Raw genomic sequence first — 142,736 nt, forward strand, 5'->3', positions numbered from 1 at the left:
GGACCCCTAGCCCGGAAACCTCCATGTGCTGCGGGTGAGGCCCTAAAAAGACAAAAAGACAAAGAATTGTGCTGAGAAATGTGTGTGGCGGGGAAGGAAGAACCCACAGGGAGCCAGCCAGGTTCTGTCCCTGATCAACTAGTGACCTTGGGGAAGGGACCCCTGTTTTCATCTGTGAGAGGGTTGAAGGAAGTGATTTTTAGGGTCCTTTGGGGCTCTAACACCTTGTGATTCAGGAAGTCTGAGTGGCAACACAGAATGAGAAAGAACTTACCCTGGGGTACACCAGACGGATGGTTCTGAGACCAGCACTCTACAGCAACAGAACCCCGAGTCCTTTGCCCTGAGTTCAGCCATGATGAAAGAGCCTGAGCTGAGGGCATCTGGCTGGAGAATCGAGGCCCCCAGGGCTTGTCCAGAGCCTGGGACAGTGACTAAACACAGTTCAATGACATGCTGATGTTTTCCTGCCTGGGTTTTCAACTTTGAGCCTTGCTGGGGCAGGTACCAGTGTCCCTGGCGATTGTCTCATCCTCCACTTTCCACAGCAACTCTGGCTTCTGTTCCCAGGAGCCTGAGAATAAACCCTCAGGTCACGATGTTGTCCAGCTCCTGTTCATCATCATCGAATAGAAACGTAGAGACAGAGTTTGGGGAGTAGAAAAGCATAGATTTATTGCTTTGTCAGGCCAAGGGGGCCACAGCAGGCTCGTGACCTCAAAACCGTGTCTCACCCTAGAGGTGGGGAAGTGAGGAGTCTTATTGTGTTCAAGGAGCAGGGCGTGGTCAGCTTATGGACAGTCTTCTGATTGGTTGGTGGTGAGGTCATTGGGAGTCAGCATCATCAACCTTCTGGTTCTGAACAGTCTGGGGTCTACATGCTTGTAGGCAGCATACAGTTAACTTCTTCCGCCTGGTGGGGGCTTCAGCACATGCAAAACATCTCAAATGACACAGCTCAGAATGTTATCTACAGCCCTTGAGGAAGAACTTAAAGGTCCTTGACTTTGACTAATGGCTAAAGTATTATTATTTTTTCTTGCTTGACTGTTTTCCTTTCTTTCTTTTCTTTTCCTTTTTTTTTTTTTTTTCTGGTCTTTTCAGGGCCACATTCACAGCAATGGCAGTTCCCAGGCTAGGGGTCCAATAGGAGCCACAGTCACTGGTCTACACCAAAGCCACAGCAATGCAGAATCCAAGCTGCGTCTGCGACCTACACCACAGCTCACGGCAATGCTGGATCCCTAACCCCTTAAGATAGGCCAGGGATTGAACCCGCATCCTTGTGGATCCTAGTTGGGTTCGTTAACTGCTGAGCCACGACGGGAACTCCCTTTTTCCTCTCTTTCTGCATTTTCTCACTTCTCTGATTAAATTTATTTTTGGCTAAAGTTTTTCTACAGACAAAAGGCAAGCTGAGGACATGGTGGGGGTCTATTCTGGGAAGGCCCCATAGGATCCTGCTTGGTTATGAGGGAGCCCCTCAGCTGCCACTGCAGGGCTGTGAGATGTGACCGCCGCCCTGCAGGGAGCCACCTTCTTTGTGTCAACATTCAGAATGTGCCCCAGAGCCAGCCTCTGGTCCCTGCCTTCCCCTCCCCTAGCCCCCTTTGTGCCCATATCACCAAGCCATCTCCCCCTCCTCTTGCCCTCTGCCCTCTTGCCTGCCCCTCACCTGAGACCAGACGCACCAGCAGAACAGGTGGCAGCAGGTGTGTGACCTCCCAGGCCACAGGCCCTCTTCCTGAGTTGGGGTGGGGACAGAATCAAGGGAACAAGGAAGCTTTTAAGGAGAAAGAGCCGGAGCTGGGGGGATTCAGCCCAGCTACCAAGCCTGCCTGGGAAGTGGGGGCCTGGAGAGGAGGGGGAGGCCTTGGCATGCAGGCAGGACCCTCGGCTGCAGGTGCTCCATCTGGGACTGGCCCTAGGCTCCAAGGGACTCTGGCTCCCTTATGCCCACCTCCTCCCCATCAGCCTGTCTCCCTCCTACTGGGGTGGGGAAAGCCACCAGAGCCCAGGAGGAAACTATGGCGAAATTGTAACAGGGAAGAACAAACCTGACTCCATGTTGGATCTGCTTCTTTTGCTTTAAACTTTGTATCCCATTATGCCTTTGCTACAGTTAGGAATATTTCCTGCAGCCTGAAATAGATAGGATAGCCCATTCTCAAGGCTCTGACCTTTAAAGGTGTAACATTTCCCCATTCATATAGAGATAAAAAGTTGCAGTGCAGAGAAGAGCATTTGTTTTGTCTGGAAGTTTATAGGAACATGGTGACCTGACCTTTGCAAACAGCTGCAAGAACAAAGGATTCTGATACCACCAAGTTTGCAGCAAGCAACCACACCCTCTCCCCTTTCAGTATCGAAGAAGCCTGAAGTCTAACTCAGATGAGATGGTTCTGTGGAAAGTCGGTCATTCTTCGGAATGAAGTCACCATTCCTTCCCTCGATACGTCGTCTCTCGATTTATTGGCCTGGCATGTGTGTCCTCTCTCGATTTATTGGCCTGGCACGGGCTGAGCAGTAGGAGCTTAGACTCGATAACAAATGAAGAACCTCTTTCTCCGTTCTTTCCTACCACTGCCTCCCAAGCCTCAACTTTCTACCCCGCCACCGAAGAACAGGGGGCTGAAGGTAAGCAATAGAATTAGGGGACCCTCCTGAGGTCCCCAGGGCTCAGAGACTTCTGGCCTGGAGAAGTTGGGAAGTTCCATGGGGGTTGAGGGAAGAGAAGGGAGATGGAGAGTCTTTTCCAGGCATGGAGGCGCAGAGAGGGTCCCCAGCAAGGGTGGGAGAGAGCAAAGCTGGGGGCATTAACGCCATGGGTGCAGAAGGAAGGGGAGGGGGGAGGAGGAGAAAGAGGACCTCCACCCCACAGGTCACCCATGTGTCCCAGCTCCCAGCCGGCCACAGTCTGGTAGTACTTGTTGAAAGGTCGCGCTAATCAAGCACCTTTGAAAAAATTGTCACCAGATGAGCTACAGAACATAGTCCTCACAAGCTGTCTATGGATAATAGAGAAACAGCAAAGAAGAGACGAGTGTGTAAACCATCAGCGGAGCAGGTTGGGCGGGTTGTGGGGAGCAGACTCTTCAGCAGCAGCGAGTGGCCCTGGGAGGTTCAAGGTGCTCGGGACCAGGCTGGGGAAGCCAAGGGCGGGAGAGGTCAAATGCCCAAGGGACAGGAAGCTCAGGTCACTGGGGATGGGAGACCCTTCAGGACTCACCAAGGAGGTGGGGACTACATGGGCTTCGCATCCCTGTGTCAGTTGGGGGGGTTGCCTTGGGAGGTGCCCCCCACAACAAGGGAACAAGGCGACTTCCACCCTCACTACTTTTCATCAGCCCGAAGGACGCCAGCACAGCAGGCGTCCACCCACCCAGTTGGATGCAGACGGGAAGCACCAGTTTGCAGCCATTTGGGACCATGAACTTCAGGCTCCCTGGTGGCCTCAGAGGGGGAGGATGTGTGCTCTGAAGGCTCCCAGAAGCGAACACCGAACATCCCTTGGGGGATGGGTTTCCTTTATTTGTTCCTTCCTTTGGCCAGGACAGGAAGTCTTTCGCAGGTGTGTCCCCATTGTCACAGTCCATGGCCCAGGAAGCGTCCGTGTGTGTCGGCCACCAAAGGTGGCAGCAGCGCTGACCTGTCTGATATCTGACCCCGCTCTGCATCTGCCAGGCATCCGGGGTCCCCTGGAGCCAAGAAAGGCAAACAGGAAGGAGGACATGGGAGGAGGAGGTTTGGAGGGAAAAGTCCCGGAGGCCTGGAGGTCCAGGGAGGCCACCCAGGCCTGTAAGAGCTGGGGACCCAGAGGACAGGGTCTGCTCCTCCTCATACCCTGTGTCCATCCTCACCACGGATTGACAGGGAAGCAGGCTCCATGGGTGGGAGGGGGGGATCCCCCTTGTCCCCAGGAGCCCCTCATCCTGGGCAAACAGAGGAAGGTTGACCCACCTAACAGCTACTGTGCATAACATCAGGGCACAAAGGCCTCTGCCAGGGTCCAGACCCATCTCCTGGGGCCTGAGCATGTGTTCCTCCACCCTCTCCAATCAATGGGGTCTGACGGTCCTACAGGTAGAATGTGACAAGCACCAGACCTGGAAAAGACTCAAGGACCAAGCATCACGAGGCATTCACTCAGTGGTATAAGGTCCAAGTTACTTTGTTTTATCCTAAAAACAGTTTTGAGAGGTAGGAATTAGTGTCTTCTTTCCCAAGAGAGAAAAAATGACGCCCGAAAGGGTTAGTGACTTGCACAGGGTCTCACAGTGACAGGTGGCATAGCTAGGTCCCATCCTGAGCCTCTGCACTGCTTGCCCACGGACACCCTGTTCTCAGCAGGGCAGGGCCGTCAGCATGTGGTTTTAGGGTGGAGAATAAACCTCCTCCTAGTTACCCACTGGGTGATGGCCACACCCTCCTGATAGGGGGGATGGTTATCACTGTGTGTGTGTGTGTGTGTGTGTGTGTGTGTGTGTGTGTCTGTCTTTTGTCTGTCCGTCTCCTGGCAACAGGCTCTCAGTGCCTTAGTCTGAACTTCCCGTCTAGCACCCTTCCCTGGACGTAGGGAAGAGGTGCCGCTTCCCTGCTGTCCCCCAGGATTGCCTCTACCCCTTTCTCTCTCCCTACTTCCATCCTGGGGTAGCCCCCCGCCGGCTGGCTGCCCACCAAAGGCCTGGCTGTGTCCTGCTGGTCCCCACACCCCACCCTGATGAGGACATTTGCTCTCCCACCCTGGGAGGTCTATGGCCCAGGGCCAAGAGAGGAGAAGACACAGCTACCCCGAGGCTCTCATTCCAGTGGCCCCAGGCCAGTGGACACCCCTCTCCCAGGGAGGAATCCAGTCCCTCTTCTTCAGCCTGAGCCACGAGCTAAGGGCAGGGCACACTCCCCCAGGCTTTGGGCCCCTGGCCCAGGCTCCTTGGCTCTCTCCTCCATGTGACCTTTGCTGGGTCACAGGTGGGTCCTTTCTTCCCCACAGGGCAGGTGGGTGATCCCCCCCTTCTCTGAGCCATGGCCTCCCCTCCAGTGGACCCTCAAGGGCCCTGAGGCCCCTCCAGAAGCTCAGACCCAGGGTGGGGTGTGGGGACTGGTGGGGAGAGTCCTGATTGGCCTGTGCACACAAGTCTGGGGACAGACTGGTCCTGAAGGTGAGGGGCTCCCAGCTGCCTGCTCCCAGCTTTCCCTAGGGGAGGGGGTGGCCTGCTAGCAGCAGCTGGGGGCATGTAGGCTCTGCTGGCTTCCAGTCAGGTTAGGGCACACCCAGGGGCCCTGGAGAGGACATGTGGCCCAGGATGTGGGGGGTTGGACAGCTCTGAGGTCCCCAACACCTCTGGCGACCCCCAGCTCTTAGTCACTATCCCTTCTCCAAGGTGGGACCCTTGGGATACAGGCTGTCTCTAGGACTCTTTCTTCCCCCCAAAGGCCTGGCGACGCTTGAGGGGAGCAGAGGGAAAGTGAGGGGAGCTAGTGGCCCCAGCTGTGCACCACTCCCCCCATCAGCTCCACAGTAAGAGGCTCCAAGGCCCATGGGAGCTGAGGTTCTATCTGCAAACAGCGCCGTCAGGGCTTCTCTGCCATCCATCCAGGGCCCAGGGGTCTGTGAACAGAATTCCCTGGGGGGAACCCCCCCTCAACCCCTGGGGACTTCCAACCTGGTGCCCTCTGCTCTGCTCCCCACCCCCATCTGCCCCCATCAGGTTCCTGGAAGCCCAGGGGATCTGAGCGGGTGCAGTGCAGCCTCGGTTCTGGAAAGGCCTGAGTCCTGCGTTGCACAGTCCTCAGCCCCAGCCTGGCTCCAATCCAGGCAGGTCCCGTCTTCACTCTTCCTCTGGCTTCCCGGGGTCCCCTCTGGAAGAAGTTCCCCCCGCCCCACAGTTAGATGGCTTCAGACCAGATGGGTTTCTGCGGAGACTCCAGCCTTGCAGGTGGGTGCCTCCAGGATCTGGCAGGACCTCGGCTTATGCTGTAGCCTGTGAGGAGGGGGAGAGAGAGGGAAGAGGGTGGTCCTGCTCACCGCCCCCCAACCCCACTTGCTGCAAGCTCAGCCCCAGAGGACGATGCTCTTGCTCCCGGCCCACCCTCCTCCCTCACCTGGGTGCCGCCCAGTCCTCCTGACCAGACACAGGCAAGGCTGGAGGACCGAGGGCAGTCGGGAGCTTTGGAAAGAGGGTCAAGCCCCCACTGCTCTGTCCTCAGGGGACCGGAAGGGTGGGCTTTACTCACTTCCCATGTGTCTTTTCTTCCAGAACCCGTAGACCATGATCAGCATCACAGGAACTGGGAGCAAGGCCAGCACTCCCAGGAGCACAATGGGATAAGAATCCTGGTGCCTGGGGAGACGGAGCAGAGCGGGGAGCAGGTGAGCACTGGGGTGCCCTACCCTGGCCCGCAACTTTCTGCAGGTCTCGTGAGAAGAGTGGGACCAGGGGAAACCCCGACAGCCCCCAGTGGGCGTAATGGTCCCTCCTCCTTGGGGACCCTGCTGTGGGAGGAAGGAGTGAGGTGCTCAGAGGTCAGGGGATGAAGCCCACCAGCAGATTTACTCCCCCAAATCTGCTGAGGACAGGGCCCTAAGAGGCCTCTAGCGACAGAAGACACCATGGTTCTTCCTCACCTCATGGTGACTGAGGATGGCACCTCTCACCCTTGTCCCCTGTAACAGATGCTGTAGGGCCCCTGCCTGTATCCCTTGCTTGGTCACTTCCATGAACCTGATCCTCAGCATCTCCATCTAAGACAGTTTTGGCCTAAGGGCTTTCTTTTGCCACTGGCACCCTCCATGTCAAGCAGGGCGGGCAATCCTCTACCAATAACCACCGGAGGGGATGTAGAAATACCCTGGCTCCCTTGCCCTCCAGGTGGCAGCTGGACCCTGGACCCTAGAGGTTCCACAGTGGATCCGGGCTCTTGCTGCCACAGGAAGAGCTGCTCTTCCCAGTGTTCCAAGTACAAGGTGAATCCGGGTCTTGGAGTCCACTTCTGGGGGAACCCAAATGCAGGTGTCCCCCATTTCCCACTTGCTCCTACCCACGCTGCTCCCCGTGTCCAGTCCCTACTCTCTCCTCTTCATCCACAGGCTCTGAGGCTGACCCGGCCCCTGCCCTCGTTTCCCACTGCCATCCTCTCTATCACATGTCCAGCCCAGCTTCCCGTCTCCCACCTCGCATTCAGCAAGTGACCAGAGTGAGTTCCCGGGGCGGGTCTTCTGTGTCCTTTGCCCCTGAGGTCTGTTCAGGCACAGGAACAGACAGGTAAAAGGGCATTGAACCCAGGCGCCCCCGGTACCTGCTGCGGGGGGATAATCGGTTGAGGCGAGGTCTGCTGGTGGTGGCGGGCAATCCGGTGGGCAGGCACCCAGCCTCAGTGGACGTGGAGGCCGGGCCGGCAGAGGGGGCTCGGGCACTGCTGGGAGACGCAGTCACTGTCTGGGACCCCGTGGTCCCCCTGGGCTCCAAGGTGGAGGGGCTGGTGCCAGTCACGGAGGTCCGTCTGACGGTCCCGGTGGGGGAGGGCAAGAGTCTGGCCAAGGTGAGGAATCCAGCTGTGAGCACCGGCACGCTGGTGGTGAAAGGGGATTCAGGGCCTGAGGTAGGGATGGGGCCGGTGGGGATGACAGTTCCGCTCTTGAGGACGGTGGCCAGCTTCGTAAGAGGAGTGTTTCTCTTGGTCGTGGAGGCTGAGGAACCAGGAACATGAGATGAGTAGGGGGCCGTGGTGCTGGAAGCAGATTCTGGCAGCCCACACCCTTGTCTGGGTGCGGGGGTAGGGGCCTGTCCTTGTCTCCCCTCCTTGACCTTGGACCTAGAATTCTGTGCTGCTCAGGGACCAGGTGTGTGTATGCTCAGCGAGTGGGGTCAGGGAGGAGGCAGTAGGCACAGGAAAGAAGGAAAAATCGGAGTTCCCATCATGGTGTAGTGGAAATGAATCTGACTAGGAGCCATGAGGCTGTGGGTTCGATCCCTGGCCTCGCTCAGCGGGTTAAGGATCTGGGGTTGCCGTGAGCTGTGGTGTAGGCCAGCAGCAACAGCTCCAATTAGACTCCTAGCCTGGGAACCTTCATACGCTGCAGGTGTGGCCCTAAGAAGACAAAATACAACAACCAAAAAAAAAAAAAAGGAAGGAAAAATCTTTCACAAATTTTTAGCGTCCCCTGTCAGGCGACCTAGGCCCAGAGGACACTTCCCTCCCCACCTTCATCTCTCTCGTCACATCTGGACCTTTCTCTTTCCTGTAAGTCAGAGATTGCTGTGCTCTGATGCTGAACAAGAAATTTCCCAATTGCTCCATGATGTGCAGCTGGGATCCAGAGATGAGGACAACGGAGCATCAAAGGCCCAGATTCCAAGGAACATTCAAGGTAGCGGGGCTCAAATGCCCTCCATGGGGGCTGGTTAAGAGACATCCAGGAGTTGCTGTTGTGGCACAATGGTAACGAACCTGACTACTACCCATGAGGACACGGGTTTGATCCCTGGCCTCGCTCAATGGGTTAAGGATCCGGTGTTGCTGTGAGCTGTGGTGTAGGCTGCAGATGTCGCTTGGATCTGGCCTTGTTGTGACTGTGGCGTAGGCTGGCAGCTGCAGCTCCAATTCGACCCCTAGCCTGGGAACTTCCATATGCTGCAGGTGTGGCCCTAAAACAGACAAAAATAAGAAGAAGAAGAAGAAACTAAAGAGACATCCAAACCAGTCCTGCCACCCTTGTGCATCCATTCAGGTCTTTACCGCCCCATTTTTCTAGAAGAAGGCAGGAGTTTGGATAATGAAGAGGAGAAAGTGGCAGGAGCTGTGAGGGCTCACTCTAGGGGGCAGTGTTGAGTCTGTCTCAGGGAACAGAAAAGCAGAGAGGGATGGTGGAGAGAGGCTGCTGCTGCATCCCACTATTGTGCACACTAAGATGCGCTCCTGAGGGCCACATGTCACCGTAGAAGGTGCCTGTTTTTCTGGGCAAGGGAACCAGAACCAGCAGCATGAGAAGGGGCTGCTCGGGAGTGGGAGCTCCCTCCCTCATCATCTTACTCAGTGTGAAGACCCCCCCCCCAGGGGACCCTTCAAAGAATTCAGACACAGATGCCTTGGGAGAGCCAGGACTTGGACACAGACGATCTAATGTTGGGCAGAAAAGGAGCGACATCCAACAGAGACTCCTACAAAGGGGCAGTGAAGTCACACCACCGTTTCCCTCTCCTTCAGCCCTGCCTCAATACACGGAGGAGCTGGGAGGGGCAGGACCGGGAGGAGGCGACAGAGAGGAACCCGCCCCCCGCCCCCGCTTCCCCACCATCAGGTGCCTGGGGCCCTAAAGCCTGGTTTTCTGGGGGGAGTGGAAAATCGTATATCTAGAAGATTCACGCTTTTAACTGGGCTGTGGATTTTCTATTTCCTAATAATTGAAAAGGTCTGCAAAGTTGGAATTTTCCCAAATTGTGCTTAGGAGATGGAAAGTGAGATCTGACATAGTACAGTGCTGGGCGGCAGGGCCCAGGGGGAATAAAACCATTTCATGTTTGCATCCCGACAAAGGAAGACTTCAATAAACTGGCTTCGACCTCTTCCCTGGGGCTCGATCAGAAGTGGAGACGGGAGGACCGGGATTTGCACCACATCTTAGTGACACCAGTTGCAGAGTTCCCGTCGTGTCGCAGTGGAAACAAATCCAACTAGGAACCATGAGGTTGCGGGTCCAATCCCTGGCCTCGCTCAGTGGGTAAGGATCTGGCGTTGTTGCCATGAGCTGTGGTGTAGGCCAGCGGCTACAGCTCCCATTAGACCCCTAGCCTGGGAACCTCCATATACCATGGGTGCGGCCCTAAAAAGACAAAAGCCAAAAACAAAAAAAAGAGAGAGACATCAGTTGCCCCAGCTCGGACCCAACAGAAGAGGGGGATGCAGCCAGGTTAGGGGAACGGGGGAGGGTGGAGAACGTGTTTCGTCATCATTGGCTGCTTTTTGCAGGCTCTTTGGCTGGCTTCTCGCCCTTTCCTATCTTATAAATGTGGGAGGAGCACAGGGCTACCTCCTTAACCTTCTCTCTTTTTCTATACTCAAGGGAGCCTTTTTTTTTTTTTTTTTTTTTTTTTTTTTTAACTTTTTGGCCTTGAAAGTTTCTGGGCCATGGATCAAACCCACGCTGTGCCATAGCAGTGACAATGCCAGATCCTTTTAACACCTAGGGGACTCCTCAAGGGAGAGTTTTGATAGTCCTTTGGTTTTCTAACAGCTTTCCTGAGCTATTATTCACATTCCATATACCGGAGCCCCTCTGTTATAGTGTCAAATTCAATGATTTTTTTTTGTCTTTTTAAGGAAGCACCCCAAGGCATATGGGGGTTCCCAGGCTAGGGGTCTAATCGGAGCTGTAGCCGCCGGCCTACACCACAGCCACAGCAATGCCAGATCCGAGCCACGTCTGCAACCTACACCACAGCTCATGGCAGTGCCAGATTCTTAACCCACTGAGAGAGGCGGGGGATTGAACCCACCTCCTCGTGGATACTATTCGGGTTCGTTAACCACTGAGCCACGACAGGAACTCCAAATTCAATGATTTTTAGTATATTCACAGTCGTGTAACCATCGCCTCGGTTGAGTTAGAATATTGTCATCTGCTCAGAAAGAACCCTTCACTCATTAGCTATGACCCCTTCTATTCCACTTGCCTGCTCCCCAGCCCTAAGCAACCACTAATCTACTCTTCTTCTCTATTACTCAAGCCTCATCCCCTTGACTTTAAACTGTCTTTACAGAGATACTTGCAAATACATCCCAGCTCTGAGCTCCAGAACAGTATATAACTGCCTATTTCCTTTCTCCACTTGGGGTTCTAGGGGGTACCTTAAACTCAACATGACAAAACACAGCTCTCAGTTCTTCTCCAAGCCCGCTCCTCGTTCACATTTACCTGACCTGATAAATGGCATTATCACTGTCTTGATGATGAGATAGAAAAGCCTGGAATCATCTTGGTCCCTCCCTTTTGCTCCCCTCCCATGTGAGCAAATCCTTTCTAACCTCTAAAACGCACAGGGTGAGCCAGAAGTCTGAACATCCCCCACTTCTGCCCATTTCCAGTGTCTCTATCCTAGTCCAAGACACTGTGATGTCCAACCAGGATGCCCGTAAGAGTCTCCCCGCCTGCACTCTTACTCCTCCACAATCCATCCTCCACACATCAGTTATTATAATCTTTTTTTCTTTTTCTTTTTTGTTAAGGAGCCATGTCCACAGTATCCAAAAGTTCCTGGGCCAGGGATCAAACCTGTGCCACAGCAGAAACCAGAGCCACAGCCATGACAATGCTGGGATCCTTAACCCACCGAGCCACCAGGGAACTCCCCTGTCATTATAATCTTAAAGACAAGGCATGATATCACCCCTCTAAACTCTTAATAGCTTCTTATTGTACCTACAAAAAACTCAAACTTGGAGTTCCCGTTGTGGTGCAGCAGAAACAAATCTGACTAGGAACCACGAGGTTGTGGGTTCAATCCCTGCCTTGCTCAGTGGGTTAAGGATCCAGTGTTGCAGTGAGCTGTGCTGTAGGTCTCAGACTTGGCTCAGATCTGGCGTTGCTGTGGCTGTGGTATAGGCCGGCGGCTACAGCTCTGATTCAACCCCTAGCCTGGGAACCTCCATGTGCCGTGGGTGTGGCCCTGAAAAGACAAAAGAAAGAAAGAAAACTCAAACTTCATATCATAGACTAAAGAGGGCTGCCATTTGCCTATCCAACCTCATCTTCTGCCACTCTGCTTCACACTCAGTGTGACCAGCTTCTCACCTCAGGGCCTTTGCACATGCTGTGTGCCTACATGGAAAGGCCTTTGGAGCACTGGCATTTCAACGAGGGCTAGAAAACTCATCACCTGCAGGACTCTGCTTGATGTCACCTGCCCAGGAAGGTCTCTGATCTCCAGTTATTCAGTAGCTCCCCCCATCCCCTGCGCTAAACTTCCTGGTTCATCACATTGTTTTATTTTCTTAAGGACATTTATCATTATCTGCAGTTGGTTGACTGATGATGTGCTATTGCCTGTCACCTCCCATCGGGCAGAAGTACGTCTGGTTTTGCTCCTCACTCCTGTATCCTCAGAGCCTGGGATAGTGCCCGGCCCAGAATTGGGCCTCAATAAGTAAATATTGAACAGATGCCTGAATAAACCCAAGCACAATGAGTCCTGAGTTCGAATCTCACCTCAGCCACTTGCTAGCTCTGTGACCCTGGATAAGGTCAGAACCGCAGAGGCCTTTTTAGATCTCATTTTCTTCATCTGTTCTAATGGTGCCAAGAATGCTCACGAAGGTGTCTGTGAAAGAACTGTGAAAACCCCACTGTACGTCATGGCCGTGGGGGGATTCTTATTCTTGTTACATCCGATGTCAGCGGAGTGCGGGTGGGGAGGACACCACCCCCCCGCCCCCAGCGTCCCAGCGCCCCGGCAGGCCTGCTCACCTGGAGACACTTCCAGCAGGAAGCTCATCAGAGGGTAGAGGGTGCCGGAGCTGTTGCGCATGCACCAGTACCGCCCCGAGTCCTGGCGCCGCAGGGCCGCCATGGTGATGGTGACCACCTTGGCCCGGGTGTCGTCCTGCAGCAGATAGCGCGGCCCCTGCACCCCCGCACGGGGGAACCCCGTCTCACACTTCTTCCGTCTGACTTTGCACCAAACCTTACCCTCCACGTGGTGTTTGCGGCCCTTGTAGGAGCACTGCACAGACAGAGTCTCCCCTTCAAAGTGATGCACTTTGGAGAACACTCTCTCGAGGGACACACCTGGGGAGACACGGCTTGCTGAGAAAGGAGGAAGGAAGGGTCTTGAAACTCCAAGCTCCTGGTAAAGGGAGAGGAGGTAGATACTGCTCTGCTCTCAAGGATCTCAAGTTTGAAGGAGAAACACAGCCCAAATCTGATGGAGGAGAGGGATGGACGCACAGGCCCCTCCCCCAGGGAGCTCGCTGTCTGTAGGAGGAGGCACTAGCCCTGCCCTCAAGGAGTTCCCAGACTGATGGGGAAGACAGTCATCCTGTGCCCTTGGGGAATCCTCAGATGATGATGAAGATACAGGGCTAGCCCTCCGGGAACCTCCAGTCTGATGGCGGAGACACAGGCATAGCCCGCAGGGAGCCCCTAGTCTAATGGAAGAAACTCAGCCCTTATAGTCAGTGAGCTCCAGCAGACAAAGTGCTTTTCTTTGTGGCATTTTCTACTCTGATGGGAGAGTGATAAACCTCCATCCATCTTCAGGGTCTTGTGGGAAAGAGTCAGGTCCTGCCCTCAAGGAGACAGGGACACAGACACAAACAGAGGGCATCATGATGAGTTCCCGTCCTGGTACAATGGAAATGAATCTGACTAGGAGCTGTGAGGTTGCAGGTTCCATCCCTGGCCTTGCTCAGTGGGTTAAGGATCCGGCATTGCTATGAGCTGTGGTGTAGGTCACGGACTTGGCTTGGATCCCGCGTTGCTATGGCTCTGGTGTAGGCCAGCGGCTGCAGGTCCAGTTCAACCCCTAGTCTGGGAACCTCCGTATGCCACGAGTGCGGCCCTGAAAAGCAAAAAAAAAAAAAAAAAAAAGTCATCATGATGAAATTCTAGGGTATGATGAACTTAGGTAGATAAGAAAATCCAATCTTTAAAAAAAAAAAAAACTAAGAGTAATGTATTTCACAAGCAGGTTTCTGGCTAGAGCTGTCTTTAAGTAGCAAGTTGTGTTTCATTCTAGGTGATGTTTAATTTTTAAAAATATTCTAGTTACCTAAAACCCATAGATTCACTATGTCCAAACATGTATATAAACTCCCAGTGGAGGGTGAACCAGAGAATTCTACAATCACTCCCTGTTCACCTGCAGGGTGTTGCCCTCTGTGCTAGGAACACGTTGTAGTCCGTGAGTTTCATAATCCACGGTCTGATGGGGTGAGGGTAGAACTAGGGGTGAGGGTAGAACTAGGGCTGGAGGTAGAGAGTTAGGGGCAGGGAGACAGAGAAAGCTGCCCAGGGTCCCTCCACCCCTTTATCTGCCTTAAGCTCAGCATTTGCTCCTCTAATACCCTTGAAGCCCTCTGCAAACACACACACACTCACTCACTCATTCACTCACACACTTCTCCCCAGTAGGACAGACTAGAGAGGACACATTTTGGGGTCTAAACAAACATGAAATAAAACTTGGGTTTGGAGTTCCTGTAGTGGCGCAGTGGTTAACGAATCCGACTGGGAGCCATGAGGTTGCGGGTTCGATCCCTGGCCTTGCTCAGTGGGTTAACGATCTTAACCCAGTGGCGTTGCCGTGAGCTGTGGTGTGGGTCGCAGACACGGCTTGGATTCCGAGGTGCTGTGGCTCTGGCGTAGGCTGGCAGCTACAGCTCCGGTTTGACCCCTAGCCTGGGAACCTCCATATGCCAAGAGAGCGGCCCAAGAAATGTCAAAGAGACAAACAAAACAAAACAAAACAAAACAAAAAACTCTGGGTTCTACCAGAGTTTCTGTGGCTCAGTGGTAACGAACCCTACTAGTATCCATGAGGACGTGGGTTCAATCCCTGGCCACCCTCAGTGGGTTAAGGATCTTGGCATTGCCTTGAGCTGTGGTGTAGGTTGCAGATGCGGCTCAGATCCCGAGTTGCTATGGCTATGACTGTGGGGTAGGCCGGCGGCCACAGCTCAGATTAGACCCCTAGCCTAAAAAAAAACTCGGGTTCTACCACCAGGTAAACAGATCACTTAATGTCTCTGTTTCATGTCTGTCTCAGATGTGAGAACGATGCCCCCAACCAGTGCTTCGCATGGAGTGCACACTCAGTGCATGCCTCCTTTTCCCAAATGCAGGTTGCTCCATACTTTTCCAGGGGAACCCGAGCTGGGATAGCCAAGGGCCCACCACCCGATATGTCCCCCTCAATTTCCAACCCAGCTGCCCCTGTAGTTGAGGCTCGGAGTCAGGTAGCACCCTCTGTGTATCTCTTGGTCTCGAGCACATTAAGCAGAATGATCTGACTCGCTGAATTGGCAGGTGGCAGGTTTAGGGGATCCCAGGAGGCACTCTGCTGCTCTGGCCGAGGGGGTGCTCTCTTGGGGAGGTGCAGGGGAGGGGTGACCTTGAAAAGGGTCTCTGGGCCGCTGTGTTCTTGTGTGCCCACCTTCCACCCCTCTCACAGGCGGTGCCCGGAACTGAACGGGAAGTGGTAACTTGGTTGCCATGGCAGCGAGGGAGCCAGGATTGGGTGAGGCCCCCTCAAGGAGCATTCGGTAGATGTTGGGTGGGAAAGAGGGCTTCAGGGATTGCTTCCCCACCCCCACGCCGGGACAGGGGGGTAGGGACGGGGGTGGGGTGGGGGTCGGTGCGTTGCGGCATCGGCATTCTAAGAAGAGCAAGTTCAAAGCACACGCGTCTGGGGTCATGATCCCCATAAAAACCAAACAGGGCTTTCCCTTACAGAGGCCACTTGTGTGACGAAACGGGAGCGGCCCGGGCAGAGGTCCTGAGGAATTGGGGCAGATAAGCCCCCCACCCCCACCCCCCCGGTGGCCCCCCCGCAGGGAGGGTCCAGAGCTTTATCTTAGTTTGTGAGGCCAGGGTTAGCCTTGCCTGGGGCCAGATACTGGGACGGATCCTTCTCACATGTCCCTGGTGAGGAGCTGCGAGGTCAGCCCTTCCTTCTCCTCCTCCAGTCCCGTGAGCGCAGTGGGCCAGGAAAAGCAGGGAGGGCGTCCAGGAACAGGTGGGTCCCTGCCCTCCCCCACGCCGCCCGCCCACCCTCTCACCTGAGAAGGGGCCCTGGAGCCACAGCAGCAGCAGCGGCAGCAGGAGGAAGGTGGAAACCATGGCTCCATGCAGTGAAGACAGGCACCAGCCCCGCACGGGGCAGGGGTCCAAGGCGAGGGCCCCCGGCCTGGGCTGGACGTGCCACTCGGGTCTGCCAGGGAAGGCCTGTGGTTCTAAAAGTGAAGTTGCCCATTTAGGGAAGTGAGTAAGTTGTGGGACCCACTGTGACCAGCAGACCGCAGGGGCCCGGAGAGCCTTCAAGAGGGCGGTGCTGCTGCCGTTTCCGCCTCTTCCTCGAAACTCCGGGCAGGTGTGGCTGCTCCACCCAGTCTGGGGCCTCCCGGCGCAGGGAGGCCTCTCAGGGTCAGAAGACCCCTCACCCTCTTTCGCTGCCCTCCTGGAATCTGGTCCGATGGGAATGGCACCTTGTCTGAAGACGGCCATTCCTCTAGCGGGCTGGCGAGAGGTTTCTAGCCCCTCAGGTGCAGACTTGCCTGGAATCCTCTGGGCTCAGAGGCCCAGGGGTCAAGGCTTTGGGGCTGGGGTGGGGCATCTAGCATCTTATTCACCGGGAGCTTCCTATAAACCCCCACGGTTCATTCATTCAGTCATGCAAGCCCACGCGGGAGCATTCTTTCCAGAACCCTGCCTCTGGCTCCCGGGCTCCTGCTGCTCGGAGCGGTCCCTCCCACTCAGACTTGCAACCCGCCCCTTACATGCTCAACTGCCATCTTATTTTTGTCACGGTTAGAGTGACAGGGGAAAAGACACAAATCACAAGACTCGGAGCATAAGAGCTGGGCTCAGGGAGAGGTCTGTTCTCACATGTGCCCTGGCACACACACACTCATGTCCATACACACACTCTCTCATACTCATACACTCATATTCATACACACACATACTCATTCACATATACATTGTCACACACACCCTCACACACTCATTCACACACACATTCACCTACTCTCATACACACTCATACACAGTCACATACCCACTCTCACACACACTCACCCATTCATATTCTCACACACGTACACACACTCATTCACATACTCTCATGCTCACGTACCCACACTCATGTTCACACATTCACACATGCACTTTTATACTTACACACTCATTCACACACACACACACATGCTGCCCCTCCTTTTCAATATTCACCTGTCTCCTTGTCGCCAGGCCTCCCTCTGCCTCTCCCACCCTCATCTCTAGTCACCCACCAGCTCTCTCCAGATCCCAGCTCCCTCCTGCAGCTTTCCTAAAGCCACCCCAGTGCGCCCCCTTCCCCACCCTTCCCCAGAAGCCACGCCCCCAGCCCTTCTTACCCAGCTCTGGCCCCCAGCCAGCACACAGGCAAGGGCCCTCAACTTCCTCTGAGTCAACCCTATCTCCCCTACGCAGCCTCCCGGCTCCAGCTGAAATGACCCAGCATTTGGCCCGAGACCCCACCCTTCACTCAGTCCCCAGGGCGGAGAATCTGAGGATAGACTTCTGACATCCAGGAGCCGTGTCACAGACTCCTGTGAGTAGGGGAACCCAGGCGGACCCCCCATGACTCTGCGTGCTCCCCCCACTCACGATGCCAACTTGCTTCTCCTTAGAAGGGACTCAGAGTAAAACATCCTGATGTTTGCCTGGCCAAAGTCTTACAATGAGCTTGAACCCCCACATCTCAAACCAAGGAGGTTTTAACTTTGCTGATCCCTAAATTTAGGCTCAACATTCATTCATTCATTCGTTTGCTTGTTCTTACAGTCTGATATTCTGTGGGGGATGCTGGGCATTTGTGGGATAGGAATGAGAGACACCTGTCACCTCAGACCCCTGAGTCTCCATAAGACATATTATTTATTTATTTATTTTTTTGGCTGCCCCATGGCATATGGAGTTCTGGGGCTGAGGATCAGATCCGAGCTGCAGTTCCAACCTACACCTGCTCAACACCGGATCCTTGACTCATGGTAGGTGCTAGGAGTCCAACCTGCATCCCAGTGCTGCAGAGATGCCGCTGATCCTGTCAGTGTCACAGTGAGAACTCCCTCACCCTTCCTTTTAAATATTCTCCCCCAAGGAGTTCCCCTCGTGGCTCAGTGGTTAACAAACCCGACTAGGATCCATGAAGATGTGGGTTCAGTCCCTGGCCTCGCTCAGTGGGTTAAGGATCCAGCCTTGCTGTGAGCTGTGGTGTAGGTCACAGATGTGGCTCGGATCCTGCGTTGCTGTGGCTGTGGTGTAGGCCAGCGGCTACAGCTCCAATTCGACCCCGAGCCTGGGAACTTCCATATGCGGCAGGTGCTGCTGTAAAAAACAAATAAATAAATAAATATCCCCCCCCCTCCCAGTTTAACACTTACCTTCAGACCTCTGAGCTCAGAGGCAGTCTCTCCTTCCAGCACGCATGGTGTCTTCCTTTCTTTCCTCCATCAGAACAGTAATTGGCTTCAGGACACTGGAAGAATCTGATTTGTCCCTTGTGGGGACTTCGTGTGCCTGGAATCTGTGCTTCTATTAACCCCCACGGCCTGCCCAGCCCCGAGCAAGGCCTTGTGCAAGGTGCAATCACTGATCCGTGTGTCCCGAAGGCTATAAAACCCAAATCCTCTCTCTCGTTCCCCTAGGAGAGGAAGTATAAACTGGATTCATTGTTCCCGGGGGGACCTTTGGAAGGATTTAGCCAAATCTCTAAAAAGGTGTCTACATGAGTCTTTTACGTACAAAATAATTTTAACAGCATATTTTTCTGTATCTTCTATTTAGTTTTGATTATAAAATTAAGGTCTAATTTACGTGGAGTAAAATTCACCCTTTTCAGGAGTTCCCATTGAGGCCCAGCAGGTAAAGAACCCTACATAGTGTCCCGCCATGCCAGGCCTCGCTCAGTAGGTTTAAGGATTTGGCATTGCCGGTGTCGGTCACAGATGAGACTCGGATCTGGCATGGCTGTGGCATAGACTGGTAGCTGCAGCTCCAATTTGATGCCTAGCCTGGGAACTTCCATATGCCGTAGGGGTGGCCCTGAAAAAAAAAAAAAAAATTCAGCAGAAGGTTCTGGGAGTGTTTGGTTTGGGTTTGGGTTTGGGTTTTTTTGTTTTGTTTTGGTTTTGGTGTTTTTTTTTTTTTTTTTTTTTTTTTTGGCTGCGTCCCTCAAGTTCAGATACAGGACTTAGTGGAAGGATAGAGAAGGACAGGTAGGACATTCAGCCTTTTTTTCTTTTCTTTTCTTTTCTTTTCTTTTTTCTTTTCTTTGCCGAACCTGTGGCATGGGGATGTTCCTGGGCCAGGGATTAAACCTGCACCACAGCAGTGGCCCAAGCCACTGCAGTGACAATCCAAACTCTCAGCCCGAGTGCCACACACCTACAGGGACTTGTAACCGCCGCCATCATCAGGATGCAGAGATTTTGTCACCCTCCAGAGTGCCTTTTGTAGTCTTCCCCTCAGTTCCTAGCAAACTGATTTTGCAGTTCCTAGCAAAAAAAAATCTGATTTTTTTTTTCCTCTTCCATAGTTTTGCCCTTTCCAGAATGTTATAAAAATGAAATGGTACAGTATGGAGCATATGGCATTGGCTTCTTCACTTAGTATATGCATTTGAGATGTTGTGGGTTGAATGTATCAGTGCTTTGTTCCTTTTTATGGCAAAGCAGGATCCCATTGTATGAATGAATCACAGTTGTTTACACATATCCCTCCCAGTTCAGGACATTTAGGTTGGTTTCCAGTTTTGGGTTATTCCAAATGAACCTACTACAAATATATGTGCACAGGTTTTTGTGTGAACATTGGTTTACCTTTCTCTTGGGTGGATTCCTAGAGTGAGAGATGGCTGGGCTGTACGGTAAGATTACATTTAATTTTAAAGAAACTGACTAATTGTTTCCCAAAGTGGGTGTACAATTTTGCATTTTTACCAGTGATGTTCCAGGTGCTCCTCATCCTTTCCAGCATTTTTTTTTTTTTTTGTCTTTTTAGGGCCTCACCTGTGGCATATGGAGTTTCCCAGGCTAGGAGTCTAATCGGAGCTGTAGCTGCCAGCCTACACCACAGCCACAGCAGTGCCAGATCCAAGCCGTGTCTGCGACCTACACCACAGCTCACGACAACACCGGATCCTTAACCCACTGAGCAAAGCCAGGGATCGTACCTGCAACCTCATGGCTCCTAGTCAGATTCGTTTCCTCTGTGCCACGATGGGAACTCCCCTTCCCAGCATTTTGATATTGTTAGGTGTTGTTTCTTTCCCCCACTTTAATAGTGTGTTAGTATTCGTTGCATGATTTTATTTTGCATTTCTATAGTAACTAATGATATTGAGTATCTTTTGTTGTGTCTATTTGTCATCAATATATCTTATCTGAAATGGAGTCTGCTCAAATATTTTCTTCATTTTTTATTTCTTTTCTTCTTGAAGTTTGGGGGCTCTTTGTATATTCTAATATGTCTTCGTTATTATTATTATTATTTCTTTTTAGGGCCATACCCTCGGCATATGGAAGTTCCCAGGCTAGGGGTCAAATCAGAGTTGTAGCTGCCAGTCTATGCCACAGCCTCAGCAATGCAGGATCTGAGCCGAGTCTTTGACCTACACCACAGCTCACGGCAACGCCAGATCCCCGACCGACTGAGTGAGGCCAGGGATCAAACCTGCGTCCTTATGGATACTAGTTGGATTCATTTCCGCAGCACTACAATGGGAACTCCTCTAATATGTCTAATATGTATTTTGCAAATATTTTTCCCAGACTGCAGTGTACCTTTTTCTTTTCTTTCCTTTTCTTTTTTCTTTCTTTTTTTTGACTACACCCGCAGCTTGCAGAAGTTCCTGGGCCAGGGACTGAGCCCTGCCCACAGCAGTGACCTGAAATACAGCAGTAACAATGCCAGATTCTTAACCTGCTGAACCACCAAGGAACTCCATGCTTTTTAATTTTCTTTCAAGAGCAAAAGTTTTAAATTTTGATCAAGTCCAATATATCACTTTTTATGGATCATATCTTTGGTGTTACATTTAAGAAATCTTTGCTTAACTCAAGGTCATAGAGATTTTTTAAGTCTTACTGGAATATAATTCACATAATATAAAATCGACCCATTTAGAGTATACAATTCAGTGGTTTTTAGTATATTCACTGAGGAGTTCAATCATCACCACATTCCAATTTTAAAACTGTTTCTTCACCCCAGAATGATGCCCTATGTCTGTTAGCAGTCATGCCTCATGTTAGTTTCCTATTCCTGCAACACCAGGATCAAGGTATTGGCAAGACTGCTGTCCTTTGAGAGACTCTAGGGAAGAAGCTAGTCCCTGCCTCCTCCAGCTTCCAGCGGGGCCAACATTCTGTGGCTCGTGACTATATCACTCCAAGCTTCAAAGCCAGCATCTTCAAATCTCTCTCGGCTCCATCTTCACGTCACCTTCTCTTCTGTGTGTTCAGACCTCCTCAGCCTCCCTGTTATACACGTAGGGAAATCCCTGGTGGCCTAGCCGTTAAGAATCTGGCATTGTCACTGCTGTGGTGCAGGTTCGATCCCTGGCCTGGGGAACTTCCACATGCCACTGGTGCAGCCAAAAAAAGGAAAGAAATGAAAGAGAAATGACAACCAAATGCAATGTGTAATTTCTTAATGAGATCTTAGATTGAAAACAAAATTAAAGAGCAATAGTTTTTTTTCAAAAAGGATACATGTAATTCTTTTTGGTGCCCATCACATAATCCAGGATAATCTCCCATCCCGAAATCCTTAATTTTTTTTTTTTTTTTGCTTTTTTTTTTTAGGGCCACACCAGTGGCATATGGAGGTTTCCAGGCTAGGGGTCTAATCAGTGCTATAGCCACCGACCTACGCCACAGCCACAGCAATGCCAGATCCAAGCCGCATCTGTGACCTACACCACAACTCACGGCAACGACGGATCCTTAACCCACTGAGCGAGGCCAGGGATTGAACCCACAACCTCATGGTTCCTAGTTGGATTCGTTTCTGCTGCACCACGAGGGGAACTCCTCAAAATCCTTAATGTAATCGAATCTGCAAAGACCTTTTTTTTTTTGCCAAATGAGAGGATAGTCACAGGTTTCAGGGATTAGGACGCGGCTTTCTTTGGGGGCCATTTTCCAGCTGATCACTCTCCCTATCCCTGTGTCTCTCCCCCACTGCATCCCCAGACAATCTACTTTCTATCGGCTGAGGATCAAACTGGCTTCCCAGTGCTCAAGAGAAACCACCAATCCTGCTGCCCCACAGTGGGAACTTGTGACGGTCTTCAGCGCCTTGTTTTCAAGGTTTGTCTGTGGTTTGTCAGTACTGGCTGCAACAAATTCTTTCAGTACTTTCATTCCTTTAAATAGCTGAATAAGGGAGTCCCCACTGCGGTGCAGCAGAAACAAATCCGACCTGTATCTCTGAGAATGCAGATCCAATCCCTGGCCCCAATCAGTGGGTTAAGGACCCAACATTGCCATAATCTGCAGTGTAGGTTGCAGGCACGGCTTGGATCCGGCATTGCTGTAGCTGTGATGTAGGCTGGCAGCTACAGCTCCAATTGGACCCCTAGCCTGGGAACTTCCATATGCTGTGGGTGAGGCCCTTTTAAAAAGCAAAAAAAAAAAAAAAAAAAAAAGGAAAATATGCTTTAGTTTAATGGAAACTATAAAATCAGACTACCCAGATGTGAAAGTACAGTGTGCTATAAAAAGTTTTAATCTGTATTAATAAGGAGCTAAATTTATAATAAGGAACTGAAAGCTTAGCCAGCCAGTTATATTGAAACAGAAATATAGAAAGCAGTTCCCACCGACAGGATTTCCACAGTGATAGAAGATGTTTGTAACTTACCATCCAACATGGTAGCCCCGCGCCGCCTGTGCTTGTTCTGACGTGTGGCAAGTGCGACTGAGGAACTGAATTCTTATTTTTCATTTAATTTTAATTAACTTAAATGTAAGTAGGCACATGGGGTTAATGACTAGAATACTAGCACTGCTTTAACCAGCCCCCAGCCCCACTCCTAAGGCGCAGATTTCTTTGTTGTGTCCCATTTGTGTCAAAACTCTAAAGCTAATAGAATATAATATGTGAGGATATCTTTGTACATGGTCTAAAAGACAATATTCAGAATATTACTGTGCTTCAGATTGGGAAGAGCATCTTAAGTAAGATCCCGAAATGTCAGTCTTAAGGGGGAAATGGATGGATTTAATTACATTGCGATGGCTCGTTTCCCGAATGTCATCAATAGCTGTTGATAAGAGAAAACTGAGTTGACTGCTCACGATGGTCAGGGAGAAGTCCACCAGGAAGAAGTCTCATGGCAGAGCTGTGAGAGCATCATTAGGCAAGGTCAGGGAGTTCCTGTTGTGGCTCAGTGGTAATGTATCTGATTAGTATCCATGAGGATGTGGGTTCAATCCCTGGCCTCTTTCAGTGGGTTAAGGATTCAGCATTACCATGGCTGTGGCATAGGCTGGCAGCTACAGCTCCAATTGGACGACTAACCTAACCTGGGAACTTCCATATGCCTAAAAAAGGCGGGGTGGTGCTGGATTAGATTGTGGAAGGATCACGATACAGTAGTCCAGAATTTGTAGAAAGATCAGCCCTTATCCCCAAAGATCTGCTCTTGGATCCTAAAATAATCATTTCTGATTTTACAAAGCTCTGAAAACCCTCAATTTACAGGATGCTAAAATGAACTATTTTCCTTTATGTGCCTGCCTTGGAAGCTGAATTTTCCAAATGTCACTGCACAGTGAGTGGTCATGTCTGTATTCCAGGAGTAGATTAAGGCAGATTGATGGGAAAGAGGAGTCATTTTTTAAAAACACACTGGAGTTTCTAAGAAAAGTGCCATAAATTTTGGAGTTTAGGTCTGTAACCTTTTATGGTTTCAGGGTGATATATAGCCCATAATCATATCCAATATATTGTTTTTGGCAGCAGGAATTGGTGATTATGCCATAACTGTAATAGAGAAAGGACTATATTTGCCATAACACAACAAAGAATGGGTGTTTGTTTTCCACTCAATTTGTCTTTCATTGACAGGAAAAAACCAAAAAACCAAAACTTTAAATTTTGAACTGTTTTCATCTCAGTTTTGGCTCAGATTGTTCATAGCATCTGCCCAAACAATGTAGATGCTTAGACTTACTCAACCTCCTTCTCGTGGGCCTCTTTATGGTGGAAAGTCTGCAAAATCATTTCTCAGGCTTCCTGGCAGTTAGGGCTCCAGAGATAATTTACAAATCAACTGCATTTGTATGAAACTTAAATTTGGAACTGAGTTGAATGGGAGGAAAGGCAGCCTTTGCTGGTGTGGAATGTGGCCCACATGGAGTGGTTCTGGAAGGTCCTCTCACCTTTAAACCAACTGACCATCAGAGCAGCGCCACCAAGTAAGATATTCCTTCTCCCTTCCTCTCTCCCTTCCACTCCTCCAGTCCTGGAGGCACGAGAAGCTGCAGCGCGAGAGTATTAGTTACTCCATCAAGCATTTAGGACTAACCTAGTAAATTATTTTGAAATGGTTCCGAAGTTATATACCATTGATCCTTGAACAATATGGAGGCTAGCAGTGCCAATGCCCCATGCAGTCAAAAACCCAAGTACTACTTTCTCTGCTCCAGAAACGAAGGCAATGATAAATGATGCCCCAAGGGCAGGAAGCCAAACTGTTTGGATGGAATTAGGACTCAAACGCTAGTTCTTCTGAGTCCACAGGTTGTGATCTCTAATCAAATACAAACTTTTCCTTAAACGTACTTAATTTAAAGATCTGTAAAATGAAAGTACAGGCACCATATTGATTGGAAAAAACCCACATATAAGTGGATTCGCACAATTCAAACCCATGTTGCTCAAGGGTCAGCTGGATAGATAGATGGACAGATAGATATACAAGTAGGGAGACAGATACAAAAGAAACAACAGACCCAAAATGGAGTCACACGCGCTAACCACAGCAGAGAACCAAGATGTAATAGCCAACCTAACTGTAGTTCCAGCCTCTCCTAGGAATGTGACCTTTAACCAGTCAGTCTAGAATTACTTGGTCAGCATGAGTTTGGTCATCTGCCTGATAAACCCCCTGATTTCCCCCAAGAGAAGGTGACTTTGCCGGAAACAATCCGCTCTGCTAGAAACTTCCTTTTTTCTGCCCTGTTCTGCCTTTAGTACAAGTCTTCCATTTTGTACAGCTCCCTGGAGCTCCTTTCTCATCGACTGAGATGCTGCCCAATTCATGAATCATTCAGTAAAACCAATTAGATCTTTAAATGTATTCAGTTGAATTTTGTTTTTTAACTATAAATGTGCACGAGCACACACACACACATACAGGCATGCCCTTGCACGTGAGTGCATGCATGCATCTGTGTGTGTGTATCAGCAATATACACACATGGAGTAAATAAGGCAAAAATATCAATCATGGCTGAATGAATCTATGCGATGAGCTTATGGTGGCTATTCTTTCTATATTTTGTAGATGGAAAAAATTTCATGACAAAATGGTTAAAAAGAGAGAGAGAGCTGATAATGTTTTTTTTTTTCCCAGAAATTCTTCAAAGGCTACTTTTTTCTTATTGAAGTGTAGTTGATTTACAATGTTGTGTTAATATTGGCTATATAGCAAAATGGTTCAGTTATACATATATACACTCTTTTTTCCGTCATGGTTTATCGTAGGGCAGTGAGCACAGTTCCCTGTGCTTTTTTTCTTTTTTTTTTTTTTTTTTTTTTTGTCTTTTTGCTATTTCTTTGGGCCACTCCCGCGGCATATGGAGGTTCCCAGGCTAGGGATCGAATCGGAGCTGTAGCCACTGGCCTACGCCAGAGCCACAGCAATGCGGGATCAGAGCCGCGTCTGCAACCTACACCACAGCTCACGGCAACGCTGGATCGTTAACCCACTGAGCAAGGGCAGGAACCGAACCCGCAACCTCATGGTTCCTAGTCGGATTCGTTAACCACTGTGCCACGACGGGAACTCCTTCCCTATGCTTTAGAGTAGGACCTTGTGGTTTGTCCCCTCCGTGTATAATAGCTCACATCTGCCAGCCCCAGTCTCCCACTCCATCCAACCCTAAACCCTCCCTTTGGCAACCACACGTCTGTTCTCTGTATCTGTGAGTCTGTTTCTGTAGATAGGTCCATTTGTGCCGTATTTTGGAGTCCACATATAAGTGATATCATATGGTATTTGTCTTTCTCTTTCTGATTTACTTCACTTAGTGTGAGAATCTCTAGTTGCATCCATGTTGCCACAAATGCCATTATCTCATTCTTTCTTATGGCTCAGTAGTATTCCATCATATACATGTACCACATCTTCTTAATCCATTCATCTTTCTCTGGATGTTTCATTTGCTTCCATGTCTTGGTGATTGTGAAAAATGCTGCTGTGAACATAGGGGTACCTGTATCTTTTTGAATTATAGTTTTGTCCCCAACAGATGCCCAGGAGTGGGACTGCTGGATCATATGGTAACTCTATCCTTACTTTTCTGAGGAGCCTCTATTCTGTTTTCCATGGTACCACCAATATTCTATTCTTGTTATTGTTCCCCAGACATGTCCCTTGCTTTCAGGTACCCAGTACCTTATAGTAGCTCCTGGGATCCCCAGGTTGAATGCTCTTCCGACCCCTCTCCACCCATATCCTCCCATTTTGCTCCAGAGGGGAGTCTGCCTGGACAGGTCCAGCTGGCACTAATCTCCTTCTCCTCTGAACCCTCAATACCATTGATCACCCCACACCTGTTTACATTATCACCGTCACCATCATCACCATCACCATCATCACCGTCATCACCATCATCCACCATCACCGTCATCCACCATCACCATCATCACCATTACCGTCATCACCGTCACCATCATCACCATCACCGTCATCACCGTCATCACCATCATCCACCATCACCGTCATCCACCATCACCATCATCACCATTACCGTCATCACCGTCACCATCATCACCATCACCGTCATCACCGTCATCACCATCATCCACCATCACCGTCATCACCGTCACCATCATCACCATCACCGTCATCACCGTCACCATCATCACCGTCATCCACCGTCACCATCATCACCATCACCGTCATCACCATCATCACCATCATCCACCATCACCGTCATCCACCATCACCATCATCACCATTACCGTCATCACTGTCACCATCATCACCATCACCGTCATCCACCATCACCGTCATCACCGTCACCGTCACCACCATCACCATCATCCACCATAACTCCTACTAAGCACCTACTCTTCCCTAAATCCTGAGCCGAGAATTTACGCAATCAGTGGTTTCTTAGGAAAACACTCTGAAATAGGCACTGTTAACAAATGAATACTTCTGGAGTTCCCTGGTGGCTGTGGCCTAGAGGTTAAGGATCTGGCATTATCACAGCTGTGGCTTGGGTTCGATCCCTGACCCAAGGAACTTTTGCACGCCGTGGGTGTGGCCAAAAAAAAACAAATGAATACTTCTAAGTAGGTACTCTTTTTTTTTTTTTGTCTTTTGTCTTTTGAGGGCCATACCTGCGGTGTATGGAGGTTCCCAGGCTAGGGGTCTAATCAGAGCTGTTGCCACTGGCCTACGCCAGAGCCACAGCAACATCAGACCTGAGCCACGTCTGTGACCTACACCGCAGCTCACAGCAATGCTAGATCCTTAACCCATTGAGTGAGGCCTGGGATCGTACCCACATCCTCCTGGATACTAGACAGATTTGTTTCCACTGAGCCACGATGGGAACTCCCACTGTAATTTTTCCTTCATATTGCTGCTTGGCCCTTTCATTGCTATTTGCCTTTTCCTCTGTAAATGCTTCTCTACCTCAGCGCCTGATTTCTTTCAGGGGACACTGCCTTGCAGTTCTTTATATCTCCCAGGACATCAGCACAGTGATGAGAGATGGTTTGGTTGACTTGACATAACTTTCTTAACCCCAAGATGCGCTAGAAGAACCTCTAGCTTCTAGGTCATCATCCAGTCCCTGCTGGGACCAAGTCAACCAGCACTGGCTGCATTCTTGACCTTCTCTCTCCTTTCCTGTCTCTAACACGTACCCTGATCCTATCCTAGTCCCTCCTTAAGAGATGCAAGAAAGCCCCTCTGGTAGCTGCCTCCCCCTGGCCGTCTGCATCCCTCTCCCTGCCTCTCCTTCCCTGAGGCCCAGATCAGCAGCAGCGGTAGCCATGGCTACCCCCAGAGCTCCTCCCCTCTGCTCCATCCCTGGACCACTGGCTCCAGTGTCTCTTCCATTTCCTGGAAGAGTTACCCCACTTGGGTGTTTTCTATCTTCCCTGAAAGGCTTGGTTGTTACTTCGCAATTGGGAAACCCCGAGGGAAATGTGATGGGAGGGAGCAGCTCAGGGAAATGCAGAAGAAGGATAAAGAGAAAGGAGAGGTCACTGCCCTTGTGACATCTTCCTTCCCTCTTTCATTATGTCACAGCCCAGTTGGGCAACACTCAGTAGCTCCTCGTTTTCCACCAGAGCAAGTCTAGACCCACGCATCTGATATCCCACCTCTGCTCCACTCACTTCCTGGGGTCACCAAGATAGTCATCATTGATGGCCACTGACCACTGCATCCCGCAGCATCTCCTGCCATTCTCGCTACCTGGGGAGTGCTGGCCTGATACTGCACATCCAGATTTGACTTGCCCTTTGAGATCCGAGATAAATCTTCCTGACCCACCATCTTTCATCTCACTCCACAGCAAGATTCTCAAGGATGGGCGTGTGGCTGAATCCCTTAGGAACCTGGACAGACACATACACCTGCTTGGGATCCACCCCAGAGGTTCTGATTTGGTAAGTCTGGAGAAGACCCAAGACCCTTCATTTTTTTGATTAAAAAAAAAAATTGGGGAGGAGTTCCCATTGTGGTACAATCGTGGAAACCAATCCGACTAGGAACCATAAGGTTGCAGGTTCTATCCCTGGCTTCGCTCACTGGGTTAAGGATCTGACGTTGCCGTGAGCTGTGGTGTAGGTTGCAGACACAGCTCAGATCTGATGTTGCTGTGGCTGTGGTGTAGGCCGGCAGCTGTAGCTCCGATTAGACCCCTGGCCTGGGAACTTCCATATGCCTCAGGTGCCACCTAAAAAGCAAACAACAACAACAACAAAAAATGGAGTTCCCGTTGTGGCTCAGCAGAAATGAATCTGACTAGTTATCCATGAGGACACAGGTTCAGTCCCCCTGGCCTTGCTCAGTGGGTTAAGGGTCCAGCATTGCTGTGGCTGTGGTGTAGGTCAGAGGCTATAGCTCCAATTCGACCCCTAGCCTGGGAACCTCCATATGCCACAGATGCAGCCCTAAAAAGACAAAAAATAAATAAATAAAAATAATTTGTTTTTCCTGTTAAGGCTGCTCATGTGGCATAGGAAATTTCCCGGATTAGGGGTGGAATCAGAACTCAGCTGCCGGCCTGCACCACAGCCGCAGCAACGTTAGATCTGAGCCACATCTGAGATCTATGACAGATACCATGTCTGGTTCTTAACCCTCTGAGCCACAATGGGATCTCCAGAGCCTGCATTTTAACAAGCAGCCCAGGAGATTCTGAGGCAAGTGGTCCCCACAGAGGATATCTGTAATAGCTCTGTGTGAGTCAGGTGGGCTCCACAGCGTTCCTCAGGTGCTCTCCTGTGTATGAAGTGTGTGCATTCCTGTGCTCCCAGTCTAGACATGGACATGGAGGCTGGATTATAATAGTCACAGGAGTGACTGCCATGGATTGAAGGCCTACTGTGTGCCATGTGCTTTCCTCAGGTTATCTCATTTAATTCTGTCAGCTTTGCAGTCGTGTCATGGATATTTGTCTTTTCTTTTTTTGGCTGACTGCAGTGGCTCGTGTTGCTGTGGAGGCAAAGGTTCAATCCCCAGCCTGATGCAGCGGGTTGAAGGATCCAGTGTTGCCAGCTGTGGCTCGGATTCAGTCCCTGGCCTGGGAACTTCCATATGCTTCTGGGGCAACCATAAAAAACAAAATGAACGAACAGACAAAAAAGTGTTCTGCAAGAGTTCCCATTGTGGCTCCATGGGTTTAAAACTCTGCTAGTATCCATGAGGATGTGGGTTCAATCTCTGGCCTCACTCACTGGGTTAAGGATCTGGCATTGCCTCAAGCTGTGGCAAAGGTTGAAGGTCACAGCTGTGGCTCTGATTCGACCCCTAGCCTGGGAACTTCCATGTGCCACAGGGGAGGCCCTAAAAAGAAAAACAAACACACAAACAAACAAGCATGAGAACCACCCGAAGACAGCCCATGCCAGGATTCAGTAGGTCTGGGGGGACCCCAGGCAACTGCGTGATTTTTTTTTTTTTTCTTTTTTGGCTGCCTTTTGGCATATGGAGCTCCCCGGCTAGGGATCAGAACAGAGCCACGGTTGCAACCTATGCAGCAACTGAAGCACCACCAGATCCTTTAAACCACTGTGCAGGACCAGGGCTTGAACCTACATCCCAGTGGTGTAGAGAGGCCACAGATCCCATTGCGCCACAGCATCCACATTTTATTTTATTTTATTTTATTTTATATTTTTATTTATACGTTTTTTAGGGCCGCATATGGGAGTTCCCAGGCTAGGTGTCGAATGAGAGCTGCATCTGCCAGCCTACGCCACGGCCACAGCCATCCCAGATCCAAGCTGCATCTGCGACCTACACCACAGGTCATAGCAATGCGGGATCCTTGACCCACTGAGCAAGGCCAGGGATTGAACCCACATCCTCATGGATACTAGTTGTGTTCATTACCGATGAGCCACAACGGAACTCCCCAGCATCCACACCTTAAACAAACACTCCAGGAATATCAGATGCCAGTGGTCGAAGGACTGCAGTTTGAGAGTCACTGCCCTGAAGCATCTGCGTCTCCTCAGTAGCATTCAGCGGTGGTACCTCCCTTGACTCTGAGCTTTTTTGTCAACTCCGCAATCAGGGAAGCATTGCCACTGCTACAATGCAGGTCCCAAAGGAGCAGCCTCAGGAAGCAAACACTGTGCGCCATGTACTCCCTGCCTCGGTGCGGCTGGGCTGTCTTGAGCAGGAAAAGGGATGCGCTGACTGAGATGAGCAGCTTCTGGATCTAGGACTTCTCAGAAGACTCACCAGGGAGCCAGAATTCCCTTCACCACCTTCTGACAGAGTTGACTGGGTAATGAGAGATAATCTCTCGGAGGATTCAGCCCTGGGGCGGGGGGAGGGAGGGGACTGGAGGGTGTTTTGTTGTTGTTTTTGGCTGCGCCTGTGGCATGCAGATGTTCCTGGGGCCAGGGATCAAACCCATGCCCCAGCAACGACCGGAGCCAAGCAGTCCTTAACACGCTGCACCACCAGGGAACTCCCAGCTCTGGATGGGGACATCTTCATAGGATGGCAGGGGGCCCAGGGTGGGGAGGCCACCACCTGAGCACTCAGGCTGCTTGTTTCATGGGAGCAGGGGAGGGGCGTCCTGATTGTAGGAATATGTTTTCCGAACACAAGATGGATTGTGGGCAGTAGAGTGTGTCTGCCCTTGGGGATTGTAGATGAAATTGGCCTTGGCCATTCCTGAAGGGGAATGGAAGGACCGACCCTCTCTTCCTCACTAATGCGGCCAAAGTGGTAGAAAAACAGAAACTACTGATTTAAATCCATGGATGGGCCTGGACCCTTATATCATGGGAGCCAAAGGGGAGCTGTAGGGGCAGAGGGAGAGGAGGAGGTAAGCAGGGGTCAGAGCTAGCAGTGTGGGTCAGGGACAGCCGCCAGCAGCCTGACTGGTGAGTGCTGGTCGCCCACCATCTCTACCCCTCAGGGGATACAAGGAAGAGGCATTTAGCTAAGAGCTGACTCCTGGATATTCTGTTCTGTACGGCTTTGAGGTGCCAGGTCCTCAGTGAAGGAGCTCCAGGTTTTGTTCCTGCCAGTCAGCAGTGACTCACTTCCAGCCACATGCGTCTCTGCCTTCCTGGGGTTGATCCAAGGATCCAGGGATAAAATGCATCCACCAGGAGGCAAACCATAGATGCACACAGTAAACAAGTGACATTCTCTAAGCTGTCTTCTGCGCTGGATCCTATCTCATCCTCCCAGTATTTTCCCAGGATACGACATTCTTGTCTTGTTTAGTTTGGTTTTTTGGGTGCATCTGTGACGTGTAGAAGTTCCAGTGCCAGGGATCAAACCCTCACCCCCGCTGTGAACTGAGTCACAGCAGTGACAACGCCGGATTCTTAACTCGCTGCGCCACCAGGGAACTCCAGGGTACGACATTCTATTTAGCTCCATTCCTCTTTCCCAGGGTGGAATTCTCACTGTAACATCTAATCTTCTCCTTGTTCCGTGGTTTTCAGCACACTTTTCTGGGAGTGTAGGAAGGGCTGTAAAGGAAGGGGTGGAACCCAAGCATCTGGTTCTAGAGAAGAGGATGCTTCTGTAGCGGGAACCCTGACCGAGTCAGGCCAGGATGCTGTGGTCCAGGGCGAGGACCAGGGCAGAGTTAGCAGCTGCGCCCTCTGTTCTGTGCCTGGTGACCCCCAAGAGACATGGACAATGAAAAGCATTGGCAGTGTCTTTATTGAATGGGCACCCCTGGGGCTGTACCTTCTCTCCTGAGAGGGTAAAAGCGCACACCCCGGGTTATCAGTGAAATGAGGGGAGCTCATTTCAGGGGCCAAGAAGGTGGGATCCCGAGCCTTAGAAACACCTGTGTTACAGATTCAACTCCGGTTATCACCCTTCCTCCCCCTCCCCCTCCCCCTCCGGTGGAGCTGCCAGATGGATGAGGATGGAGGTCAGAGGCCATTCTCCTGGGTCACTGGGCCTAAGGTGTAAATGACATCCTGGTGACAACAAACAGAACAATGAAGACCAGGCTCTTACTCAGAAGTCCACACACCGCAGGAAGGATAAGGCTGATCTCAGTATCCCTGGGGGAGAGAGGAGAGTCAGTGCTGCCACGGGGATGCTCCCACACACGTGAGTGCTTGCAAAAGTCCTTCTCTTATCTGCTCGGGTCCTTCCTTTCCCCATACTCCCTGGCCCTGAGCATTGCCTGAAACCACTGATGAGAAACGCACTTCACAGAGGTTGCAGGTCCAGATGGGGTGTGGGGAGAGGGGGCAGGCTCCTTCCTGCTGTGATGCAGCAGAGAGCCCGAAGGTCCCAGGGCAAGGCCGTCTGGTTTCCATCCTCAGCATCAGGACCTATTCACCTCCTTGGCCTCAGTTTCCTCATCTATAAACTGACAAGAATCCAATAATACTCATCAAAATCCCATCATGAAATTGTATAGACTCTAGCAGCAGGCTTCTCAAAATCCTGGGAAAGGAGTTTCCATCGTGAGTCAGTGGTAGCCAACCTGACTAGTATCCACGAGAATGTGGGTTCGATCCCTGGCCTCGATCGGTGGTTTAAGGATCTGGCGATGCATGGGCTGTGGTGTAGGTTGCAGATGTGGCTTGGATCTGGCGTTGCAGTGGCTGTGGTGTAGGCTGGCAGCTTCAGTTCCGATTCGATCCCTAGCCTGGGAACTTCCATATGCCTAAGGTGTGACCCTAAAAAAGAATAAATAAATAAGTAAATAAGTAAGTATCATAAGAAAGTGACACAAATGAGCGAGGACACTTGGTCTGTCTAGACTCAGCAGGTGTGGAAATAGGTTGGAGCCCAAGCAGTCGGCACAACCAAGACACAGGCTCAAAAAGAGAAACAGGCAGCAGAGAAACAAATAGATGTCCAGACATAGACCTGAGGATATCTAAGACTTTAACATCGGAGGAAATCGGCCACCCAGTAGGCAGGCGAGGACTGTCTAGTAAATAGTTTCGTGGTATCTAGATAATAATAATAAGAAAAAGTCGACTGTTGTACAATTTATACCACATAGCAAGATAACCTCTTCAACATGGGTTTAAGATTAAAATAAAGTGAAAAAAAAGGAAATAGAATTAAGCACAATTAAGGAATAAAACAAAGCTATCATGTAAAAAGCAACACATTTGCTTATGCAAAACTTAAAACTGAAGGTCCAAACCAGCAAAGGAAGAAAGGACGGAATGGCTACAGAAGGCCAGGAAGGAGGTCCTTTTGTGCTAAAATCCACCCCTAGCCTGCACTGCTGTCCTGTGTCTCCGGGAACCAGGGGTCCAAGGCAGCCCAGGCAAGTGCAGCTGCTGGCAGCAATGGCTGGGGACAGGGGACATGGGCAGGGGCTGGAAGCCAGCGCCTCTCTGGACCCTCCAGCTGGCAGCTATGCAGGCTTATGCCCGGTTCCAGCCCTGCTGCCCAGGTGGGCTCCCCTAAGTCCACCTACTCCAAGTCTCTCCTGCCAGTGTCTTGCTTTGTTCCTCCCAGCCCTTGAACATTTTCTTGCACAGAATTTCCGGAATGTGTCCACTCTCAAGGGCCAGCAGTGCATTCCTTTTCTTTGTCTGTCTGTGTCTGTCTTTCTCTCTTTCTTTCTTTCTTTCTTTCTTTCCATTTCTTTCTTTCTTTCTTTCCCTTTCTTTCTTTCTTTCCCTTTCTTTCCTTCCTTCCTTCCTTCTTTCTCTTTCCTTCCTTCTCTCTTTCTCCTTCCTTCCTTCCATCCATACTTTCTTTCTCCTTCCTTCCTTCCTTTCTTTCTTTCCTTCCTTCTTTCTTTTTCTTTCTTTCTCCTTCCTTCCTTCCTTTCTTCCTTCCTTCCTTCTTTCCTTCCTTCCTCCCTGCTTGCTTTTTAGGTCCACGCGTGCAGCATATGGAGGTTCCCAGGTTAGGGGCCGAAACAGAGCTACATCTGCTGGCCTACGCCACAGCCACAGCAACGTGGGATCCAAGCCTCGTCTGCGACCTACACCACACCGCAGCTCACTGCAATGCAAGATCCCCAACCCCCTGACTGAAGCCAGGGATCAGACCTGCATCCTCATGGATTACTAGTCGGATTCGTTTCTGCTGAGCCACTACGGGAACTCCATTTCTCTCTTTTTTTTCAATGGCTGCACCCATGGCATGTGGACGTTTCCAGGCCAGGAACTGAATCTGAGCCACAGCTGTGACCTACGCTGCAGGTGCAGAAACATTGGATCCTTTAACCCACTGCACTGGCTGGGAATGGAACCGGCGCCTCTGCCGCAACCTGAGTTTTTGCAGTCAGTTCTTAACCCACTGCACCACAGCAGGAACTCCCCCCCTTTTTTTCCTGCATCCCTTTTTAAGGCTACATGCAGGTGGCCAGGCACCCCCACCCTACGTCTATCCCAGCCCCAGTGCCTGGGAACTCCTGCGCCCCCGGGGCCACCCCTCCCCAAGTTCTGGAAGTACAAAAACTCCAGCTCCCCAGCCCTGGATACAGATAACTCCTGTGGGCCTCAGGACCCCCTGCAGGACCACACAGAGGTTCTCCCTGTGAGACTTGCCTTGGTTATGACACCTTTTGCTAAGTGTCCTTCCTTCCCCAGTCCCCCTTTCAGGGTGGCTTTACCTGGGATCACTTCGTAAAACACTTGCACAAGACGTTCCCCATGGGCTGCCTGCAGAACCCCCCAAACAGGGTGACCGCAGCTTCCTCGGAGATACCACCCCCTCCATCCCCCGATCAGTGTCTCAGCTCTTCTGCTACTCGGACAAACCACTCCCTCCACATCATTCCCTCTTTTTGAAACAGCTCAGAGGCTTCTGCTTTTCTGAGTGGACTCTGACTCACACCGGTTCATGTCATTAATAGACAAAGTTAACAGATGAAGTAGGTGCGCCTTTAGTCGGAATGTGGGTGGAAGGTGATCTCTTAATTTACATGTTGGAAAATTAGTGAAAAAAGAACAGCACTGACTTTCACTAGTTCTTTATTTTAATTAGTCCACAAAGATTTAATGAGCACCTACTATGTGCCAGGCACTTAGCACAATATAATGGGGAAAGGGCACTCACTGCCTCTACCCTTATGGAGTTCAGAATACACAGTAATAGATTAAAGTGGGTCCCAGCTTGCATCTATTTTGACAGCAATTTTTTTTTTTTCCTTTTCTATGGCTGCACCTGCAGCATATGGAGGTTCCCAGGCCAGGGGTCCAATCAGAGCTATAGCTACTGGCCGACACCAGAGCCACAGCAACACAGGATCCGAGCCACGTCTGCAACCTACAACACAGCTCACGGCAACGCCAGATCCTTAACCCACGGAGCAAGGCCAAGGATCGAACCCGCAACCTCATGGTTCCTAGTCGGATTCGTTAACCACTGAGCCACAACAGGAACTCCTATTTTGACAGAAAATTTTTTAAAAAAATACTAAATCCCTATAGGCAAGCTGCAATAACTCTGCTTCCCTTACTCAGTATGGCCCACTGCAAATTGTTTCCAATCTTTGGAAGGTCATTTGGCAATATGTTACAGAGCAATGCAAATGTTAAATTCTCTTAGGGGAATTTCTTTTGAATAAACAATTTAAAATAAGAAAAAAGATAGTGTCCATGAGGATGCAGGCTCAATCCCTGGCATCGCTCAGTGGGTCGGGGATCCGGCATTGCTGTGAGCTGTGGTGTAGGTCGCAGACGAGACTTGGATTCCATGTTCCATGTGGCATAGTCTGGCAGCTGTAACTCCAATTCGACCGCTAGCCTGGGAACTTCTGTATGCCATGGGTGCAGGCCTAAAAAGCAAAAAATATTTAAAAATAAAAGAAGAAAAAGAGGAGTTCCCTGGTGATCTAGTGGTTAGGCCTTTCACTGCTGCAGCCCAGGTTCAATCCCTGGCCTGAGAACTGAGACCCCACTTCAAGGTGCTGCATGCTGTGGCCAGAAAAGAAGAAGAAGAGGAGGAGGAAGAAGGAGAAGAAACCTGCCAAAAACATGTTCATTTCAGAGTTGTCGATACTTAAAAAAAATGAAAATAATCTCAATGTCTAAAAACAGGCAAGTGACTATGTAAGCTATGGCTTTTAGGAAAGTATGTTGAAATTTTAATTATGAAGACTAGGTTGTGACACTGACGAATAGGTTTAGCACAGAGAAATGATGAAGATGTGTATAATTGGAACTATTGCATTCCAGTCAGGGTGGCAGAGTAGGACTCAAGCTCACCTCCCTTCATGAAAAAATACCAAAATCACAACCAACTTCTGAACAACCATCAGAAAAATAGACTGGAAGCTACCAAAAAAGATGTCCTACACCCAAAGACGAGAAGTCACGATGAGATGGTAGAAGGGTGCTTTCACAATATAAGCAATCCCATGCCCACCGGGTGGGCGACCCACTGACTGGAAAATAACTGTATGGCAAAGGCTATCCCATAGGAGTGAGTTCCAAATGCCACATCAGGTTCCCCAGCCTGGGTGTCTGGCATTGTGAGGAAGAGCCTCCAGAGCGTTTGGCGTTGAAGGTCAGCAGGGCTTGTATGCAGGAGCATCCCAGGACTGAGGGAAACAGAGACTTTGCTCTTAGAGGGCACATATAGGGCATCATGAACACTGGGCACCACAACAAAGCAGGGACTATATAAGAATCTGGGTCAGACCTACTTGCGGGTCTTGGAGGGTCTCCTGGGAAAGCAGAGTTGTTATGGCTCACTGTGGGGGCAGGACATAGAAGCAGAGGTCCCAAGGAATATTCACTGGCATGAGCTACCCTGGAGACTGCTATTTTGGAAAAATCTGGCCCCACCCACCACTGCTGAGAAGCCCTGGGCTGAACAATAAACAAGGTGGGAACACAGCCCCACCCATCAGCAAACAAGCTGCCCAAAGTCCTCCCAGGCACACACCTGCTTCTACTTACACCCAGAGACAAAACCCCACCCACTGGAGAGACAAGACTCAGCTTCACCTAGCTACCAGTGGGCAGGCACCAGTCCCTCCCATCAGGAAGCCTATAACAAGCCCCTGCATCAACTTTGCCCACCAGGGGGCAGACACCAGAAGCAAGAGGGGCTAAAGCTGTAGCCTGCAAAAAGGAGATCACACAAAAAGCTATACAAAATGAGGGAGTTCCCATCATGGTTCAGCAGTAACAAAACCAACTAGGATCCAAGAGGATGTGTGTTCAGTCCCTGGCCTCCCTCAGTGGATTCAGGATCTGGCATTGCTGTGAGCAGTTGTGTAAGTCACAGACGTTGCTGTGGCTGTGCACTGTGTTGCTGTGGCTGTGCATTGTGTTGCTTTGACCCCTAGCCTGGGAACTTCCATATGCTGCTGGTGTGGGCCCTCCCCCCCAAAAAAAAGAAAAGAAAAAAAGCTAAACAAAATGAAAAAGCAGGGAAATATGAGCCAGATGAAGGAACAGGACAAAACCCTCCCCCAAAAAACAGCTAAGTGAACTGGAGATAAACAAAAAAGACTTTAGAGGAGTTCCCATCATGGCGCAGTGGTTAACGAATCCGACTAGGAACCATGAGGTTGCGGGTTTGGTCCCTGCCCTTGCTCAGTGGGTTGAGGATCCGGCGTTGCCGTGGGCTGTGGTGTAGGTTGCAGACGCGGCTCGGACCCCAAGTGGCTGTGGCTCTGGCGTAGGCCGGAGACTACAGCTCCAAATGCCGTGGGAACGGCCCAAGAAATAGCAAAAAGACAAAAAAAAAAAAAAAAAGACTTTAGAGATAGTAAAGATGACACGAAATCTGGGGGGGGGGGGAGTGGAGGCAAAGATGAAATTACAAGGAATGTTTAACAAAGCAAAAAATATAAGATTTAAAGGACAAACAAGCAGAGGTGAACAATACAATAACCAAAATGAAAAACTCACTAGAAGGAAGCAGCAGCAGAACACAGGAAACAAAAGAGTGAACAAGCGAGATGGAAGATAGAATTATTGCTATGATTAAATATGTATAAACACAAATTAAAAACTGGAAGAGAAGATGGAGGGAAAAAAAGACCTGTCAGACTAGTGGGAATATGGTAGAATATTTCTTTCTCTGTTAATTCATGTTTAATGATAAACACATTGTAAGATAAATCAACATTTACTAATTCATGATATAGAGGGGTGTGCATGCAAAGGTAGTGGTTCTTATCTTTGCCTTCACACTAAACGAGTCTCCTGAAGATTGTGTGAAAAAATACTGAGACCAGCCCCACATCCAGAAATTGTAATTCTGTTGGTCTGCAGCAGGACACATGCATCAGTATTTTAAAAAAACAAAAACAAAAAAAAAAAACTTAGCACTGTAGGTAATCCTAAAAGGCAGCAGCTGCTGGGAGCTCTTGTCCTAGATTATTGCTTTCAGCTCTGGTCTTTCTCCACATCCTCCCCGCATTGTAGAGACAAGGAAACTGAAGCCAGAGAGGGGTCCTGCCTCACCTAAAGCTGCTCTTTCAGTCGGTCTGGCTGGCACTAAAATCTGGGTCTCTTTTTTCGCTATGCCATTAGGGGTTGACTGAGGTCCATCCATCTAAGATGCCACTTCCCTTTCCTTTCTCCTCTGATGTGCAAGAAGCAAACACAGAGTGAAACTGGGGAGAGTGAAAGCCTCCACCACTGCCCCCAAGAGCCTCCTCCTCACTCTAGAACCACCCCCTTCCTCCCCTGGGAAGGCCCACCAGGCTGAGATGACTCCAGTTCACCCTGCCCTCTACCTGCCCCCATCCCTCGCTCTGCACATCCTATCAGCACTTGCTCGGGGAATTGAGGGGCTCAGTTCAAACCCAGAGACCTGGAAACCATACCTGGTGATATCCGTCACATTTGTGAGGGTAACTTTGAGGCCAGGAGAGGAGAGGCTGGTAGTGAAATCAGTGAGGAATTGGGTCACAGTCCTCACGGTCCTGGGCCTGGGACGGTGCCGGTTTGTGGTGGTGGTAGGAGGAAGGGTGGTCGTTGGACTGCAACTCTGGGTGGGAGTCTCAGCAGAGGCAGGGGTTCCTGAAGAATCTGCAAGAAGGCACATTGAATGGATGGTCAGATGGATGGATGAGTGGCAAGATAAGTGGAACAGAGGAGGGAAATGAAAATGGCCATTCATGAAGCAAGATTTTCTTTAGCAAAGATGAAAGAAGAAGTGTAGCATCCACCTGGGGCAGAGACAGGAAAAAAGAAAGAAGGAGAGAGGGAAGAAGGGTGGGAAGGAGGGAAATAGGAAAGAAGAAAGGAATTTCCAGGCTATACATGTCATTGGACATGCACTTGCCTGCCATTCTTCACCATTCCACATGCGCCCCCACTTCTTCAGGAATAATTCCCTGATTGCCTTATACCATTCTCTCTGCCTTGCCCTCATCTGTGCATCTGACATGTGGCTTTACAATTTATCTTTTATCAATATCCTCTGTATGTATCTTGACTTCCTTAGGCTTAGAATCCCATAGGTGCTAGAGACTCAAACCTGCTTCCCGCTACTCTGCCTTTCTTAGCTTGTCTAATCAACATCTATGGAAGGCCTACTGTGTGCCAGGCTCTTCATTAGTTTCTAGGGATATAGAGCTGAGAAAGTCCAAGTCTTTCTCTCAAGGTTCTGAGAGATGAACAGGGGGTGGGGGGAAGGGGGCAGATAAGGAAACTGGCCACTACTTAACCAAAGAGATAGTGTGATCTGAAAGGGAGCACGAAGTGGGCTCTGGATCTTGGCTACCCAAAAATGGGAGCCATGGACCAGTATCACCTGAGATGAGATCAGAAATGCAGAATCTAGGTCCCACCCTAGACCTGTTGCATCCGAGTCTGCATTTGAATTAAGATCCCCTGGTGGTTGATGCCCACAGTAAGTTCTGAAGAGCACTGCTTTGGAAGCACACAGGAGGGCCAGCAAATGCATCCATGGGAGGGAGAGAGTGACTCACAGAGGCTTCCCATGGAAATGACTTCTACGTGAAGACCTGAAGAATGAGACTAAATCGTTCCAAGCCCACCTTTCACTGTACCCCCACTTCTTGCAATAGCATAACACATTAGGCTCTGCTCCCCAAAAGAAATCCCATACAAAGAAGAAATCCCATACAAAAATTCCCATTCTGGACCAAATGTCTCTAAGACCTCAAATGAGAGACATGGAGCTTCTGAGAGAGCACAGGCTTCTAGAAGTCCTGAGCCACAGCCCTGTTAGTGCTACCACCACTGCTCCCCACCCCCAACCTGGCCTGGCTCGCCCCACTCTCTACCCCTCCCTGCCTCCAGTCACTCACAGTTGGTCACCACCAGGCGGACGGGGTAGAACAGGATGATGGGATCCTTGGGAGGTTGATAGATCACACATCGGTACAGTCCTGAGTCTTCTGCTTGAACGTTGGTCATTTGGACATGCAGCATGCCCTCACTGGGTTCATCTGTTAGGAAGATCTTCCCCACCTGGACTTTACTGACCTGTCCCGAGACCCTTTCTGTGATTGCCAGCGTCTGGAACTTCCCATTACGATTCAGCTTCTGCCAGGCCTTCCGGCTGTTGGAATACACTCCAACAGTGACAGGACAGTTCACATTCAGGGTCTCTCCCTCTGCTAGGATGTACTTTTCCTCAGGTAGTTCAGTGGCAGCTTGGATTTCTGTAAGTGGAGAATCAGACTTAGGCTCTGGGAGGAATAGCTTTTCTCTCTTTGGAAAAAAAGAGGAGACTTTTTTTTTTTTTTTTTTCATGTTCAATCACCTGTTTTTCAGACAAGATCCTCAAGGTTTCTGGAAAAGATGCAGCTTTCCCTGCAAGCCAGCACTTGACCCCAGATCTTATCACTGTGAGTAATTTTGTGGGTTATAGTTTTTCTTTTTTTTTTAACTGCAAGAGCTAGACTGCATATCGTTGGTGCAAATGAACTTTTGTAAATGATTGTTTTTGAGAGGAAGAAATGGCCTGTATAGAGACAGGGGACATATTCTAAGACCCTAATTGAGGGGGCACGGTGGGAGGGAAAGATTTCAGAGAAGGACATACAGGGTATAGAGTGGATGTGAAGACTTGCTACTAGCAGAGAATGATGTCACCGAACAGCGAGAGGAATTTCACTTAAGTCAAGGGAGAGAGACTTGGAAAAATGGTGAGGAAGCCGTCTTGAGGACATGGTGGATATTGATGTCTGGCCGTGTGGTTCTCCTCTCTCCCTTCCTTGGGAAGCAGAGCATCTCTTTCTTAGGGGATCCATCCTATGTGGCTTTACTGACAGGCTGTCCCACATTCTCAAGAACAGGCATGCTGAGACAGGGTTAAAATGGTGGAGTAGAAGGACTGGAGCTCACCTTCTCTCATAAAAACAACAAAATTACAACCAACTGCTGAACAACCTTCAACCAAATAGACTGCAGACTATCAAAAAAGATACCCTACTCCAAAAGACAAAGAGGAGGCCATATCAAGATGGTAAGAGGGATGATTACATGATATAAGCAATCCCATACCTGCCAGGTGGGCAGGCCACAGCCTGGAAAGTAACTGTATCACATAGACTCAGCTATGAGAGTGAGAGTTCTGAGCCCCACATCAGGTCCCCATGCCTGGGGGTCTGGCATTGGGAGAAGTAGCCCCCAGGGCATAAGGCATTGAAGGCCAGTGGGGTTTGTGTGTGGGAGCTCCATGGGACTGGGGAAAACAGAAACCCCATTCTTGAAAGGCACACACAGGCTTTCATGTCCACTAGGTTGGACCTGACTGCAGTTCTGGGAGGATCTCTGGGGAAAACAGGGGGTGACTGTGGCTTGTTGTGGGGGAATGACATTGATGGCAAAGGTCTCTGGAATAATCATCAGCACGTGTTCCTCTAGAGGTGGCTATTTTGGAAAAGTCTGGCCTCACCCATCAGGGCTGAGAAGCCCCAGACCAAACAATAATCCAGGTGGAATCACAGACCTACCCATCAGTAAACAGGCTGCCTAGAGACCCCCATGCACACAGCTGCCTCTAATCTCACCCAGAGACAAAGCCCCACCCACCAGAGGGATAAGAATCAGCTTCACCTACCAGTGGGCAGGCACCAGTCCCTCCCATCAGCAAGTCCCCATACCAATTTCAGCAAAAAGGGAGGTGGACATCAGAAGCAAGAGAGGTTACAACTCTATTGTCTGAAAAAAGGAGACCACACCAAAAATCTATACAAAATGAAAAGGCAGAGAAGTATAACTCAGATAAGGGAGCAAGGAAGAAAACCCAGAAGAACAGCTAAGTGACCTGGAGATTATCAACCTCCATGAAAAAGACTTTAGACTGATGATGGTGAAGATGATTGAAGACATTGGAAATAAACTGGAGACAAAGATGGGTAAATTACAGGAAACACCGAGCAAAGAAATACAAGATTTAAGGATTAAGCAAGCAGAGATACAAAATACAATAACTGAAATTTAAAAATTCATTAGAAGCAACCAACAGCAGAATACAGGAGGCAAAAGAATGAATAAGCAAGGTGGAGGACAGACTAGTGGAAATCACTGATGTGGAACTGAAAAGAGAAAAAAGATTGAGAAGAAATGAAGACAGTCTAAGAGAACTCTAGGACAACATTAAATACACCAACATCCATATTATAGGGGTGCCAGAAGGAGAAGAGAGAAAGAAAGGGTCAGGAAAAATATTTGAAGAGATAATAGCCAAAAACTGCCCTAAATGGGAAAAGAATCACTCACTCAAATCCAGGAAGCACAATGAGTACCATATAAAATAAACCCAAGGAGGAACACCCTGAGATACTATTAATCAAAGTGACCAAAATTAAAGACAAAGAGAAAATATTTAAAACAGCTGGGGAAAGAAACAAATAACATACAAGGGAACCCCGATAAGGTTTTTTCAGGAGAACCTCTCAGGTCAGAAGGGAGTGGCACGTTATACTTCAAGTGATGGAAGGAAAAAACCTCCAACAAAGACTACTCTACCCAGCAAGGCTCTCATTCAGATTTGAAGGGGAAGTCAAAAGCTTTACAGACAAGCAAAAGCTAAGAGGATTCAGCACCACTAAACCAGCTTTACAACAAATATTAAAGGAACTTCTCTAGGCAGAAAAGAAAGGCCACAACTAGAAACAAAAATACTACAATGACAAAGCTCACCAGTAAAGGCATATATACAGTAAAAGTAGGAAATCATCCACAGACAAATATGCTACCAAAATCAGAAATCGTGAGGAGGGTACAAGTGCAAGACACTGGAGATGTACTTGCAATTAAGAAACCAACAACTTAAAACAATCTTGTGTATATATATACACTCCTATTTTGAAACTTCAGGGTAGGTGCAAACCAAAAATCTACAATAGATACACAAACAATAAGAAAAAGCAACTCAAATACAACACTAAAGATAGACATCAAACCACAAGAGGAGAGAACAAGAGAAGAAGGGAAGAAAAAAAGAACCACAAAAATAAATCTAAAACAGTTAATAAAATGGCAATAAGAACATACATATCAATAATTACCTTAAATGTAAATGGGCTAAACACCCCAACCAAAAGACACAGACTGGCTGAATGGATACAAAAACAAGACCCATATATATGCTGTCTTCAAGAGACCCACTTCACTTCTAGGGACACATACAAATTGAATGCTGTAAAGCTGGTTTAGTGGTGCTGAAAGGATGGAAGAAAATATTCCATGAAATGGGAATCAAAAGAAAGCTGGAGTAGCAATACTCACATCAGACAAAATGGATCTTAAAATAGAAAATATTATAGGAGACAAGGATATTACATAATGATCAAAAGATCAATCCAAGAAGATATAAAAATTGTAAATATATATGGACCCAACAAAGGAGCACCTCAATATATAAGGCAACTGCTAACAACCTTAAAAGGAGAAATTGACAATAACACAATAATAGCAGGGGCGTTTAACACCCCACTTACAGCAATGAACAGATCATCCAGAAAGAAAATCAACAAGAAAACACAGGCCCTAAATGAGGTATTAGACCAGATGGACTTAATATTTATAGAACATTCCAACCAAAAGCACCAGAATACACATTCTTCTCAAGTGTACATGGAACATTCTCTAGGATTGATCACATTCTGGGCCACAAACCAAGCCTTGGTAACTTTAAGAAAACTGAAATCAAGAGTTCCTGTGATGGCACAGTGGTTAACGAATCCAACTAGGAACCATGAGGTTGCAGGTTCGATCCCTGCCCTTGCTCAGTGGGTTAATGATCCGGCATTGCCGTGAGCTGTGGTGTAGGTCACAGATGCGGCTCGGATCCTGCACTGCTGTGGCTCTGGAGTAGGCCAGCGGCTATAGCTGCGATTCAACCCCTAGGCTGGGAACCTCCATATGCCACAGGAGCAGCCCAAGAAATGGCAAAAAGACAAAAAAAAAAAAAAGGAAAGAAAGAAAGAAAAAAGAAAATTGAAATCACATCAAGCATCTTTTCCAGCCACAATGCTATACAACTGGAAATCAACAACAAGAAAAAAATTGCAAAAAAACCCCGCAAACACATGGTGACTAAATAACATGCTACTAAACAACCAATGGATCACTGAGGAAATTAAAAAATACCTAGAAGCAAATGACAACAAAGATATGTCACTCCAAAACCTATGGGATGTGGCAAAAGCAGTTCTAAGAGGAAACTTTATAGCAAGACAAGCCTACCTCAGGAAACAAGAAAAAGCTCAAATAAACAACCTAACTTTACATCTAAAGCAACCAGAGAGAGAAGAACAGACAAGACTTAAAGTTAGCAGAAGGAAAGAAATCATAAAGATCAGAGCAGAAATACAGGAAATAGAAACAAAGAAACCCATGGAAAAGATCAATGAAACTAAAAGCTGGTTCTTTGAAAAGATCAACAAAATTGATAAACCCTTAGCCAGACTTATGAAGAAAATAAGAGAGAGGACTCAAATCAATAAAATTAGAAATGAAGAAGGAGAAGTTACAATGGACATCAAAGAAATACAAAGGAACCTAGGAGACTAATACATGCAACTATATGCCAATAAAATGGAAAACCTAGAAGAAATGGATGAATTCTTAGAAAAGTACAACTTCCAAGACTAAATAGAAAAGATGAATGGACCAATCACAAGTACTGAAATTGAAACTGTGATTTAAAAACTTCCAACAAACAAAAGTCCAGGACCTGATGGCTTCACAGGCGAATTCTATCAAACATTTAGAGAAGAGCTAACACCTATCCTTCTGAAACTATTCCAAAAAATTGCAGAGGAAGGAACACTCCCAAACTCATTCTCTGAGGCCACCATCACTTTGATACCAAAACCAGACAAAGAAACCATAAAAAAAGACAATTACAGGCCAATATCACTGATGAACATAGATGCAAAAATCCTCAACAAAATACTAGCAAACCGAATCCAACAATACATTAAAAGGATTGTACATCATGATCAAGTGGGATTTATTCCAGGGATGCAAGTGTTCTTCAATATCCACAAATCCATCAGTGTGATACAACACCACATTAACAAACTGAAGAATAAAAACCATATGATCCTCTCCATAGATGCAGAAAAAGCCTTTGACAAAATCTAATACCCATTTCCGATTAAAAAAAAAAAAATCCTTTGAGAAAGTTGGCATGGAGGGAACCTACCTCAACATAATAAAGGTGATATATGACAAATCCACAGCTAACATCTCAATGGTGAAAAGCTGAAAGAACTCCTGCTGAGACTGGGAGCAAGACAAGGATGTCTGCTCTTGCCACTACTATTCAACATAGTTTTGGAAGTCCTAGCCACAGCAATCAAAGAAGAAAAAGAAATAAAAGGAATCCAAATTGGAAAGGAAGAAGTAAAACTATCTCTATTTGCGGATGACATGATACTATACCTAGATAACCCTAAAGATGCTACCAGAGAATTGTTAGAGCTCATTAATGAATTTGGCAAAGTCACAGGATACAAAATTAATACACAGAAATCGACTCCATTTCTATATACTAAAAATGAAAGATCAGAAATTAGGGAAACAAGCCCATTTACCATTGCATCAAAAAGAATAAAATACTTAGGAATAAACTTACCTAAAGAGACAAAAGACCTGTACTCTGAAAACTATAAGAGACTGATAAATCAAAGATGACACAAACAGATGGAAATACATGCCATGCTCTTGGATTGGAAGAGTCAATATTATCAAAATGACTATACTGCCCAAGGCAATCTATAGATTCAATGCAATCCCAGCAAATTACCAAGGACATTATTTACAGAACTCGAACAAAATATTTTAAAGTTTTTTGGGGAGCACAAAAGACCCAGAATAGCCAAAGCCATCCCAAGAAAGAAAAATGGAGCTGGAGGAATCAGGTTCCCTGACTTCAGACTATACTACAAGCTACAGTCATCAAAACCATGTGGTACTGACACAAAGACAGAAAGATAGATCAGTGGAACACAATAGGAAGTCCAGTATTAAACCCACGCACCTATAGTCTATGATGAAGGAGGCAAGAATATACACTGGAGAAAAGAAAGTCCCTTCAATAAGCGGTGCTGGGAAAACTGGACAGCTACATGTAAAAGAATGAAATTAGAACACTTCCTAACACCATACACAAAAATAAACTCAAAATGGATTGAATACCTAAATATAAGACTATATATGGATCTATAAAACTCTTAGAGGAAAACATGGGCCAAACACTCTCCAGCATAAACCACAACAATATCTCCTCAGATCCACCTCCTACAGTAATGACGATAAAAACAAAAATAAACAAATGGGACTTAATTAAACTTAAAAGTTTCTGCACAGCAAAGGAAACCCTAAATGAAACAAAAAGACAGACCACAGAATGGGAGAAAATATTTGCAAATGAAGCAACTGACAAGAGATTAACCTCAAAATTTATAAACACCTCCTGCAGCTCAATACCAAAAAAACAACCTCATCAAAAAAATGTGTGGAAGGAGTTCCCATCATGGCTTAGCAGTTAATGAATCTGACTAGCATCCATGAGGACACAGGTTTGGTCCCTGGCCTTGCTCTTCAGGTTAAGGATCTGGTGTTGGCTGTGGCTGTGGTGTAGGCTGGTGGCTGTAGCTCCAATTTGACCCCTAGTCTGGGAATCTCCCTATGTCGTGAGTGTGGCCCTAAAAACAAAAACAAACAAACAAACAAACAAATGTGTGGAAGGTCTAAACAGACAATTCTCCAAAGAAAACATACAGATTGCCAAAAACAAAAAACAAACAAACAAACAAAAAAACGAAAAAATGTTCAACATCATTAATTATTAGAGGAATGCAAATCAAAACCACTATGAGGTACCTCATTATACTGGCCAGAATGGCCATCATTAAAAAGTCTACAAACAATAAATGCTGGAGAGGGTGTGGAGAAAAGGGAACCCTATTACACTCTTGGTGGGAATGTAAATTGGTGCAACCATTCTGGAAAACAGTATGGAGATTCCTCAGAAAACTAAAAATAGAATACCATTTGACCCAGCAATCCCACTCCTGGGCGTCCATCCATAGAAAACCATGACTCAAAAAGATACATGTACTCCAATGTTCATTGCAGCACTATTTTCAATAGCCAAGACATGGGAACAACCTAAATGTCCATGGACAGAGGAGTGGATAAAGAAGATGTGATACATATACACAATGGAATATTACTCAGCCATTAAAAGGAGCGAAATAACAGCACTTGCAGCAGCACAGATGGACCTAGAAATTATCATGCTAAGTGATATTAGACAGGGAGACACCAACATCACATGCTATCACTTACATGTGGAATCTAAAAAAAGGACAGAATGAACTTCTTTGCAGAACAGATACTGACTCATAGACTTTGAGAAACTTAATGGTTTCCAAAGGAGACAGGTTGGGGGATGGGAGGATGGGCTGGGAGTTTGCGATGGAAACGCTATAAAATTGGGTTGTGATGATCACTGTACAGATATAAATGTAATAAAATTCATTGAGTAGTAATACAAAAAAGAATGGACACACCAACACAAGTTGGGCCAATCAAAGAACATCATCATCCTGGCCGTGCTGATTGGCTTAGAAATAGACACATGGAGTTCCCGCCGTGGTTCAGCAGTTAACGAACCTGACTGGCATCCATCCATGAGGATGCGGGTTCGAGCCCTGGCCTTGCTTAGTGGGTTAAGGATCTGGCGTTGCCATGAGCTGTAGTGTAGGTTGCAGACTCGGCTTGGATCCTGCGTTGCTGTGGCTCTGGCGTAGGCTGGAAGCTACAGTTCCTATTGGAGCCCTAGTTTGGGAACACCATATGCCGCAGGTGCAGCCCTAAAAAGACAAAAAGCCGGGGGGAAAAAAAAAAGAAAAAGAAAGAAATGGGCACGTGACTGAGGCTGGACCAATCATAATCCTCCCCAAGACTGCCGTAGGTGTTGGGTAAGATGCTCTTTCTTGCTGTGTTGATTGGTCAGTGGAATGTGAAACTTCAATTGCTACATTTCCACTATGTAGAAATAGTCTGCCTGAGAATGAGGTCAAGCAGAGGCAAAGAGAGAATGTGAAAAAGAGAGAGAGGGAACACAGGGAGAGACAGGGAGATCTGGCAACATTTATCTGAGGTAGGAACTCAGCTGTGCTCTGGAGCCTCACCCCTGGGACTTCCCAGTTGCCTGCACCAAGAAATCCCACCCTCCTATTTTTACCTCGGTTGAGTTTATGTTGTGTGCATCCAAAAGAGTCTAAACATGGGATGTCAAAGAATCCAGTAGTGGTTCTTGACTGGGGGCAAATTTCCCTCTGGGGATATTGGGCAATGCCTGGAGACACTTTTGGTTGTTATCACCGGGAGCAGGGGGATGCTAATGGCATCTAGCAGGCAGGGATGCTGCTGAAGATGCTGCTGAATATCCTACAGTGCCCAGGACAGCCCCCATGACAAAGTTATCCCACCCAAAATATTAATAGTGCCAAGGCAGAGAACACTTGGGTTATAGGGACAAAGGTTTCCATCACACTCTTGGATGTTGAACCAGGTCAACTACCTAGAATTGGAATGACTTTCTGGTCTGGTCCAAGAGAGCCTTGCTGATGGGAGGGCCAATCAGAGTGGAAGTAAGAAGATCCAGATCTGTGTTTTCAGCTGGACACAACAGGGCTCTATAACTTTACCGAGGGACTACAGTTTATCCACCCAGGCCTGGGATACCTTCCTCCATGGAACACCAGACAATGAGCTGGGCAGTAATGCTGGGTCAAACTGCTACCACTGCCAAGGTCAAGCTACCGCTGCCTACAACCCTTGCTGCGATTATTAATATGCTACTGCACACACACTTTAATCCTTGAGCAGCAGCGCTGAGAGTGCCCATGGAAAAATGCCAACAGCTGCCCCTTTGATGGGCTGTCACCAGAGCCCTCTGCATGGGCCAGCAGGTCTAGCGGACCTCAGCCTGACCTTGGGAAGACCCAACTCAGGGACTCCTGAGGATTTTGAAAGTGAAACCAGGCTTGAAGGCTAATACTGCTGCTGGGACCAGACTTCAGTTTCTAAAGAAACTTTGAAGACAAGCTTCCTGATGATTAGCATGAACTCTAATCCTGAGACACAGGTGGAATGTCTGTTTTTTTTTTTTTTCCAACTAAATATGCTTTATTTGTTTTATCTCTCAGCTGACAAGGACCTAGCACATTCATGGAGATGCAAGTGACTGTCCTGGGGCCCGTGGTAGAGACAGGGAGGGAGGGAGCGCAGGGCTAGCTCTGGGCCAGTGTCTGTGAGCAGGACAGGACCTCAGCCATCATTTACCCAGTCTGTTCCCACCGAGGGGCACCAAAGAGAGAGCTAGAAACAGAGAAAGGCTGATGAAATAGTCAGGGATAGCAACATAGGGGAAGGAGAGACCGAAGGAAGGAATGGGAGTGGTTTTAAACCAAGTTTGTTTCACTCATTCTTTCTCTCATTCCTCAAACTGCGGTGAGAGCCTATTCTGCGCCAGGCACTGTTTAGGGCTCTGAGAAACATACACGAGACCCACTCTCCACCCTCTGTAACATTCATTTAAGAGGTTAAGGCTTTGGAGTTCCCATTGTGGCTCAGCAGAAATGAATCTGGCTAGCATCCATGAGGATGCAGGTTCGATCCCTAGCCTCGCTCAGTGGGTTAAGGATCCAGCATTGCTGTGAGCTGTGGTGTAGGTCGAAGACACAGCTCATATCTGACATTGCTGTGGTTGTGGCGTAGGCTGACAGCTGTAGCTCTAATTCAACCCCTAGCCTGGGAACCTCCATATGCCGCGGGGGCGGCCCTAAAAAGACAAAAAAAAAAAAAAAAAAGAAGAAGTTAGGGCTTTGGTGGTTCACCATGGTCACCATAGTGAATGCTTTGGTCTGAATGTGTCCTCCCCAAAATTCATATGTTGGAATTTTAGCCTCCAAGGCCATGGTATTGGTGGGTGGGGTCTTTGGGAGATGATTAGGTCACGAGGGCTCTTCCCTCAGGAATGGGAGTAGTTAAAGAGTCTTTATTAAGGAGGCTGCAGAAGTTCCCATTGTGGCTCAACAGGTTAGAAACCTGACTAGTATCTACGAGAACTCAGGTTCATCCCTGGCCTCACTCAGTGGGTTAAGGATCTGATGTGGCTGTGGTGTAGGCTGGCAGCTGTAGCTCTGATTTGACTCCTAGCCTGGGAACCTCCATATGCTGCATGTGTTGCCCTAAAAAGACCAAGAGAAAATGAAAAATAAAGAGGCTCCAAGAATTCCAGCTCTGGTGCAGTGGGTTAAGAATCCAACTATAGTGGCATGGATCATAGCTGCAGTTTGGATTCCATCCCTGGCCTGGGAAATTCCATATGCCTTGGGTGTGTATATATACACACACACAAACACATCAAGAGGCTCCAGAAAACTCCCTTGCCCCTCCCACCATGACAACACAGTGAGAAGTCTGCAGTCTGCAGTCCAGAAGAGGACCTTCCGAAAAACCCAACCACACTGGTACCCTGACCTTGAACTTCCAGCCTCCAAAACTTGAAGAAGTAAATTTCTGTTGTTTGTAAGCCACACTGTCTGTGGCATTTTGTTACTGCTGCCAAGATGGACTAAGACAGTAGAAGCTACAGGAAACAGATTGCACACAAACCTGCCTGACTCTTGTGAAAGGAGATAGTAAGAAACTGATGGAGAAGTGCTCTCTGTGCATCAATTTTGCACCATTGTGAGAAAGGAGTTCCTCATCACATGTTAATAAAAAAAAAATAACAGGTGTTTCCTTGTGGCACCGGGGGCTAAAGATCTGGCGTTGTCACTGCAGTGGCTCGGGAACTTCCATGTGTTTTGGGCAGAGCCAAAAAGAAAGGAGAAGAGGAATAGCAAATACCTTTTATTGCTAAGTGTTTAAAATACGATCTCCCTGAATCTTCATAACTTTTAAGGTTGACACCACTGTTATTCCCAGTTGAGAGCTAAGGAAATTGGGGCACAGAAAGGTTATTTAATAACGCAGAGGTCGTTAAGTGATTTTCCCAAGGTCCCATAGAAGAAAGGGGTGCACCCAGGATTCTAGCCCTATTAGTCTGACCCTAGGGTCAGCTCTAAACCTCTGAGCCAGATGGGCCAGGCAGCTGCCTGCCTGGAATTCGAGCTGTGCCAGCCCTGGTGTGAAGAGCTGCCTAACCATTCCTTTGGGATACGGGAGCTAGAAGGAGTTTTATGTTACCCCTAACCTACCCCCTCAGGACACTGTGGGAAAAAAACAAAAGCAAAAAAAAAAGCCACTGGTTTTCTCTCAGTCGTCAACCTTCCATCATCTTCCAGTGCTCCTTTGGAAGAACATGAATAAGACATGAGGAAATGCACTGGTCCCTGAGACCCAAACTCCTGTGTGTCCATCTGGATTACTGCCCCGGCTCCTGAGAGACCATAAGCAGCATCGGTGTGCGGGCTTTGCCAGATGATCATCTGTGACCTTGCTCAAGGCAGTGGGCTCCCCGGAAAACACCCTCTCCCTGGAATCTTTGTGTCCTTCCAAAGCAAAGTTTTCTCTTCACTCCCTGTTGACATTTTTCCTTTCTCTGATCATTTCCCCAGTGTCTTCGCAAGGATTAGAAGCAGGAGCAACACAAGTTTCAAATGCTTCCGTTTTTTTTTTTTTTTTTTTTTTTTTTTTCTTTAGGGCCATACCTGTGACATATGGAAGTTCCCAGGTTAGGGGTTGAATTGGAGCTGTAGCTGCCGGCCTACACCACAGCCACAGCAACGCCAGATCCTTAACCGGCTGAGCAAGTCCAGGGATGGAACCTGAATCCTCATGGATACAAGTCGGGTTCTTACCCCACTGAACCACAACTCGAACTCCCCCAAATGCTTGCATTTTTAGAGAAGGCGTGAGCTGTTCAGTCAGAGGTGAGGGCCAGAGACGGAACAGCCCTGCCGAGCCTGGGTGACAGAGCCCTGCAAGGCCAGCAGACAGTGGACCCAGGATCACGGCCTCCATGAAAATGGGCCCATTTTTTGGTTCCCGTCTGTGTCCTTTTGCCAATAACATATTTCGTGGCCCCTGGCTGGCCCCTGGGGAACATCCATTGAATGAACTATGTCTTTGGGGTTTAACAGCCTGTGAACATCGGAAGAACCAAGAAGGACTCTAAGGGGAAGAAAACCTTCAAACTTGGAGTTTCTGTTGTGGCTCAGTGGTAACCAACCCGACTAGTATCCATGAGGAAGTGGGTTCAATCCCTGGCCCCTCTCAGTGGGTTAAGAATCTGGCATTGCTGTGGCTGTGGTGTAAGCTCTAATTTGACCCCTAGCCTAGAAATGTCTGTATGCCACAAGTGCAGCCCTAAAAAGACAAATAAATAAATAACTTAAAACTCAAATAAAACTCCTTTAGATCATGTCAAGTGGAGATTTACTCCATCATTATTTTCCCACCCAGGGGTTTGCATGTCCCCGAGGACATGGAAAAGCACCAACCTCCTGTTTCCCTAACTTACCCCCTTTTAGTTCTGTTCTCAGGCCCTGTGAGTCCTGATTCTGTAAAGCTGGGGCACCCGGCCTGGCATACCCACTGGTTTGGTGCCGCCTTGGGTGGCCACATGCCCTGGAGCCTCTGAAGTAAAGACCTTTCTTGTGGTGGGATTCCCCAACCCCAGGTCCAGGGAAGAAGCCTCACCTGCTCGCATCTCTTGCCGATCTTACCTGTGATGAAGAGCATCCAAAGCAGCCTCCCGAGCCTAGCGCTCCTCATCGTCACGCGCACCAGCCCCAACTGCCCCCGCCTCATGGGACAGCTGTGAGGAACACTCTAACTAGAAGCTCCAGAAAGTTATGCAATAGGATATTACGCCACTTCTCGGAGGTGTTGGGTTGGATGCTCTGTCATCACTAGTTGCCTTGGCCCCAGACGTCAGAGACAACAAACGTGGATCCGAGACAGGGCTCAAGTCTCCAGGAAGTTTCTCCAAACCCCAGTTTCCTGTTCTTGGGGGATAATAACAATGATTCTTTTCAAGCAACCTCTTAGTGAGAACACTACTTCTGGGTAAACAGAGTAAGGAGTTAATGTTATCCGGGGATCAGAAGCCCACCTTGCTCTCCTGAGGCCCACCCTCTGCTCCCATCCAGTTCAGTGCAGGTAAGCGTGCCAGATGCACAGAGCCAGAGGTTGGAATAAAAAGCCCTCATTTTTAGGGGTTTTGTGAGAACTAGGTGAGGGCCCCATGGAAAGCGCTCAGCACTGTACCTAACATGGGTGTTGTTTCTGCATTCTGTCCTCAGCTGCACCCTGCTCCCCTTGGCTTTTTCTTTTGCTTTCCAGGGCCACACCCTGGCATATGGAGGTCCACAGGCTAGGGGTTGAATCAGAGCTACAGCTGCTGGCCTGTGCACGGCTCAGATCTGGTTGCTGTGGTGTTGCTGTAGCTGTGGCATAGGGAATAAAAAAAAAAATCCAGCAGCTTCCATACTAGAAGCAATCAAAGGCAGATTCGACAGGGTAAAAAATCAGTCACGGAGAAGATTCACTTCAGAAATACTTCCAAATGTAAAATCTATAAGGACATTTCAAAGAGCTCAAAAATGGTGAAGGACAAATCATGGATATCCAACCTACAAATAATGTACTAATAAGGGATATTTTTGAAATTTAACATGGGACAGTGGATCATAAATGAAGTTAAAATATATATTAAAAAATTTTTTTTCCAATATCCATGCATCCCAGTGTTGACTGCGGCACTGTTTACAATCACCAAGACCTGGAAACTACCTATGTCCATTGAAAGATGAATGGATAAAAAAGATATGGTGTACATATAAAATGGAATATTACTTAGCCATAAAAAAGGATAAAATGATGTCATTTGCAGCAACATGGATGGACCTAGAGATTATTACACTAAGTGAAGCCAGCCAGACAGAGGAAGACAAATACCCTATGATATCACTTATACCTGAAATCTAAAAAGTGATGCAAATGGACATATTTACAAAACAGAAACAGACTCACAGATGTAGAAAACAAACTTACCAAAGAGGAAAGGAGGAGGAAGGGATAAATTAGGAGTTTGGGATTAGCAGATACAAACTACTACACATAAAATAAATCAATGACAAGGTCCTACTACATAGCACAGGTAACTATAGTCAATATTCTGTTATAAACTATAATGGAAAAGAATACAAAAAAGACTATGCATATATTCTGAATCACTTTGCTGTCCACCAGAAACTAACACAACATTGTAAATCAACTATATTTTAATAAAAACTTTAGGAGTTCCTGCTCTGGTGCAACAGGATGGGACAGCATCTTGGGAGCCCTGGGAAGCAGGTTTGATCCCGGGCCTGGCACAGGGGGTTAGGGATCCACTTAGGTTGCAGCTGTAGCTCAGATCTGATCCCTGGCCTGGGAAGTCCATATGCCAGGGGTGGCAAAAAGAGAGAGAGAGAGAGAAACTTAAAAAAAACAAACAAAAAAAAAACATTCTCTAGATCTGAAAAGCAATCTGAAATTGGAGGTTGAGAGAATTCAACCTGGGCAAGGAAAAATTCATGAAGTGAAACCAAGACTATAAAGTTCCCGTGTTGAAAAAGTTTTCGTTAACACTCTTGCTGCTAAACAAACAGGAAAAAAAGAAAGAAAAAAAAAACTTGATTCCTTCAAAAAGGTTGAAATGAGCAGGAGTCAAATTTCTTTTCTGAGTAGCAAATACAGTGGGAGAATGTATAAAGAAAACCTTGCCTCTAGAATTTTATACTCAAGCCGAATGCTCTTCAAGTATGAAAACAGCAAAAAGGTGCTATCGTGTCTGCAAACTGAAAAAGCAAAAGATAAAAACAAGGGAGTTCCTGTTGTGGCTCAGCAGAAACCAATCTGACTAATATCTGTGAGGACACAAGTTCGATCCCTGGCCTCCCTCAGTGGGTTAAGGATCCCTCATTGCCCTGAGCTGGTGGTGTAGGTCGTAGACACGGCTCAGATCTGGTTGCTGTGGTGTTTCTGTTGCTGTGGCGTAGGACAGCGACTATAGCTCCAATTTGATCCCTAGCCTGGGAACTTTCATATGCCGCCGGTGCGGCCCTAAAAAAAGACAGACAAACAAACAAAAAAACTTCCAAGGTTAACGTTCATGTTCTACCTTAAAACTGTTGAATGCAGCAATTTATAAAATAGAGATGATAATAAAGAAATGTAAATCCTACCATTATACCTGCAGAGGTCGTTGTAGTTAAGATTTTCTAAAGTTTCTTCTATTCTTTGTTCTATAAATAATAACAGAAACTGTGCTTGGATTGAAACCTGCCAGACTTACAGTTTGTTTTATTTCTCTGGCCCACAGGGAGGAGAAAGTAGCCAGAGAGCTTTTGAAATTTTCTGATTCAGGCGATTTTGACAGGGTGAGTCAAATTAGCACAGTTCCCTTAGCAAATCCCTCTTCTTACATGTGTCTCTCACACTTAAATAAGTAAGACAATGCTAATTTGTCTTTGACTCCTGTGTGTTAAGGGTCAAATTCCTGGAAGATTAAGAAGAACTTTATACACACACACACACACACACACACACACACACACACATTTTAGGGCCACACTTGTGGCATACGGACGTTCCCGGGCTAGCGGTTGAGTTGGAGCTGCAGCTGCTGGCCTACACCACTGCCATGGCAACATCCCATCCAAGCCACAACTGTGACTCATGCTTGTGGCGATGTGGGATCCTTAACCCACTGAGCGAGGCCAGGGATCCAACCTGTATCCTCATGGACACTACATGATGTGCTTAACCAGCTGAGCCACAACAGGAACTCCAGAATTTTTTTTATTTTTAATTGTTTTATTTTATGGCCACATAACATTTGGCTTTGGACGTTCCTGGGCCAAGGACTGAATTCTGATCCTTGCTCTGAAGTCTACTTTAACCATATGTGAATAAAACCACACTGGCTTTTGAAAAAGTTCATGCTTCCATGTGTATATTTTTCCATCCTTTTTCTTTCAGTTTACCTAATCATTGGCTTTGAAGTGAATTTCTCATAAGCAGCATCTACTAGGATTTTGGTCTTTCATTCCTGTTACTCTCTGTCTTTTGTAAAAGGGTTCAGATAATTTACCTCTAAGGTAATTATTCATAGTTTGGCACTTTAGTCTACCATCTCATAACTAGTTTTCTATTTCTTTCCTCTGGTTCTCATTTCTGTTTCTCTTTGGGGAGCTCTTAATTAAATAGCCTGAGAAGGATTTCTAACTAAACTTAACTAAGCAGGTGGCCGCTTCACGCCATCCTAACTAGAAGTGACACCTGAGAGACTTTAAATGAAAATAGTCTCTCTCTACCTGTCTGATGCTTTGCAAACTTGAGGTAAAGAGAATGTAAAATATTCTCTCATCTTTTTTTTTTTTTTTTTTTTTTTTTTAGGGCTTTGCCAGTAGCATATGGAAGTTCCCATGCTAGGGGTCGCGTTGGAGCTGTAGCTGCAACCTACAGCACAGCCCACGGCAATGCCAGATCCTTACTTAACCCACCGAGCAAAGCCAAGGATTGAATCCTCGTCTTCTTCGTAGACACTAGTTGGGTTTGTAACCCCCTGAGTCACGACTGGAACTCCTCCATCCTCTTTTATCCATCATTTTCCTGAGGAATTCGATGGCCCCTCCGATACTTCAAATGCTCAAAACGACTTCTCTTCAAAAGCTATCATCTCTTCAGGCTTCTCATTCAATAACCTTGAGATTTATGATCTAGGATTTCTTTTCATTTTATTAAGGCCCAGTTCAAAGTTCCATTCTCAATACTTCCTCTTTCGGTGGCCTCAGCACCAGGAAGTTTTTATGTGTAAGGTACCATGAATCCTTTTGGCTTTATTTTTCAAGTGTTATTTTCAGCACACTTATGAAAACCTGTGTAAATACTATTCTCATTGCTGTTTTCTTCTTCTTCTTTAGTAAGTCATTGGTCAAAGGCAGTGGATCCCAGTCTTCATAATGGGATAAGGGAGCAGTTTCTTTCTTAACACACATTGGTTAATCACATATCTGTTCTAACCTACCTAGAATATACATGTTAGCTTAGGGAGAGTAGCTAACAACTTTAGGGAGACTTTCAGATGACAAATAAAAGGGATAATACAGACAAGAACAAGTTTTTGAAGCTTTGTCTAAAATCCTCTTAGTTCCAGGACTTCCCATCATGGCTCAGTGGTTAACAAACTCGACTAGTATCCATGAGGATAAGGGTTCAATCCCTGGCCTTGATCAGTGGGTTAAGGATCCGGCATTGCTGTGAGCTGTGGTGTAGGTGGAAGATGCGGCTCGTATCCCGCATTGCTGTGGCTGTGGTGTAGCCAGTGGCTACAGCTCCAATTCAATCCCTAGCCTGGGACCCTCCATATGCCCTTGGTGTGGCCCTAAAAAGAAAAAAGGCCAAAAAAAATCCTCTTAGTTCCTTATCACATATGTGTGTGCATATGTTCAAAATTACATATATGTGTGTCTGTGTATATACGCATCATATATATGCATGTACGAATGATATATATTAGATCTTGAATTTAGATTCAGTCCATGGTATATGCTAGTATTATTTTCTTGGACCACAATTTGTTCAAATTTTGAACTCCAGGAGTTCCTGTCGTGGCACAGTGGTTAACGAATCCGACTAGGAACCATGAGGTTGTGGGTTCGATCCCTGGCCTTGCTCAGTGGGTTAAGGATCCGGCGTTGCCGTGAGCTGTGGTGTAGGTTGCAGACGCGGCTTGGATCCCGCGTTGTTGTGGCTCTGGCACAGGCTGGTGGCTACAGCTCCAATTCAACCCCTGGCCTGGGAACCTCCATATGCCGCGAGAGCGGCCCTAGAAAACGCAAAAAGACAAAAAAAAAAAAAAAAAAAAATTTTTGAACGCCAGTTTTTCAAAAATATTTAGATAGAAATATTCATTGTCCCAGTGTTGTATTAGTCCAAAATTTATTAATAAGCTCATAAAATGTGATTAGATTATAACAATTCAATTATGTGAAGAAGTTTAGAAATATAATATGGTTTTAAACTTTGTCAAAATGTCCTAGTGGAATGATAGCACTGGTTCACACAATTTCCCACTTTCTATAGATTACAAGAACCAGTTTAGGAGTTATCGAGTGGCCTAGTGGTTAAAGATCCTTCTTTGTCACTGTTGTGGCAAGAATTCGATCCCTGGACCAGGAACTTCTGCATGCCACAGGCGTGGCAAAAAAAAAAAATTATGTGGACACTAGATATTTATACACTAACCAATATGATAATGGCAACTTTGAAATCTTTCATAAAATAATTATATCAGAAACTCTTAGCCATGTAATTTTTAGTAGGGAAAAAAAGCCATTCATTCCACACTACTGCACTATTATCAAAAAGAAGGAATACAAACTCATTTTGTAGAGAAAGAAGTTTTTTTAAAAATCAGTTAAAAATGTCCAAACTCAGACTTTTTTTTTGTCACAAAACAAAACAAAATAAACTCTTCAGGTCTCAACCTTATGTAAATCTAAAGTCACCACTAGAGGGAGCAATTTACCTGGTTTATCTTGGGATATGCTTCTATAACTTCCTTTGGCCTTTTAAATTCAGATGGCATTCTAAGAGGGTAGTAGTTTTTAGACTTTGTAACCTCAGCCCTCAATACTCAAAAAGTTTTATCCAGGAGTTCCTGTCGTGGCTCAGTGGTTAATGGACCTGACTAGTATCCATGAGGACATGGGTTCGATTCCGAGGCCTCCCTCAGTGGGTTAAGGATCTGGCATTGCTGTGAGCTGTGGTGTAGGTCGCAGACGCAGCTCAGTTCTGGTGTTGCTGTGGCTTCGGTGCAGGCCAGCAGCTACAGCTCTGATTGGATCCCTAGCCTGGGAACCTCCATATGCTGCAGGTGTGGCCCTGAAAAGACCCCCCCCCAAAAAAATTTATCCTAGTAATATTTTTTCACACTAAATTTTTTTAACGTAGGATGTTTTTTCCTTAATAGCAGCAAGGAGGTTTACCCATGGACGCACAAAACTGTCTTGTGGCCTGGCTAAATCTTGGTTTACTTGTAGGGTTTATGACCTGGGTGGTCCCAGGAACATGTGGTTCCTCTATAAATGAGGTCTGGTTCTGATTCATTTAGAATTAGCATGCTCAATACAACAGAAATCTCCAATAAGAGCAGCTTAAATAAAATCATAGTTTATTATCTCTTACTAGAAAGTTTGGAGATAGGCACCCCAGGGCTGATATGGTAGTTTTACATCATCAAGAACTTCAGTTCCTTTTCTCCGCCCCAGCAACCTAGTTCATAGCCTCCAAAGTTTGTCATCTTGTGGCCAAAGTGACTGCCAGAGCTCCAGCCATCACAGTTGTTCTTGGCAGCCAGAAAGTTTTTTCTATACACTTTCTTAGCTTCAGTGGGTCTTTGTCTCTCTTCCCTGGGGATGACAGGGCTTAGTTCTCCTAACTCGATGGCTTGATACTTTTATTCCAGAGAGGGTAAGGCTCTATTTTCCCACTCCCTTGCTCCAGGTCCTCCCCTCGAAGGGAGATTTTCTGCTTCCATCTTTCTCATAAGCACCTGGAATAGAGATGCAAATGGATGTGAACACTTCTCTTGTGTCCTGGGATCCCGGGAGTTCTTTACTGTTATGCTAGCCTGCACTTGACCTTTGATAATTTGTTAAAATCTCAGCTGAATGGTTCTGATCCACTTATTCGGTGTTCAGCATCTCTTCCTCCATTTTTGTGGGCAGGTGAGCCCGTGCTCACGTCTCAAGTCCACGTGCAGTGGCCTGTCTTCCATTGGCTTTTAGGATATTTTGGTTCCCTCGCACTTTCAGCTCTCTTGTGGGTTCAGGAAAAATTATGACTCTGTTGTTTTCCTGGCTTTTTCTTCTTGTTCAGAGGGGGCCAGGTCTCATTTGAGCTCTCTACATCCTGGACATAACTGAACTTGAGAGGCCATATGTGAAAATGGAATGGCTGAGCACTTTCCGTAGCTATGAAAAATCGTTAAGCCACAGACATAAGCTATCATAAACCAATAACATAAGGAAAAAGACATCCTCATCTTGGCATATCGTCGAGAATTGTCCAACACAAAACAGAGGAAGCCGTCATCACTAAGGAAACAGCAGGCTGCTCACCTGCAACACGGCAGCTGGGAGGCGGTGGCATGATACCATCGAGATGCTTAGGAAGAATAATTGTGAAACTGAAACTGTATACCTCACAAAACTCTCCATAGTGACAGCTGTTATTTGTTGATCTCAAAAGAATAGAAAAACTCCACCTGAAGGTGTTTAACACAGCTTGGAGGTTTATTTCCATCTCGTGCCAAACTCTCTGCTGACTAAGGGGTGGAAGGGGCTGTGCTGTGGAATGTTCTCAGGCCTCTGGTTTCCTCCCTCATGTACGTTGTCATCCCAGATGTGCTTCTGATCCAGGGCACCATTCGCAATTTCAGAGTACCTTTTCTTTAAAGAAAATGATGGTCAGGAGTTCCCATCATGCAGCGGAAATGAATCCAACTAGAGACAATGAGGTTGGGGGTTCGATCCATGGCCTCCTTCAGTGGGTTAAGGATCCAGCGTTGCCATGAGCTGAGGGGTAGGTTGCAGATGTGCCTCGGATCTGGTGTTGCTGTGGCTGTGGTGTAGGCTGGCGGCTGTAGCTCTGATTCGACCCCTAGCCTGGGAACCTCCATATGCCGTGGATGCGGCCTTAAAAAGCAAAAATAAATAAATAAATAAAATTGTCCTTTAAAAAAAATGATGGTCATGGAAGATGGAAGTAATTTTTTTGTAAAAGAAAAATTCAGCTTTAAGGCCGCATGTAACCTATTTTATGAAATGCTGTTGGTCTGAGGCATCCACACTCTTGGGAGCTGGGATTCCATGTCTAAAGGAAGGATCTAGCCTTGATCTAGCCCTGCTGGCAGTGTGAGTAGGGTCAGGACCCCTTGCTCTCCTTCCCTTTAGCCCGTAAAGCCCCTGAAAGGCAATCAGAGCCATTGTTGCCTGCTGGTCTTCCCAGGCTCAGACACGGCTTCAGCCATCATCCCGCAAAGCCTCCCGCCCTACCCACGCGCCTGGGCGGGCTGCTTCGTAGTTCACTGTTATCTGAGAAAGTCCTCGTCACAGACCAAAGGCGCTCCCACAGCTCCCAGCTCAGATGGCTGACTGCCCAAGACCCCCCAGCTTCCCACTCGCAGACCCACTCCAAGACAAGGGTCAGGAATGCTCTTAGACATTGTCAGACTGGCATTCTCAGGGGCATCTCTGAACTGTGGGCAGGGCCCGTAGGATCATGGGAGAGGGTGACTGTAGCGTGGGGAGGGTGGCGCAGAGGCTGGTCACAGGAAGAGAGATTCCTCTTGCTGTCTCCCCTCCTGGACCCCACAGGGACAGAAGCAGAAGAAGAGGGAGAAATAACCAGGTAACAGAAGCAGTGGACAGGTGCAGTCTTGGTGGGGCGGGGCGGGTCGGGGCGGGCCAGAGGGGCTCAGGGGGCAGAGTTTGCAAGGGATTCTCTCCAGTTCTGAACTTTCTTCTCCTCCTTTCCTTTGCAGAAAGGCAAGGGAGCATCCATCATGAAACCTCCAGTTTGGTCTGGACCACAGTGTCCACGAGCATCTCCAGCCACACCTGGACTCCCAGGAGGCACACTCGCTCCCTTCCCATGCAGGTCTCCCGGGAAGCCCCTGACCAATGAGCCACACAGCTCCCATGAAGGAGACCTTGAACTTGTGTGCTTGCAGAACACCGCCTGGCACCTGTGGTGCATTCCTCACCCAGCCTGAGGATTCTCAGACCTTCTCCTCAGCCAGGACCTCCCCTTCTTCGGCGTCTCCCTCTCCTGTTCCTGGTCCCATCACTCTGCCAGCCACCCCAGCTGCTCTTCCTGCTTCTCTCCTTTACCTCCCACCTCCTGTTTCTGTCAAGACCGATCAAATCCATCTCAACTTAATTCTCCAGCATCTCCTGCCCCCTCCCCAGTCCCATCCCCCGTTCCTCCCTGGTCAACTCTCATCACATCGCCGTTGGAGCCAATCTTGCTTCACGCTCTCTCTGCTCTCTGTTCTCAGACCGTTCTTCCTGCAGCCCGTCTTTCTGCATCACTGAGCTTTTGGAAACCATCCGTGGTGGTGCTAAGAGATCAATAAGACAACGGCCAGGAACCTAATGAGAAATGCACAAAGGACATGAACCAGCAGGTCACAGCAAAAAAAACAATGCCAACAGGGCATCGACATACAAAAAGACAATCCCTTCCTTACAACTGAAAAGGCGCAAAACAAAACAGCAAAATATCTGGAGCCATCAGATTGACAGAAACGGAAAAGATCAATAACATCGGTCGATCCAGCATTAGCAGGGCCGTGGGCACCTTCACGCCCAGTTGAGAAGAGTCCAGGTTTAACTTCAGAGCTTCACATGTAACCTCTGAAAAGGACAAGCTTGCCAAAAGTGGTAGAAAGGGGTGTCCCCATCAACCCAGCAATTCCACTGCTAGAAATATACCTACAGATATTCCTGTGGTGGCGCAGCGGAGACAAATCCGACTAGGAACCATGAGGTTGCGGGTTCGGTCCCTGCCCTTGCTCAGTGGTTAAGGATCTGGTGTTGCCATGAGCTGTGGTGTAGGTCACAGATGAGGCTCGGATCCTGCGTTGCTGTGGCTGTGGTGTAGCCTGGGAACATCCATATGCCTCGGGTGCAGCCCTAAAAAAAAAAAACAAAACAAAAACCCAAACAAACCCCAAAATATAAAGCGCCTATGCACTAGCAACCATTACAAACGGAAGTAATTTGTAATTACAAACAGAAGCTTTGTTTATCTTTAAAACAAAATTACAGCTGTTATCTCAGCATATCTTTAGGCTGGTTGGTCTCTGATTAACTCCGTATTTGTAAACCACAGCTTCCTCATTCATTTTGTTTTTCACTTTTTACCCCGGTGAACTGAAGTGAGTTTTCAGGCTCTATTTGTAAAGAGAGATACCTAGGCTCTTGCATATGAAAGCTGTTTGGGGTTGTCTTTATAAACGAGGACAATTTAATGAGGCATAAGTTACTGGATCATAATATTTCCCCCTCTTCTCAAGGAAGAATAATTTGTTATCTTCTGACATTTAGTGCAGCAGCAGAAACTCGGAAACCAAAATTTTTTAGTAAGTCCTTTGGAAGTAACCCTTTCTTTTCCCCAGTGTTGATGCTTGTAGAGGATTTTTTGGTTTTGTTTTTTAGTTACCATAGAAAAGATGTGTTTTCCTTTGGTCAATTATCTGGTTTTATTTCTCATACCTGACCAGACCCAGGGCCCTCCCCAATATGCGCAAGCATCTTGGGCATTGCCTTAGACTTCAAAAATACATAGCATTTTTGGGAGTTCCCACTGCGGCTTAGTGGAAACGAATCTGACTAGTATCCATGAGGATGCGGGTTCGATCCCTGGCCTCGCTCAATGAGATAAGGATCTGGCACTGTCATGAGCTGAAGCACAGGTCACAGATTTGGCTCCGATCCTACGTTGCTGTGGTTGTGATATAGGCTGGCAGCTGTAGCTCCAATTCAACCCCTAGCCTGGGAACTTCCATATGTGACCCTAAAAAAAAAAAAAAAAAAAAAGGATAGCATTTTTGGAAATATTACATTTTATATGGTATGAATTAAAGATATTTCCTTTAATAGGAGAGAGGGGACCCAAAGCTGATTGGGAAATGGCGACCTGAGCGACCAGATGTGCCGGCTGATGGAGAAACACGAAGCCCTGGAGGGGAGGGGGGCGCGTGGGGGAGGATACCTGCCAGGTCAGTTTGATTCCACAGAGACGAGCCGGGTGGGAGGGGACAGCCTGGATGCTCTGGGAGAGTGATAGACCCATGACTTGGGAACATGGAGTTGGAGAAGGCAGTCTAGGGAAGATGCACCACCCCGGTGGTGGCTCAGGCACCTGTTCTCTGAGCTCTCGGAGCTCAGCAGTCATGGAGGAGCAGGAGGAAGTAGGGGACCCGGGCTCAGTTGGGAGTGCCTAGGGACCCCAGGGCCTTCAGGTGCTGCTCTCACAGTATTGGTCCAGGAAGAAGAAGAGGAGGAATTCAGGACATGAAGTCCGTTCACTCCCTGTTCCATGCCTTCTCCTCCATCTGACCCTCTTCCCAGCTTCCCACACCCATAGAGCTTCCTGTTTTGGGGAGGGAGTACCCACAATGACATAGCAGACAACAGCACAGGGCCGACCTCAGGCTGGAGGAGCACAGAGACAGGAGGATGTGGGCAAAGAGGGACCTAAGGGCCTGGGAAGGGCGAGTCCTGCCTGGTGGGCACGGCAGCCAGACAAGGGGGAAGTCAATGTGGGAAAGGCTTGCCACGTACCCTGACACAGTTCTGTGCCAGCCAGGGTCCCCTTCCTCCCCTCAGGAGGGTGCCCTCCCCCATGTGGTGTGTAAGTGAGTTCATACAGGAGGCTCCATGCATGTGTCACGTGATTCTGCTTCCTGTCCTATCTGCGGGCCAAACTTCAGGTGAAATTCAGGTCCGGCCGGAAGTCAGGAAGCCTGATCTGGTTACATGGTCCCCTTGCTGTCCGACTTTGAGCAGGTCAGTGGCATTTCTGGGTCTTCTATATGAGAAAAAACAATACCTCCCTCACGAACCTAGTGTGGGAATTAAGAGAAGGGGCCCATGGAGTTCCCATCGTGGCACAGTGGTTAACGAATCCAACTAGGAACCATGAGGTTGTGGGTTCGATCCCTGGCCTTGCTCAGTGGGTTAAGGATCCGGCGTTGCCCTGAGCTGTGGTGTAGGTTGCAGATGCAGCTCGGATCTGATGTTGCTGTGGCTCTGGTGTGGGCCGGTGGCTACAGCTCCGATTAGACCCCTAGCCTGGGAACTCCATGTGCCACAGGAACGGCCCTAGAAAAAGGCAAAAAGACTAAATAAATAAATAAATAAGACAAGGGGCCCAGGGACATGCTTTGTAAACTAACATTTTGCGAGAGGGTGGTTGGCGCTTTTCCCTGGGTTTCTTCGAGCTCTCAACTCGTCCTGCTTTCCCAGCTGTGGACCCTCCAGCACTCATAGGATGGCCCTGCTGAGTCCATCCTCCCTTTGCCTTATCCTCAATCTCTGCTCACTCCTACCATAAGGAGGAAGCCACTGCACCAAGGCGGAGTGGGGAGCAGGGGAGCAGGAGTCGGGGGCGGGGGGGGGGGGCGGCAAAGCTGTGGACATGGAATCAAGTCCCCTTGATAGGTTCAAATTTCCAGTTATTAACATTACATTTAAATTGTAATATTAAATTTAAATTTCCAGTCATTAACTCTGCACAGAGCTCCCTGTGGCTGGTGTTAGGCTGGAGAGCCCCCCAGTGGCCATAACTGGAATTTGTACATCCCCACAGCGCGGTGATCCTAATTAATCTCTCTCTCTTCTCTTTCTCTTTCTTTATAAATTGCATCTTTTTCTGGCCGTGCCTGTAGCATGCAGAAGTTCCCAGGCAAGGGATCAAAGCTGCGGCACACCTGCGACCTGAAACACCACCGTAGCAACACCAGATCCTTAACCTACTGTGAAAGCTCCTAAATTGCATCTTTTAAAAATGAAATCGTAGGAGTTCCTGACATGGCTCAGAGGTAACGAACCTGACTAGTATCCCTGGGATGCAGGTTAGAGCCCTAGACCTGATTAGTGGGTTAAGGATCTGGCATTAGCGTGAGCTGTGGTGTAGGTTGCAGACATGGCTCAGATCTGGCATGGCTGTGGCATAAGCTGGCAGCTACAGCTCTGATTCGAATTGTATTCAGCCTGGGAACTTCCATATGCTGAGGGTGTGGCTGTAAAAAGAAAAAAAAAATAAAGTGCTGGGGTTCCCATCGGTTCCCATCATGGTGCAGAGGAAACGAATCCGACAGGAACCATGAGGTTGCGGGTTCGATCCCTGGCCTCGCTCAGCGGGTTAAAGATCCAGCATTGCCATGAGCTGTGGTGTAGGTCACAGAGGCAGCTTGGATACGGTGTTGCTGTGGCTGTGGTGTAGGCCAGTGGCTACAGCTCCGATTGGACCCCTAGCCTGGGAACCTCCATATGCCACGGGTGTGGCCCTAAAAAAAGGACAAAAAGACAAAAAATAAATAAATAAAAATAAAGTGCTATCATTGGCTAAATAGAGAAAGATATTAGGATCTTTCATCTGTTCATGTACTAATTACACCAAAGTTTCTCTAGTATCCACAGGTGGACAGTTGAGGGTGCAGAGATGATGCCTGGTTCCTTGGCTTCTGGGTTCCCTTCTCTCCCTACATGTGACCACTGATCCATTCCTCCCACCAGTCCCTCTGAGGTCCCCGATCTTTTGGCTCCCAGGTCCCCCATCCCCCTCCCTTCCCAGGAACACTCCCTACACTTCCTTGCTGGAATTCAGTCTTTGCCTCCTCTTTCCTGTCCCCTTTAGCGCCCATAAGACCTTCCTGACCCTCCAGCCAGGCCCAGCCAGGCCCAGCCAGGCGCAGCCAGGCGCAGTCAGGCATGAAGGTTCTGACCACCCCAGGGGCCAATGGGGCTTATGGCTCGTGCTCAGACCTCAAAGTGCTCCTGAAGCTGTCACCCACCTTCAGCATGACTTTCCCTGGGGAGGAGGACAGAGCCAGGCCCTGTCAAGAAGAGGCAGCGCACAGAGAGAGGCAGCTCGTCACTTGACCACAGCTTCCTCCTGGCCATCTCAGCTCCTCCCCCAGGGCAGGTCACGGTGAGGAAGGGGCAGCTGGGCACAGAGGAGAGGAGCAGCCTCCACAGAGACAGGGGCTGTGTGCCAAGCAGGGCCGCGCCCTCCAGGGCTAGAGTCACAGTCTCAGCCAGAGGGCCCTGCTTCCCCCTGTCCAGGCCTCTCACCTTCCAGCCCAGACTGGGGATTTCTCACTTTATCCACCTCAGGTGCTGGAAGAATCGGGCCCAGCTGCTGGTTCCGTCTCCTGGACCCCCACCCCCACCCCCGCCATGTCCTCTCCCACCAGCGCACTGGAAAAGGGCCTTGTGGCCTGGAAAGCCCCTCTGCCACCACTGCTGCTGCTGCTGCTGCCACTTTCAGGTGAGCAGGGGGTGGGGGGGCCAAGCCAGGGCGAAGAGGAGGACAGGAGAGGCTGGGACTGCGGGGGACAGAAGGGGTGCCAAGCAAGTGGTTCTGGGCCTGGGGGCTGGCGGTGGGCCTGGCCCTGACCGGCAGCATTTTCTCCAGGCTCCTGGGCGCTCTCAAAGGCTCATCATCTTCAAAGCGTGGCAGGGCAGACCCTCTCCCTGAGATGCCAGTACCCACCCAAGAACGGGCCCTACGAGAGGAAAGGCTGGTGCAAGGAGGTGTCCGAGCTCCTGTGCACTGGGCTGGTCACCAGCTCCAGGCCCCACATGCTGGCTCAGGCCTCTCGGTTCTCAATCTGGGACAGCCCGAGCTCTGGCTTCTTCGTGGTCACCATGACGGGTCTAAGGGAGGAGGACACGGGACACTACTGGTGTCGAATCTACCCCACTTCTGGCTACTCTGTCTCCAAGTCCGTGAGGTTCCATCTGGCCGTGTCTCCAGGTGAGGCCCTTGCCTGGGGTCCCCTTGCTCCCCGTCGGTGCCTCCTAGTTGCTTGGTTGTGGAAGCCAGGCTGCCCTCCCCTAGCCCTTTCTCCTGGGAAAGGCTGTCGGGACAAGTGCCCTGGGGACTCGCACGTGCACACCCACGTGCACCCACTTCACGTGCTGTCTGGATGATTTACAAACCTCTGCAAAGATGCTCAAACAGAGGAGTGTGGACCAGTCTGAGGTCATACGACCTGGTCCCGGGGGAGCCCAAACCTGCCAGCAACTCTGGAGCAGGTACCTGCACCCTACACATCGTAGGTGCTGATTGAATGTGTATCCACGGGCCACAAACCACCCCCCACCCTGCTGGTATGTTGGTCTGTCCATTCCTCCTGGCCCAGATCAGGGGTCTGTGAACTACAGTCTGAAATCGAAGGGTGGTTTTTTGTTTGTTTTTGTGTTTGGCTTTTTTTGGTTTGTTTGTTTGTTTGCTTGTTTTGCTTTTGAGGGCAAAGTGGGCATGGAACGTGATATTTAAGCTCCTTTCTTTGCCACAGATTAACCCAATATTGTGAAGCAAACATCTCTGTTGGAGTCTTTCAATCATGTTTGGCAATTGCAAGATAGATTTTTAGTCTTAGCAACACAAAGTGTTCCTTCACAAGAAGCCCACAAAACACTAGAGTTTATCTGCTTTTGAGAGCTTTTTAACTCAATAGTCTTTTTTTAACAAGGATATTTTGAACTCGTGTTTTTATATTTTGCATGTAAATGCCACTTGTTTTCATGACGTATTTGCTTCATTACATTGCAATAAATAACTCACTGGGTTTTAGTGGTTCACCATTAATTGCAATTACAAAACTCAGGCTCTATGTGCGCCAGAGTTGCCTACTGCTGCCGCAACTCCCTACCCAAACATAGTGGCTTAAAACGATACCTATGTATGATCCGACAGTTCTGTAGGTCAGGAGTACAGTAGGAGTCTCACTGGACTAAAATCAGAGTCAGCCAGCTGTGTAACCGTCTGAAGGCTCTTCCAGAAAATTCTTTCCTTGCTCATTCAGGTCTTGGGGGCAGAATTCAGTTCCTTGCAGCTATAGGACCCAGGTCCTGTTTCCCTGCTGGCTTCCAGAGTCTGCCATGTCCCTTGGCTCATGGCTCCTTTTCTCCATCTTTGAAAGGCCCAAATCCCTTCTCACATCAATCACTCTCTGACTGTATCTGGGAAACAGTGTCTGTTTTTAAATACTAATGATTAGGCTGATCCCAATCAGATAATCTCTCCATCTCAAGATCTTTAAATTTTAAAAAATTAATTTTTAATTTTGTAAATGAAAATACAGTTGATTCACAATATTTTGCCATTTTCTGCCATACAGCAATGTGACTCAGTCATACATTATATATATATATATATTCTTTTTTTTTTTTTTTTTTTTTTGCTTTTTAGGGCTGCACCCATAGCATATGGAGTCCAGGCTAGGGGTCCAATTGGAGCCACAGCACAGCAACATCAGATCCCAGCTGCGTCTATGACCTACACCACAGCTCACGGCAATGCCAGATCCTTAACCCACTGATGGTTAACCCACTGAGCGAGGCCAGGGATCGAACCCGCAACCTCATGGTTCCTAGTCGGATTCATTTCTGCTGCAACATGACAGGAACTCCTATATATTCTTTTTTTAATGTTCTTTTCCACTGTGGTCTATCCCAGGAGATTGGATAGAGTTCCCTGTGCTGTACAGTAGGACCTCTTTGCTTATCCACTCCAAATGCAATCATTTGCATCTACTAACCCCAAACTCCCAGTCCGTCCCACTCCCTCTCTCACCCCTGGGCAACCACAGGTCTGTTCTCTACGTCTGCGAGTCTGTTTCTGTTCTGTAGGCAGGTTCCTGTGTGCCTCATCTTAGATTCCACGTTTAAGTGATATCATATGGTATGTGTCTTCCTCTTTCTGACTTTCTTGACTTAGTATGAGAATCTCTAGTTGCATCCATGTTGCTGCAAATGGCATTATGTCATTTTTTATATGGTACAGTAACTTTCCTTTGTATACATGTACTACAGCTTCTTAATTCTACTCTTTAACCTTAATCACATCTGAGGAGTCTCTTTTGCCGTGAAGGTAACCTATTCACACGTTTCTGGGACTAGGACATGAACATTTGGGGAGCTTGGGGGGTGGCATTATTCTGCTTACCACAGTTTTCCAGGACAAAGTCTGGAATAACACTAGAAGAAAATTTTTCTTTGGAACCAATTCCACTATCAGCATTGGGTTTGTCGTTATTATTACATTCAGAAAAGAGAGACCTTGTCTTCACAAAAAGATGAGTGACTTCTGTCTTGCTATCTGTTAATTGGTACCCAAGTTAGCTCATCACAACTCTGCTGTAAATTAGTTAATTGTGTTAAATTTTTTTTTTTTGTCTTTTTGGGCCATACCCACGGCGTATGGGGGTTCCCAGGCTGGGTGTCTAATCCCACCATGACGGGAAATCCCTGCGTTAAATTTTAAACAAAGGTTTGATTAAAAATTAAAAAGGTTGTAAAAATAGCAAATTATACAAATACATTTTTCAGGTGTTTATACACTTTGGGGCTATAGTTACGACCTGTAGTAACTATAGTTAGTTATAGTTACCAGCTAACCTTAAAGTATCACAGCCCCACAGGGTTCCTAGCACACAGCCATCTCTGTATTTGGCTCTCAGGGCCCATTTTTGGTTTTTTTAAATTAAAGTATAGTTGAGTTCCTGTCATGGTGCAGTGGAAACGAATCTGACTAGGAACTATGAGGTTGTGGGTTCGACCCCTGGCCTCGCTCAGTGGGTTAAGGATCCGGCGTTGCTATGAGCTGTGGTGTAGGTCACAGATGTGGCTTGGATCCCGCATTACTGTGGCTCTGGTGTAGGCCGGCGGCTGCAGGTGCAATTCAACCCCTAGTCTGGGAACCTCCGTATGCTGTGAGTGCAGCCCTAAAAAGCAATAATAATAATAATAATAAAGTATAGTTGATTTACAACGTTGTGTCAGTTTCTGCTGTACAGCAAAGTGACCCAGTCGTATATATATATATATATATACATTCTTTTTCTCCTGTCATCTTCCATCATGGTCTATCCTAAGAGACTGGATACAGTTCTCTGTGCTCTACAGCAGGACCTTGTTGTTTATCCTTTCCACACGTAATAGTTTGCACCTACCAACCCCAGACTCCCCGTCCATCCCGCTCCCTCCCCCCTCCCCCTTGGCAACCACAAGTCTGTGCTCTGTGATTCTGGTTCTGTTCATAGGTAGGTTCATCTGTGCCACATTTTAGATTCCGCGTGCAAGTTATATATGGTATTTGCCTTTCTCTTTCTGACTTACTTAGTATGAGAATCTCTAGTTGCGAATAGCATTATTTCATCAAGTAATATTCCATTGTGTATCTGTACTACATCTTCTTAACCCATTCATCTCTCCATGGACATTTAGGTTGTTTCCATGACTTGGCTATTGTGAATAGTACTGCAATGAACCCAGGGGTGCATGTATCTTTTTGAATTGTACTTTTGCCCAGTTACATGCCCAGGAGTGGGATTGCTGGATTGTATGGTAGTTCTATATTGAGTTGGGTTTTTTTTTTTTTTTTTTTTTTTTTTTGGTCCTTTTGCATTTTCTTGGGCTGCTCCCTCGGCATATGGAGGTTCCCAGGCTAGGGGTCAAATTGGAGCTGTAGCCGCCGGCCTACACCAGAGCCACAGCAACGCAGGTTCCGAGCCACGTCTGCGACCTACGCCACAGCTCACAGCAACGCCGGATCCTTAGCCCACTGAGCAAGGCCAGGGATCGAACCCGCAACCTCATGGTTTGTAGTCGGATTCGTTAACCACTGAGCCATGACGGGAACGCCTATATTGAGTTTTCTGAGGAACCTCCTCTGGGCCAGTTTGACAACCCCCAGACTGGCCTCTACCCTGTTTAGGGAGACAAGTTTACTAATCACATGCTTAGACCTTGAGGCAACGTCAAACTACTGTAAAATTTTCACATTTTTTACACCCAATTTCTATATTGCCCCTGCTGCAGGAAGTTACAATTTTAGTTGCTCCATAGCTCAGGGCTAGAATTTTCCCTGAGGCTCCTGCACCTCCTCCAGGCTGGACGCACAGGTTGCTCCTGGTCACCGGTGCCAGGCAGCCTCCAAGAGTGTGTCTGTGGGGCAGCATCATGTCCCCATATCCAGCGGCCTGGGGGTCTCTCTGGGGAAGACCTTCCAGCCTCAGGCACCCCCTCCTCCAGGCCTCTCCTGGCCCTTGCCCCCCACCCTCCACTTGGGGGGCAACTGCTCCTCCCCTGGACCCTGGGTGGGTGTGCAGAGCTCCCTGAAGACACAGAGTGTGCCCAATTCCTGTCACAGCCTTGGGGCCCCAATCCCTTCTTTCCCTCCTGGGCCTCCCCCCAGCCCCAGAGCGCTGGTCCTTTCTCCACCACAGCCCATCCTTCTCCAGAGAGGACCTCCACCCAGTCCCCACCTTGGGCTCTGGCCACAGGCAGGTCAGGGGTCTTCCTGGGAAGCAGAGTAGTGGCGGTGGTGGGCAGTGGCCCACAAAGTCACTGGAGGGACGGGGATGCGAAACAGCCCCTAAAATTCCCCAAGAGATGCCCCCTCCCCTGACAGCCTCAGGAGGGTTGAGAAAGGACATGGGTGGCAGAGATGAGGGAGTTAGAAGGCAGGGACCATTTCCGCCCTCCGGGAGGCCCCTCCAGAGACCCGGGGATGCTCAGCGGGATGCCAGGCCTGCTAACTCCTGTTCCCATGCTCCTCCCGGGCCCAGAGTGACCTCCACAGGCCCGGGGCCGCAAGTCTGTCTAGCCTCTAGCCAGGAAACTTCAGGGCTGGGTCCCCACTGCCCCCCACCCCACCCCCTACCCTCTGTCCCTGGGGACTGATGGGCTTCTGTTCCCAGTCCAGCTTTTCTGTCAACAGACCAGGAGGGCTGCCCCCACCCCCACCAACCAATGTCCTTTCTCTTTCCCTGACAGCCCCTGCCTCCACGCAGGCCACCCAGGCTCCCCAGAACCCGGTCTCGTCTCAGACCCAGAGCTGTACCTCCTCCACGGTGGCTTCCTCTGCCATCGCTGCCCTTTCACAGTGAGTTCTGGGTGGGCCCTTCTTCCCAACGGTCCGGGCTCAGGGGCCCATCACCCAAGTACCACCTCAGGCTGGTCTTCTCCCCTTTTTATTCCTCTGGCCTCCAGGCAAGAAAACTCCACCCTCGGCTCCAGCCCTGCACCCCCCAATGCCCTGGCCCCCCTGCTCTGCGGGTTCTTCCTGACGAAGGGCCTGGTGCTGTCAGCCCTGCTTGTCCAGTGAGTGGGGTTTGGGTTGGACTTGGGGGAAAGGGGGTAGGGAACAGCTCCTGTCCCTGGATAGAAGGTCCGAGGGGGAATCACCAGAGAACACGGATGTGGGAAAAAATGATCCCTGACAGGGTTCTCGAAACGAAACCCTCACTGTTCATGTTGGGCCCACCTTTGTCCTTCAGCTTCAAACTCTCAAGTGTCTTGTCTATTTTTCTCTGTGTTTTCTCCTTTCCCTCCCCTCCCCCCCTTCCTTTCCTCCCTCCCTCCTTCCTCCCTTCCCTTTCTTTCCATCCTTCTTTTCCTTCCTTCCTTCCCTCTTCCCCCTCCTCCCCTCTTCCCCTTCCCCCTCTTCTCCCCCTCCACCTCTCCCCATCCCTCACCCCAGCATCCTTCCATCAGTAACACTGACCAGTAGGACCTCAAGTCCCTCCCACCACCCACCCTCCCAGGAATACCTACCACCAGCCCAGGACACAGCCTTACTATCCTCAGCCCTAAGGGGGGGAGGGCGTGCCCAGGAGGGAGTCACAAGCTCTGGGGGGAAGGGTAACCCACGCGGGACAAGGTGGGGCTGGGCGAAAGCTGCGCGGACAGCACGGGAGTGAAGAGGGGCCAGAAACAGGGTCAGCTCAGGCAGGGCGCAGGCAGGGGAACAGGGTCAAAGCATGAATTTGAGTCACTTCAGGTTTTCCTTCCCCCTCCCCACATCTCAGGGTCTTAAGGAATCGCCTCGTGCAGTGTAGACGGAGGTCTCTGAGGCGCCTGGCTGGGCTCAGTCCCCAGGCCTCTGAGCGCTTCCTGAGGAGCCTCAGGACCCAACGAGAACGGCCAGCCTCGCCCAAGGCCCCAGGAGCTCCTCCCTCATCCTTGAGCTCGGAGTTCCCAGCGGAGGCCGAAGCCTGGCTGAACTCGACCCAGCGCCCCGCCCGCGGTCGGGAGCCGAGGATTCCCCAGACTCCGCCTCCTCCCCAGACTCTGCCTCCTCCCCAGGTCCCCGCTCGCTCCGCGCGCGCTCACTTTGCACTGGGCCAGGCGGTCCACAGCCCGGGGAGCATCTCTCCACTGAGCCCTGAGTCGGGGCCTCCAATGCTGCCGGGTCGCTGATTTCCCCTCCCTTTCTCCTTCCTGGAGCCCCAGAGCTCAACCTCCCCTTGCTCACCACCTTCTACAGGCCTTCTCTGTTCTTCCCCCCGCCCCCCAAAATAAAATGTTTTTATTACATTGTCTTCATTAGTATTTTAAATATGAAAGCAACACTTTTTCATGCTAAATAGGAAAAATATGTAAAGATGAATTTTATTTTATCTTATTTTATTTTATTGTCTTTTTAGGGCCGCACGCCCGGCATATGGAGGTTCCCAGGCTAGGGGTCCAATCGGAGCTGCAGCTGCCGGCCTACGCCACAGCCACAGCAACGCCAGATCCGAGCCACATCTTCAACCTACACCACAGCTCAGGGCAACGCTGGATCCTTAATCCACTGAGTGAGGACAGGGATCGAACCTGCGTCCTCATGGATACTAGTCAGATTCGTTTCCGCTGAGCCATGTTGGGAACTCCAAGATGAATTTTAAAAGAACATATCTTCTCTTTATTTCCCCCCTTTTCCTAGCTCCTTACTAATTTTTAGCAAATATCTGATACACCATTTTCTGTACATAGTGAAACATGTACAGGCATATCTCATTTTACTGTGCTTTGTTTTTTAAAAAAATTTTTTATCAAAGTGTTGTTGATTTACAATGTACCTTCAATTTCTGCTGTACAGCAAAGTGACCCAGCCACCCACACACACCCGTTTTTTTTTTGTTGTTTTGTTTTATTTTCCATCAGCTTCTTTTTTCTTTTCTTTTGCTTTTTTAGGGCCACACCCACGGCACTTGAAGGTTTCCAGGCTAGGGCTCCAAAAGGAGCTGTAGCCACTGGCCTACACCACAACCACAGCAACGCAGGATCTGAGCCACATCTGTGACTTACACCACAGCTTACCACAAGTCCACATCCTTAACCCACTGAGCAAGGCCAGGGATCAAACCTGCGTCCTCACAGATGCTAATCAGATTTGTTAACTGCCGAGCCATGACGGGAACTCCTCCATCAGGTTCTTACCTGAGAGACTGGATATAGTTTCCCATGAAGCCTCTGTTCTGTATCTGTCTGTTGGTTCTGCCTCTTCCTCTCCCTTTTCAAGTTCCTGTCACCGCTCCAGTACCTGGACCCCTCTGTCAGTCACCTAGTGGATGCCCTGCTTGGGCTTCCACCTCCTGATTGCTCCCCACGTGGACAACACCTCAGTGCATTTTCACTGGGTGGGAATTGAAGCTCAGGATCATTATCAGGGCCCCACCCTCCCTCTGCCAAGATAGCCACCCCTCGTCCCCAGGTCTCTGTGGATCCCCCACGCTGTCGCTCTTCCCGCCAGGAGGGCTGCGGGCTCTGAGAACGGTGAACTCTCCCTTTTTCTGCATGTGTTGGTGGGGGCTCCTCAATCCCCCCACCTGGATCACCCTGCTCTGACCCCAGGATTCTGATTCTGGACCTTCCAGAATTATCTTTTTTTCCTCCTGTTCAACATCGTTTTTCCTTCCTCTTCCTTCCTGGGAAAGTTCCTCTAAATTCCATTCCATTTCTCCTATTCAAATGTTTAAGATCTTGTGCCATCACATTGAGAAATGTCTAAATGGTCCATTTGCTCTCTGAATGTTCTTGTCTCTTTTTCTTTTCCCTTTCTTTTCTTTTTTCTTTCTTTTTTGGGGGGAGGGTGGGGCACACCTGTGGCACATGGAAGTTCCCAGGCGAGGGGGGCGGTCAAATCACAGCCACAGTGACTCGGAATCTGAGTCTGCAACCTACACCACTGAGCGAGGCCAGCGATCGAGCCCCCCATCCCTCATGGATACTAGTCAGGTTAATTTCCACTGAGCCTCAGAGGGAACTCCTGAATGTTCCTTTTTCAGAGTTCCCACCGTGTCTCAGTGAATACCAACTTGAGGAGCATCCATGAGGATGCAGGTTCCATCCCTGGCCTCGCTCAGTGGGTTAAGGATCTGGCGTGGCGGTGAGCTGTGGTGTAGGTTGCAGATGTGGCTCAGATCTGGCATTTCAGTGGCTGTGGTGTAGGCCTGCAACTCCAATTCAACCCCTAGGCTGGGAACTTCCATAGGCCAAGAGTGTGGCCCTAAAAAGCAAATAAAAAAAAAAGTGCATTGCTGAAGCCCCCAGTCTGTGGTATTTTTGTTACATCAGCTCAAACAGAGGGAGACAAGCAAGATTTCATTTTGTTTTCTCTCTGACAGCCCAGTTTCCCCCCAAAGACCTCTTTAATTGTCCTCTGGGTGGATATGGGGGGTTATTGGCCTGGATGCCAGGGTTCTAGGTGCCAAACGTAGGAAAGCGAAGGGGCCTCACTGCCCAGAGCTGGTTCTCCCTCACTCGGCCCCCCTGTTGTCACACACTCCCCCCCACACACACACCCAGTCGTGACTGATGTCCTGAGCGGAACAGCTCAAGATTCACCCTCATCAGAGACCAACCTCAGGCTCCCTGGCGAGAGCTGAGTGAGCGGAAAGAGGAGGATGTGGGCAGCTGACCCCTCTCAGTCTCACGGGAGGCAGAGAACCGGGAACCCCGTGGCTTCTCTTTCAACCCCTTCTCAGTTTCCAGACCCCGCTTCTACTCCGCCTTCTGAGACACCCAGGCTTCCACCTTGGCTGGGGGGGGGGGGCTTTTTGCAGTTCTAAGGCAAAAAGAGTGCTTCCTTATGCTTTCTCGGGCCCATTAAGCCTTCCAATAGTTACCCTGCTTCAAAACATTGTGGAGCGTCCCCTCTCTCTCTCTTTTTTTTCCTTTTCAGTTGCATACATGACATATGGAAGTTCCAGGGCCAGGGATCAAATCCAAGCCAGAGCTGCGACCTATACCACAGCTGCAGCAATGTTGGATCCTTAACCCATTGCACACGGGGGGCCAGGGATCAAACCCGTGCCTCCACAGAGATAAGGCTAATCATGAACCCACAGCAGGAACTCCTGGAGCTCTCTCTTTCTCTCTCTTTATCCTTGAGGAGGGAGGATGGATTCGTAGGATTTTTACCCCTTTGAACTGCCAGTTTCCTCACAGTTTCCCCACCTCCTTACAAGGTATAGAGAGGGACCCCATGTGGCTCATCAAACCACCCCTCCCAAGCCCACCACAGGCAGGAGTGAGTGAGACCCCAGAGGTCCACCCGCTCCTGTGAAGACTCCCTGCCACCACCCCCCGCCCCTGCCCCGCCAGTGTTGAGATCCCCAGACCAGCCTCTTCACCCCTGTACCCTAGTCTCTCCTCCAGTCATGACAAGATGCTCAGGGCTCCCCGGTCCTGCCTCCTGGTCACCCAGAATCCCTTCTCAATAAGGCCTTACAAATTCATTAAATGAACCCCATTTCGGCTGCTTCCCCAGATCCGTAAATGTTCCCACTCTCTCCTTTGAAACACAGAGGGGGTCCCTGGGAGAGGGTTTTGTGAATGTCATTCTGAGCAGAATATTAACGCAGGTCGTTAGTGGAGGAGCGTGGGCTTCGATGCCTTCTTTGCTGTGGCCTTTGATTAACGTTCGTGGCTGAAGGGCTCCAGGGGGTAACATCCCCACAGGCCTTGTTTACTCTAGGGAGTGCACCTACCCCCAGAGGGACATTCATCCCGAATCCCCTGTGACTCAATTTACGGGGAGAGAAGGGCAAAGAAACTTTGAGATTTATAGGACCTTTCCACCCCTGAGACCCTATTGGACAAGGACTGATATAGATAATTGAACAAGGCCACTGGGAGAAAACCACATCTGTCTGGACCCCGTGTTGGTACCCACCCATCTTTAAGGGATAAAACCCCCTACAGGACAATAGAGAAGAGGGCTCTTCTCCCCACCTCCCAGCTGTCCTGGGAGCTGTTTGCTTTGTTGTAATTAAAGGTTTTGCTCACTTGCTGCCTGTGTGTTTGCCAAGTTCATTCTTCAGTTGTGTGCACAAGAACCCGGACTCTGGTAACATCTTTCCGACATCAATTCTCTCTTTTTTTTTTAAAGTATGGGTCTCCCGTGAATCTTATTGGGAGTCACTCAATTAGACAAAAGCCGTACCCACAAATTTCTCCAAGGTAAGATCTCTTCTGTCTTTTGGGCTTCTGAGGATGCTCAGGAATGATGTCTTTTCTCTCTCTCTCTCTCTCTCTCTCTTTTTTAAAAAATTGAAGTATAGTTGTTGTATAGTATTATATAAATTACAGGTGTACAATACAGTGATTCATAATTTTTAAAAATTTATTACTGGAGTTCCCATCGTGGCTTATTGGTAGTGAACCCAGCTAGGATCCATGAGGATGCGGGTTCGATCCCTGACCTTGCTTAGTGGGTTAAAATCTGACATTGTTGGGAGCTGTGGTGTAGGTTGCAGACATGGCTTGGATCCCACATTGCTGTGGCTGTGGTGTAGGCCAGTAGCTGTAGCTCTGATTAGACCCCCTAGCCTGGAAACTTCCATTTGCCACGGGTGTGGCCCTAAAAAGCAAAAACAAAAAGAAGAAGAAGAAAGAAAAAAATATTACAAAATATTGGCTATATTCCCTATGTTGCATAATATATCCTTGTAGCTTATTTTGTGCATAATAATTTGCTCCTCTTTAATCCCCTACCCCTATCTTGCCTCCTCCTCCCTTCCCTCTCCCTACAGGTGAAACTGAGCAGGGCCCTGTGGGGCTCCTGGGCGCACAAGCTTTTCCCTGTCCCCCATTTCTTGTTTTTGGGGAATGGGCTTCAGCCTCCACGACCTTCCCTGAGTTCCGAAAAGCAGGTTCAGACGGTTGCTCATCAGGGCGGGGAGGAGCCGTCCAGAGACAGTGGGGCAGCCTTGGGGCAGGGTCCTGGTTCCTCCTCAAGGAATATACATAACAGTATCTGTGGGTTCTTCTGCAGAACTAAGACCCCCACAAAAGGAAGATGTTGCTGAAACAGTCTTCATTCCAAACAAAGGCTCTTCAGAACCAGTCCTGGGACCCCTAACACCAGCTTTGGAAAACAATGCAAGCTCTAACCCACCCTGATCCTTATCAATGGCCCTACTTTGCACTCCCAGACTATAAACCCACCTCCCTCTCCCTCCCAAGGGGGGCACAGTCTTTAAGGCAGTAGCTTGCCATGGCTCCCTTTGCCTGGCAAAGCATAAAGCTGTCTTTTTCTCCTTCACTCACAGCTCTGTCTCCACGTTTCTATTTAGCACAGGTAAGCAGAGGCCGAATTTCAGCAACACCAGTAACCACTAGGTTATTCTCTATAAGTCTCTTTCTTTTTTGCCATATTCAGTAGTTGGTTGTATTTTTCAGATTCCACATATACGTGATATCATACAGCATTTATTTTTCTCTAACTAACTTATTTCACTTAGCATAATACTCACCAAGCCCATCCATGTTATTGCAACTGGCAAACTTCATTCTTTTTTATGGCTGAGTAGTATTCCAATGTATGAATGTATCTGTGAATATGTACATATACCATTTCTTCTTTATCCAGTCATCTGTTGGTGGTCACTTAGGTTGCTTCCAAATCTTGCCTATTTGTAAATAATGCTGCTATGGACACTGGAGTGCATGCATGTTTTCGAATTCATGTTTTCATTTTTTTTGGATGTATACCCAGGAGTGGACCACTGCTGCCGAGTGGTAGTTCTACTTTTACTTTTTTAGAAACCTCCATGCTGTCTTTAAGCTTCTAAGAAGAGCTCGTGTCTGAAAGAATCTGCGAGGCACATGCCCTTAAACTCATTAGAGGGCCTTTGGTCTGAGACACTACCTTTGATCTGAGGTCTTCACAAAGGATTTTACAGTCACTCCCTTGGCTTCATCTTTAGATCATATTTTCTTGAGAGTGCTCTGGATTTGATTTTAGCATTGTTTGCTGTCTGGAGAGGCTGAGCATCTTCAAAGCCATCAAGACCCAGCACCTTCACATTTACCCAGCCTGTAGTTTCTCTCTCTCTCTTCTCACATTTTATTGCCACCATGACAAGAACCCCTTTCCTTCCCAACTACTAGCTAAGGGAACCCAGAGACCATCCTTTGTTTTTGCTTTTTTTTTGGCCTTTTTAGGGCTGCACCAGGGGCATATGGAGGTTCCCAGGCTAGGGGTCAAATTGGAGCTGTAGCAGCTGGCCTACCTCACAGCCACAGCAAGGCAGGTTCTGAGCTGCATCTGCAGCCTACACCACAGCTCATGGCAACACCGGATCCTTAACCCACTGAGCAAAGCCAGGGATCAAACCTGCACTCTCATGGACGATAGTCAGATTCATTTCCACTGAGCCACGACGGGAATTTCAGAAACCATTCTTTTTTGTTTTTTGGCTGCATGCAGCATGCAGGAGTTCCCACACCACAACAGTGGCTGAATCCTTAACTTGCTGGGCCACCAGGGAACTCCCCAGAGACCATTCTTTTTCTTTTCTTTTCTTTTCTTTTTTTGTCTTTCTAGGGCCATACCCTTGGCATACAGAGGTTCCCAGGCTAGGGGTTGAATCAGAGCTGTAGCGGCTGGCCTACACCACAGTCATAGCAACGCCAGATCTGAGCCGCATCTGCAACCTACACCACAGGTCGTGGCAGTGCCAGAACCTTAACCCACTGAGTAAGGCCATGGATCAAACCTGTGTCCTCATGGATACTAGTCAGATTCATTTCCACTGCGCCATGATGGGAACTCCCACCAGAGACTCTACTCCCATTCGCCTCACTGGTAAAAACAGAATGGATAATATCCACTTTACCAGGCTATCTGGATTACTAAGCAGGGTGATTCATTCACAAAGCATCACACACGGAGGAGAGAAAACAAATGCCGAGCTTCAGAGGGAGAGAGAAAGAGTAGAGAGAAGACTGGCCCGTGACCCAGCAGAGAGCTGATCTCAGCTGGAGGGACGGATGATAATGTGTGCGTTGGCAGAGGGCGAACTTGCAGACCCACAGGAAGTGGGCTTCTCTTCTCTGAGAAACAGCTGAAGAGAATACAGGAAAGAGTCACCGGAGAACACTGACCACCCTCGGCCCGGCCCACATGCAATCTCACTGACACCCTTTTCTGAACGGCAGAGGCCAAGGCCAGACTTCCTCGTGGCCAGAAGGCTGTGGCCTCCAGCCTGATGTATAACCGGAGGGGATGGGGCTGCCCCGCGTCTATGGACCACTCTGCGGCAACCCCTGTGTCCCTCCTGGTTTCCTGTTGTGACTGCAGGAGGAACATGCGGTGGGAAACCTTGATGGGACTCAAGAGCTTAGATGCCAGTAAAGCCACCTGCCACTCTCAGCAGGTCACCGACCTTCTCTCGACCTGTTTCCTCATCAGAAGGAAGATGAATATTGCCTCCATACTGTTGTGAGTATTAAGATAAACACTGCAAAAGTCCAAGCCTTGTAAATTATCAAATTATCTGAATACACATTGTTTCCTGCGTATCCCTCAAGCTCTGAAACTCTAACCTGCATTTCCACCTTTGATCCCTAGGGGGCGACCTTCCCTACTTTGCCTTTTGTTTTCCCATCATCATCCTTTCTGATCCTGGATTATTTTGTGGGCCATCTGAAAGCCCTGGAGCCCCTGGGGATGCTGTTGGAAGCAGGGGAGAGCTCTTCACCTAAGCCCAGTGAGTGGAGGGGCCCAGGGTGAGCATGGTTTGGAACTAAGACCTGGATTTGTTTTCTCAGCTCAGCCCTGTGTGGGCTTAGGCAGGTCACTGCCCCTCTCTGAACCTCTGTTTCTTCCTCTGGGAAATGGAGGGGATGAAGATGAGTCAGAGAAGCCATGATCTCACATAAGCTCTGTTAAAAAAAGATAACAGACCCCAAATGGAGTCACTTATGCTAAGTCCTATGTTACCAAACTTATAAACTTGTTCTCCCAGAAAAGGAATCTTAATGCAGTCCATCAGGAATCACCTGATGATCCCTGGTGAAGTAATCTGAATGGTGGATCCCACCATCCCATAAAGGAAAGCAACTTAGCACCAACTAACCTGGGTTTTGTTGTTGTTGCTGTTGTTTCCAGTATAACATCCTTGTTTCCACTCCCTTCTGTCTAGAAGTCTTTCATTTTGTAAGCTTCTCAGACCTCTTTTCTAAGCTAGATTAGATGCTGCCTGGTCTGCATTGATTTTTGCTCAAATAAAATCAAACACTTTAATATGTCTGGATTTATCTTTTAACAGTTTGCTAGAGAGGGTACATAGTCTCAGGAAGGCACTGAAGCCCCAGTTCTATCACCACTCACCTCTAAGAGTCTGGCAGCATGCTGGGGACATTTGGGGCTCCCCAGGTGGGGGTCTTTTCCTCAGAAAGCCCAGTCTTCCATTTCCTCTTTCAAATTCTCAGCCTTCTTTCCGGGCATCTCTGGGGACCAGGCTCTGCTCCTGGTCCAAGGCAGACTGGAGATACTGGAGGTCCCAGGCAGACCAATTTTTTTTTTTTTCTCTTTAGGAAGTTCCCAGGCTAGGGGTCAAGTCAGAGCTGCAGCTGCTGGCATATGCCACAGCCATGCAGAATCCTAGCAGCGTCTGTGACCTACACCACAGCTCACAGCAACGCCAGATCCTTAACCCACTGAGCAAGGCCAGGGATCAAACCTGCATCCTCATGATGCTAGTCAGATTCATTAACCTCTGAGCCACAACAGGAACTCCAAGACCAATTTCTGTTCAAGGCTAAAGGGCTGAATTTACTGGGGCAATCTGCATATGGACTGGGTAATGGAGGCTATGAAGAAGGGATTTTTTAATTGCATTGACTGTGATAACATTAATTTCCTATGTAGCAAGAAGCTCTATTTTTTAAGCGATGCCTGCTGAATTATTTAAAGGTGAAATGTCAGGATATCTTCAATTTATTTTTAAATACTTCCTCATAAAAAATACAGTGAGTTAAAAATAAAGAAATGGAGTAGACTCTGGACCCTTAGCCAAGATGACAGTGCCTGCCGCAGGCACATCCTGCTCCTCTATGGAAATTAGACAAATGGTCCCCCCTCTCCTTCCTGTGGGACAGTTGCAGAAAGACACCTTTGTGGGCCTGCTGCTTAGAAAACTGCACCCCTCTTCTTGGGGGTGGGGGCCAACTCAGGCAGCACCTGGGAGGATATAGCCCCCCACACACACCCCCATAGCCGCTGGGGAGTGCCATCAGATGACAGTAAGTGCAGCTACCATCACAGCCACAGTCCCCACGTCTCTGTGAAGCCCTCAACTTGGCACTGGTTGGCAGAAGTCTGTAATGACCATCCCTTGAATTGCACCCACCACACTAGGTTTTTGGGGGTTTTTGCTTTTCTTTGTAAATTATGTGTAAAAACCAGTGTTTTCCTGATTCTAAGAACCTTCAAACTCATGAAGTATATTAGATTCTCTCATCTACTTATTTTTTCCAGCAGCATTTCCCAGCCTCAGTAGGTCAGGGAGTGTGGGAGCTGAGGGGCGGGGCACCGGGGCTGCCTCTCAGCTCCTCCCTGCTCCTCCTCCCCAGCCAGCCCCGCCCCTCAGGGGACCCCGCCCGCAGGCTCTGCTTCTCTCCAGCCCCTGCAAAGCCTCCCAGGGTGGAAACACATCGCTGACCCACCAGTTAGACCCAGGGGAGGCGTATGGGGTCCCATTGGGCTTAGGGCCATGCTCAGGATCCACCCGATGCGCTGAGCCTCTCAACTGTCTTTAACCCTTCCGGGGGAAGGAGTAAAACCAGGACCCAGGAAATGAGAACTTATCATGCTGAGAATGAGAGAGGTGGGGGTGGAAAGAGTGGGCAGCCTTGAGATGACCACAGTTTCCTCTGGGGACTTCTCAACTCCTCCCCTGCCTGTCCACCCTTTCCCGGCACCCCCTGAACTGGGGGAGGGGAAGCTGGGCAAGCGGGAGCCAAGAGCACCTCAGTGTCCTGTGGCTGCCGCTGGGGGGCAGAGCTGAGGCCTCTTGGCCAGGGGGCCGGGGCAGAGATGCTCTCCACACCTGGGAAGAGGAGCTTCTCCTGGCCCCTCTTCCTTCCTCCCCTGTTTCCTCAGAGCGCATCACCCCAGCCTCCCACTTTCTCAAGGAGTCCTTAGTCCTTCGCAATTCTTTCTTCTCAGAGGTGCGGGAGACCTCCAGGGACCACGTCATTCCTCAGCCCCTCCACCCCCACCCAAGGGCTTCAGGTGAGAGCCGGTTTGGCTGGGAGGACCCCCTCTGCTTCCACCACCTCCACTGGCCTGCATGTGCCCTTGACTTCAGGTGAGGGGTTGAGGAGGAGGATAGGAGAGAAGGTAGGAGATGCAAGGGGCGGGCCAGAGAGAAGCGGCTCTGTGGCCAGAGGATCAGCTAGGAGGTGTGTTTCAGGTGTGGGCAAACAGGACAGCGCCATGGGGTGTCGGGGTGTGGGGCACTACCCTTCCCCAATTTGAGGGCCCTTGGGACCTGGGGGCTTGTATTCCAGGCTCCTGAGAGGAGCTAATGAGTTGCCCCTCGCTGTCCCTGCTGGGGTGGTGTCAGAGGAAGACTAATGGATCAGCAGGACTTTGATCGCTGCTGTTTTATTTAACAAGGCGCCCCCTTCCCTCCAGAGTGGCAGCAGTGAGGCACTCCTTCTCCTCCCAGGAGGGTGGAAATCAGCAAAGGTCCAGCTCCCACCGCACAGGAGGCTGTAAGGAGTGCCTTCTCAACAACCCCTGCCCGCTCTCCATGTGATGTCCACAGGCCAAGAGTAGAGCCTGGACCCGCCTCCCCTGACATTAAAAGGGATGCTAAAAGATGAACTTGAAATAAAATCCAGAGTCTTATAAATAACACTCAAAATGTCCAGGTGTCAATAAAAAATTACTCATCATATCAAAACCTAGGAAGATCTCAAACTGAAAGAGAAAAGACAATCAGCCGTCAGCAACACTAGGATGCAGAGACGCCAGAAGCTTCATGTGCAAAGGGGTAATTATTGAAGAGTTAGGTTCAAGTCTGCCATTTTATTTTCCTTCCCTGTTTGGTCCCTCTGCTTTTTTTTTTTTTTTTTTCTGTTTTCTTTTTCTTGCTTTCCTGTGGGTTACCCAAACAGGTTTTAGAATATCATTTTGATTTATCTATAGGGTCTTTGAGGGTATCTCTTTGTACAGCATTTTTCATGGTTGTCCCCATTATATATACATAACTCAGGTTCCCATTTTACCAGTTTGAATGACATGTAGAACCCCCCTCTATTTACCTCCCTTTACCCTTCTCCATCAATAATAAAGATAATACTAAAGATAAGAGCAGAAATCAATGAAACTGAAAACAGAAGAACGTTGGAGAAAATGAAAGCAGCTCGTTCTTTGAAAAGGTCCATAAAATCCGCAAACCTCTAGCAAGACTGAGACATGAAAAAGAGAAAAGATACAAACTCCTAATATGAAGAACAGAACAGGGGACATCACTACAGATCCTACAGACATTGACACAATAATAAGAATACTCTGAACAACTCTACACACAAATTGGACAAGCTAGAGGAAAGTGGCCAATTTCTCAAAAAGTACAAACTACCACTCAGCCAATATGAAATAGATCATTTGAATACCTCTATAACTATTAAGGAAATTAAATATGTAATTTAAAACTTCCTGAAGAATCTCCAGGCCCAGATGGTTTCACTTGAAAACGGCACCAAAATTTAAAGAAGAATTAACACCAATTACACACAATCTCTTCTGGAAAATAGAAGAATGAAGTCACAATTACCTTGATACCAAAACCAAAGACAGTATAAAGAAGAAACGTACAGATTTATATCCCTCATTAACAGAGATGTAAAGATTTCTTATGAAATATTAGCAAACAGAATTTAGTAATATATAAAAATAATTATACACCATGACCAAGGGGAATTCATTCCAGGGAAATAAATCTGGTCCAAAATTTGAAAATCAGTGTGTCATCTATCACATCAAGAGTCTAAAGAAAAAAAAAATCATGTGATCATATAGCAAGTGAGGCATAAAAAGCATTTGGTAAATTCAAAACTCATCCACGATGTTCTTAGAAAACTAGAAACAGAGGAAACTTGCTCAACATGATAAAAAAAAAATACCTATAAAAACCCCACAGCTAACATACTTAATAGCGAAAGGCAATTATTTCTCACTAAGATCAGGAATGAGGCAAGGCTGTCCTTTTTTGACACTGTCATTCACATAGTTGTGGAAGTTCTAGAGAGTGCAGTAAGGCAAGGCAAGGAAATAAAATGCATACAGATCAGAAAGGAAGAAATAATATGTCCCTATTTGCAAATGACATGGTAGTCTGTGAAAAAAAAATCCCAAAAAATCTACAAGGAGAAGAAGAAAGAGAAAGAAAGAAAGAAAAAGAGAAAGGAAAAAAGGAAGGAAGGAAAAAAAACACTTTGAGAACTAATAAGTGAGTTCAGTAAGTTATTGAATACAAGATCAACTTACAAAAATTAACTGTATTCCTAAATGCTAGTAATAAACCCAGGAAATCATTTAAAAAGTATAGCACTGGAAGGTCCTTTGTGATGCAGCAGGTTAAGGATCCCTTGTTGCCACAACTGTGGTGCAGTCTGAGACTGTGGCATGGGTTCCATCCCTGGCCTGGGAACTTTCACATGCCACAGGTTTAGCCAAAAAACAAACAAAAAACAGTATTTACAACTACTCACAAAAAATAACATACTTAGATGTAGGAATTCCTGTTGTGGCTCAGCTGTTCATGAACCCGACTAGTATCCATGAGGACTCCGATTTGATCCCCCGACTCTCTCAGTGGATTACGGATCCGGTGTTGCTGTGAGCTGTGGTGGCGGTCGCAGATGTGGTTCAGATCTGGTGTGGCTGTGGCCTAGGCTGGCAGCTGCAACTCTGATTCGACCTTTAGCCTGGGAACTTCTTATGCGGTGGGTGCGGCCCTAAAAAGGCCAAAAAACAAAACAAAACAAAAAACAAAGCTTAGATGTAAATCTAACAAAATGTTCTGGAATTACATGCTGAAAGCTACAAAGCGCTAATGAAAGAAATCAAAGACCTGTTAGATGGAGTATTCACAGACTGGAAGACTTGAACGTAGTGAAGGTATCAGTTCCCCCCACATTAATGTACAGATTTAATGGAATTCCTATCAAAATCCCAGCAAGTTGGTTTTTTTTTTTTTTTATGGACAGAGAGAATACTTTCTTAAAACTTATATGGAAAAGCAAAGGAACTAGAAGAACCAAAACAATCCTGAAATAGAAGAGTAGAGTGGGAAGAATCATTCTCCCCAGTTTCAAAATACAATTTTGTAGCTACAGCAATCAAAGCTGTGCAATATTTAAAAAAAAAAAAAAGCTGTGCAGTATTGGTGGATGGAATTAATGGAACAGAACAGAGAACCCAGAAATAATATCACATATGTATAGCAAATTGATTTTTTTTTTTTTTTTGCCTTTTTTTTAGGTCTGCACCTGCCGCATATGGAAGTTCCCAGGCTAGGTAGGGGTCGAATCGGAGCTGCAGCTGCCATCCAGCGGCCGGCGCAGCCACCACAATACAGGATCTGAGCTGAGTCTCGGACCTATACCACAGCTCACAGCAATGCCAAGATCCTTAACCCACTGAGTTAGGCCAGGGATCAAACCCTCATCTTCAAGGATAATAGTTGTGTTTATTACCGCTGAGCCACAATAGGAACTAACCGGCCGATTGATTTTTGGCAAACATGCAAAAATAATTCAATGGAGGACAAGTAAAGTCTGTTCACCAAATGATGCAGGAGCAACTGAAAAAAAAAAAAGTCTTTGTTCTAAACTTCACATCTTATACAAAACTTAACTCAAAATGGAGCAGAGATTAACGTGAAAGACATAAAACCACAAAAGTTTAGAAGGTAACCTGGGAGAAAGTCTTTGGTCCCTAGAGCTGAGTGAAGCGTCCTCAGACTTGACACCAAAAGCATAATCCAATCCATGAGAGAAAAAAATGATAAAAGGACTTCATCAAAACTAAAAACTTTTGCTTCTGCCAAAGCCTCTGTTAAGAAGATGTTAAGACAAGCTAGAGCTGGCAGTGTCTTTTAAAAACAAAACATGCACTTGCCATAAGAAACAGTTACGATAAGAAACCATCAGCAATTGTACTCTTGGGCATTTATCCCAGAGAAATAAAAATTTATGTCTACATAAAAATCTGTATGTCACTGTTCAGAGCAGTTTTATTTGTAATAGCCCCAAACTGAAAACAACCAGATGTCCCTTGGTGGATGAACAATTATGGAGTACTACTCAGCAATAAAAAGGCATGAACTGTTGATACATGCCACAAGTTGGATGGATCTCAATATTTTTTTTAAAGGCAAAAAAGATAGCTTTATTGCTTTGCCAGGCAGAGGGGGCCACAGCAGGCCAATGCCTTAAAGACTGTGCCCCTCAATATTTTTTTCTGAGTGAAAAAGTCTCAAAAGGTGACATACCATATGATTTCATTTATATAACATTCTTGAAATGACAAAATTACAGAGAGGAAAACGCATTAATAGTAGTCAGTGCTTAAGAATGTTGAGAGAAGGAGAGGGGTGTGTCTATAAAGACAGAGCATGGGGGAGATTTTTGTGGTGCTGGAATAGTTCTGAATCTTTTTTTTCTTTTTAAAAGTTTTTTAAAATATATTTTTAGAGCCGCATGTGTGGCATGTGGAAGTTCCCAGGCTAGTGGCTAGATCGGAGCTGCAGGTGCCAGCCTACCCCACAGCCACAGCAACGCCAGATCTGAGCTGCATCAGCAACCTGCGCTGCAGACTGTGGCAATGTTGGATCCTTAACCCACTGAGCAAGGCCAAGGGTCAAACCCACATCCTCCTGGACACTATGTCAAGTTCTTAACTTGATGAACCGCAATGGGAACTCCATTTTATTTATTTTTATTTTGTAGTTCTGAATCTCTTCTCCTTTTTTGTCTTTTTAGGGCCACGCCCATGGCATATGGAAATTCCCGGACTAGGGGTCCTATCAGAGCTGTAGCTGCTGGCTTAGCCACAGCTCAAGGCAAGGTAGGTTTTTTTGTTTGTTTGTTTTTTGCTTTTTGCTTTTTAGGGCCGCACCTGCAGCATATGGAGATTCCCAGGCTAGGGGTCAAATCAGAGCTACAGCTGCCAGCCTATGCCACAGCCACAGCAATGCAGGATCCAAGCGGCGTCTGCAAACTGTAACACAGCTCACGCAACGCCAGATCCCTAACCCACTGAGCGAGGCCAGGGATAGAACCCATAACCTCATGGTTCCTAGTTGGATTCATTTCCGCTGCGCCACGACGGGAACTCCCATGGTAGGCTCTTATTAAAATGTTTTTTGGTGATAAACTTGGTGTTATATGGACACAGCCCTGGGATGTTGTGTGGCCAAACCTTCCCAGAAGTTTCACATCTCTTTCCCAGAAAACCTGTTGGGCTTCTGCAAAGGAGTCTTTGTCTAGGGAAGAAAGGTGAGATGACTAGAAGGCTCTGCCACCCTCTGGGAAGGAGGCTGGAGGTGGCAGACATATAATAGACCACTAGGGGGCAGCAGAGGATGGAGAACGGTACCCAAGTCCAAGACGGAGCTTTTCCAGAAGTCCTCTGTTCCACTCTGAGGACTGCAGGTACAAAATGAGCTTGAGCCGTCCCAGCATCTGATAAGAGTGAGCCCCGATGCCAATCAGGGGCCTTTCGACCTTGCGACTAAAGGCAGAGAAGGAGAAATAAGTGAGCTCAGTATGGTCACCCCCTGCCTTCCCTCCTGTTATGCCATCTAAGCGCCTTGCTGTTCCCCCGGTCCACCAGCCTGAATCTCAGAGAGGGGACAGAGACCCCTGATCACCTGGTCATACATCAGGCGGGACAGAGTTGTGCAGCTGTGCCGGAACTGGTCTCAACCTGTACACCATGGACGGGTCCGAAATGGGCTCAGAGGGAAGGGGGGAAAAATTCCTGGAGACGGATTTGGAACCTCATTGCCCCCGCTAAAGACATTTTCTAGATGATTCTTCGGGGCCAAAGAGCGGGAGAGCTTTCTAGAATGGAGGCCAATATTTGCCTCTTCTCACACCGTATGTGCACCAGGAGACAGTGCACTCTGTCACTTACTAGCCCTGTGTTCTCAGACAAATCACACAGCCTCTCTTAGTTTCAGTTTCCTTGTCTGTATAGTGAAGGAGATGATAGCTCTCCCTCCCTGAGTTACTCCGATAGTTAAATGGAGTATAAGCGAAGCGCTTGCACAGCCCCTGGTAAACCATCAGTAAGCCTGTTCCGGCGCCCCCTGCGGTCCCTGGTACTGTTCTGCACCCTGCACCCACACCTGCTGCAGTACCCTGCTTTGCCACTGGGAGGCGATGCGGGACCACGGTGCTGGCTGTGCGCGCAGCCAGACTCTGGGAGAAAGAATTCCGCAGCCTGAACGGCGGAACTGGAGCTTCCCTGAGAGACTGAATCTTACCTTCTTGCATCAGGATGGCCCTCCCAGTCTCCACAGCTCGGGAAAGGCCAAGGGTACGCAGAACAGAGGTAACGGGTGGGGTGGGGAGTCGGAAAGTGGAAACACCAGTGATCCTCAAGCTGGAGGTACTGAAGTCTTCACCCACTGCCCAGATTCCTGATCTGGCAGGTAGTTTAGGGACTCTACCCAGTGCCCAATTCTGGACACCTTCTTAAAAGTATGGGTGGGGGGAACCGAGTACTGCTCAAAAGTTTCCCAGGCCCCTTTTGGGGCAGTCTTGCCTAAGCATGCATCTTTTAAAAATTAATTTATTTTTAATTAAAGTATAGTTGCTTTACAGTGTTGTGCCAATTTCTGCTTTACAGCAAAGTGACTCAGTCATACACACACACACACACACACACACACACACACACACACACACATTCCCTTTCTTATATATCTTCCATCATGTTCTATCCCAAGAAACTGGATGTAGTTTTCTGTGCAATTCAGTAGAACGTCATTGCTTATCTATTCTAAATGTAATAGTTCACATCTACTAACACCAAACTCCCAGTCCATCCCACTCTCTCTTCCCTCCCCCTTGGCAACCACAAGTCTGTTCTCTAAAGCGTGCAACTTTGACATGTTGAATTGAGGCATATCTGGAGATATAGGTTGAGAAACTCACAAACCTGGAAACCACGGACAAGTTACTTAAATTCTATCTTTGTGTATCATTTTATAAAACACAGGTTGTGTCAGTCCTTAAAAAAAAAAAAAAATTCTCCAGTGTCTTCCCAATCACACCCACTCTGTATATAATCCCAAACTCCCCTCCAGGACCTACAAAGCCAGGCCTGACCTTCCATCTCACCTTCCTCCCCTCTCCCTGTCAGGTTGCATCCCTGGGCACTTCCCACATCTCCACCTCTGCGCTGGCAGGTCCTTCTGCCTGGACCCTGTCCCTCCAGAAGTCTGCACGGCTCATTCTCTGACTTCATTCGTCCTCGCCTCCTCCCCCAGAGAGGCCCTCCCTAATCCCCTCAATCTTTGCTTCACAGCACAAAGGGCTACCCAGAATAACATCATATTTTGTGTCTGAAGGTTTTGTTTTGTTTTTTCCTGTCCCAGGAGAATGTAGATGCCCAGACGACCAGGCTCTTGGCATCCTGTTTCTCTGTCACTTAGTAGGAACTCACTAAATATTTGTTGAATGAACACATGACTTAATGAATCAATCTACAAAATAGGGAGGCTCACATGATGGTGACGGCTCTTTGTAAAGTGAATTCAATAAATATTATTGCATGTCTAATGTATGCCTACCCTACAGGTTCTAGCATCATGGTTATTTTCATATAGAGAAAGAAGTGAGAGGTAAATCTGATCCCTCCCCAAAGCTCCAGCTGTGGGCCCTGTCCAGTCCATCCTCTTTTCTGCTCCCTTCCCATTCTTGGAGCAACGGGTACCCATTGTGCCAGAGAAGAGCAAGCTGCCCAGGGCGCCCCCGAGGCGCCAGGCTGCTGAGATCCTTCTGCTCCATTCTCTGCCCCATTCAGCCCTCAGGGCCAGGAGCTGGGAGAGAGAAGAGATACCTCCATCACTCTCCCCAATCTCGGACAGCCCACGGGTCCCCCTTCCCCTGAGAGCCTTGTCACCCGGGACTTGTGCCTCGGTTCTGGCCCAGGACAGCTGGAGCCTCCGGAGATTCTCGACTAGGATCACGGACAGCGCACAGGGAAACATTGGCCTGGAGCATCGCGCTCTCCCGGCGGCTGGTGGAAAGCCGAGGGTAAGAGGGAGCACCATGGTAGTGAGTGTCGGCGAGACCGGGAAGCGGACTGCGGGGAGAAAGGACTAGGGGCCGGAGTCGCGCGGCACGAGGACAGCGGAGAGCAGCCGGCTCTGGGATATTGGATTTCGATCCCCGCTGGGCGCCTCGGCGAGCCCCGGCAGTTGTGCGCGCAGGTAACAAGTGTGCCACTACGAGTGCAACTGGCGTGTGCTGGGGCAGGGAAAGCATTGAAATGTCCCTGAAGAGACTGGGTGTAAGGAGCCTCACCGTTCACCAAAAAAAAAAAAAAAAAAAAAAAAAGACCGCTTAGCACCTTTTAAATGGCGGGGGGAGGGGCGGGGGGGGGCGGAGGACGGAGAGAAAGGTGTTGGGAAGCCTGGGCTGGAGGATGCGGACGGGGATTAAAGAGGGCATCTTGCCTGGGTCTGGGACCAGCCGAGGCGGGAAGCGCGGGGAGGGCGAGAGCCGGGGCGGGCTTCTCGCCCATTCTCCGCAGAACTTTTCCCCCTCCCGCCTTCCTCGCTCAGCCTCTCTCGGGGCGGTCTCCAGGGACTGTCTCTCACATCCATTCTCCTTTCCTCCTTGATTTATGCTGCAGAGTGGAACGACCTTCCTTGACCTCATTTTCATGACGGCGCGAGCACACCCGGAGCCGGCTGCGCACATTCCTGAGCAGGCGCGCGCCGACACTCACACGCACACAGCCGAGCCCCGGGCTGCTGGACCCTGCCCATCCCTGAGTCCGCACCAGCTCCGCCACTCTTCCGGGCACCGCCAGGGCTGTGGACCCTCAAAGGATAGATCCTCATTAGCATCTGGCTTTGAATATCATTTGCATTTTATTCATTTCATGTCAAAACGCTCAGAACTCTCTCCCCGGCCCTCGCCTCTCCCCAGAGCTGGAGAGTCGTGGGCCTCCCGCTCGAGTCTCTTCCCGGTGGGCCACGCACTTGCTGGCTGCCCCCACCCGACCCACCCTTGCGTGGCCAGAGCACCAACAAACATCTACAGCCCCGACAAGAGGGGCTAACATCTCCTGAGCTCTGCAAGTTCCAGGCCCTGCGCTTAAATAGGGGTCTATGTGAATGAGCTTATTTAGTCCTTACAATCCAAAGAGCTAAGCACTATATTATATCCATTGACAATGGAGGAAACTGAGTCACAAAGACAGCCTGCTCGAGGTCACGGAGCTAAAAAATGGAGGGAGCGGAACTGAAATCCCAGGCGGCCGGACGCCAAAGCCAGAAAGCTTAACCATTTTGCCGCCCAGCCTTGCGCAAGGTCAAAGCTAAGGTAACTGCGACAGGAGAAAGTAAGTTTTCCTACGAGGAAGAAAGTCGTTCTCTGCTCCACCGCGACCCTTCCCCCTACTGGGCCGCGAGGGGACCCGGGCGCATTCCCCGGGAGGGGCTCATAGCGCCCTTCCCTTAGAGCCGTCCCGGGTCCTGACCCCCTTCCCAGCTAGGGCTTGGCCGGGTCCGACCGCCGTGCTTTCGGGGTCGTCTGTCGGCGCTGGCTAGTTAAGAAAAATAAACAACGTTCCAAATGGAGGCGATTCCTTTCAAGCTAAGCCCCGCCGCCTGCCAGAGAAATGCAAACAGCGGGGGACAGCCCGAGTCCGCCCGGGCCCCCGCGCCCGAGCTGCGGGTGGGAGGGCCGGGCCGCGTAACCCGAGCCGCCGCGCCGGCTCCCCGCGCGCTGCCCTCCGCCTGCCCCTTCGCCCCTGACCCCGCCGGCGGCGCGCCCGGCCCGCGCCCGACTTCCCTGGCGCCCCCCACCTGGCTAGGACCCCGACCCGCCATCTTCGGCTGCTCGAACTGCCCCCGCCCCAGTGCGCTAGGCTCCGGCCCCCATCCCAACTTGCCAGCCTGGAAGCCCAAGCCGAGCCCCACGTCCTTGTGGCCACATGGCTCCCGTCACCTACGCTCCCCTGCTGGGGCCGCGCGCCAGGCCTCAATCCTAGGATCATTAAACACCATGAAAAAAATGGACAGGGGTGTCAAAAACCGCCTAACTGTTGCCTAGTGAGTGGAGCAGTGTGGGGAGCTGCTTCCAGGTACGTCCTTTCTCCATCCTGCGGTGCGCGGCGGGAGAAGCTAGGGGCGCCACAGCAGGGTAAGGCCACCCTGGGCCCACGAAGCCGAAGAGGCAGCACATGCTGGGGCGGGGTGCTCAGCCCAAAATGAACCAGGTGAGCATCGCTTCTCTCTCTTAGGGGCCTGGTTCGCCGAGGTCGTCCGCAGCCGGGGAAACCTGCGTCCCGGGCCGCCAGGGGGAGCCCTCGGGCGAGTGAGGCTGACCCCACTCTCCAAACTGCACTTCAAGGATGTGCAGCCCGGGGTGCGGTCCACATAAGACGCGACAACGCCAACCTCATTTTTACTGCTGCGCAAATGACTCTAGGGAGTCGAACCGTGGCTTATGTGCGACAAGGCGTCGCGAACAGTCCCCCGGGGTGAGGCGCGGGGATCTGAGGGAGTCCTGAAACCCCAGCTATATGCCCTCACCAATTCAAAAAGGGGTCTCTGTGCCTCTGGACCTACGGGCCCGCCCATCACAATGGCCGAAGGATTCACCCGAGATTCATCCCTTTCGGCTACGTGGCCGGCGTCCTTCTGGCCACCATTCGAGGGGGCTGGAGTGTTGGGTAGGTGCCATGGGGCACCCGCTTCCTCCGAATTCTTTCAGCGCAGAGTTGGGGTGCGCCAGGATCGGTGGGAGATACCCGGAGTAAATCTCCTGTCTTCTTCGAGAGAGTCGGGGAACAAGAGGAGACAGGGACCCCCTGGGCTTCGGTCCCCTATAGCCCCTGCTCCTTTTCTCGGGACAAGCGTGTCTGACTGTCAGTCTGTCTTTCGTGCGTCCCTGCGTTTGCTTTGGCGGCTGTATTGGCTGGCTTGGGAGCGGAGCTTTCTCCCGGGGGCCAGGCTCATACACGTGCGCACTCGCGCGCGCAGACGCTCGGCCACATTTCCAAGTCGGGGGCCCACGGTCGCTCGGCGCCGCTGCGCCGCGGGCTTGTTGGCCGCGGCGCTCAAACACCTCTCGAGCTCCTGGCCTTTGCTCTCCCTTAGTCTCTTGACCTGAAGTGCAATCGATACTCTCTAACTCTGCTGCGCCACTTTTTTGCCTCCTGCACACATATATACACTATATTAGAGATTTCCTTTTTTTCACTTCCTTGAAGGGGGGAGATGTGCAACAGAAAATTCCTCTGTCTTTAAGGATTTCCCATCTAGGCTTCAAATGAGTATTTTTCTCCCATTATAGTAAGGGGGGGGGGGAGTTTGCTTAGACTGTAAGGGGAAAAAAAAGCAGGCATGAAAAGTACTACCACCGTCTCTCTCCAGCTTCTTAATTCGATTCCTTTCCGCCAGCTAAAACCAAGCAGTTCTGCCAGGAAGAAATCTGTTCCTTTAGGGTGCTTCAAAAAGAGCCACTTTGGAGGAGGGCGATAGATGATAAGTCAGCGCTGCTTGAATTATCACCAGCACTACCACCCCACCCAATCATTGCTCTACCCGGACTCTGCAGTGTAGACCTGACTTTAAAGAGCGCACTAGGGAGCGGATTTGGAAAAAAAAAAAAAAAAAAAAACAGCTCCGGGTTCCTGGGGCAGCGTTTGACAGGTCACCCCCTCGCTCTTCTTTCTCCTCCCCCCAGTCCGGTTTTCCTGTTCCACCCCACCCCCGATCCTCGCGTGGGACTCAGAACTGATCCTGGGGCTAAGATGCGGCTGACAGTTAAAATTGCAATGTAGGCCGAGGGGGGGAAAGGGACGGTGTCTCTTTAACGGGTCCTGCAGACAAAGCGTCTCCCCTCGGAGAGAGCCGAGTCGGGCGCAGCCGCGCGCAGACCTGTCAGCGCGTCTCCCGCGCTTGGGAGAGAGTTTGCAAAGTCATAATTATATCTCTTAACCTGTCTTGCTCTCTGCAGAAGAAGGTCCCATTATATTGAAATGAGATTATTAGCCATCAAATACTTTCTTTCTCGGGAGTTGTTTTTTTTTTTTTTTAAATTCAAATACCTTAACGACTTGGCAATTGCATTTTGATCAGATTTAGTTGGCGCCCCAGCCCGGCGCGGGAGCCAGGGCGGGAAGGGAGACGGTTGGGGAGGGAAGAGGGGGTGCCAAAAGAGTTTGCAAAGAGAAGCAACCCTTCTTTTATCCTTCTCTTAGGTCTCATCTACCTGCTGGGAACCTCTGGACTTGGGAAGGAGGTGTGAGCTAAGAGAAGTTGGGGCAAGGTAGGGATTCGTCTTCTCTTCCTTTTTGAGGGTCACCTTAAGTCACTGTAATGAGAATGGAAAGTGAATTTCAGGCGAAGCAGGATGTGGACCGTGGGGGGCAGACCAGGAGGCGGAAGTTTGAGGGCTGCAGAAATAGGAGTGAGTTTGGGGCACCAGGTAAGGATGGAGACTGCAGCTGGTGGTCTCTGGGGCTTAGCTGTTTCCGCTGGAGGTTGGCTCAAGGCTCCCGCCAGGTTCCTAGTGGATGGAATTTCAGTACGTAATAAATGGGATTTTGCTCTATGCCCAAGGTCTGTCTGGTTTTGCTAAGGATTGTGAGCCCCTTGAGGGGGAAGCCCATCTTGTTTCCAGATCCTGGAACCCCTGTCCCTACTGCCATCCTCTCCTTGGACTGAAAGGGGGAGGAGAGGAGGCTTCGAGGTGGAAGATTTTCCAGACTTTAATTGTAAAGCCCCTCACTTTGACTTCCCCTGGTGGGAGGAGCAGCCAGGCTTGTGTTTTCCTTGGCTTCAGCCCAGGCCCAAGGAAAATAAAGGGAGCAAGACAGCTCACCAGTCCAACCTGCACCCCCCTCCGCTCTCATGCGTCACATATAATCCTGGTGGGTCCAATGGAGCATCAAGTTCCACCCATCACCTTCCAGATGAGCAGCTCTCTTTAAGTAAAAGCAAAATGAGGATCTAGAATCCAGAAACTTGGCTCCGAGACCAGACTAGACTCACACCAACTTGGACCAGTCAACCGTTGTCTCTGAGCCTCAGTTTTTCCCTGTGCATAAAGAAAGCTTTGGACTCGAGCTCTATATGATCCCTTTCATCTCTGCATTATTTTCCTATAGAGAAAGTTATTAGTACAGGCATGGTCATCTGGAAGATTCCAGGGAGGCCATATCATCCCATCCCTCTCAGTTCCCTGGTGGCCCAGCAGTTAAGGATCTGGCATTGTCGCTACTATGGTTTTGTCCTGGCCTAGGAACTTCCACATACCTTGGGTGCTGCCAGGTGGGGAAGAAAAAGCCTCCAAATATGAAAACTTTGGGGAAATTTCTGTACCTACTAAAGCTGAAGCATGATGCAGACCTATGACCCGGCAGTTCCTGAGGCAGGCAGTGCTGCAACAGAAATGCATGCTGTGTTCACCAAGCAACGTGGACTCTGATGTTCACAGTAGCACCCTTCACAATAGCTCCGAATTGGAAATGACTAAATGTCTATTATCCATAAACATCCGTCAACAGTCAACAAACTGTGGTATAGTCACACAGCAGAATTCTCTAGAGAGAAGGGAAAGAACTATTGCTCCATACAACACCACGGATGATTTTCATGCTGCTGGGCAAAAGAAACCAGATGCAGGGGGTTCCCAATGTGGCTTGGCAGGTTAAGAATCCATACCAGTATCCATGAGGATGTGGGTTTGATCCCTGACCTCGCTCAGTGGGTTAAGGATCCAGCATTGCCGTGAGCTGTGGTGTAGGTCGCAGACAAGGCTGGGATCTGGCATTGCTGTGGCTGTGCTGTAGGCCAGCAGCTATAGCTCCGATTCCACCCCTAGCCTGGGAACCTCCATATGCCATACCTGCAGCCCTAAAAAATAAAAAGTACAAAAAGAGGCAAAATGAATCTCTGTTATTAGAAGGCAAGATGGCAGTCAGGCTGAGAGGATGAGTGGAAGGGAGTATGAGGGAGGCTCTGAGCTGATGGTGAGCTGATGCTTGATCTGGTTACATGGTGAGTTCATTGTGGGAAAATTCACTGAAACTTTGTGCATATGTATTTTATTTATTCCTCAAATTGAAAATTTCTTCTCTCCAGTCCTCCGTCTCCTTCACATACTCACATCTTCTAATGCCTCCAAATCCGTCACTATAGTTGTATTTGGCCCTCCTGCCCCCTGCTGGGCAGTGCCTGCCTTCAAAGGGTTTGCAGTCGGGTTTAGATGTATAGGAAACAAGTGAGGAAATGTCCAATGACATAGAGGTGAGTGGTTTTTGCTCGCTGTGAGCCAGACAGCGTGGGTTTGAATCCCAGATCCACCACTTCCCAGCTGTATGACCTTGGACAAGTGACTTCACCTCTCTGGGCCCCAGCGGCTGAAATATGGAGAGGAATACTCATGTATCTCCTCACTCATCTGTTGTGAGGATTCCATCAGATAGTTTTTGCAACAGCCTGGGAGAAGTGCTCCAGAAATGCTAGACGCTGTTCTCAGCTAGTGTGATGGCAGCTCTGGCTCAGGTTGCTCAGAGAAAGGGGGACGAGTATAAGTTGGACAAGGCAGGAAGGGCCTATTGAGAGAGAGATGGTTTGAACTGGGAGAGGCTGATGAAAAGGGGGCTTTAGAAAGATCACCTGGGAGTTTCCGTGGTGGCTCGGTTAACGAATCTGACTAGCATCCATGAGGACGCAGGTTCAATTCCTGGCCCTGGGTTAAGGACCCGGTGTGCCGTGAGCTATGGTGTAGGTGGCAAACACAGCTTGGATCCCGCATTTCTGTGACTATGGCTGTGGCTGTGGCTGGCAGCTACAGCTCTGATTCAACCCTTAGCCTGGGAATCTCCATGTGCCACAGGTGCAGCCCTAAAAAGCAAAAGAAAAGAAAGGAAGGAAGAAAGAAAGAAAGAAAGAAAGAAAGAAAGAAAGAAAGAAAGAAAGAAAGAAAGAAAGAAAGAAAGAAAGAAAGAAAGAAAGAAAGAAAGAAAGAAAGAAAAAGAATGATCAGCTGGGGCAGTGGTTCTCAACAACTCAGTGTGCGTGTGTGTATGTGTGTGTGTGTGTGTGTGTGTGTGTGTGTGGTGTGTGTGGTGCTCCTTGCATCTAGTGGGTAGAGGTTGGACATGCCGATAAACATCCTTCCATGCACAGGGCCACCCCCACAACAAAGAATCATCTGGTCCAAAATGTCTGTGGTGCCAAGGTTGAGAAACCTTGACCTGGAGGAGAGGATTTGTGGCAAAGGGAAGGCATTTCAGCAGGGAGATGGGTGAGTTCTGATACAAACTGAGAGTGGGCAGCACTGGGGAGTGTCCAGAGGTGCCCTTGTTCCAGTCTTCATCCCTCAGGCTTCAGGTTTCTCATCTACCTCCCTGATTGCAGACCTTGCTGAGGGTTTAGAAGGCTCATCCCGGATCTGGTTTCTTTGCTGCTCTCAGGAGAGACTTTTTTTCTTTTTTCTTTTCTTTTGTCTCACCTGTGGTAGGTGGAAGTTTCCCAGCCAGAGATTGAACCCACACCACATCAGGGACTTGAGCCACAACAGCAATCATGCCAGATCCTTAACCAGCTGAGCCACAGGGGAACTCCAGGAGAGATTTAAATAAAGCTGAGCAGACTCTCAGGAGATTTGAAAGGCGACAAGTATCACATCTCACTGGAACCACAACTGGAGGAACCCCCTAAGGTCTCAGGGGATTGGAGGGGGAGGGAATTGTCCAGCATCATGCAGAGCAGCTGGGAATGCCGAGACTTGACCCTCCTACTCTATTCTTTTTTTTGGGGGGGGGAGTCACCTTTATTTATTTATTTTTAATTACTCAATGAATTTTATTACATTTATAGTTGTACAATGATCATCACAACCCAATTTTATAGCATTTCTATCCCAAACCCCCAGCCCATCCCTTACCCCCCAACCTGTCTCATTTGGAAACCAGAAATTTTTTTCAAAGTCTCTGAGTATCTGTTCTGCAAAGAAGTTCATTGTGTCCTTTTTTTAGATTCCACATGTAAGTGATAGCATAGGATGTTGGTGTCTCACTGTCTGACTAATATCACTTAGCATGATAATTTCTGAGTCCCTCTGTGTTGCTGCAAATGCCGTTCTTTCTTTCCTTATAATGGCTGAGTAATATTCCATTGTGTATATGTATCACATCTTCTTGATCCACTCTTCTGTCCATGGCCATTTAGGTTGTTTCCATGTCTTGGCTATTGTATATAGTGCTGCAATGAATACTGGAGAACATGTATCTTTTCCAGTCCTGGTTATTTCCTCCAGCTCTATTCTTTTTTTTTTTTTTTTTTTTGTTATTTCTTGGGCCGCTCCCGCGGCATATGGAGGTTCCCAGGCTAGGGGTCGATTCGGAGCTGTAGCTGCCGGCCTACGCCAGAGCCACAGCAACGTGGGATCCAAGCCGTGTCTGCAACCTACACCACAGCTCACGGCAACGCCGGATCCTTAACCCACTGAGCAAGGGCAGGGACCGAACCCGCAACCTCATGTTCCTAGTCGGATTCGTTAACCACTGCACCATGATGGGAACTCCCCAGCTCTATTCTTAATGTGCAACAAGGTAGGGGAGAAGAGATTGCAGAAATTGGTTAAATAACCTAGAAGAGGGAGGTATGACGCTTTTTAAAAGTCAAAAGAGAATTATGTGATTCTCTAAGGGACAAGTATAACTCTGAGCTCTACAGCCATGCTTTATAGCCGTAGAGTTCCAGAAAAAGGGAAATAGACATTGATTAATCAAAAATTTTCTTTTCTGAAGCAATTTCTATATACCAGGCACGGTTCTCAACACAAGGAATACAGCCCTGAGCAAGAGCAAAACTTCAGGGAGCATATATATGATGCAGGGAGGTGGGGAGGAGAATGATAAATAAAACAGTATATAGTGTAATGCCAGGCGTTTAATTGAACACCTATTATGGGTTGGGTGTTCTCTATAAATATTCCCAAATTCATGAGAAATTTTAAGACAGACATTCTTTCCCGCAATTTAAGATGGAGAAACTGAGTCTCAGAGAAGCTCAGTGACCTCCCCAGAGTAGAATGACTAATAGGTGGAAGATTCAGGATTTGAACTTGGGTGACCAATTCATGATTTAAAAAACAACTTAGTAAAACTTATAGGATACTGCCTTAGTCTGATAAAGACCGTCTATAAACAAAACCTTATGGCAATCATATTTAATGATGAAATAGCGAAAGCTTCCTCCTTTTTTTTTTTTTTTTTTTTTGCCATGCCCTCTGGTATGTGGACGTTCCAGAGCCAGGGATAAAACCTGCACCACAGCTGTGACCTGAGCCACAGCATTAACAATGCTGACTCCTTAACTCTCTGCACCACCAGGGAACTCTGAAAGTTTCCTCCTTTAGATCAGTACAAGATACAGATGTCCAGTCACAGCAGTGTTTTGTTCAACACTGCATTAGTGATCCTAGCCAAGACAACGAGACAAGAAAGAGAAATAAAAGACAGGGATTCGAAAGGAGAAAGTCAAAATATTATTATACATAGATGACATGTCATACGTAGAAAATCCAAAAGAATCTACAAACTCCTAGAATTAATATGTGTCCTGAGCCAAGTCACTGAATGTGAGCGATACACTTAGATAAATCTATACCAGCAACAAAACATAGAACATAATATAAAAAGCAATACATTGAGAGAGTAATAGCTAAAGGGCATGGATTTCTTTTTTCTTTCTTTTTTTTCCTTTTTGCTTCTTAGCGCCACACCTGGGGCATATGGAAGTTCCCAGGCTAGGGGTTGAATTGAAGCTGCAGCTGCTGGCCTACCCCACAGTCACAGCCACAGCAATGCAGGGTCTAAGCCGTGTCTTTGACCTACACCACAGCTCATGGCAACGCCGGATCCTTAACTCACTTAGTGAGGCTAGGGATCAAACCCACAACCTCATGGATCCTAGTTGGGTTTGTTAACTGCTGAGCCACAAAGGGAACTCCTCAATAAAGTTAAAAAAAATTAATAATCTAAGGGTCACAGTGTCCCCAGTACACAGGGTTAAATGCATCAAGACCTTCCATCAGGAGTTCCCGTCATGGCTCAGTGGTTAACAAATCCGACAAGGAACCATGAGGTTGCAGGTTTGAGCCATGGCCTTGCTCAGTGGGTTAAGGATCTGGTGTTGCCGTGAGCTGTGGTGTAGGTCACAGATGAAGCTCGGATTCTGAGTTGCCGTGGCTCTGGGTAGGCCGGTGGCTACTGCTCCGATTAGACCCCTAGCCTGGGAACCTCCGTATGCCCTAAGAGCGGCCCTAGAAAAGACAAAAAGACAAAAAAAGACAAAAAAAAAAAAAAAAAAAGACCTTCCGTCATAAGATCAAGACCCCTGGAAAACCTGACTGAGTGGAAGGAGAAGGTAAAATATATTCTCAGTTAATACAAATCCTTACCATGTTTTGCATACATACAAGAGAAAGACCATAATTGAGTAAATATAGTTTTATTTAAACAAGAATGGGAGAGAGGACTGGGGTTTGTCACCTTCCACAAGTGAGATCATTGGGGATATGACCCCTGGCTGAGGAAACGGCTCCCTCCAGATGGGAGGTAGGTTTGCAAGGGCTTCTCTGACCAGGACTTGGCCAGTGGGTTAAGAAATCCCTGAGGCCACACGCCCATGGGTACCAGCCTGCGTAGTGGCGTGGCATTGCAGCAAACTCTTGACCTGTCCCAAGAGAGCAGCTGGGACTTGGCCTTGGCCTTGGGCTTTGGAGAACTCTGGGAGAGTTGAGACTTGAACGAGGCAGTCACTGGAGAAGACAGCTGCTTCCTTCCAGATGACAAGTTGGGGAGCACCCGAGAGGCTGGGCGGGGGGCCGGAGCAGGGCGAGGGTGCAACATTGCCTTAGTCCTCAGGCTGCACCCACAGAGGCAGGGCTTAGAGTCGTGGGGTACAGAGAGTCCTGCCAAGTGAGAGGGCAGAGCTCCCAGGCTGCCCTCTGCCTCCCATCTTGACTCCTTGGGGTGCCAGGCTTTCCTAAGAAGGGGGAATTTCAGGTCAGTTGAGAAGTCTCAGAAGAAAGTGTTCATTGGTTGGTTTGTTAGTTTAAATGCAAGGGCAGTGCCTCCCTACCTCAAAACAATACTTACTCTGCATCTTTCCGAAGAACGTTCTCTTCCTCCAGGAATGATGCCTTAGCTTCTACAACAGGGTGTCTCTTCATTCTGTCTGGAAAGAGAGAGATCGAGAGAGCGGGCAGGGGCATAGCTGATGGCTGGGAAGAGCAGGGGGCCAGATGAGCTTCCGGCGGAGGGGGAGGGAGGACCACAGACCAGGAGAAGAAGTGAAATGCCTTCAGGCTCGAGGATTATTAGGACACCCCCAAACCCTCTCTCCCAACAGGCACCTCTTGTGAAGGAGTCCCCTGGCCTGGAACTGAAAAGCGAGAGGGCAAGGGAGGAAAGACGTAATGGAGAGAGAATGAGGAATTCTCTTTTTCCCACCACGGAGGTGTCTTTTCGAGTCCCTGGAAGTCTGCTTGGTATGCATCACTAGGACCCTGACCCTACTATGATGTCACAGAAGCGTTGCCGCTCTGAAGAGCAGTGGACCCCGGGTTCTCCCTGGAGCCCGGGAGGTCCTGCCCCTTCCCCTGGTGGAACACGAGGAGCATCCATGCCGGAAACACGTCAGGCTCTTTTTTCACACTCATTACCCTGTGCCCCACCCCACGGGGCCTGACATGATGGATGTGCCGCTCTTCCTGATCTCCTGGGGCTTGCAGTCTAGCTGGGTCACACAGGACACCGTGGAAACCTCCCGTGTATGTGCCGAATGGAGGGTGTTGACCTCAAGAGCTCATAGGGTCCATGTCTGCAAGGCTGGGGAGTCCAGGAAGCTCCCTGTGGGAGGAGAAGGGGTGGAGCTGGGCTTAAAGATGGAGGAGATGTGGGTGGAGGAGCCCAGAACAGGCACCTGGGACAGAGGCAAAGCAGGGCGAGGAGCCGAGGGGCCAGCTTGGCTGGGGCAGTGGATACACATGTGTGGGAACTAGGCGGTGAGAGGGGCTGGAAGAGCCGTGGGAAATCCTGGTGGGGAGGGTGGGTGGTGCCAAGGTGAGGATGTGGGGCTTGCTGAGGGTGACGGCAAACCCGTGAGAGATGAGGTGAGCTGAAGGCAGGGTCCCCGCAGGAAACAGATGGGACATTCAAGTTTGGAGAATTGAAGGAGCGCTTGATAGAGGATGTATTAGAATTGAAGGAGCGTTTGATAAAGGGTGTGTTCGCTTACTAGGGCTTCTGTTACAAATTGCCACAAACCGGATGCTTCCATCTTGTTCTATTACAAGTGACTGGATATAGGTCTCTGTGCTATACAGTTGGACTTCTTCGCTTATCCCTTCTAAATGCAATAGTTTGCATCTACTAACCCCAAACTCCCCATCCATCCCTCTCCCTCCCCCTCCCCCTTGACAACCACAGGTCTGCTCTCCAAGTCTGTGAGTCTGTTTCTGTTCTGTAGATAGATTCATTTGTGCCATATTTTAGATTCCACATATGAGTGATATCATGTGGTATTTGTTTTTCTCTTTCTGACTTACTTCACTTCATATGAGAAGCTCTAGTTCCATCCAGGCTGCTGCAACTGGCATTATTTCGTTCTTTTTTATGGCTGAGTAGTATTCTACAGTGTATATGCACCACATCTGGCTATCATTAATAAATCTACAAATAACAAATTCTAGGGAGGGTGTGGAGAAAAGGGAACCCTCTACACTATTGGTAGGAATGTAAATTGGTACAACCACTGTGGAAAATAGCATGGAGATTCCTTGGAAAACTAAATATAGAACTACCATATGATCCAGAAATCCCACCCCTGGGCATATATCTGGAAAAACTTTCATTCAAAAAGATACATGCACCTCTATGTTCATTGCAGCACTATTCACAATAGCCAAGACATGGAAACAACCTAAATGTCCAGCAACAGATGCATGGATTTAGAATGACCTCATCTTGGAGTTCCTGTCGTGGCGCAGTGGTTAGCGAATCCGACTAGGAACATGAGGTTGCGGGTTCAGTCCCTGTCCTTGCTCAGTGGGTTAATGATCCGGCGTTGCTGTGAGCTGTGGTGTAGATTGCAGACATGGCTTGGATCCCGCGTTGCTGTGGCTCTGGTGTAGGCCGGTAGCTACAGCTCCGATTAGACCCCTAGCCTGGGAACCTCCATATGCCGGGGGAGCGGCCCAAGAAATAGCAAAAAAAAAAAAAAAAAATAGAATGACCTCATCTTAACTTGATTAAATCTTTAAAAACCTGGAGTTCCCATCATGGCTTAGTGGTTAATGAACCCAATTAGCATGCATGAGGACACAGGTTCGATCCCTGGCCTTGCTCAGTGGGTTAAGGATCCAGCATTGCCATGAGCTGTGGTGTAGGTCACAGACGTGGCTCAGATCCTGTGTTGCTGTGGCTGTGGTGTAGGCCAGCAGCTACAGCTCTGATTCAACCCCTAGCCTGGGAACCTCCATATGCTGCAGGTGCGGCCCTAAAAAGACAAGAGACAAAAATAAATAAATAGATAAAAATTTAAAAAAGAAGTATTGAGACCAGTCCAGGGATTCCCCCCCCCCCCATCCCCACAATTAGCCAGTCACACATCCCTAGCCCTGCAGGAGACCTGATGTCTGTTCCGGAGTTAGGGAGTTAGGACATAAGTGAAGCGGGAAGGTTGCAGAATGGCACCATCGGAAGGGCCGTGAAAACCAAAGCAGAGTCTGCCTGGCAAAGAGCTCCCTGGACCCTTCCCCACCCAGCTCTGGACACCAGTGGTTGGCTTCCACACAGGGAGAAGCCTTCTCCAGTAAACCAAATGACCCTGCAGAAAAGACAGACAAACACTGGATTTGTAACTCCTAATCAAAAGAGCCCCCTGGCCACCTTATCAAGACATGCTGGGCCACAAGCCCGCCTGTGCACTTCTAATCAGAAACATCCAAGATTAGGGAGTTCCCACTATGGCACAGTGGGTTAAGGATCTGGTGTTATCTCTGGGGTGACTCGGGTTCAATCCCCCAGCCTGGCGTGGTGGGTTAAGGATCTGGCGTTGCTGCAGCTGTGGCCTAGGTTGCAGCTGAGGCTTGGATTGAATACCTGACCCTGGAAAGTGCAGCCATAAAAAAATAAAAAAGGAAAAGAAACATCCAAGATTAATCAAGGAATTGAGAAAAGACTCAAACATTAAAAGAAAATAAGGTGATGAAAAGAATTCATAAAGAAATGAGTGGAAATGAATCTGACTAGCATCCATGAGGACATAAGTTCGATCCCTGGCCTTGCTCAATGGGTTAATCCAGCGTTGCTGTGGTTGTAGGCCAGCGACTACAGCTCTGATTCAACCCCTAGCCTAGGAACCTCCATATGCCACAGGTGCGATCCTAAAATGACAAAAAAGAAAGAAAGAAAGAAATGAGGGAACTGGAGTTCCCTGGTAGCGCAGCAGTTAAGGACCCTACATTAGCTCCATGAGGATGCTGGTTTGATCCCTGGCCTCAGTGGTTAAGGATCCGGTGTTGCCACAACCTGAGGCATAGGTTGCAGCTGCAGCTCAGATCCGGTGTTGCTAGTGGCTGTGGCGTAGGCTGGCAGCTGCAGCTCCAGTTTGACCCTTAGCCTGGGAACTTCCATGTGCCACAGGTGTAGCGGTGAAAAAAAAAAACCTAAAACAAAAAAAGAGGGAGTTGTAGAAAGCAGAACACTTGAAATTATAATTCGTAGCCTCAGAAAGACAATAGAAGATGTTATATGCATGAAATGAAAACAGAATAGATTATTATTATTATTGTCTTTTTGCCTTTTCTAGGGCCACACCATGGCACATGGAGGTTCCCAGGCTAGGGGTCTAATGGGAGCTGTAGCTGCCAAGCCTACGCCAGAGCCACAGCAACGCGGAATCTGAGCCGCATCTGCGACCTACACCACAGCTCAGGGCAATGCCGGATCCTTAACCCACTGAGCAAGGCCAGGGATCAAACCCACAACCTCATGGTTCTTAGTCGGATTCGTTAACCACTGCTCCACGACGGGAGCTCTGGAGAATAGATTATTTTAAAAAAAAATAAAAAAGGAAGTTCCCGCCGTGGTGCAGTGGAAACAAATCTGACTAGGAACCATGAGATTGCAGTTTCGATCCCTGGCCTTGCTCAGTGGGTTAAGGATCTTGCATTGCTGTGGCTGTGTTGTAGGCCGGCAGCTGTAACTCTGATTGGACCCCTAGCCTGGGAACCTCCATACGCCACGGGTATGGCCATAAAGAGCAAAAAAATAAAAATAAAGAAATAAAAAAGAACAGAAAACAAATTTAAAATGGTAGCCAAAATGTAAAAGTTGGTAGTAAGGTTGATGATGAAGTCAATGAAGTCCTGAAAGTAGAACAAAAAGATGAAGTAAGGGGTAATAATAGAATAAATCAGAAAATTAAAGGATTAGTTCAGAGGATCAAGCTGACTATTGGGAGTTCCCGTCGTGGCGCAGTTGTTATAGAATCTGACTAGTATCCATGAGGCCGAGGGTTCGACCCCTGGCCTCAGTGGGTTAAGAATCCGGCATTGCCATGAGCTGTGGTGTAGGTCACAGATGCAGCTCGGATCCTGCATTGCTGTGGCTGTGGTGTAGGCCAGCAGCTATAGCTCCGATTCAACCCCTAGCCTGAGAACCTCCATATGCTTCGGGTGTGGCCCTAGGAAGCAAAAAACAAACAAACAAAAACACCCAACTATTAGGAGAAATATAATGAAAGAACTGAAAGGAAAAGGAGGAGTGTCCTGGTGGCCTAAAGGATTTGTTGTTGTTACTACTGTGGCACAGGTTTGATTCCTGGTCTGGGAACTTCCACACGCTACTGTGCAGCCAAAAAGAAAAAAGAAAAAGAAAAAGGAGGAGGAAATTGGAGCCGACTGTATTTTCTAAAGGTGACTGCACTGTGATATCTCCTATCCTACATACTTTTCTAGAACCTTGCCATGCACCCATCAAGGGGTGATGTCTAACTCTCTTACCCTTGAATCTTGAAAGGTTTTTGTGACTATATTTAATAATATAGTGTGGTGAAGGGCAGACTAATAATATAGTAGGGTGAATTCTAGAAGAAATTCTGGAGAGTTGCCCTGGAGCCCTGAGCCACCATGTAAGCCATCTGACTGCCCCAAGGCCACCATGCCACAAGGAAACCCAAGCTAGGACAAGTGGAAAGACCACACAGATGCCCTGAGAAGAGAGCAAGATGCCAAATAAGGCTCCCACTGTTGTGGCTTCAGCCACCATCTAACTACAATCTAATGAGCAAGAAGAGCCCAGCTGAGCTTTTCTCTGATCCACCTGAGGTTATAAAATGATTGTCGCAGCTTTAGGTCATTGAGTTTTGGGGATGATTTGTTTCATGGCAATAGCTGACCAGAACATTGCCTAAGAGATAAAGCTTTTTCCAGATTGAAAGATCTGAGTTGCCAGATTTAAAAAGACCCAACAAGGGAGTTCCCTGGTGGTTCAGCAGGTTAGGGATCTGGCTTTGTCATTGCTGTGGCAAGCGTTCAGTCTCTGGCTCAAGAACTTCCATTTGCCAGGAGCATGGCCCCCCCCCAAAAAAATTTTTTTTAATAAAAAAATAGACTTATCAAAGGCCTGTAAATTTTTTTTTTAGCTGCACATGTGGCATATGGAAGTTTCTGGGCTAGGGGTCTAATCAGAGCTATAGCTGCCAGCCTATACCACAGCCACAGCCACCCAGGATCTGAGCCATGTCTGCGATCTATGCCACAACTTCCAGATCCTTAACCCACTGAATGAGGTGGGGAATCGAACCTGCACCCTCATGGATACTAGTCAGATTCTTAACCTGCTGAGCCACAACGGGAGCTCCTCAGGCCTGGCATGATTAATGGAGCCACTCTAGGGCACAATACGTGAAATTTCAGAACAAAAAGACGAAGTAAAAAAATGTTTTTAAATTGGAGTGAGGGTTCCCTATAGCAGAGAAATGACTCAGGGGAACAAATGTGGGTTTGGCACTGAAGTGCTCAAAAGTGACAACAAAAGCAACAAATCAATGCACCAATTTCTTTGCTTGAGGTAGGATGTGTTCTGGCAACAACCCCCCAAGTTAACATAACCAAAGTTTATCTTTTGCTCATATAATAGCCCCGGATGGATGTTCAGGGAATAGGCAGGCTCTCTTCCATGGGACCCAGGCTCCTTCGACACTGTGGCTCAGCCTACCACAGCCTCCTCCCCAGACTTGTGGGTGCCCTAGTCCCCTTTGGCTAACTGGTGAAGGCCGTGGACCCCTTCGCAGAATATTTTTAAATCTATAAAACTCATAGTAGTAAAGAGTAAACCAATTACATGGACCTATAGCTCTGAAAATACAAGATGGCAATCTGTGATGGAGTGATTAATACATGTGTTCTATTTATTCAGTGGCTAAAGAAACAAAACAATACAGTGAAAGTATAGGTGATTTAAAGTTGCCTTTTTTTTTTTTAAACTTTTTAGGGCTGCATCTGCGGCATATGGAGGTTCCCAGGCTAAGGGTCAAATCAGAGTTGCAGCTGCCAGCCTACGCCAAAGCCACAGCAACTCAGAATCTGAGCCATGTCTGTGACTTACACCACAGCTCACAGGAACACCGGATCCTTAACCCACTGAGCCAGGCCAGGGATCGAACCCACAACCTCGTGGTTCATAACCTGCTAAGCCACAAAGGGAACTCCAAGTTGATTTCATTTTTTAAAGACATATCTATGGGAAGGCAGACAACATTTGTGGTCTGCATACCTCTCAATATTGAGGAAAGTTAGAAATTCTTATTTAAATCATCCAGTTTTCAAACATTAAAAAACAATGAAAACTACTCACCTACCTTCACATATAAACTGACCAACAATTGCAGACAGGGGCCACTGGAAAGCAGCCCAGATCTCTGTTTTACCAGTGAACACGTGTGACTTCGCCATTGGGTGGCTGCATGCCGCCTCTGCTCAGTGCCGGCCAGTTGTGTTACACGGCTGTCTGTCAGCTGGAGGGCTGCAATTATGTGCAATCTAGTGGCAGGTCTAATAAGTGCCGTAATTTCCAAGTAGTGATGAATGTAATGATATTTTGAGACATCTGCAACAGCTGGAATGTGATACGAAAATATCTGTGATTTCTACTGGTGACAAAATCACAGGTACTGATGTAGCTTATCATCTAGCTTTGTCATAGAAAGAAATAATAAATTTTCAGTTCAAGGTTAGGGAAAATAGAGACTTTTCCCGTCCTGACTTTTGGATCCATGGATCCCCCTGACCTTTGGAACCATGGACTCTCCCGGACCTTTGGATCCTGGACCCCCCTGACCTTTGCATCCATGGAACCTCCTGATCTTTGGGTCCATGACCCTCCTGACCTTTGGGACCATGGGCCCCCCTGACCTTTGAGTCCATGGAACCTCCTGACCTTTGGGTCCATGGACCTCAGGTTAGGATAGTGGCTCTGGAGCCCTCTTGCCCTATCTACAGCCAGTCAGTAGACAGGGAAACCCATGGGAGGCTGCACTGGAGAATCTACAGGGGTCAAGCCTGAAATTGGCACATGTCATTTTCATTCACGTTCCATTAGAGAGATTGTAGCCACGTGGCTACACCTCCCAACAGGGAGACTGGGAGATATAACCACTTCTGTGTGCCCAGGAAGAAGAGAGAACAGATTTGGGGGCCCAGCTAGCAGTCTCTCCTAAAGTCAGCGACATGGGTGGCCTTCTGGGCCACTCAGAACACACTTGGTTCCTTTCCCAGGGAGTCAAAGCAAAGCCCCCTCCAGCCTCTGCTTTCTGCTTATGGCCAGGGGCTCTGGGTGATGTGCAGTCTTTTCTAACAAGTTGGCATTTCTCTTGCTCCAAAGACTTAGGAACTGGGCCCCACCCCCCAACCCTATGCACACCCCCAATATGTAGGATAACTGCGGATACGATTGAGCAACACACAGTCTCTGGTCCCTAATAATGGGGGAACCTGCTGGGACTCCCAGCCTCGACAGTGGAGGTGATGACTTCATATGAGCCTGTACCTTCTCTTTTGGAGGCACTGCCCGTTGTTTTCGTAGCCCTGATCTGCCTTCTGGGACATTTTCCATTATCTTCCATACCTCAAGTGGGTATTGAGAGGATTCCCTTTTTCGGGGTCCCGCTGCTTTCCCAGTCCAGTTGTTGCTCATGGAAGCTTGGGAGTCCAAGTGTTGCTTTAAAGATTGTTTTAGGAGTTCCCGTCGTGGCGTAGTGGTTAACGAATCCGACTAGGAATCATGAGGTTGCGGGTTCGGTCCCTGCCCTTGCTCAGTGGGTTAACGATCCGGCGTTGCCGTGAGCTGTGGTGTAGGTTGCAGACGCGGCTCGGATCCTGCGTTGCTGTGGCTCTGGCGTAGGCCGGCGGCTGCAGCTCCGATTCAACCCCTAGCCTGGGAACCTCCATATGCCGTGGGAGCGGCCCAAAGAAATAGCAAAAAGACAAAAAAAAAAAAAAAAAAGATTGTTTTAAGGCCATGTTTGTGGTTTCCTTGGGAATTTAATTTCTTCCTTCAAATAGATTTCTGATCTACTTGCTTCCCATTGGTTACATGCACCAGTAACCACATCCAAAGTTTCCTACACATGGTTCTTAAATCTATTTGATTGTTTTTTTCTGCTTCTTTGTCCTTATGCCAATTTCTAGCTGTCAAATTAATATCATCTACTGTAAAGCCATCTGTAGGAAGAGGCTTATAAGAGAGACGATATCCTTAACTGTATCCTGTTGCAGGGATGAGTCCCTTTGTTTAACCGAGATGACTTCATGGTCTTAGCGACTCAAAGACTTATTTAGTCTTATCAATTCCTTTGTGAGATCCAGAAACTGTTTCTTCAACCTTTAATCTCTTCTTGCTTTCCTGAGCTCATCTTTTCCTGATGTGAAGTAACTGACAGCAAAGCCTGCCTTTTTCTAACTACTGTTATGTACAGTCTCTGTAGGCTATTAAATTATCTCTGGGATCAGTTTTATCAAATGCGTTTGTCCTAGCATAACAGGTATCTCCCACTTTCCATCCTGTTATATTTGTTTCTCTACCGTATAACCCTAGACAATGCCACTATTTTCATTTTTAGGGTGGCCTAGAATCAATTTCTGTACTAATTAGAGTAGGTTAGACTACAAAAACAAATAGATCCTGAAATTTCACTGGCTTAATAGGGATTTATTTTTAACACAATAGATGTTTATTTTTAGCTCGCATCACAAACCTGGGTGGGTTGTGCTGGGCAGCACCTTTCTCTAAGTGGTCATTCGGGAAATAATATTCTTTTCATCCCATGGTTTTGCAGACCTAGAATTTCATTTTCATCTCCTCCATCCATCTTGCCAGAAGGGGGAAAAGCACGAAGAGGCATATGCATAGAGGGTTTGAAGGAGCCAGGTCTGGAATTTTAATTTCCATGAAAGGGAACTTAATCTCACAATTAAAGTTCATTGCAAAGGAGGCTGGAAAATGCATTCTATGTGCCCAAGATTTTGGTGGATAGCTAGTAGTCTATGCCATGATTATTTGCAACCTAGGCTTCTATAGCCCACAGATTTTTTTTGGGGGGGGTGTCTTTTTGTATTTTTAGAGCCACACCCGAGGCATATGGAAGTTCCCAGGCTAGGGGTTGAATTGGAGCTGCAGCTGCCAGCCTACACCACAGCCACAGCAACATGGGATCCAAGCCGCATCAGAGAACTACACCACAGCTCAGGGTCCTTAACCCACTGAGCAAGGCCAGAGATCAAACCCGAGTCCTCATGGATGCTAGTTGGGTTCGTTAACCACTGAGCCATGACAGGAAGTCCTATACCCCACCAATTTAAACCAGTCATGTATGTGGATGGCAAAAAGATGTTTTTAGACACTCAAAATCTCAAAAATACATCTTCCAAAGACCTTGTCTCAGAAAGCTACTGGAGGATGTGTTCCACCAAATAGAGAAATTAAACCAAAAAAGAATAAGCAACCCAGAAAACAGAGAACAATTGTATTGATCTAGAAAAACTTCCGTCTCTATTAGAGCAGATGTTTGGGGGGCTCCAGGAGATCGCCAAGAAAAAAGAAGAATGGAGCTGATATGCTACAATGTGACAGAGTAGGAACATGTAATGAGGGAAATTTTATACAAAATTGTTGAAAATTGAGATGTAATTAGTAGGATTTGGAGAAGGTTTTTTTTTTTTTTTTTTTTTTTTGGCTTTTTAGGGCCACACCCGCAGCATATGAAGATTCCCAGGCTAGGGGTCTAATTGGAGCTGTAGCTGCTGGCCTGCACCACAGCCACAGCAACGCCAGATCCAAGCTGCATCTGCGACCTACACCACAGCTCACGGCAATGCTGGATCCTTAACCCACTGAGTGAGGCCAGGGATCGAACCTGCAACCTCATGATTCCTAGTTGGATTCGCTTCCACTATGCCAGGACGGGAACTCCTGGAGAAGGAATGTAAGTGAGCTAAACTCATGTGTTAGTCAGGATGGATGAAATTATTCTGTAGCAACAAACCCCAAATCTAAAGGGCATAACAGGAAGTTCCTGTTGTGGCTCAGCAGTAATGAGCCCAACTGGTATCGATGGGATTATGGGTTGGACCCCTGGCTTCACTCAGCAGGTCAAGGATCCAACATTGCCATGAGCTGCAATGTAGGTCACAGATGAGGCTTGGATCCTGTGTTGCTGTGGCTGTGGTGTAGGCTGGCAGCTGCAGCTCCAATTCAACCCCTAGCCTGGGAACTTCCATATGCCTTGGGTGCGGCCCTAATAAGCTAAAAGGGGTGGGGGGCAGATAGCATAATAGAGGTTTGTCTTCCTCACATGCCTCTCCTCACATGGGTTGTCAAGGGGTCATACGGGGAATTAGTCAGTGGCTCTAGCAATGAGTAGCTACTGGAACACATGATACCCTGTCTCATGGCAGGACAGAGACACGAGGGAAGCGGCTTAGAGTTCCTCCTGTCTCAGAAATGATACCCAGCACTTCCTCTTACAGCCTCATTGGCCAGAAACAGTCACATGTCCCTCTCTAACCGGAAGGAGACTTAGATGGGGTCTTCCTCGGGCTCTGAAGGGAAGGAGGACTGGAGACGTTCACCCGTGGACGTTCACAAAACAATCTAAAATGAATGAGTCAAGAGACAGCCTCATAGGCATACTGCTTTTAAATATGGAAGCAAATACCAGAACATGTGGCAAATCAAAAAGAAAATGTGAAAAAAAAAATATGGGCATGGTGCATAACCATGTAACCAGCCCAGGGAGGGAAGCAGAGCGGGGGCACAGGAGGCTGCTGGGCTGTGGGTGAGCTTTTTAGCATTGTTTCACTTGTTTAACCAGCTGCATGTATTTGCTTTGATTCAACTATATATAATTTCTTGTTTGAAGTTGCTTGAACAATAAAGAGGGGAGCCGGGGAACCTGTCACAAATGTACCCTGGGAAATCCTCTCTGGACTCACAACTGAGGTCAATATTAAACAAGTGGTCAGCAGTTTGCAGAATCTGCATCCTCCCCAATTGCTCCAAGGCGCCTGACGAGCCTTGGTGAAAGACCTTCTCCCGGGAAACGAATTTGCTTCCAGAACCCAAGTGCTGTCGCATAGCTCTTAGCCCTTCTCAGCCTGAAGCTCCCTCTTACCAAAGTTTACCTTCCACTCCTCGACCCAAAGAGTCCTCTCCTTGTGAAGATGAATGCAAAATACAAGTGGAAAGCTCTCATTCTCAATCTTATTAACAAAACCTCATCGGTCCAAGGCTCTTCAGCTCGCCCTGACGCTTTCTTCTTAACTTGCTTTTTGAAAACTTTAAGTTAGGGATCCAACCCATGAAAAGTTTCTATTTCCCCCCTTTTGTCCTTGTCCCATGCTCTTCTCACCACCTTTATCGGTGTTCTGTTCACACTAGACCCTCCCTGGGGACTCCCGAAGCCTGTCCTTTGGATGGCTCCTCTTTTGCTCCACACAATGGCCAGAGAGAAAGCCAATGGAGTGCATTTGATCATGGCAGCCTTCATAACTCCCCTTTGTCTTTGCAAAATATTCTGGCCCTTTCCAATCGGTCCCCACCCCCCTTTCTACTCTCACCCATCCCTGCCCCCACGTTCAGGTGCTCCAGCCACACCCCTTCTACCTGCTGATCCCAGGAATCTTGGGTCCTGCCAGGCATCCTTCCTGGAATGCCCTTCCCCTGCTGGGTGTGTCTCCCCCAGTTTCCTGGCAGTGATGGAGGAAGGAAAAGGGATTCATTAGAATGGCTGGTATGGGAGTTCCCTGGTGGTTCTGTGGGTTAAGGATCTGGCATTGTCACTGCTGTGGCTTGGGTCAGTGCTATGGTGTTCGTTCCATTCCTGGTCCCAGAACTTCCACTTGCAGAAGGCACAGCCCCCACCCCGAAAGAATGAGTGGTGTGAGTTCAACACCCACTTAGTAATTCTAACATTGGAAAGTCACTCATCTTCTCAGATACTCGGTTTTCTCTGGATTATCTTTAACATCTCCTTCAGATCGAATTCTAGCCACCTCCTCTCCCTTGCAATTAACTGAATTGCAATTTCGTTTTATTTATTTATTTATTTTTTTCTTTTCCCCGCCAAACCCTCAGCATGTGGAAGTTCCCAGGCCAGGGATGGAACCTGCACCAGAGCAGTGATCCAAGCCGCTGCAGTGACAATGCCAGATCCTTAACCCGCTGCACCACAAGAGAAGGCCACGCTTTAGTTTTTAAAAGCACAAACTCTGGAACTAGAGATAAGTCCCAGCTCTACCACTTACTAGCTGTGCAAACTTGAGCAAGTCCCTAAACCTCTGTGCTTTATTTTCTCACTGTTTAGTGGGAGAGAGTAATAGTAACAGTCTCATAGGGTTGTTGTGCCAATTAAATGATACATGTGTTACACATATTCATCAGTTGTGACACAGGTGAAGCGCTCTGTAACAGCTCTAATAAGCTCTCAATTATTATTAGCCATCTCCTGCACCAAACAGAGCGATTGGAGGAATACGGCCACACCCCCTTTCTAAATCCCCAACACCGAGGATTTTGCCCAGCATGTGTAAAAATCTCAATAACTTTTTTTCCCCAATGAAAGAGAGAGAGCATTGGGATAAACCATCATCGCATCATTTGAGTTAGGTTTTCAGGGCTTTGCCTAATCTCCTCAAACTGTCTTCCCTTTCAGAAAATCTATGAATTAAAGAGATTTTTTTTTTTTTAAATCCCTAGGGAGTTCCCATTGTGTTGCATCAGAAATGAATCTGACTAGTATCCATGAGGATGCAGGTTCAATTCCTGGCCTCCCTCAGTGGGCTGGGCATCCAGTATTGCCCTGAGCTGTGGTGTAGGTGGAAGATGCGACTGGGGTCCTGAGTGGCTACGGCGTAGCCCTAGCCTGGGAATTTCCATATGCCACGGGTGCGGTGCTAAAAAGGAAAATCCCTGGAGGGCTAGAAGTGGTTGAACTTTTAGGTCACCCAGGAGCTTCCAGGAGGCCACCCCTCTTTAGGGAGACCCAGGCGGCCCTGGCCCTCCCTGAAGTGTACAAAAGGCAGATGGCTTCTTCACTCCAGGGTACTGCCCAGTGATGGAGGGTGGGGGAAGGAGGCAGTGGGGAGGAGAGTCCCTGAACTCTCCCTGGAAGCCTCGAAAGCATCCCCTAGGCAGAGGCGGTAAAAGCTGCAGCTGCAAAAAGGCTGCACCGGTCCAGGTGTGAACCAAAGAGAATGAGTGACAAAGAAAAAGAGCTGAGCTGAGGACTGGATCAGAGAGGACCCAGGAAGGCAGGAGGAGGGGGCAGGTCTCAGGAAAGGCTGGGGAGGTAGTAATCCAAACTGAACCGAATACCTCTGCCCATTGTCTCTATTGCAGGTTATTTAATGAAGAGCTGCCAAAGTGACTGCAATTTCACTGCTCGAGTACCGTGCCTTGCAGTTCTGCATCTTAACCTCATTGCTGAGGCTCCCGAGGCCCCCTCCCCACCCGCCTCCCCAGCCCAATGTCCCCCTGCAGCCACTGGGGCGGAGCGTCTCATTTTGCTAGAATGTCATCCATTTATCAAAGGACAGGATGAGCCCCCCTCCCCCATGTTCAGAAGGCAGCGCCTTCCTCTTTCTAATTTCAACTTGGCAACAGCTTAGGTTATTAACCTACTGAAACATCCTCCAGGGTCTCCCTCTCACACCACACTGCTCCCCCCATGTTTTCCCAGCATTCTCTCTCTGATTCTCTTTTTTTCCAGGGCTCTGAAACTTAGACTTTTTCCATCTTCAGCTCTGGGGCTTCAGTTTATGTGGCTAAAAGGCACCATCTCCCCACACCTATCTGATGCTAGACAGGGCACAGGGCGCTAATGGTGAGCAGAGGGGCAGAGAGGATGCTCCCAGGGACAAAGGGAAAGACTGGGTGCCACCTTGGATGAGACACCTTGGGGAGCCAAGAGGGAAGTGTTGAACTAGGGCGTTGAACTAGGAGTCAGGACGTAATTCTGACACTCAACCCTTGACCTTGGGCAAGTCAACACCTCCTCTCTGGGCCTTGGTCTCCCTGTATCTGAGCTCAGAGGCATAAATAAGAACCAGGGGTTCAAGTATGCAGGAAACTCCAAGGGTCAGGTAGACTACTCCAGTGAAGGAATCAGCTATCTAAGGTCATAAGGAGAGGGAGGGAAACTGGGGGTGGGGGTGGGGTTTGGGGGGGCATGTCCAAACTAAAGGCATTCACATTTTAGAAATCAGGATTTCAGGGAGTTCCTGTCATGGCTCAGCAGAAACGAATCTGACCAGCATCCATGAGGATGCAGGTTCGATCCCTGGCCTCGCTCAGTGGATTAAGGATCCAGCATTGCCATGAGCCATGGTGCAGGTCACAGATGCGGCTTGGATCTGGAGTGGCTGTGGTGTAGGCCAGCAGCTATGGCTCCTACTGGACCCCTAGCCTGGGAACCTTCATATACTGGTGGGTGCAGCCCTAAATAGACAAATAGAAAAAAGAAAAAAGAAATCATGATATCACCAACCTAAATAGATCCACTAGACAAATTAGGCCCAAGAATCACCAGTTTGTAGCCTCCGAAAAGTCCTCCAAGGTCCCTTTGCACTCTAACAGTCTACCCTATAATCGTCCCCATGAAGAGGGCCCGTCTTAAACGTGTGCTAAGTGGATATAGTGTGAATTCAGAAAATTGGCATTCCCATTGTGGTGCATTGGGTTTTGAATCTGACTGTAGCAGCTTGGGCGGCTGCAGAGGCGTGGGTTCAATCCTGGGCCCGGCGCAGTGGGTTAAAGAATCAGCATTGTGGCAGCTATGGCTCGATTCAGTCCCTGGCCTGGGAATTTCCATATGCTTTTCCCTCTAAGTCTCCAGGTCTCCATGAATGCCATCAACCATGCATCCCGGGCTACGGCAGAGTGAGCCACTTCAGGCTCCAAGCTCACCGGGAACTTCCACTTGAACTATTTAACCAGTGAAAGGCAGTAAAGAAAACAGGGAAGGGCATGGTTCTGAATTTTTTCAGGGCATTGCCATTGCTTCAAGGACTTGCTTATCTGTCTTTGCACATTTCTGGTTATTTACCTCTGAGTAACATGCCACACTACACTGAGCGATTGACAACAACAATCATTGACTTTGCTCATGAACCTGAGTTTACGTGAGACCCAACAAGGACAACCCCCCTCTGCTTCACAGTACCTGGGGTCCCAGCCTTGGTGATTCACGTGGCCAGAGGCTGGACACCTGCGGGCTGGCCAGCAGTGGTGTACAGAAGCCAGCTTGTGCCAGCCGTTTGTAAATACACAGAAACTTTGGCAAGCCAGCTCGTAAACCATCATAGCTTGAAACCAGCCCTGATGGGTCTAGTTACACTCCCGAAGCAACAAATACTCTAAACCAGGACACCTTTTTTTAAGAGAGGAGGTTTACCAGCATACTACCCCTGTGAGATGAGGATCCATCTCTCTCCCGGCCACATGGCTAGCTTGGGCTTCCTCACAGCATGAGTCTCAAGGCAGGTAGGCTTCTTACAGGATGGCCGGCTTTCCCCAGAGCAAATGTTCCCAAATGTTCCCAAAGATCTAATCAAGCTATGCCACTTCTTCTTCTTCTTTTTTTTTTTCTTTTTTTGTCTTTTTGCTATTTCTTTGGGCCGCTCCTGTGGCATATGGAGGTTCCCAGGCTAGGGGTCGAATCGGAGCTGTAGCCACTGGCCTACCCAGAGCCACAGCAACTCGGGATCCGAGCCGCGTCTGCAACTTACACCACAGCCCACGGCAACGCAGGATCGTTAACCCACTGAGCAAGGGCAGGGACCGAACCTGCAACCTCATGGTTCCTAGTCGGATTCGTTAACCACTGCACCATGATGGGAATTCCAAGCTATGCCACTTCTCGTGATCTAGCTTCAGAAGTCCCAGAGTGTCACTTCTCTTACATTCTATTGGTTATGCAAATCACTAAGAGCAACCCCGATTTGAGGAAGGAGACAGACTCCACCTTTCAATGGAAAGGTTTCAAAGAGCATGTGGCCATAGCATCGTGCAGGAGACTCTGGTATAGCAGATGTTAGAAGTTTCAAGCCCACCCCCTACCTCTACTTCTTCCTACGTGTGTGCTTTTAGCAAGGCACTTAATGTACTTGAATCTCCTTTTCTCTGTGTATTAAACAACAACAAAGAAATAGGAAAGAAATAGGAAAAGAAGGGAAGGAGGGAAGGAGAGAGGAAAAAAGGAGGGGGGGGAAGGGAGTGGCAATAACCTTGATCCTGCCTGCTTCTCAGAGTTATCCCTGGAGCAAGGAAGATCATTTAAGATACCTACCCCTAATTTTAGTGCCATCTGGATTCAAAGATTTGTTGCAATTGTTTTTTCATGTATGTGTTTTCTCTGGGGTAACCACATAATTCCTAGTTCAAAGCAGGATGCTTTGCAGAGTGAAAGGGGTGCTCTTAATAATTATAGAACAGGTGCTACCTGCTCTCATGGTCACCTCTCTATAATAAATAGGCCAGTTTTCAGAGAGGAAACCGAGAGATGTGAACTGGGTCGATTCTTGGGGGGAAAAAAAGGAAGCGTTCCAAGAAGAAGTTAGGGAGTCAGAGGTCTAGTGGACAATCTCTAATGGAGTAAGGAAGATGATAAATAGTACAGGAAAGGGAAAAAAGCTCCCTTCCTCTAGTTCAAATCAATTCTTCATTCTCAGTGTCAAGTAGTCTATTCAGATTCCCCACTTGACTCCCAGCTGGTATCCATGCCCCCAGTCTCGAATCTGTCCAGTGCTTTCTCCACTGTGTTCCCCTTCCCCAGAATCTTACCAAGAACGCTCAATTCCTTAGAGTTCCCATTGTGGCTCAGTGGGTTAAGAACTGGACTAGTATCCATGAGGATGTGGGTTCAATCCCTGGCCTCACTCAGCAGGTTAAGGATCCAGTGTTGCTGCACGCTGCAGCGTAGGTCACAGATGGGGCTCAGATCTGGTGCTGCTGTGGCTGTGGTCGGCAGCTGCAGCTCTGATTTGACCCCTAGCCTGGGAACTTCCATATACCTCAGGTTGGGCCCTAAGACAAACAAACAAACAAACAAAAAGGTAGTTTCTTGCATCACTCCTGGCATAAAGGCTTGGATGGCTGTTCATCCCCTACAGAAGATACCTTCAACTCCAAGCTCCGTACCAGCTCATGGTGGTCCTCCTCCTGCCTGACTCCCCAGCCTCCTCTTCCATGTGCTCTGACCTCACACTTTATGTACATTCTAGAAATTCCAGAAAGCGTTTATCTCCTGGCATGCAGTACTGGCATTTATATTGTGATGCCTCTCTGTGCCATCCTTTCAGCCTGGAATGTTCTTTCCTACTTCCTTTGCCTCTGCAGCCACCCAGGGGTCATCTCCTCAAAGAGAACTTTCCAGATACCCAAGGACAGGAGCTCCCATCGTGGCTCAGCAGTAATGAACCTGGCTAGTATCCATGAGGATGCGGGTTCGATCCCTGGCCTCACTCAGGGATCAGAATCCAGTGTTAAGAATCCAGTGTTGCCATAAGCTGTGGTGGAGGTCAGAGACAAGGCTTGGATCCTGCATTGCCATGGCTGTTGTGTAGGCTGGTGGCTATGACTCTGATTCAACCCCAAGCCTGGGAACTTCCATATGCCATGGGTGCCGCCCTAAAAAGACAAAAAAAAAAAAAAAAAAAAAAAAAGAGAGATGCCCACAGGACAGGGACAGTGGTCATCAAGCATCCTAGGAAAACACCCTTGGCCTTGGGTTACTGGAAGGGTTCAGGGCACAAATGTGGAACCCAGACTGCTTGGGTTCAAATCCCAGCTGGTCTTGCGCAAGCTATCTAATCAACCTGTGCCTCCACATCCCCCTCTGTAAAATGGATTTAATGAGACTCAACTCTTGAGATGAGGGAATATGTTAATATAATACATATACTACTTAACACAGTGCCAGGCATGCAGAAGGTACTCAATAAATAGCAGGTTATCCTCTTCTGAAGGGGCACCCAAGGGCAAAAGACAGGGTCTAATTCACATCCTTATTCCAGAAGCATCCTGGTAAGTGTTGGTTGGAATGAATGGAATTTGGGAGTTTTGGAGAACTTCAGGGAGATTCTCTGCTGGGGAAGAGACTAGAAGTCAGAGGGTGGCCAGAAGACTAGGAAAACAAGGCTAGAGATAAAAGAAAAATTGTAGGGTAGAGTAATATAATAAGGAGACCGTGAAACTTCAGTCTTAACAGGGAATGCGGTGCCTTTGCCATGAAGACAATGGTCTAACCCTTTGCCCAGAGCCATGCTCCTCCTCCGGCAAAATCCCTAGGGTAACTCAGCTCTGGCCCTGGCTCTGCCTGCCCTTGTCAGCTCTCCATCTGTTTGTCCTTCTCCCGGCCTGTTCCTTGGGCGGCTCCCTCCTGAGATGGGAGGCAGCCTCTGACACCCAACCTCCAGAACCACACGTGTCCAACCACACGAGGAGACACACAAAATTTCTAAAGAACCTGATATTAGTTTTCCTGGTCCAAGTCAGGGAGTTGGAGGTGTTCCCTCAAATTTCAGCTTTCCTTTCTCCGGCCTCCCCTTTCTAAATACACCCAAACGAAGATTTTTATGAGCAAACCAAGTTAGACATAAAGCATTTTTACATTCCCAAACTGACAAAGTGATTTAACTTTGTAAAGGGCACTTAAAGTCAAAGTATTACATATGCTTCAAAATGTCCTCAAATTTCCACTTTAAAAAAAAAAAAAAAAAGGATTCTGAACGGCTCAGGAATTCCCAGACATTTTCTTGCTCTGGGCTGACCCTTGAGTAGCAAGTGGGGTCCATGCAGCCGCCTGTCCCATGAAGAGCATTCGAGAGGAGAAGACTAGAGCGTCGCTCTGTCCTTTGTGTCCAGATGCCAGCAGCGACGCCACCCTTCCCCACCTCCCATCCCGTGCTGACCTTCACAAGGAGAAGAGGGCATAAACAGCTGGCGCTGCCTCTGCAGGCAAGCTCCCAGGGGCTCCAGCTCCCCCAGGCCTTCTCCATTTCAGTGACAAAAATGCCCCCTCTTTCTCCCCAGGCCACTTGGCAAATGCCTAACTGCCTTCACGAGAAAATTAAACCCTGGAGGAGTTCCCGCTGTGGCTCAGCGGGTTACAAACCTGACTAGTATCCATGAGGACACGGGTTTGATCCCTGGCCTCGCTCAGTGGATGAAGGATCTGGCGTTGCCTTGAGCTGTGGTGGGTGGAGGTCACAGATGCAACTCGGATCCCCCATTGCTGTGGCTGTGGTGTAGGCTGGCAGCTACAGCTCTGATTTGACCCCTAGCCTGGGAACTTCTATATGGCATGGTTGCAGCCCTAGAAAAAAGAAAGAAAGAAAGAAAGAAAGAGAGGAAAGGAAAGAAGAAAAGAAATTAAACCCTGTAAAGTGCTTCATCGGGTCCAAGAAGAGGAGGAAAGAAGCCACGTCACCCACCAGGATCCTCTCCTTAAAAGCTTTTCAATCCAGGAGGGGGACCCAGAATGAGAGGCTGATAGCCTTGGCCTCTCACTAGATAACAAGAGATGGTCAGAACTCCACCAGCAGGAACTCAGGCTTAAAGTTCCTGAAATTCGGTTCGTGGGTGAAATGAACACCCAGTGCTTAGAGACGGATGTGTACAGAGCAGGCACTCCCTGTGACCTTGGCATTCAAGGCAGTTTGACCTGAAGGCTCAGAGCTCTAGATGCGTTCAGTCCTGGCTTTGAATCTTGGCTCTCCCACTTACTGGCTGGGTCCTTGGGTAGATTTCCTAGCCTCTCTAAACCTCCACATCCTCTTCTGTGAAATGGGCGTAATAACACTAATGCCCACACCACAGGTTTCATTTGAAGATTTAATACAAGAGGGCGCCATAGAGAGCTTGGCCTATAGGAAGTAACCAGTAAATATTACAGTCACTATTGTTATTCCCTGGGTTTGTGTTCCCCTGGAATAAAGAGATGACCAGTTTCCAAGCCAGCACCTGCCTTAACCACCAAATAACTTACCTCCACTGTAAGGCAGGTCCAGCTCATTCCACCTGACAAAGGCCTCAAGAAACTCATGCAGGCCCTTCAGCTGGCCACCCCACCCCCCACCCCCGCCCGACCCCTCCAGGACCTACAGTCTCACCAATTACCTGTGTCTACGGGTCTCCTCACGCTATCCCACCAAGCTCAGAGAATGAAAATTGTGGGTGGCACCCCAAAGATCTATCTGCAACTCCCCAACTCCAAGAAAAGGGGCTGCAACAAGGCAGAGCCGAGCTGAGATGGAAGATCTGGGCTAATCCCAGGCCCAAGGAGGGTCTAATTCGTGTTGTAAAAATCTGTCAGCTGCTAGTTAACAGTTCCTCCGGCCCTGAGCTTGGGGGGAGGGGCAGGCCGCCGATGGCAGGAGCTTTCGGGCCTGTACCTAGGGTGTTGTTTTTCTCCCTTTTCCTTGTTTTTTCGTTTTTGGAATGTGAATATAAACTTTATGGAGGGGCCTGGTCTCTGTTCACACCGGGTGCTAATAGCCCACAGCTGAAAGCAGAGGTGCAGAGAAACACGGGGGAGATGGAGCCCCCAGAAGGGGGGAGGGGAACCAGGAGGGGGGGTGGAGGGGCCCAGGAGGCGGTGGAAGGATATTTAATATTGAATTTGCTTTTTTTTTTTTTTTTTTAATGTGGAAACTTTTAGACACAAACCGGCCCTGTGTTTAAGTCATTAAAACATCTTTAAGCATTTTCTGGTTTGAGTTTGCTCCGCAGCCGTCCTGGTTCCTGGAATGTATTTTATTTTTCTTTTAAGTCGGTGAAAGCAGAAGGAGTGTGTGTGGGGGGGGTAGGGGGAAAAGTGCATTTCCAACAGATTTTTCTTTTTCTTGTTCCTGGGGTGGGAAAGCGGGTGGAGAAGGAGAGAACAGGGCGCCCAGTGTCTGCTCGTTAAGCCCCAGGAACCCCGCTTGGCCTTTTAAAGCCGATGCACTTGCCGACTCCAGATACAGATAAACACCCTGGGTCCTTGTCAGGGGCGTCGCCTGCCCCTGCGGAGGCCCGGGGGATCGCCACTGGCTGGATTTAACGTCGCTGGGCCTAGGGGGCGGGCGCGGAGCTGCGCATGGTGTCCCATCCGGGGCACAGGAGCGCGGGTTCCTCTCCGGACGGCGGGCGGCGGGATCTCACCCGTTTCCGCTTGGCACCCAGGCGGGGCGTCTGCCTCGGCCGCCTGGGCTGGGCGCCACCGGGACGGTGACTAATGCGGCCGCCGGAAGGAAGGCGCACGTGGCGGTGAGGGCCCGAGGGGATGCCCGCCGCGCCTGGCTGCCCTGACCTTAGGGTGAAGCTCTTATGCTCGAGCGCCAACAACACTGGCGTCCCCAAGTCGGAGGCCTAGAATTCGGATCCCTGGGCCTCGGCGTCTGAGCCTGACTCTGACGAATCCCCGGGAAACTGCGCTTTCAGCCCAGACCCCAGGCCTGGAGCGCCGCTGGGACTTAAGCAGGGTTCCCCAGGCCACGTCTCAAAAGTAAGGCAGTGACCCTGGCACAACTCCGTCCTCATGAGATTGCTCAGAGGACCGCAGACCAGGGTCGGAACCCTACGCAGGAGGGGCCCTATAGGGCGGCGTTGGAGTTCTTCCATCAGAGTCCCAGCCCCACGCCCAGCTCTTCCGGGGCTCCCTGTCGCCGATGAAGCTCTCTTTTTCCGTGTAAACGGTGGGGAGGACCGAACACCTCTGAGGGAGGGAGGGATGCTCAGTTTTCCGAAAAGGATTCTTTTTCACAAGATGGGAAAATGGGATGAATGAAGGTGCGTTTGAGAGATTGGACTGGCAGTCCCCAGGGGGTGGTGGGAAACTCAAGGAGCATGTGGGGGAGTGTGTGTGTTTGTGTGTGTGTGTGTGTGTGTGTGTGTGTGTGTGAAATAGACAGGGGACTCTCTGTGGGGGGCGGGGCAGGGAGACAGACATTAGGAAAACTCTTCGTCTGGGAAAGCGCTCTTGTAAGGTGATCCGCCTTCTATCCCAGTGGCAAAGAGGCCGCTGGGCACGGATGGCCAGTCTTCCTGCTCCTGAGGGTACCTCTCCCGCGGAAGTCTTTGACTTTCAGGCAAGCCAGTCTGGTTGGCTGGCAGGGGGCTCAGGGAGGGGCTGGGGGCAAAGAGGAAGGAAATTATTAGACACCTAGGCACCTCTTCCTATGGAGCCTAGTGCTCTGTTACTTCAGAGCCCCCTGTGGGTCTCAGATACACAGAGGGCAGCCCGCCTTGGAAACCCTGAGGGGCACTGTGGGCAGAGGGCTAGCTCTTTGCCAAAGACCTGCCAGGAGCTGGATTCATTTCTCCTTCGCCACCTTCCAGGTTGCCTGGAGGTCGGGGGAGGAAGAGGAATTTGCAGCAAGTGAGGAGAGGAGGATGCAGTCAGAACCCGTTGCCCTGGTTCTCCCAATGCTTGAAGTTTGAATCCTGGCCCAGATTTAACCAGTGGCCTTATCAGGATGTAATTAATCCCTGTTTTGGAGGATTCGGTCTAAAAACCAAAAGGCCTCTACAGGTGAGGTAACTAAAGTTTTGCAGGTCCCTGACTGCCCCACACCGTGGCATGAATGCAGGTCCCAACCATCCTCACCCTGCCTCCCCCCCACCGTGCAGGTTGGGTTTGTGGCCTCTGCGCCTCAAGCGAGCCCCTCGGTGCATGGCTGGCACTCCCGCGCTCCCAGTGGAAAGTGGCAAATATTGCTTGATACTCACCCCCCCACCACCACCACCAAAAGAAAGTGTCAGGGACCAGCTTCCTTTGAGGGGAGCTCGACTTCCTAAAAGAGCCTGCTGCTCTCCTCTCCCCGGGGCCAAGAGCGAGACCTCGCAGCGTAGGGCACTTGGAGTGAGGCTGAATGCCCCCTGGGCCATGCGCCGTGGGTTCCCGGACTGTGGCGACGGGGACCTGGTGGATGCTTCCCGCGAGACCCAGGGCGCGCGGCCCGCTTCGCTCCCTGGGGAGGGGAGTTCCAGGCAGCCCCCTGGCGCCCTGCGCTGCAGATGCCGGGGACCTCGGAGACGCGAACGCTTCTGCCTCCCAGAGGCATTTCTGTGCTGCAGACGGGCGGACCCTGGCAGTAATTTGGCTCTCAAAATTGGTGCCACAGAAACAGCTGAGAGCTGGCAAGCCCGGCGCCCTCGAGGGTCAGCGTCTGTCAGTCCGCATTAAGATATGCAAAGCCGAGGGGCCCGCGCAGCCGCCGTCGCCTCTCCGCCTGGTGCGTAATTGGTGTCAACTGTTTGATTGCGGTAATTGCTACTGTCTGGGGAAGTGGCTTCCAGGCCCCAATGGGACAGAGTTTGCCGGCGGCTGGGTCCGCTGCTGCCCCCCGCCCCTCCACGCCTCCCCGACCCCTCACTCTTCTGCTTACTGTTCCCGGGGATCTGCAGGCCTGGGACTCCAGTGGCACTCCCCTTCCCGGCCTCTCTTGTCCTGAGAGGGACCGAGGGACCAGCAGCGGGGAGGAGCGAAGGCCCGTCCCCCTCCCCCCACCAACCACACAAAGGGCATCACCTCTTGGAGGGAGCAGGAACAGGCAGGCTTAGGCCTGCAGGATGAACCTCAAGTGAATTCATTTCTCACCCTGTAATAGTCACAGAGCAATTACCTTCCTGGCCATTACCTTGGCTGACCCTGACCATGACCTGTGAAGTTGGTATTAAGTCCTGCTTTAGAGGAAACTGAGACTGAGCTGGTCTATGCATTAGGTGCTGGTATCTCAACACACTTCTCTTCCCAGGTGGGACAACCACAAATGCCCCCAGAAATGGTCACATGTCCCCAAGGAGGAGGGAGGCACACCATTCCCCAGATGAGAAGCCCTGGTTCCAGTTGGACCCCCACCATGTCAGGAACTAGGTGAAAGACTCACCTGGTTCAGTTCATTCAGAGAAAAGTGTCCCCATCACCTGTCACTGTGGGAGAAAGACCCGAGAGGCCCAGGTTTGCAGGGGCTGCAGAGAAGACTAAAGAACCCTTCCTGCTCTCAGAGCTTAGCTTGGTGGTTAAATATACACGGAGTTTGCCATCACACTGCCTGGGTTTGAATCTCAACTACCATTTACTAAGTGACTATCTGTGCCTCAGTTTCCCCATCTGTACAGTGGAGGCAATAATAGTAACTACCTCATAGGCTTATGATGAGAACTTTTTTTTATGACTGCACCCACGGCATGTGAAAGTTCCTGGGCCAGCAGTGGTTAACAAATCTGACTAGGAACCATGAGGTTGCGGGTTCGATCCCTGGCCTTGCTCAGTGGGTTAAGGATCCGGTGTTGCCATGAGCTGTGGTGTAGGTCGCAGACACGGCTCGGCTCTGGCCTTGCTGTGGCTCTGGCGTAGGCCGACAGCAACAGCTCTGATTAGACTCCTAGTTTGGGAACTCTATATGCCGCAGGAGCAGCCCTAGAAAAGGCAAAAAGACAAAAAAAAAAAAAAAAAAAGTTCCTGGGCCATATGTGGCAGCTGTGGCAATGCTGAATCCTTTAACCCACTGCACTGGGCTGGGGATTGAACCTGTGCCTCCATAGCTACCCAAGCCACTGCAGTCGGATTCTTAACCATTGTACCACAGCAGGAACTCCCTATAGTAAAGATGTAATATCTAATATCTGAAAGTATTTAGAGCAAGCCTGGCACATGGTAAGCACTCAATAAGTGTTTATTAAATAAAATAAGAGAGAAATAAAGCCCTTCCAACTGTGTAGGGGGTGGGAGTGGGGGGAGGGATTCTCCCATGTCTGCAAGTAAGTGCAATGCAGGGCAGAATCAGAGAAGGGTTAACCAGAGGCAGGAATGATGGAGGAAGTGAGACTTGGCCTGGGAGACAGAGGTGGCCTTGGAATGGGAGGCTGAGTCTTCAGAGAGAAGGAAAAGATTTGGGCCTGGGGTGACCCAGAGCTAGGAGCTCTGCTCTGATCAGTCACCAAGACAAAGCCTGTTTTACCTGGATGAGGAGTGGGGGCGGGGAAGCCGATACTCCTGAGGGCAGCCTGCTTTAAAGCCTCGATGGAGAGTGCCCTCCTCCAGGAAGTCTTCTCTGACCCCTGGGCTTTTTGTTGTTGTTGTTCTTTTTTTAAAAAGGCGAAAGTAAAATTGATTTACAATGTTGCGTCAATTTTTACAGTACGGCAAAGCGACCCAGGCATACATATATATACTTTCTTTTTCTCATTTTATCTTCCACCATGTTCCATTCCAAGAGACTGGATATCGTTCCCTATGCTCTACAGTAGGATCTCATTGCTTATCCATTCTAAACATAATAGCCTACATGTACTAACCCCAAACTCTCAGTCCCTCCCCCTCCCTCCCTGACTCCCCTGGCCCCCACAAGTCTGTTCTCCATAGAGTCTGTTTCTGTTCTGTAGATAGGTCCATTTGCACCACATTTTCGGTTCCACATATAAGGGACATCATATGGTATTTGTCTTTCTCTTTCTGACTTACTTCACTTAGTATGAGAATCTCTAGTTGTATCTGTGTTGCTGCAAATGGCATCCTTTCATTCTTTTTACGGCTGAGTAGTATCCCATTGTGTCCATGTACTATATCTTCTTAACCCATTCATCTGTTGATGGACATTCAGGTTGTTTCCATGTCTTGGCTATTGTGAATAGGGCTGCTATGCGCATATGGGTGCATGTATCTTTTTGAATTGTAGTCTTGTCTGGATGTGTGCCCAGGAGTGGGATTGCCGGATCATATGGATCCTATGGTAGTTCTGTATTTCGTTTTCTGAGGAACCTCCATACTGTTTTCCATGGTGGTTGTAGCAATGCACATTCCCCCCAACAGTGTAGGCGGATTCCCTTTCTCTCCACACCCTCTCCAGCATTTGTTCTTCGTAGACTTACTAATGATGGCCATTCTGACTGGTGTGAGGTGGTACCTCATCGTACTTTTGATTTGCATTTCTCTAATAATTAGTGATGTTGAGCATTTTCTCATGTGCTTGCTGTATGTCTTCTTTGGAGATATGTCGAGGTAGGTCTTCTGCCCACTTTTTGATTAGGTTGTTTTGTTGTTGTTGTTGAGGTGTATGAGTCCCCTGTCCTCTGAATGAGTCCCTGTGCTCTGAATGTCTGCCGCCTTGCTGGCGCTACTCGTTGGAGTCATCAGATAGAGCCTTGTACTGCCGTTCCTCTTAGCTGCTCGCTTTGTGCCAGGAACATGCAAGCACTTTCTATTTATGACTATATTTCAGAATCATGATTACCTTGTTGTTATGACTCTTATTAGGATGCATCAAACTATGGGCTAATCACTTGTTTGCACTATTGCACTTAATTCGCACACAACTCTATCTGCCCATTGCATGAAGGGTAAAAGCACGGGCTTTGCAGATTGAATTCATCTCTGACACTTGCCAGCTACGTAAACTGAAGTCCCCCCAAGCCTCAGTTTCTTCACCAGTGCAAATGGGGTTAATAAAACCTACCTCCCAAGATGGTTTGTGAGCATTAGATGAGCTAATGGACAGGAAGTACTAAGCATATTGCTTAGACCATGGTGCAGGTACTATTAGAAACTGGTTGGTTCTTTACTTTTTTTGGAAAATAACAACAGTGACGACAATGATTAACACGTATCGTCATTTGCCTCTATTTTCTTAACTTGTCTGGAATGGGAAGGCTTTGGAGCCAAGGTTTCTGGCATAAGGGGCTGTAAACGTGCAAAGCCCAGTGGAGAATCGGGGCTGGGGGCGCGGAGGGAACAGTCTGCCTCAGGTGCAGGCAAAGAAAAGGTTCATTGTCTGTTGAGAACGTTAAAACAATAATAAAATTGCCTAAAAGTTGGTCTGCTTTTTTTCTTATCACCACATACCAGCAATGCTGTGCCAGTGATAAAATATTCCTCCTTTGGAAAAAAAAAATCTTCTGTTGTGCTATGTTCTAAGCAATTACTGCTGTTACTGTTGAGTTTCAATAACAGACGTGAGCTTCAAATGAGCGTGTCTCTATTACTCATTCTTCCCTAAAGATAGGACTTGGGAGTTCACTTGAAGAAATCTCCTGGATACAGTCAGCTAGAACACACAGAACTCGCTACACTCTTCACTTCCAGATTAAGTTTGTAACAATCAGGGTCATTAGCTCCGGCTTCAGTCACGGAGCAGGTCTCAGCTCCTTGAGTCATACGCATCCCAGCGTTTAAATGGTAGATTCAAAAATAAACCATGATGAAGGGAATTCCCGTCGTGGCTCAGAGGTTAATGAACCTGACTAGTAACCATGAGGTTGTGGGTTCGATCCCTGGCCTTACTCAGAGGGTTAAAGATCCGGTGTTGCCGTGAGCTATGGTGTGGCTCACAGATGCGGCTCAGATCCCCAGTTGCTGTGGCTGTGACTGTGGTGTAGGCTGGCAGCTGTAGCTCTGATTCGACCCCTAGCCTGGCAACTTCCATATGCCGCAGGTGCAGCCCTAAAAAGACAAAAAATAAATAAATAAAAAATAAACCATGATGCGCAGTGGCTGCAAAGACAAAGCCTCAATCCTGTCACTCTCGATGCAAATCTCAGCAACTTGCAGAGTTCACTCTCTGGGGAGAGTTTCTCCGTGGGTTTCTTCCCTACCCTCAAAAAAGCCATAAATCGGAGTTCTCTGGTGGCCCAATGCTTAAAGGATTCGGTATTGTCACTGCTGTGACTCAGGTTTGATCCTAGGCCCAGGAACTTCAACATGCCATGAATGCAGCCAAAAAAAAAAAAAAAAAAAAAAAAAAGCCATAAATATAATTTTAAAGTATGAGTTAATTTTGTTTTTTCTGTGTGTAATATTTAGAATATTTATTACTTAGTGATTGGTATGACTATACAAGGTTTCATAACAGAACCATTTCATTGTTTGATTCTTTTCTGGCCATTATTATTATTTGTTATTTATTATGACAATAATTGTGTAACCTGTGAAGGTGTTTACAATGGTTTACTTGGGATGTCTAATAATTAGGTACGCAACTGGTCTGGAAAGGGGCACCTCAGGAGGCTGCCAGTGCCCAGAGCCTCATGGCTGCCCTGGGACCCCTCCTTATCTAGGGGGCTGGCAGACAGCCCCCTCCAAGCTGCCTTCCCCAGGCCTCTTCTGTGCTAGGTCTTCCCCCCCACCCAGCAGGCCCCCACCTCCACCCGCTTCTCTCTGCCCTGTCCTCCAAGCCCAGTCTCCCCTGTGAGTGAATGGGCAAGGCTCCCAGAGGTGCCAATGTGTGACATCAGGGGCAGGAACAGTTGAGCACAGGCCACAGCCTCCGGCAGGACCCGGGGGAACATCGTGTTCAGATCCTCAGCATGCTGGGACAAGTGTAGGCCAGAGAGAGGCAGAGCCAGGCTGATGTGGCCCAGCTAAGTGGGTGGGCCAGGGGAGAATTCTGGTGCTCTTCCACAACCCAGCCTTAGCTCAACTGGGATGGGCTAATGATGGGACTTCAGTCATCAGACGCAGGCCTCAGTGGATGCTCTTTTTGGCCAGGAGGACCATCCTTCGAAGTCGGGAATAGCCAGCACCTCCTCCCCAGCTTGCCCTTCCCTCCCCTGGTGTGCGCTGAGAGCAGGGCCAGGTGTGTGATGGAATTCTCTAGATCCCTGGTCCCCATGACCTGCCTTGCCCTTTCCCAGAGGAGCTGGGATTGGCCTCAACCCAGACCTCTGGACTCTGGGTCTAGACTGAGGGAGGGTGGGGGTGGGGGGTAGAAGAACCATGTGACCAGCACAGTGAGGACACCCCTCTTTTTCAGGAAAAGGCAAATCTGGGGTCCCTTCAAGGCAGACGCGCAGCATCTGGGAGTTCTACTTCCAGGAAGCCCCCTTCCCTCCTCCCACCGGTTCTGCTGCTGCGGAGACGGCTGCTGCTCCCATTTCAACCAGCACCAGATCCATTAATAGCATCAATTTTATTTGCACCAGTCTTGGCTCCCTCCCCGCTCCCCAGGGGCACTCGATCCAGAATGCCAGGCCCTGCTTCCTTTTCTCCTGGAACACGCTGACTCCCTCCCTTGGGCGCCCGGGGAGTTGGCAGGATAATAACCTGCGAGAGGAAAACTCTCTTCTCCCTGCCTTCTAATCTTCTGCGCTCACCAAATTAGAAAAGGCGTCAGAAGCCCATGGGCCGACTGCCGCAGGGGTGTCACGCCATGAACCCCAGGCTGCCTTCTGCGGGTGTAGGCAACTGGGGGAGGATGTTTTAGGCACTCCCAACCCTTTCCAGCCCCCTTCCCCCCTCACCTCTAAGCAGGAACCCGACCCCCCTCACTCGACTTCCCCATCCCCCATTCCTACGGCCATCACTTGGTATAAGACCCCTACCCCCTCATCCTCATCCTTCCCATCCCCCTCCGCTACAGCCGCCCTCAATATCCTCCTTGGCATCCCACCCCTGTTCGTTGGCATGGATTCCAAGAATAGCCAGCAAGGCCTTTGGATGCCAGTCCAAGCCCTTTTTCCACATAGGAGGAGACGGAGGCCCCGGGGGTGGGGGGGGTTGTCAATCTGCTCTTCCTTTAGGACCTGGCTCAGCTGGCTCTCCACTTGTCTGGGCTGCAAAGATTGACAGCTCCTACTCACCGCCAGGCCCCATTCTAGGCACTGGGGATGTAGCAGCAGGCAAAACAAAGGTCCACCCCCACCGAGCTCACGATCTACTTCTTCTAGGAGGCTGCCCCTCATCCCTGGGGCTGGGCCGGGGATGGGACCACAACCGCGGATCGACTTGTCTGCCTCCCTGCTAGCCTGGGCTCCTCCTGGCCACACAACCACATGCGGTTCAACCCTGCATCCTTAGCGCCTGGGATGGGGTGGGGCCGGGAACATCTAGATGTCCGGTACATCGTTACTGAAGAGTCCTGCCTAACACTGATGCAGCGCTGTGAGCCAGGCACGAATCGCTGAGCGCTATCATTCTCCCCACTTCAAAAGAGGGGACTGAGTCCCAGATTTGTCCAAGGTACCCAGCTAGCCCGCAGTTCAAACCCAGGTCATCTGGCTCTAGACCCCCAGCTCCTTAACATCTTGCTGTGAAGGCAGGATGGAATGTTACCAATGATGGGGATGCCAGGCCTCTCTGGTCCCTTGTCCCCAATGTCTCAGAGTCAGAAAATTCTTCTCTGCAACTGTAAATGCTACTGGTGATGGAGCAAGCAGGCAGCACCTGAGCACCATGAGATCATTCTAGCGTCTCCACAAGATCAAGCACAGGAGGCAGGCCAGAACCAGACTGGGGTCTCCAGTGACCCTCGGGTGTTCGTTTACATCTCCCTGCCTTGGAGTCTCGTCATCCCAAATCCTCCCCGTGCCACCTCCTCCAGAAAGCCTTCCCGTGTTGGCAGAAGCAGCTGGAGTGGAAAGGGGACTAAGACGCCCCTGTATGGCTCAGCCTGGCTGTTCCCTCCAGTGGCCTAGGATGGGCCCATAGTACGTGCCAAGTAAATGTTGGTTGGTTGACCGTTTCTCCTCGGGAGAAAAGCCAGGGCTGAACTCTAGCCCCAGCCCTGCTCTAACACCCTGTGAGACCTGGCCCAAGTCATGCCCTTTCAGAGCCTCCACCTCTTCCTGTACGTAAAAGGGTTGGTCTAGATGGTCTCCGGGTTACTTGCCTCTGTAAAATTCTAAGTTCAGTTGTACACATCACTCTTTTTATAGGTCAGTGTCAAACAGAGCCTCCTTTCTGGATCCCGGATAAGACCTGTCAGCTGAGACAGGCGATAACGTGAGGAGCATCTGCAAAGTGGCCTAGAGAGGATGTGTCATCTTCAGGGAGGGACTGGGCAGCCTCTGGGAAGGATCTTTCCAGAGAATCTGGGAGGCAGGAAAGAGGAACAGCCAGAACACGGCACCTCTGCCACGTGCCAGGCTCTGCTGTGGTTTCCCTGGGTGTTTTTTTGCGGCCGGTACCCACAGCCCGGCTGAGTGTTCTTGTGCCCATTGTGCAGATGAGGAAACTGAGGCCCCTCTCCAAGGTCACACAGCCTGCGAATGCCTGAGGGAGGCCTGAAGCAGGTCTGTTTGACTCCAAATATCAGGCTGTGCCTGGGGCACCGAGTGGCATCCTCCAGCCACTCCGGTCTGCATGTGCCTGGACTGTGTCCTGTCCCCATGCCATATGCACAGCATCCAAGTGCGTGCGGGGTGGCAGGGAGGGCGTGCATGGGCCTAATGGTATTCACACTCTGTCACAGCCAAGTGTGCGTGTGCGTGTGTGTGTGTGTGTGTGTGTGTGTGTGTGTGTGAGAAAGAGAGAGAGAACACAGCGAGCTGGGGAACGCTGGAAACCCAAGGACCCAAAGAGGCGGGGGGCGGGGGTGGAGAGTGATAAGAAAGAAAGGATCAGTGAAAAGAACCGAGGGAGGGAGTTAACACGCAGCGTCATGAGGGTGACAATAATAACAATAATAATAACGAGGAACGCGCAAACCTTGCCTTTTTTTTTTTCCTCCAAGGCGAATGTGAGCGGGAGCAGGGCTGAGGGGATTAATCTCTTAAAAAATAAGTGCCGTGTGAGGAGACAGGCAGTGATTAAGGTTTTAACTGATCAGTCTGCATCTGACAGTGAACCAGCTATTATCTTAACGGAATCAAACGAACATTCAAAGCCGTGCTCAGCCCCAAACATGAAAGGAGATGTCATCTGCTGGCAGCTGGCAAGCCGCAAGGGGAGCCGAAGGGGAGAGAGGAGCGGGGGAGAGGAGGAGAGAGCGGGAAGAGTGTCACGGGGAAGGAGAAGGGAAGATGGAAAAGAGAGGAGGGACCCGACGGGGGGCAGGAGAGCTCTGGCAGGACCCCGCCTCCCGCCATCCCTGGGGACCACAGATCCCTGTCCTAAAGCACAGGTGTCACTGCCCGGCCCGCAAGCCCTCAGAGCACCCCACTTCCCAAAGGATGAAGATGGACGGGATTGAAACAGCGGCCAGGGGATGGGCTGCTGGGCTGCCGGGCTCTGGCTGGAATCCTGTTTCCTGGAAAGCAGACCCCAGGACTCTCACCCCGATCCTCCCCCTCTTCCCGTTCCAGCATTGTGAAGGCTCGGTACGTTTTTCTTAAATAAATCCAAGAAAAGAGACAAGTGGAAAGAAACAAGACCAAAAGGGGGGATTAAAAAAAAAAAAATAGCTTTGTGGGCGTTCCCATTGTGGCCCAGCAGAAATGAACCGGACTAGTACCCAAGAGGATGCGGGTTCGATCCCTGGCCTCGCTTAGTGGGTTAAGGATCTGGCGTAGCCGTGGGCTGTGCTGTAGGTCACAGATGCGGCTTGGAACTGGTGTTACTGTGACTGTGGCGTAGGCCGGCAGCTGCAGCTTCCACTTGACCCCTAGCCTGGGAACCTCTATATGCCGCGGGTGCCGCCCTAAAAAAAAAGAAAAAAAGAAAAAGAAAAATAGCTTTGTTTGGCACTTCAGTTCATTCTCTAATTTCAACCTCCCACCAACCCAGCCGTAAAACTACAACCTGGGACCAAGAAATGCAGAGGCCAGAGAGGGGAAGCCACTTTTTACGGCAGATCCTGTCAGCTTGAAAGAGGCAGAGCTGGGGTGTGAAGCCAGGCCTCTCTGGCACCCGTGTCCCTGTGTTTCTGGAGGAAGGGAGCAAGAAGGGCAGAGACCAAACCAGGAAGCGCCAGGACAAAGCAGAGAGGTGCTGAGAGGATTTCCATTCCTGCCCATCATCAAGCAAAAGACGCTCCCTTTCCGCCCCACTCTCCCAAAGCGAGACTCCAGAATCCTCTGGTCCCTGGGCCCCTGGGCCTGGACCAGCCCCTGGTGCATCATTTGGGCTTGTTAAATGTTTATTGAAGGAGAGGCTGAGGGAAGGGTGTGGGCACAGAGGCAAGGGGGGCGGAGGCAAGACGGGGTCTGCGCTGGTCTGTGACCCCACCCACTGTGGTCCAGCTCTGACCGAAGGAGAGGCCTGAGCAAAGGAAGGGGGGCCTCCCTGCTCCCCGCCAGCCGAGCCGCCAGACGGAGGGAACAGTGCCTGTGTCTGCGCGTGGGTGTGCGAGCTTGGGGGGGGGGGGGAGAGGGAGAAACCACTAGAAAAGGAAAGAATGAGAGAGAGAAAGGAAAATATCGAAAAAAATCACAAAAATCGACACACACAGAGGTCTGTGCATGGGCCCATTTATTGGCTAATGCGGAGCTGAGCCTCCAACCACTTCCTCCCCTTCCCTCGCTGATGCGACTCCTCACCCACTTGAGGAGACATCTGTTTCCCAGAGAAAATAGACATATGGTCGCCCCTCTTCCCTCTTTGTCACACACTCACAGTCTCTCTCTCAGACACAAGCGCACCCAACAAATACACACACCCTCGCACACAGACAACAAATACGCACTGTCACGTACACACACAGTTTCTCTCTCATACATACACACACACACACACACACACACACACACACACACACACACACAGCCAGTGCTGGGTTCTGGCGCCTGCTGCCAGTCTGCCGCTCTGAGCCTACAGGCCTGGCTTGGGCCACGGCCCCCTCCCAGAATTGTTCCTTGTGGTCCAGGTCTGTGCAGTGAGACCAGATGGGGTCCAGTCGTCTCTCTAGGGGTGGAGCTGGCCCTGTGCATCCCCTTCCTGAATGCAGCCTGCAAGCCTGGTGGGGAAGGGGGGAAGCCGGGGCAGAAGCCAGCAGCCAGGCGTGGTGCATGAATGGGCAGGAGGTAGGGGGCTCCCCCAGAGCTGCAGGGATTCCCTCTCCAGGTGGCCAGTTCCTCCCTGTCCCTCTGCCGGCACCCAAGTCCAGGATGTGCCCATTTCCTGCCTGAGTTGTGGCAATGATCTCTTAAGCCCTCTGGTTTTAATCCACCTGCCCACCACTGCCAGGGATTTCTTGCACACACAGCCCAGATGGCATCCTTTGCTTGTTAGGAAGCTGTTAAAGATCAAATCCAGACTATTCGAGCTGGGCGTGAAGGCTCCTGAGGTCTGCCCTTCACACTCCCCTGTCTTAGCTCCTGCTGCCCCCTCCCCCCACCGAACATCTCTACCTGTGCAAAGGTCACTGTCTCAATCCCTAAGCCTAGCACATGCATAGCCCTGCTTCACACCCATAGTCTCTGTTTCCATCCACCTGGAGACCCCTGTCCCTCCCATTCACCTGGCCAAAGCCTCCTCTCTTGAGGGATGATGAGGTTAATGCAATCTGCTGGGCACCTAGCCCATGTCCAACCCTGCTGCCCTTTGTCGAAAATAAATGAGGAGTTCCCGCTGTGGCACAGTGAGACTGGCGGTCTTGGGAATGCTGGGATGCAGGTTTGATCCCTGGTCCAGGACAGTGGGCTATGGATCTGGTGTTGCTGCAGCTGCGGCTTAGGTCAGGACTGTGGTTTGGATTTGATCCTTGGCCAGGAAACTCCATATGCCGCAGAGGCAGCCAAAAAAGAAAAAAAAAGAAGAAGAAAAGAGATGAGTTCCTCCTCACTGGAGCCCTAGGAGATGGATACATGTTACAGAAAGGAAACTGACAGAGAGGCCAAGCATCTTGCAGGATCCCAGGGGCGCATGCAGAAAGTGGCAGAGCTAAGAGGTGGAAACCGGAAGCTCGGGCCAAGTCTGTGCTGAGCTGTTAGAGGGCCCTCCCCTCAGGGGGCACCCCTGTCTCTCCCTGAATCCTTCCCTGGCCACCCAGCCCCCGCGTCCAGTCTCTGTCCTCCAACTTCCCGAAGTATGTGATGTGTGTCTCTCATGGGCCCTTAATTACACAATGCCTTGAATTAGTACTTTGATCTCTGCGTGTGTTAATTTTATCTCATGAACTAGATTATTTATCATCAGGGGTATAAACTGTTTTTGCCATTACTCTTGTCACCCTCCCGCCCCTCACCAGTTACCTAGCACAGCGCTAGGCATGTGGGTTAGAAATAAAAACAGCACCGGCTCACATGGAGTGAGTGCTGACAATGTGCCAGGCCCTGTTGTAAATATTTTCCGTGGATTCCATGGATTTATTCTTCACGGACGAGAACACAGAGGGAAAATTAGGAAGGTTAAGCGATTTTCTTGCTCAAGGTCACAGAGATGGTGGTGGGTTAAAGATGACTGCAAAGTCTTTGTCTTTCCTCCACTAAAAGGGGGAATTCCTTTCTTTTCCCCTTGAATTGAACCAAGCAGAGGTAGCAGAAGTGAAGCCCTTCCATTTCTGGGCTTTGGCCTTAAGAAGGCCTGGAATCTTGGAGTTCCTGTTGTGGCTCAGTGGTTAACGAACCCGACTAGTAACCATGAGGTTGCAGGTTCAATCCCTGGCCTCGCTCAGTGGGTTAAGGATCCGGCATTGCTGTGAGCTGTGGTGTAGGTTGCAGACGTGGCTCGGATCCCACGTTGCTGTGGCTGTGGTGTAGGCCAGCAGCTACTGCTCCAATTTGACCCCCAGCCTGGGAACCTCCATATGCCGAGGGTGCAGCCCTAATAAGACAACAGACAAAAAAAAAAAAAAAAAAAAAAAAAAGAGAAGGTCTGGAATCTTCCACGTTTGTGCGGCAGCGGGCTCTGAGCTGCTTGCTGTGTAAGAAGTCTGGTTGTCCAGCTGGAGAGCTTCTGTGGAGAGGAGTGGTCCTAAGGGTCCATGGAAAGCAAGAGGCCCGGCCATCTGAGCATCTCGATCAGACCTATGACCACAGCTCCAGCCACCAGCCACTGCAGCTGCAAGAGGGACCAGCAGTAGAACCAGCAGGCTGAGCCCGGCCAGTCTCTACACCAGGACAGACAGTCCAAGGGTTGTTTAAAGCCACTATGTTTTGGGTGGTTTCTTATGTCATTATCCCCACTTCTCCGAAGAAGAAACAGATGAAGGGGCTATAAAGCTTACACGGTGTCCTTGCTCAATGTCAGGCTGCTGAGTAAACGGAGAGTGGGAGCCTGAGGTTAGGGCCCAGGTCTGTGCCCCCGATGCTTGCTGGGGGAGAGTTCAACAGTAAACCCTCAGTTAGCGACTGAAGGCCACAGGTGCTCGTGGACTGTGTGTCTGGGCGCTGTCCTGGACTAACTTTGCCTCTGGAGGATAGAGCAGAAGTGGGGGTGGAGGGAGAGGCAGGACGGTGGACATCGCTCCCACCCACCCTACCTCCCCCCAACCCGCATTGATCTGATTTCTCTAGAGAACTTCCATAGATGCCTTTCTGTGAAAAATGCAGTCTGGTTTAAAAGCCATTGGACCAGGGAGCTCCCGTCGTGGCTCAGTGGTAACAAACCCAGCTAGGATCCATGAGGATGCAGGTTCGATCATCAGGCCTCGCTCAGTGGGTTAAGGATCTGGTGTTGCCGTGAGCTGCGGTGTAGGTTGCAGATGCGGCTTGGATCTTGCGTTGCTGTGGCTGTGGCGTAGGCTGGCAGCTACAGCTCTGATTCGAGCCCTACCTCGCCTGGGAACCTCCATTTGCTGCACATTCGGCCCTAAAATGCAAATAAATAAATATGTAAATAAATAAATACCACTGGACCAGATTATCTCCAAAGCCTCTTCTAGCCTTGACATTCCCGGCTCCCGTGAATGAAAGACAGGAATGAATGGATGGATGGATGGTCGTGGCTCCAACTATGGATGAATGATATGGAGGCACACGGAGAGCGTGTGAAGCCTCGAAGCACTGAGCGACCTGGAATGCGGGGGAGTTCTGTAACTTGGCAAGAGAAAGGGAGGGAGGAAGGTGCTGGAGATGCCTGCAGGGGTGAGAAGGAATAGAGGAAGGTGGGCCTGGGTGGAGGGGAGCTGGGGAGGCAGCCTGGGGCGTCTGGCACTCACCATCAGGAGGCAGTGTTGGCATCGAAGGTGAAGCACCTGTGCTCTGGAACTTGCACGTGTGGGTCTGAATTCCAGCTCTGCCCTTTCCTAGGCATTAATCTGTGACTCTGTTTTTAACCGCTCCAAGCCTCAACTTCCTCAACTGTAGAAATTACATAAAATAGGAGTTGCCATTGTTAAGAACCTGACTAATATCCTTGAGGAGGTGGGTTTGATCCCTGGCCTCACTCAGTGGCTTAAGGATCCAGCATTGCCGCAAGCTGCAGCATAGGTCGTGGACTCGGCTCGTATCTGGCGTTGCTGTGGCTCTGGAAAGTGAGGCCAGGCCCACATGTGAACAGGACAGTGCTCTCAGGTCAGAGACACAGTATTCCTTGGTGGCCAAAAGCGTAGACTCTTCAGAGGGTTCGAACCTTGATTCTGCCACTAACTGGTTGCATGGCCTTAGACAAGTCGTCTAGCCTCCTCTCTGTGTGCTAAGTGTAGCTGTAGCCAAGGTTCCTGATTCCATGGTCCTTGCGTTCCAGCTGGGGAAACAGATGCTTAGAAACATGTAGGTGGCAGGTGACACACCATTCACCAGGGTGGGTGAGTGTCAGGAGCTGGAGTTATAGGGGACATCAATGTGTGTTCTCTATGAGGTCTGCACGGACCATGAAACACCAGCTGGGTTTGGAGGGACAGAGGGAAAGGCATCCAGGGATAGGAGAGCCTGGAGACAAGGGTGTCAAGGGTCTGTCCCACTGGAGCAGGAGGTGGGCTCGGGGGGTGGGGTTGAGGCTACAGGGACACTGGGGAACCAGGTGCCTTGGATGGAAATGGGGAAGTTTGAAGCTCCCAGCCATATCCACTGAGGCAGGGCCAGGGAGCACGAAGGTGAGTCAGGAGGTCTCACAGGTGCCTCTGCCGAGGCTGTGCCCGTGCCACTGGCCCCTGCCAGCTGTCTCCGCCTCCCCAGGTCCCCAGGGTCAGGCCATGATGGGTGAGATTCATCACAGGCAGGTGTGCTCCAAGACGGTATATTATCCAGGATTATGAACTGTAACAGGATAATCTCTCTAATGTAATTCAAGCTCTCGACATGGCTTATGGCTCCTTAATGTACCTCAGACTGAAGAATTACAAGAACATTCTCCCCCCAAGCTCCCCCTTTCCTCTCCCTCCCTCCTCTGTCAACCCCTAAATGATTTAGG

General features: G+C 49.0%; 3 protein-coding genes and 1 long non-coding RNA gene across 5 annotated transcripts; 2 read left to right on the forward strand and 2 right to left on the reverse strand.

Annotated features, from left to right (window-relative positions):
- On the reverse strand, positions 438 to 16,447 carry TREML2 (triggering receptor expressed on myeloid cells like 2). 2 transcript variants are annotated; one of them, XR_002345716.1, is made up of 5 exons: positions 7,297 to 7,687; positions 6,235 to 6,341; positions 3,961 to 5,981; positions 1,676 to 3,698; positions 438 to 923 (listed from the first exon to the last, which is right to left on the reverse strand). XR_002345716.1 is itself a non-coding variant. In XM_021098669.1 (5 exons), the coding sequence occupies exons 1-5, from the start codon at positions 16,214 to 16,216 to the stop codon at positions 5,887 to 5,889; spliced, it is 1,359 nt and encodes a 452-aa protein (XP_020954328.1). In that variant the 5' UTR covers positions 16,217 to 16,447; the 3' UTR covers positions 4,156 to 5,886. The 2 variants fall into 2 exon arrangements, 1 of the variants encoding a protein (XP_020954328.1); XM_021098669.1 differs by lacking the exons at positions 438 to 923; positions 1,676 to 3,698 and adding exons at positions 12,461 to 12,781; positions 15,772 to 16,447 and having other exon boundaries at positions 4,156 to 5,981.
- LOC110261526 lies at positions 2,346 to 8,126 on the forward strand. Its single transcript, XR_002345717.1, has 3 exons — positions 2,346 to 2,637; positions 6,258 to 6,370; positions 7,088 to 8,126. It is a non-coding gene; the product is annotated as an uncharacterized LOC110261526 (long non-coding RNA).
- TREM1 (triggering receptor expressed on myeloid cells 1) lies at positions 32,352 to 53,895 on the reverse strand. The gene is given in 4 exon segments (NM_213756.1): positions 32,352 to 32,722; positions 39,433 to 39,637; positions 40,885 to 41,241; positions 53,788 to 53,895. Coding segments are annotated over 4 exon segments (717 nt in total). The 5' UTR covers positions 53,837 to 53,895; the 3' UTR covers positions 32,352 to 32,616.
- NCR2 (natural cytotoxicity triggering receptor 2) lies at positions 67,851 to 75,228 on the forward strand. Its single transcript, XM_021098670.1, has 5 exons — positions 67,851 to 68,173; positions 68,321 to 68,662; positions 73,690 to 73,798; positions 73,906 to 74,016; positions 74,724 to 75,228. The coding sequence occupies exons 1-5, from the start codon at positions 68,083 to 68,085 to the stop codon at positions 75,112 to 75,114; spliced, it is 1,044 nt and encodes a 347-aa protein (XP_020954329.1). The 5' UTR covers positions 67,851 to 68,082; the 3' UTR covers positions 75,115 to 75,228.

The sequence above is a fragment of the Sus scrofa genome, chromosome 7 (assembly GCF_000003025.6).
Source record: "Sus scrofa isolate TJ Tabasco breed Duroc chromosome 7, Sscrofa11.1, whole genome shotgun sequence".
NCBI lineage: Eukaryota > Metazoa > Chordata > Mammalia > Artiodactyla > Suidae > Sus > Sus scrofa.

Coding starts and splice junctions, on each gene's coding strand:
- NCR2 (XM_021098670.1), top strand. CDS start 68,083: ATGTCCTCTCCCACCAGCGCACTGGAAAAGGGCCTTGTGGCCTGGAAA. Junction 68,174..68,320: donor GCTGCTGCTGCCACTTTCAG/GTGAGCAGGGGG, acceptor CATTTTCTCCAG/GCTCCTGGGCGCTCTCAAAG. Junction 73,799..73,905: donor GCCATCGCTGCCCTTTCACA/GTGAGTTCTGGG, acceptor TCTGGCCTCCAG/GCAAGAAAACTCCACCCTCG.
- TREML2 (XM_021098669.1), bottom strand. CDS start 16,216: ATGGCCGTCTTCAGACAAGGTGCCATTCCCATCGGACCAGATTCCAGG. Junction 12,782..15,771: donor GCTCCAGGGCCCCTTCTCAG/GTGAGAGGGTGG, acceptor GTGTCTCCCCAG/GTGTGTCCCTCGAGAGAGTG. Junction 6,342..7,296: donor CGATTATCCCCCCGCAGCAG/GTACCGGGGGCG, acceptor CCGTCTCCCCAG/GCACCAGGATTCTTATCCCA.